This window comes from Silurus meridionalis, chromosome 18 (assembly GCF_014805685.1).
Source record: "Silurus meridionalis isolate SWU-2019-XX chromosome 18, ASM1480568v1, whole genome shotgun sequence".
NCBI lineage: Eukaryota > Metazoa > Chordata > Actinopteri > Siluriformes > Siluridae > Silurus > Silurus meridionalis.
Window position 1 is genome coordinate 21,414,045 of NC_060901.1, and position 133,360 is coordinate 21,547,404.

Here is a 133,360-nt window from a genome sequence, read left to right on the forward strand (position 1 = left end):
CATTGAACGAGCAGTTTGCTTTGTCTAATCTAATAGATTGTGTAGCAGTCTTGCATCTTGCAGGGTTACTGTAGGGTCCGAAAAAGTCTAAAAATCAAAATTTTAGGCCTTAAAAAGTTTGCTATTGTAGGTTTTAAATCGTTTTAAACAGGTCTTAATTTTCCTGACGTCGATGTAACGCTTTTGTTTGTTAGTTTCTGTGGTGTTATAGTTCTTTCTTTCGCTAGTTCAAATATTATTCGCTGTATTAAGACTACAAATGAGACCAACATGCAACAGCCAATCAGCTTTCTGTTATTGGAGTGAATCTCCAAACTTAAAAAAAGACGGATTTTATTTTTCAGCTACAGAGAAGTTCAAGTTTAGCAAAACCTGGATTTAACAAAACAATGAATTAGGGCTTAAGGCAAGTTGCTAACAACATATTTGTGTAGGGGTTTTTTTGTTTTGTGATGTAGGTCTTAAATTTCATTTGTTAGTAGTCTTAAAGTTCTCTGATCAAAGAAACTCTGATCTTGAGAACTTGAATGTGGTCTGTGAAGCAACTGGAAGAAAGTCATGAGCATTCTTCTCTTTTCTTTTTTATCATTTCTATAGATTTGTTTATTGCCTTGGCTTTCGAAATTCTTAATTCTGATTAGTCAGTTTCTTATCATATGATTAACCAATCAAAGCGAACTTTTTATTAACATTGCACGAGCTCAATTATTGTCTCAAATGGAAGGATTTCAATGTTTGTACCTTCATGTTCCATATTCAATAAATTCCCCTTGTGATGTAGATACGGGAATCGTGGCCACAACCAACCATGCATCCATAAAGGTACAGAACGTTGCTACATCACATCTCAGAACCACGGATTCGCAGTGGACCCCCAAACCCTTCCTGAAGACTGGGATGTTCTCTTTACCAACGCGAATGACCACACGAACGAGGGCATTGTGCACAACTACAAGCCTCTCTTCAGGTATTTCATCCCAGAGTGATTGTGTTTGTGTTGAAGGGAGTTTAGAGCTCAGTGTTCACTGCTGTACATCTATGGCTTTTTGTGCTCAGTGTACAGTTCCACCCCGAGCACATGGCCGGACCCACAGACCTGGTGAGCCTTTTCGATGTTTTTCTGGATGTCGTCCGGGATGCCAAAGAGGGCAGAGCTGGCAATTCAGGTGAGGATTCTGTACCCAGAATTAAATTATGAGTCGGCTAAAAAATAGGGAGTGTAAAGTTTAAAAGGGAACGTAAAGACAATGTAAAGAAATTGTAAAATTGGTATAAAGAGAATGTGAAGGGAGCGTAAAGAGAGTGTAAAGGAAATGTAAAAATAACTTCTATAATCCTGTGATGAATAAACCATCCCTGAAGAACGTTCTTATATTTGTGTAGTGAAGGAAAGGCTGACTCAGCATCTTACCTTCCCTGGATCGCCAAAGCCAGAGGACTTTGTTCGGCCCCGAAAAGTGCTCATTCTGGGTTCTGGAGGTCTCTCTATTGGACAAGCTGGAGAATTTGATTATTCTGGCTCTCAGGTGAGTTATTAGAAAACCACTTGGGTCAGCATTATCATCTTGGAGTGAATGAAGGATGTGCATGTAATTCCTGGTGGTGCTTTTTCTCATTCAGTTTCTTATTTATTTCAGGCAATTAAAGCTCTTAAAGAAGAGAACATCCAGACGATTCTCATCAACCCTAACATTGCTACAGTGCAGACCTCCAAAGGCCTCGCTGACAAAGTCTACTTCCTTCCCATCACCCCAGATTATGTCACACAGGTAAAAAAAAGAAAAAACAACAAACCAAATAGGATCACTGGGATATGACACCATGCATCAACCTGTCACTCATTTCAGACTTGTATGTTTTTGGTTCCTCTGACCATTTTTATTAAAAAGAAACAAAGCGTGTGTGTGCATTTTACATTTAATATTGAATTTTCTACTTAACTGTTTACTACAAATTATATTTCCAGTACGTCAGTACTTTTTGTTATACCCCTGGCATTGTTGTGTTAATAAACAATAAGAACTTTTTGCTCACGTGCACACGGTCTGAACCTGAATTCTTGGCTCCTTGTAGTTCCTTTGAGTGAGTTGCAGCTAACCGCATAAACTTGTGTAACCCAGGTGATCAAGAACGAGCGTCCTGATGGAGTCCTGCTGGCGTTCGGGGGTCAGACGGCTCTGAACTGCGGAGTGGAACTGACCAAGCTGGGAATTCTTGAGAAGTATAACGTGAGAGTTTTGGGAACCCCTGTGGCCTCTATCGAGATGACCGAAGACAGGAAGATCTTTGTGGAAAAAATGGAGGAGATCGACGAGCACGTTGCACCGAGCGAGGCAGCGATGTCCGTGGAGCAGGTCAGGTTCTCCGTCAAATTAATTATATCCTCTTGAAAGGATGAAAGGATTTGTATAGAATTTTCTTTTTTCTTGCAGGCGGTAGCTGCGGCTGAGAGGCTCGGGTACCCTGTCCTGATCCGCTCGGCGTTTGCGCTGGGAGGCCTGGGCTCAGGATTCGCCAACAACAAAGAAGAGTTGATCGCTCTGGTCATGCAAGCCTTAGCCCACACGTCGCAGGTCCTCGTGGACAAGTCCCTCAAAGGCTGGAAGGAAATCGAGTACGAAATCGTACGAGACGCTTACGACAACTGCATCACGGTAAATCTTTCGATTTAATGGAGGTAATGAAGGTTGCGTTTGTGCGCACGTTTTAACGGCCTCCGTAATTCGCGGACAGGTTTGTAACATGGAGAACATCGATCCTCTGGGAATCCACACGGGCGAGTCGATAGTCGTGGCTCCGAGTCAGACGCTGAACGATTACGAGTACAACATGCTGAGGAGCACGTCCATCAAGGTCATCCGCCACCTGGGGATCGTGGGCGAGTGCAACATTCAGTATGCCGTCAATCCGGAATCCGAGCAGGTAACAGAATTCTGAGGGAATAGATTTCAATGTTGTAAATTCAAATTGTGGTACTCAGAGTGAGTTCCTAATGATTGTCCTTGTTTCCCAGTATTACATCATCGAAGTGAACGCCCGTCTCTCCCGGAGCTCCGCTTTGGCCAGCAAGGCTACAGGATACCCCCTGGCCTACGTTGCTGCTAAACTTGGACTGGGAATCCCCCTGCCTGTCCTTAAGTAAGTCACGCAAGAAAGAAGTGGCGTTAAAGGTATTCCCCGAGTTACCATGACACGTTAACATTGACACCATCGTAAGTCGAAAATATAAGTCGAGACTATGTCCTAGCCTAGCAGGGGCTCTATCGGGGTTGAATCTAATCTAAGGGCGGCTCTATCAGGGTTTAATCTAATCTGAATAAATGACTCTGAGCTCAACTCTAAACTATTTTCAAAAGTACGTTCTTCAGCAGGTCACGTCTTCAGGACTTCTGGTTTTACAATTTTGTCGCATCGTCATTGTAAGATCGGAAAATCATAAATCGAACCATCGTAAATACTGGACTACCTGTAATTTCTGCAATGTTTTCTGTCCAGAAACTCCGTCACCAATTCCACAACCGCAAACTTTGAGCCGAGTCTTGACTACTGTGTGGTGAAGGTTCCTCGCTGGGACTTGAGCAAGTTCCTTCGGGTTAGCACCAAAATCGGAAGCTCCATGAAGAGCGTTGGTAAGTTCGCCTGTGTTATTTATTTAGTTTTTTAGTTTTTATTGTGGTTTTTGGGGCTCCTGAAAGGTTGGAAAAGCCAGTGGGAGATCTGCAAGTTTGGACCTCTGACCAAGGGCTTTACAGGTTCTGAAGGTTGGTAAAAACTAGCATGGAAGAAGAGGAGACATTTGTTTTTTGTTTGTTAACAGTGTGAAATTGTGAAAAAATAGTTAATAGTGAAGAAAGCATTGTTCAGAGGCTTTGCTGATGCACTTGAAACTGATCTCGGGTGCATGCCCTGTTTCTAAGGATCTTCTCCAAGATGTTTCTACATTTGATTTCATGGTTTTAACAGGAACACACCTGCATTTTAAGCTGAAAGGAACAAGTGCAGAGCTCAGAGACAGGCCTGAAGATCTGAGAAACAAATAAAATTGATAAAGGTTTCCAAGAGCACAGTGTCCTTCTTAAATGGAGAAAGTTTGGAAGAATCTTTCATAGAGTTGGCCAAACTGAGCAATTGTAAAGAAGGTGCTTGGTAAGTAAGATGACCACCAGCTTGATGGTCACACTGGAGGACCTCCAGAGATCATTTATTAAGATGACAGGAACTTGCAGAAGGTCAACGATCACTGCTGTATTTCACCAATCTGGGTGAAACATTCAGAGTTGGCCAAACTCAGCAATTGAGAAGAAGGTGCTTGGTTAGCAAGGGGAGCACCAGCCTGATGGTTATGCTGGAGGAGCTCCAGAGACTATTTATGGAGATAAGACATTTTATGATGAGACATAAAAGTCCCCTTGGACAGGTTCCTACACAGGACTTCATTCGAAATGTAGAAACATCTCAAAGATGATTCAAAAGAATAGTGGTCGTTCTCACAGATCTGTTTTTTCCGTCTCAGGAGAAGTGATGGCCATCGGACGAAGCTTTGAGGAGGCTTTCCAGAAAGCTCTCCGGATGGTGGATGAGAACTGTGTTGGGTTTGACCGCACCATCAAACCGGTTTCTGAGCAGGTTAGGTTTGAAAAATTCAGGTCATATCATTTCCCGTTTTTCTTTGTCCTTCTTCTTTCTGTTGCTGCTGCTGCTGTTTTTTAAAATTGAATCTTCTCTTTCCTCCAGGAGCTTCAGATCCCTACAGACAAGCGTATATTTGTTCTGGCGGCAGCCCTGTATGCTAACTACAGCATCGACCGCCTGTATGAGCTGACCAAAATCGACCGCTGGTTCCTGTACAAGATGAAGAACATCGTGGATCACGAGAAGCTCCTGGAGACCTATAACCAGGATGAAAGTGCCATGCCGACCGAGGTGATGAGAAGGGCAAAGCAGCTGGGCTTCTCCGACAAACAGATCGCTCTCTCCGTTCAAAGGTACGTAGATCGCATGGAGTGAGGGTGTAGAAGATCGTGCAGAGGTTTAACGTTCCGTTCGTTTCGTGTGTCCTCAGCACTGAGCTGGCCGTGAGAAAGCTGAGGCAGGATTGGAAGATTCTGCCGATGGTCAAGCAGATCGACACCGTGGCTGCCGAGTGGCCTGCTTACACCAATTACCTCTACATGACGTACAACGGCACGGAGAGCGACGTGGCATTCGAGGAACCTCACGTCATGGTGATCGGATCCGGTGTCTACCGCATTGGCAGCAGTGTCGAATTCGATTGGTGTGCCGTGGGATGCATCAAGGAGCTTCGGAAGGTGAGTCAAAGGGGGTTTTAAAATACACTCCTAGATACTCCTTAGACCTCGGACTTCTGATCAGGATACTGCCATCTGCTGGTATAGGAGAGTTATCTTCTCTGACACAAGCACCAAAAAAAGTTAATTTTGAAATGCCGCCATGTTGGAACGGTTACAGAAATAATCAATTGTACGATTTTACAAACCAGAGGTGAAATGTTTTCCGTTGTTATGGCTCTGTTTAGTTTTTTTCCTCCTCCTTTCTCAGATGGGTTACAAGACTATAATGGTGAACTACAATCCCGAGACGGTCAGCACGGACTACGACATGTGCGACAGGCTCTATTTCGACGAGATCTCTTTTGAGGTGAGTAATAAATCATAACGTGAGCTAAAACGTAACGCATTCCGACCAACTTCTGCACGCCGGTTATTTACTTTTCCGGCTCTTTGAAACGGGGTTTTCGTTAACTGAAAACGCCGCCCCAGTGTGGACGGAAGACCACAACAGTCTAGACATCTGTGATTGGTTGTTACGTTGTAAGGCGGTAGTTGTTGTGTAGTTGCCATGACTACAGCGCCCCCTTCCATGCGACAAAACACATGGAAAATATCAGATTCTGATTCTGCCGTACATCAAAGTTTGTAACGTAATGCATGCTGTAGTTAAAAATCATTATTTCACATATGGTCTTTGGGGAAGTCTGCGTATTGGAGTAAAAAAAATTTTTATTTCGGAATAAGGAAAAAGTGTTGGAACCCTGTGATTTGAATCGCAGGTGGTAATGGACATATACGAAGTGGAGAACCCGGAGGGAGTGATTCTTTCCATGGGAGGCCAGCTCCCCAACAACATCGCCATGTCCTTGCACAGGCAGCAGTGCCGCATCCTGGGCACCTCGCCGGAGTTTATCGACTCCGCTGAGAACCGGTTCAAATTTTCCAGGATGTTGGACACCATTGGGATCAGCCAACCTCGCTGGAAAGAGCTTTCTGATACCGAGGTACTTCACGTCGCCTTCTCATGCATTTTTTTATTGCTCTTGAAAAAATCGATATTTACATTCCTTACGTTGGCTTGTCCAGTCGGCGATGCAGTTCTGCGAGGCGGTTGGATACCCATGTCTGGTGAGGCCGTCTTACGTCTTAAGCGGAGCCGCCATGAACGTCGCATACTCCGATAGCGACCTGGAGAAGTTCCTGAGCAGCGCCGTCGCCGTTTCCAAAGAGCACCCGGTGGTTATCTCCAAATTTATCCAGGAGGCCAAGGTTTGTTCAGATGTGCCATGACGCCATATTTGTGCCCCATCAAAGAAAAAATAAAGGATAAAATTTGATCTGGTTGCAGGAGATCGACGTGGATGCCGTAGCGTGCGACGGCGAGGTCATCGCCATCGCCGTGTCCGAGCACGTGGAGAACGCAGGGGTGCACTCCGGGGACGCTACGCTGGTCACGCCACCCCAGGACATCAACCAGAAGACCATGGAGCGCATCAAACTGATCGTGCATGCCATCGGACAAGAGCTACAAGTCACCGGGCCGTTCAACTTGCAACTCATTGCTAAGGTAAGATCATCCCGCGTACAGGAGGTCTTCATGATCGTCTGTCTTCTGGAAATGGAAACGTGATCGAAATGAACATTTATTTTGTTTTGAGGTTTTTTTTTTTTTTTCTGCGCGCAAATTTAGGACGACCAGCTGAAAGTGATCGAGTGCAATGTCCGAGTCTCACGCTCCTTCCCGTTTGTCTCCAAAACCCTGGGTGTAGATCTTGTGGCTTTGGCAACCCAGGTCATCATGGGACAGGAAGTGGAAGCTGTAGGACTCATGACTGGGAACGGAATTGTTGGTGTTAAGGTAAAGAGTGGGAAACGGGGGGGGTGAGGGCAAACAAGTGCAGAAATCAAACCAGGTTGTGGATGTACTGTAAAAGAGATTGTCTGTTTTGTAACATGCACAGTCACAGGGAGCACCAACCATAAGTCAGTGTGCCAAAAGACCAATGTACATCGGGAGCTGTGCAACCGGAGCCTTTCTGACCATTGAATTCTATTTCTCCAAAAGGTTCCTCAGTTCTCGTTCTCTCGTCTGGCCGGCGCCGACGTCGTGCTGGGTGTGGAGATGACGAGCACCGGCGAGGTGGCCTGCTTCGGCGAGAACCGTTACGAGGCTTACCTGAAAGCCATGCTCAGCACAGGTTTCAAAATCCCTAAGAAGAACATCCTCCTGTCTATTGGCAGCTACAAGGTATCTGAACGGCTTTTTACTCAATTTCATAGGCTGGTTTTTTTTTTTCTGGTCAATTTGTAAACTACTTGTTTTTTTTTTTTGTTCTCCCTCAGAATAAAAGCGAGCTCCTGCCTACAATTCAGGCTTTGGAGAGTCTTGGATACAACCTGTACGCCAGTCTGGGGACTGCTGACTTCTACACTGAACACGGTGTCAAAGTAAAGGCTGAGGTTTCCCCAGAAATCGTTCTAGATGTTTTTTGAGCTTGGTTTCTCAACCACGTTGACCCCCACTGGCTCTTACCCCTAGGTGATGGCTGTCGACTGGCCGTTCGAAGAAGAGAGCGACTGCCCTAACAAGGACAAGCAAAGAAACATCATGGACTACTTGGAGGAGAACCACTTTGACATGGTGATCAACCTGTCCATGAGGAACGCCGGCGGACGTCGCTTGTCCTCCTTCGTGACCAAAGGGTACCGAACCCGGCGCATGGCGGTGGACTACTCCGTACCTCTGATCATCGATATCAAGTGCACCAAACTTTTTGTTCAGGTCAGAAATCCATCCCTGGTTCCTTTCAAATCGCCTCCTATATATTTAAAAAAATACTACTTTTGTATGCACGTTGTTTTCAACAGGCGTTGAGGCAGATCGGTCAAGCTCCTCCCATCAAGACGCACATCGACAGCATGACCTCCCAGAAACTTATCCGGTTACCTGGTAAATATCCGTCACACGTTCCATCATCCAATGGAATTGGGTTTGAACTCGGAACTTGCCCCAGTGTAAAAACTTCCACCCTGTTCTTGTAGGCCTCATCGATGTTCATGTCCACCTCCGAGAACCTGGTGCCACCCACAAAGAGGATTTCTCCTCGGGCACGGCCGCCGCCCTGGCAGGAGGCATTACCATGGTTTGCGCGATGCCCAACACCAACCCTGCTGTGATCGACCCCAGCTCTCTAGCTCTGGTCCAGAAGGTAATTGTGCCCTCTAAGACACTTGAAATCTTCTGCATCCGTTTTTTTTCTAAAGCTCCACCTGCGTCTGTTTAGCTGGCGAAAGCGGGGTGTCGCTGCGACTACGCTTTATACGCCGGAGCCGTTTCAGATAACGCGACGATCCTGCCGTCTATCGCGAACGCAACGGCGGGGCTGAAGATGTACCTCAATGATACTTACTCCACGCTGAAGATGGACAACGTTTCCTTGTGGATGGAGGTCAGTAATTAAATCACTAGAATTGTAATAAATGTGGGCATGTACTAATTTTTTCTTTTCTTTTCAGCATTTCGAAAAGTGGCCAAAGCACCTACCCATCGTGGCCCACGCCGAGAAGCAGACCGTAGCCGCCATTTTAATGGTGGCTCAACTCTACCAGAGGCCTGTTCACATTTGCCATATTGCCAAAAAAGAGGAGGTACTACTCCGAATTCTTGGGATCCTCCGCCAAGATTCGACGTTCCAAAAAATTTGACGTATTACTTTCCCTTTCGCAGATTCTGATAATCCGAGCCGCAAAACAGAAGGGCATCCAGGTGACCTGCGAAGTGGCTCCTCATCACCTCTTCCTGTGCGAAGACAACGTGTCCGACTTGGGGGACGGCAGGGCGCAGGTGCGACCCATGCTAGGCACCCGAGAGGACATGGAGGCGTTGTGGGAAAATCTGGATATCATCGATTGTTTTGCTACTGATCACGGTGAGGGGAACTGGCGATGGAAAAAATCTGATGCTCGCAGACGTTCTTTTCCTGTTGTGTCTGCAGGAAGATGCAGCTCTTCCTCTGCCATGTTAATCTGTATTTTGTGACTCTCGGGACGCGACCCGGTCTCTGTAGTGTTGCGAATTTCACGTAGCAGAAATAATTTAACTTGTAGCTTGTATCCATCCGATGCACACTTTTTTTAATTGACGCATCCGCATCGTTATTTCCGACTGCAGCTCCTCACTCGTTGGAGGAGAAGGACTCTGAAAAGCCTCCTCCAGGTTACCCGGGTCTGGAGACCATGCTGCCCCTGCTGCTCACCGCCGTCAGCGAAGGCCGCCTCACCGTCGACGACATCGTCAAGCGGCTCTACGAAAACCCGGCACACATTTTCTCGCTTCCTCTCCAAGAGAACACCTACGTCGAGGTCTGTTTAAGCTTTTTTTGGGGGCAAAAGTTTTGGACATCTGATTAAATTCCTCTAGATTTTATGGAAATGTGATATTTTATTCGGCCACAAAGTCAAGTACTGATTAAGGTGAGAAGGTCCGGGGTGATGTTTCAATTCATCCCAAAGGTGTTCAATAGGATTTGAGCTCTATAGCAGATCTTTTTTGGTTTGGGTCTGGGAGAAGATCCACATATGGCTGAAAAACTCAGGTGCCCCGATACTTTTGTCCACATAGATATTAAATATATTTTCTTCCTGAATGGCGATGTGAAAGCCTCCTGTGATAAAACGAGAGTAAGGAGTGTATGTATGTATGTGGAGGTAGGATGTAGTTTGTAAGTATTTATGACCAGATTATTCCATTCTGAAAAATCCAGGTGGATCTGGAGCAAGAGTGGATCATCCCGAAGCACATGCAGTTCACGAAATCGAAGTGGACCCCGTTCGAGGGCATGAGGGTGAAGGGGAAAGTGATGAGGGTGGTGCTGAGAGGGGAGGTTGCCTACATAGACGGACAGGTAAGAACTTATGGTTTCATCAGACACCATTAATAGGATGTTTTTTGTTTTTTTTTTAAATGAGAATCCTCCCTTGTCACACAGGTCCTAGTGCCTCCCGGTTACGGGGAAGACGTGAAAACATGGGCAGTGCCTCCTAATCAGTCAACGGCTCCTGAAGCATCTAAGGAGATCCAAAAGGTAGCATTTAAGTTCTCCGTTGTGGAATTGCAGCATTTCAGGTCCATCACGAAAATACACGTGTGTGTTTGTGTGTTACACAGACTCCTGAACATCCCAGACAAGCGACTCAGGGTGAATCTTTGCGTACCCGAGCTGCGAGTCCACGCCGAGCAGCCGGAGAGCGTTTCATGCTTCCGCCTCGAGTCCATCACGCGTCCGATCCCGGGCTGCCACCAGGTACGCCGTTATGGGGCTTTTTTTGGGTTTTAATATCTTTGTATAATATATAGGAAAAAATTATAATTTTTTTTTTTTTTAATAAACAAAAAAAATTTTAATAAATTATACGTGTTTAAAAAAAAATAAAACAAATTTTATATAGAATATAAAAAAAAAAAAATCAGAAAAGGAAAACCAGTGAACAAAGTTTTCCCTCTTGGGTTTAAGGGGGGAAAAAAATTATTTTTAAATCAAATAAAATTTAATTTGTCACACTTTTTACAACTGTCCAACGTGTAAATAAAATATAAAATAAAAAGTATGAAAGTATAAAGCATAACTATAAGTATAAAACTAAGGATAAAAAATTTAATTTATATTTTTTTAGGGCCGTCAATCGAATAAAAGATTCAATCACGATTAATCACACGATCGTCATGAGTTAACTCGCGATTAATCACACTTTTTTTCTGTTTAAAATGTACCTTTAAATTAATCCTTTTCAATACTCTAATCAACTCTATGCAGCTTTATGCAAATGTATGTTTATTATTAGTGAAACTTCAACGTAGAGCATGAAGACAAAACATTCTTTTAAAAGTTTTTAAGTAATTAATTCTTTTTTTATTATGTAAATTATCAGGACACCAAAAGGAATTTTTGCGATGTTTCCACACGGACAGTTTTGATCGCCGGATGCGATATTTATTTATTTTAATTATTTATTTTTTTTATGACTTGGTGCGTCAGTAAATCAAATGTTTAATGATTTCAAAAACAAATTTCCGTGTGGATATATATATATATATATATATATATATATATATATATATATATATATATATATATATATATATATATATATATATATATCTATCTATCTATATCTATCCACACGGAAATTTGTTTTTGAAATCATTAAACATTTGATTTATATATATATATATATATATATATATATATATATATATATATATATATATATATATATATATATATATATACATACACACACAAGAATTTGACAGAAATATGGATATAAGATGCAAAAGAAGGAAAAGTTCAGTAAGAGGGTTTTTTTTGTCTTATTTTTTTTTTCTTTGTTAGAGCTTGTAAGCTGATTTAGATTTCCATTTTTACCGCATTTTAGCACACGTTCTTATACATAGCGATTATAATTCTCTGAGCAGTTGAGGGTTAAGGGCCTTGCTCAAGGGCCCAGCAGTGGCAAATTGGTGGTGGTGGGATTTGAACTCGCAACCTTCTGATCAGAACATCTTAACTACGCATCTCCTCCGTTCCCTTTCCCCATCCTTTCTACCTACATTTTTCTTCAAGGTTATAGAGATTCTTCAACCCTTTTCAGAAATGACATTTTGTGTTTGTTCTCAGAATTGGCTCCTGTTCCCGAGTTGTGCTCACATCCTCCTCCGCTCGTCCGAATCCTCTCGCCTCAGAGCATCCAGACTCCGGTTGTGTCTCACCTCCAGACTTCTCCTCTGCTTCACCCCTTAGTGGCTCAGCACATCCTTTCTGCACGCCAGTTTACCAAGGAGCAGGTACGCCACCTCCACTCAGGTGAAACGTCAGTAATTAATTAATTAGAGTACTAAATACTGTTTTTTTTTTTCTTCTAGATGTCCCACTTGTTCAACGTGGCTCACACACTTCGCCTGATGGTCCAGAAAGAGAGGAGTCTGGACATCTTAAAGGCAAGCTCTCGATGAAGTGCTGTAGGAATCAAGAGCGTGCGAGGAAACGTTGTACCGTCCTGACGGCGCGTGTGTGTGTGTGTGTGCTGCTTTTGTTTCTGTGCAACAAAAGTCCTGTGGACAGATTTTGGCTGAAACACAGGAGAGATGTTAGCAGATGTTGCCTGTTAATAGTTTGATAATTTGGGGTGGTTTTAGAGCTGGGTGGGGTGAAATGAACCAACATGGCAACCATCCCATACTTCACTGTTCCACTGTGCAATTCCGTCTGGGATGAACCGGAAAATCTCTGACAAATGATAAATACAAACCGTCCGAGTGTGTGTGAAGCTCTAATTCATGCCAAGGGAGGATTTTTCAATGGAATTCAAGTGGAACATCTAAACATCTTTTAGATTTTTTTGGTCAAAGGAGATCTTTGCATAGAAACAAAAGGAACCTACACGTGTCTCTGACGAGAAATGTCGCACCTACTGTGTATATATAAAAATATATATATTATGGAAATAATAATAATGTTTTTTTTTGGGGGGGGGGGTCTCTCCAGGGTAAGGTGATGGCCTCCATGTTCTACGAGGTGAGCACTCGGACCAGCAGCTCTTTCGCGGCAGCGATGCAGCGCCTCGGGGGATCTGTGGTGCACTTCAGCGAGTCAACGTCCTCCACACAGAAGGGCGAGTCCCTGGCCGACTCGGTGCAGACCATGAGCTGCTACGCCGACGTGATCGTCCTGCGTCATCCAGTGCCTGGAGCTGTAGAGGTGGATTTATTATGATTATTATTGTAATGATACACGTATTCATACCGGGAAATAGTTACAATCAGTTGAGCGCAGTGTCGTCGTTTTATTTACTTATTTATGTATTTTTTTATCATCACACTTCAAAACAACAATGCCAGAGGTTTGAAAAAGAAACCAGAGTTAGCGACTCGCCCCCTAGTGGAAATGACTGGAATTGTTTTTCACGTTGTGAAGCCCAGATTTTGCCACTTGTTTCCATCGCCACCGTTTTCAACGAGTCTCGCGATATGGATTTTCCTTAAAGAAGGAATGAAGACATTTGCTTAATGTATATATCTTTTGACAATTATATATTTGATCATACACTCTGGTATACACAACTGAATTACCCAAATAGGCACTAAAAAATTTAAACGATTTCATTTTTGCGTTTATTTAATTTTATTGTTTTTTTTATTATTATCATTAATAACCCTTTTTTTGAGTTTTCAACGTCGTTCTCGTCTTTCTTGCAGAAAGCCGCCAAGCATTGTCGGAGGCCGGTAATAAACGCCGGTGACGGTGTTGGAGAGCATCCCACCCAGGCCCTGCTGGACATCTTCACCATCCGCGAGGAGCTCGGCACAGTCAACGGCATGACCGTACGTCCACCAGGGCTCCTATTAGAGCTTCATAAATATTTCATTTCATTTTTATCTTTAGAACTAACGCCCATATCAAAAGTATTCGGACACCCGACCAATCGAATACGGTAGCGCATGTGTGTTTTTTCCTCCTTCACTTGAACTAGGAGACCAAAAACCTGTTCACAGAGGTGCACAAAACAAGCTCCATGAAGATCTGGATGTGTGTGGAAGATCACAGTTGTTTTTTTACGAGTTCTCTGTTGTGTTTCTGCAGATCACGATGGTGGGAGATCTGAAGCACGGCAGGACGGTGCATTCTTTAGCTCGGCTTCTGACTCAGTATCGCATCACGCTGCGCTACGTTTCCCCCAAAAACCTCAGCATGCCTCATGAGATCGTCGACTTTGTGGCGTCTAAAGGAATAAAGCAGGTCCGTGTGCATTTCTGACCCCTTATTTATAATGTATATATACATTTACATACTGACCTCTGTGATTTCTTTCCCCCTCACCAGGAGGAGTTCAGCAGTATTGAAGAAGCGCTGCCTGATACCGACGTCCTTTACATCACACGCATACAGAAAGAGCGTTTCGCCTCCGAAGACGAGTACAACGCGGTAAGACCACACACCCCCCCCACCCCCGTGATTTCCTTTTCACCGAATTTCAAAACCTATTAGTTTTATTTTGTTTATTAATTTTTTAGTGCTTCGGGAAGTTTATCCTGACCCCCCACATCATGACCGGAGCCAAGAGGAAAATGGTGGTCATGCATCCACTACCGAGGGTTAACGAAATCAGGTACGGAAGCGTATAAACGTACGGAATACAATTTCAAAGAATTATATCATTCTGTTCTATTTAGCATATGTCTCTGTCGAATAGTGAATAAATAAAATCAATCAAATAGATAAATCAGGGAAAATATAAATAATAATAAATGATTGCTGAGTAAGCATTATTGCGTATGCTTCGTGCGGATTTTATAACATGCAATTTTTATTTTTTTATTTTTTTAAAAGGGGCGTGTCATTTTAAGGCGTCAACGTCCTGTTTATTTATTGATACAAAAAAAAATGGGTATTTAACCCGCTATGAAAAACAAAAAATAGTGTGAAATATGGGCAGAATTTTATTAGAGTATTGTTATTCTTTTATATATATATATATATATATATATATATATATATATATATATATATATATATATATATATATATATATATCCAAAAATATATTTTACATTATATAAAAATTCGAAAATAAAATATATTTAGCGATTTATTTTATTTACATTTTTCCTTTTCTTTTTTTCTTTTTTTTTTTTTAGCAGTTGAAAAAATATCATTAATCACAGTAATATCTGTAAATATAAATAAATTCATGAATTAATTTAATTTAATATAAATGTACAGAATAAATGATACAGTGTCTGTAAAAAGTGTGGAAATTTTGTACATTTAAAAAAAAAAAAAAAAAAAAAAAAAAAAAATTTCCTTTCGTTTCTATGCAACAAACTAACCCTTAGTAAGATCTCCTTTGACCAAACAAATATATAAATGTCCTGCAAACTTGATTTCCATTGAAAACATCCTCCCTGAGCATGAAGAACATCTGGTAACATCTCTCCTGGTCTTACGAGTTTGTTGTATTAAAACTATATACGGTAGTAAATATATAAATCAGTGACTGTAGATCCATTGATACATTAGTTAATAAAATAAATACAATAAATTAATATCGTCTGAATTCTTTTTTTCCGGTCGTACAGCGTGGAGGTGGACACGGACCCTCGTGCCGCTTATTTCCGCCAGGCCGAAAACGGGATGTACATCCGGATGGCGCTTCTGGCCACCGTCCTCGGACGCTGAGACTCCGGAACTCTGCGGTGAATCTCATACAGTCTCCTAGAAGAGACGTACCTTATGAAACGTCATCAGTCCACTATCGACTTCGGAGGGACCGTAGTACTGCTTCTTCTCAATCTTGGTGTCTTACTGTGTTAAATGTCGTGCCAATGTGGTTTACGGGGACTGCGTTGTTTATGATTAAAGGGATCATGGGAACGGCTGCTTTATATATTTTTCCAAATAAAACTCATGACTCAGCATTCCTGGGGTTTTTGTGCTTCTTTCTTCTGCAATAACAAAACTCAGGTTTCATCTGGTTTATATGTAATACAAATCACAAGGATGATGGACCAAAGTGAGTTTGTAAGAGGGACCGTGCAGGTAGGACATTTTGGAGACGAGGCAGGAGGAAAAGAGGAAGGACGAGGTTTATGGAGATGGTGAGGAATTTGAAAAACGTTGATGATTTACTGTGAAGACCCTTAACAGGAGCAGCTGAGAAGATGATGATGATGTGAGTATTGGATGCAGGTCTGTGTTCCATTATCCTGCACAGCAGCTCTTTATAAAGAGAGGGTTTCCTATACACACCCAGTGGGAGAACCTATATTCCACACACACACTCAGAACCGTAGTGTTCTGGGAAGATGTTCCACTAGATTGTTGGGAACAGTAGTGATCAGTGATTTGGGTTTTTTAGGAACAGTAGTGTTCAGTTATTGGGTTTTGGGAACAGTATTGATCGGGGATTGGGTTTTAGGAACAGTAGTGATCAGTGATTGGGTTTTAGGAACAGTAGTGATCAGTGATTGGGTTTTGGGAACAGTATTGATCGGGGATTGGGTTTTAGGAACAGTAGTGATCAGTGATTGGGTTTTAGGAACAGTAGTGATCAGTGATTGGGTTTTGGGAACAGTATTGATCGGGGATTGGGTTTTAGGAACAGTAGTGATCAGTGATTGGGTTTTAGGAACAGTATTGATCGGGGATTGGGTTTTAGGAACAGTAGTGATCAGTGATTGGGTTTTAGGAACAGTAGTGATCAGTGATTGGGTTTTAGGAACAGTAGTGATCAGTGATTGGGTTTTAGGAACAGTAGTGATCAGTGATTGGGTTTTGGGAACAGTAGTGATCAGTGATTGGGTGTCGAGAACTGTAGTGATCAGTGATTGGGTTTTGGGAACAGTAGTGATCGGTAATTGGGTTTTAGGAACAATAGTGATAGGTGATTGGGTTATAGGCACAGTAGTGATCAGTGATTGGGTGTTGGGAACAGTAGTGATCAGTGATTGGGTGTTGAGAACTGTAGTGATCAGTGATTGGGTGTTGAGAACAGTAGTGATCAGTGATTGGGTTTTAGGAACAGTAGTGATCAGTGATTGGGTTTTAGGAACAATAGTGATCAGTGATTGGGTGTTGGGAACAGTAGTGATCAGTGATTGGGGGTTGAGAACAGTAGTGATCAGTGATTGGGTTTGGGGAACAGTAGTGATCAGTGATTGGGTGTTGGGAACAGTAGTGATCAGTGATTGGGGGTTGAGAACAGTAGTGATCAGTGATTGGGTTTGGGGAACAGTAGTGATCAGTGATTGGGTGTTGGGAACAGTAGTGATCAGTGATTGGGTTTCGGTAAGATTAGTGATTTGGGTTTTAGGAACACTTTTGATCAGTGATTGGGTTTTGGGAACAGTAGTGATTAGTGATTTGGGTGTTGGGAACAGTAGTGATCAGTGATCGGGTTTTAGAAACAATAGTGATGATTGGTAGCAGGAGCTGTGATGTAATCTGGATGGAGCTCAGAAGAGACACAAGTATCTGTTCAGGGCAGAAGGTATATCTAGATCTGTGTATACATCATTATCATTAGAAATTCCTTCCATGATTATTAAGGATCTAGATCGAATTCTTTATAACTTTATTTGAAGGAACAAACCACATTGTTTAAAAAAAGAAATCATTTGTAATCCTAAATAGCAGGGGGGATTAGAGGTCTTAGATTATAATACTCTTAATGACACCTTTAAAATTAAATGGTTAATAGAGTTTATGAGGAATAGAGATGGTCCTTGGAATGTATTTCCTAATTATATGTTTAATAGTCTGGGAGGCATTGATTTTTTTGTTGAAAAGTAATTTTTTTGTTGATAAAATTCCTGTTAAATTGGCCGGTTTTCACAGACAAGCCCTGCTAGCATGAAAATTGGTGTATAAGCATAATTTTTCACCCCACAACTGTTTCGTATGGAATAAAAAAGATATACTATTTAAAAACAAGTCTTTATATTATCATGCTTGGTTCAATTCGGATATATTGTTAGTAAGACAGTTATTTAATTCTCATGAATTATTCCAAAATTCCATATTCATAAGAAAAAGTGGGCTCAATGTAGACCAAACTTTTCCCATTTTATGAATGACTTCAAATTGTATATGAATCTTTTGAAAGAAACAACAAAAAAGCACTGAAAACATGTTCTGCTCTGAAAACTTTGAAATTTATGGAATTTTCTTTTTTTATATACAGTGTTTTTTATTTATTTATTTTTATTTTTTATATTTATATATTTTCTCTCTGTAAGTAAGTGTTAATTTAACATGAATATGATCTGTTCAGAAAGTCTAAAAGGCCATTAAACAGTCTCTCAATAGATCATCCATTAGGGGGCAGTAATGAGCATCACAGAGCAGCATTGTTACTTATACCGAAGAAAAACGTGGTTATTGTGGAGATTAGCTGGGAGTAAAACTCCCCGTTTGTGACTTTATGTAGATTTTTATACGCAGTCGCAGTTTATACTCTGTTAAAAGGTAAACCAGTTCTTTATTTCTTTATAAATATTAGGATATACTTTGAGGAATTGATACACATACCGAGCTGGAATAATATCGACTTGCTAGTCATGCTAGTCTTAGCTAGCTAGTTAGCTTCAAATTGGGCTTTGAATATTTATTTCCAAAACATTTTTAATAATTTTTTTCATCTACTCATATTTAACACGTTTTCGTTTTGAGTTTATTCACGTCATCACGGAAACGTGAACCTCAAGTCAACATTGCAAAAGCTAACAAACAGTTCCCGGAAGTGGTCTGGGGTTCGGTTCCGGATTCAGAACCAGAACCGTGTGATAAATCAAATTTGGCTTCGATCAGGAATATGTGACGCGTTAAACGGTTTTCACCTCAGGTTTATTGATGACGTCATGGGGTTTCCTCACTGATCAGGTGCGCGTGGTCTCTTTCTTTCTTCTCCTTCTGCAGGTTTTTTTGTTGGCAAATGAAGGAAAATAAGGAGAACACCACTCCTTCCTTTCACGTCACCACTCTGGACCACATTAAGCCATGCTGGTACTGGGACAAGAAGGACCTGGCGCACACTCCGTCCCAATCCGAGGGTCTAGACCCGGCTACGGAGGCCCGGTACCGCCGTGAGGGAGCCCGGTTCATCTTCGACGTCGGGACCCGACTCGGGCTGTATCCTTCCGTCATGTTCAAAACTCTTTCATTCTTTTTATTTTGATGTTTCTTTTGGTTTCTCAAGATAATCCTTCTTTCTCAAGGTTTTGTAGAGGTTTCTTCTAAGGAGCACTGATGAAGAACCTCCATGCTTTACGCCGAGGATGGTGTTCTTCAGTCTGGATGAGAAGCTGTTTTCATTGTAGATTTGTATCTGAAGCCTTCAAGGTTTTAGGCAGCTTTCTTCAGGGTTTGTTGAGCTCATGGGGTTTCAAAAAGTTTGGCCCATCAGAAGAACTTGTATTTCTGAAAATTGACCAATCAGAACTCGTGTTTCTGACAGTTGGAAAATCAGAAGAACTCGTATTTAACAAATAGCAAATAAGTAAAAACTCGTATTTTAAAAAAATGTCCAAAAGAAGAAAAAAAGTGTTTCTCTGATTACTGGCCAATCAGAAGAACATATATTTTTGAAAATTGGCCAATCAGAACTCGTATCTCAGACCATTGGATTCGCTTTTTTTTTCTTTTTTCAATTATTATAATTTTTTTTATTTTTTTAAATTGTCCAATCGGAAGAACTTGTATTTCTGAGAGTTGGAAAATCCAAAGAACTCAGATTTAACAAATAGCAAATAAGTAAAACTCGTATTTTAAAAAAATGTCCAAAAGAAGAAAAAAAGTGTTTCTCTGATTACTGGCCAATCAGAAGAACATATATTTTTGAAAATTGGCCAATCAGAACTCGTATCTCAGACCATTGGATTCGCTTTTTTTTTCTTTTTTCAATTATTATAATTTTTTTTATTTTTTTAAATTGTCCAATCGGAAGAACTTGTATTTCTGAGAGTTGGAAAATCCAAAGAACTCGTATTTAACAAATAGCAAATAAGTAAAAACTCGTATGTTAAAAAATTGAGCAATCAGAAGTCGTCATGCCTCAGACCATTGGCCAATCAGAAGAACTTTTATTTCTGAAAATTGACCAATCAAAGGAACTCAAATGTCTGATTATTGGCCAATCAGAACTGCTCTTAACTCTAACTGTCGGCTGATGAAATGTTCTTCTTCTTGGTTTATAAATTGTCCTTTTCCAGGATTATTATATGAAATATTAGATGTTTTTTGCTCCTTGACACCTCCCCTCCCCCCTCCTGTATCAGACATTATGATACTTTGGCTACTGGAATCATTTATTTCCACCGTTTCTACATGTTTCACTCGTTTAAACAGTTCCCCAGATACGTAAGTCGCAGCGTTTCTTTCCGTCCGACTCTTTATTATTATTAATGATGTAAAAAAAAAAAAAGAACCCGAATCGGTGTTGTCGACGTTCCAGGTGACCGGAGCCTGCTGTCTGTTTTTGGCTGGAAAAGTCGAGGAGACGCCGAAGAAGTGTAAAGACATCATCAAGACGGCTCGCAGTTTGCTGAACGACGTGCAGTTCGCCCAGTTTGGAGACGATCCGAAGGTGAGAGAGAGAGAGAGAGAGAGAGAGAGAGGCGTGTGCTCTGTGCAGGCAAAAGTATTTGGACGCATATGGTAAAAAAATTTTCCCAGCTATACATGCTTCTCTGCACACTTCCATGAAGTATGGATCTGCTTATGGGAGTGAATGAATGTTCATAAGGAGGAACATGACAATTTTATATGTGGTGTCCAAATACTTTTGAACCTTTTTTTAAATTTATTTATTCATTTTTTTTTTTTCCCTCTCTCTCTCTCCACAACCCAAGGAAGAAGTTATGGTCCTGGAGAGGATTTTGCTGCAGACGATCAAGTTTGATCTGCAGGTGGAGCATCCATATCAGTTTCTTCTGCGTTATGCCAAACAGCTGAAAGGTTCAATTTCTTTTTTAACTTTTTAAAAAATAATTTACGTTGGGTTTTTTTTGTTGTTTTTTTTTTGGTTGGTTTGTGAATTTCATCCACTTTTTTCACTCAGGGGACAAAAATAAAGTGCAGAAGCTGGTGCAGATGGCCTGGACCTTCGTGAACGATAGGTGAGTTCGCTTATTATTGTATTTTTATTACTACTAAAAGACAAAACACAATTTAAGACGCATTTATGGACTTTATGGATCGAAGCATGTGTCCTCCTGACCTTCACACTCATATATGGATTTTCCAGGTTCAAAATCGTATAAAAGGTCTTTGTAGGATAAAAAAAAAAAAAAGCTGGAGAACTGAGCTGAAGACTGTGTGTGTGTGTGTGTGTGTGTGTGTGTGTGTGTGTGTGTGTGTGTGTGTGTGTGTGTGTGTGTGTGTGTGTGTTATGGTTGAAGTAGAAGAAAGCTAGCATTCTTTAACCTCCTCAAACACCATCTGGAGCCTTTGACATCAGCATCTACTCTGACTCCTGTTCTGGTAGATCATGAATGAACACTTTCTTAAAGCCACATCTCTAAAGAGTGGCGGGAGCTTATGGGGCGTGGTGGTCATATGGTCAGGATGTTCCTTAAACATGCTTCTCAACTTTTCACAAGATGAGTCTATGGGCATCCTGAGACAGAAATTACGGTTGAATAGTATCTGGGTTCCTGTAGATCTTTGGTGCTTGGCCCCTTTTTAAAAATGTAGATGCCATTTCCTGCTGTGTGATGATGAGGGGGGTGGGTTTACCTTTGAGGTTTAAGGAAAGGGGGGTGTATGCCGACATAAGGTTCGTTAGATGTTCTGAAGTATTAATTGGACCCTGTACCATTTGTCTCCTCAGCCTCTGCACCATGCTGTCTCTTCAGTGGGAACCCGAGATCATAGCTGTAGCAGTCATGTACCTGGCAGGCCGCCTGTGTAAGTTCGACATCCAGGAATGGACGTCCAAGCAGTCGTCTCGCCGATGGTGGGAGCAGTTCGTTCAAGACGTCCCCGTGGAGCTGCTGGAGGGTAGGAACACCCTTATGAGATGTTGAGGGGTAGAGGTTCATAATGGTGAATAAAGGTTTGATTTAATAAAGTGTAGAAAATTATTTGATTGTCTTGTCAGGTGGAAACAGTCTTTGTTCTCTGGTGAACTTGAATCAGACAGTAATAAACTAGCACAGCTGTAATCCATAAATATTATATTTAGTCTGTTTCGCAGGAACGAGTGATGAGCAGGGCGTTTACTTTTGAGCAACCGTTCCATAAACATAAATTAATAACAAATGATATCACATACGGCCAAATATTTAGTTTATTTTTTTGCTCGCTCCAACGGGAGCAGTTCCCAAACAGGCCACATCTGGATAGACTGTTACGTGTTCCAATGGTTATTAAACCATTAGTAACACCGGGGGGGGGGGTTACACGTAGAGAGGGACGACTTCTGAACCAGAAGTCCTGGGGAACATCCTGGAAAACATTTGTCCGCTGTGACTGAGTGAGGCAGCTATGTGTTAATTCGTTCGAGACATAAACGTCTTTCGCAAATCTGGAAACTCCTGATTGAGTTCAGGAGTCAACCGCAGCAGCTCTGGAAATATTGTAACGAGTTTTTTAGCGGGGGAAAAAAAGATGGAATGAAGGAAATCTTAATTATTACAGCGTTTGCCTCAAATTTGGTCACTGTTTTCTTAATTAGTGTGCTAAAGTGCACAGCTGTGTTCCAGATGGAAAAATCAGACTCGGTAACCAGTGTGGTTTCTCAAACTGTTCCCACAAACTTCGAAACACTCAATTGTCTTAAAATTGTTTTCTTAATTTCAACCTGGAGACCCAAAAACCCTGTTCAAAAGCCTCACACAAGGTACACAAAGCCAGCTCCATAAACATCTGCTTTTCATAAGTTGGATAGATTAGAAGATCTCCTGCTATAGAGCTTCAACCCTATTGAACATCTCCTTGGTGGCCTAGTCACCTTTTTATTTATTTATTTTTTCTCCTCCCCCTCCAGATATCTGCCACCAAATCCTGGACCTGTACTCTCAGGGCAAGCAGCCAATCCCACAGCAGCCCCAGATGCAGGAGAAAGACAAGCCACAGCCGCCTCCTACAGTCCTGCTCGGCCAACCAGGAGGAATCCCTGCACCGGTACCGGCATCCAAGAAGAATTCTCCTCAGGCCAGCCCTCCACGGCAACTCAAACGCCAACACGTGAGGCAACCTGTCTGGTTTTTGCAGAATTCCCAGAATGGCCCACAGGAGCCCACAGGTGTAGGGGAGATGTAGTCTGGTTATGCAGGAAGCACCATAAGTGCATCGTCTGTACCAGACTGTACTGAACTTCAATATGGTGCAGATGATTCGCTTTTATTTTTTTGCTCCAGACAGACAGCAAATCATCAATTCAAATCATAAAGTGCTTTTTGGCTACGTAGTGCAAAGATTTTGTATAAAACCAGACGTTCTTTTCCTGTTCTGTCTCTGTGAAGGCGCAGCTCTATCTCTGCCATGTTAATCCATACACTGTGACTCTCAGGACTCCTCGGCCTCCGTAGTGTCGCAAATCTACATAGAAAAAATCCGTCACAATTTATCGGTCGCTTCATAATTAATAAAAGTCTAATGCATCTACTGATAATAGAAATAATAGAAATAAATCGGGTTTTATTTTAAAAATTAATAAATAAATTAAATAAATTTGTAAAAAAATTTAAAAAAAAACTTTTTTTGAAACCGATGCATCACATCATTAACCTAAAGGAAAACTTTATGCTAATTTTATTTTACGATAAATCTCTCATACTACGTGTTTTACCACAAATGTGCTTTAACCGTGTGTTTTTTGTTTTGTTTTGTTTGTTTGTTTTTTTTCCTTCCCCATTAGCCTTCTCCAAAAGAAGAATTAAAAGTAGTCACAGGTAAAGACAACACATAATATTGGTATATTCTATGCGAACAAGTGTGTGGACACCTGACCAGAAGATGGCTATCTGCTTCTTACTGAACATCCTGTTCCACATTTAGTCTCCATTTACTCTTCTAATAAGATCCATGGCTCTGCGAAGACTTTGGTTCCACTAGATTTTGTGGATTCATTAAATCCACAAAAGCTCTGTGGCAGGCCACTCGAGATCCTTTACTTCAACCCAGCTCTTCATGGGTTTGGGTCTTCTAGTTGGAACGAAGGGGAAAAAAGTTGTACCAGAAATTGCTGGAAAAGTCGGGTGTCCAAATACTTTTTGTCCATAGTGTGTATTTATATATGCACCTACAGATGTTTTACAAAAATTTAATCTTTTTTTTTTTTTTGCTTCTGTAGAGCAAGTTGGGTCTAAAATACCAAGACTTGAGAGTCCAATGCCTCCTTTACCAGTAACCCAGCCTCCTGGTGAGTGTTTTCCTGTGTACGAACCTCGAAATTATTTAAAATCTATTATTGAAACTATTATTAAAATGTATCTCCCTCATCTTTAGATCGCAAGCCGCCACCCTCTGCGCCGGCGCCTCCTAGCGAAGCCGAGCCGGCGTCCTCTGGCGATCCGGATTTACCTAAGGCCCCCCCTCCACCGCACGGAGCACCGCCCCCTCTGCCCCACCGCCCACCTCCGCCCCCACCCTCCAGCTACATAATGGGCATGTCCACGACCAGCTCGTACATGTCGAGCGAGGGCTACCAGAGCCTGCAGTCCCTAATGAAAACGGATGCTCCGTCTTACCCGCACATGCCGCCGTCTTACCCGATGCCTTACCACCCGCACGCTTACCCGCCACCCAGTGCACCCCCTCCAGGCCCACCTCCGCCACCCCCTGCGTCTTACCCGCCTCCTAATCTGCCTCCGCCTACACCTGCGTACCCGCCGCCGGGCTACAATCACAACTACCCGCCACCCCCACCGCCGCGCATGCCACCTCCGGGGATGCCCTTACCGGCCGGCTATCCGCCTCCACCTCCGGGACCCCCAGGGCAGCCGCAAGTGCCCATGCCGCCCGTCATGCCTGTTGCGAATTTGAACCGTGGAGCCTGGATGAGGTGAAACCAAGTTGGACAAGTCCTCAACAAACTCAAAATAGCTTTTCTCATAGCAATCTGTATATAAATGAAATCACATCCCATAATAGTCCATAAATCCGGCGTCTCGTTCAGGCCGGGCGTCTCCTTAGCCCCACCCACAAATCCCGATAATTTCTTTGTTAAAAAATTATCCAGATCTTTGTTTAGAATACGTCCGTTTCCTACGGAAATAATTTTCGTGCGTGTTTCACGATAGCATCAACGCTAAACGTTACCCCAGTCGTCAAGTGCAGGAGCGACGACGCCCCTCGCAAGTCGGATTCCAAACGTGAATTTCCTTTCGCGTGTGTGTGTGTATAGAGCAAGATTTATTTTCATGTTTGGTGTAATAAAAATCTTCCCCCCTTCCTCACCTGGTTTTCTTTCATGTGTGGGGTGACGTCTACAAACCTTCAGATAATGTAAAAAAAAATAAAATAAAAAAAAAGTGCCTTCAGAGCAGAAAGTGTGAAATGACAACTGAACAGAGAAGGCGAGAGAGATCTTCAGCAATATACAGATGACTTTGTTTATATAAACTCGTATGAAGGTTAAACTCCAATTCCATTCTCTCTAGTCATGAGCACCACACGACTGGAAGAGCTGTTCCAGCGATTTTGTAGGAGATTGTTCAATCATGATTTTGCACACACATCCAACCCATGGATTCAGGTCTGAATGTTGAAACTTCTTCCATGCTTTCGCATCCAGAGATTTTCTAAACAATTGTGTGGCTTTTAATTGTGGTAACAGTTTGTCCAAGAAGCAAAAGTTGTGGAAAATACACCATGGTGAGATTTCCACATAAAGTTTCTCTTCCTGTTTCTCCTCTGCCTCATGTGGTGATGTGACTGACTGACTGCGGTTATTGCTAAAGTTTGGAAGAAAATATTTTAATGACTTCAAATGTGCTTTCTGAAATAACGAAAAAGGTCCTAGTGAAAAAACAATGTAAACCACAGTAAAAATAAACAACAATCTAAACCACAATTAAAAAAAAAAATTTTTAGCCACAATAAAAAACGATGCAAACCGTTAAAAATAAACACCACAAACCACAATAATAACGATAAACAACAATCTAAACTTATAATATAAATAATAAAAATAAACAATTTTAACCACAATAACAATTATGTAAATCGCAATAGTAACAACAAAAAAGCAACAATTTAAACCACAAGAACAATAAACAACAATGTAAAGAATAATATTAATAAAAAGTCTAAACCACAATAACAATAAACAACAATGTAAAGCATAAAAATAATCTAAACCGCAATAATAAAAATAATCAATTGTGTAAATCACAATAGTAACAACAAAAGGGCAACTATGTGAACCACAATAATAACAATAAACAACAATCTGAACCATAAACATCAACAATGTAAACTACAATCATGATAAAAACAATCTAAACCACAACAAAAACAATAAACAACAACAATCTAAACCACAATAACAACAACAATCTAGGCCAAAATGACAATAAACATCAACAATTTAAACTACAATAATGATTAACAAAAACAATCTGAACCACAACAATAACAATAAACAAAAACATTAAACCATAACAATAAAAACCACCATCTAAACCACAACAATAACAATAAACAACAATCTAAACCACAATAATAATAATAATAATAATAAACATTGGCTGGGAATAATTCGGTCACATTATCGGTGATTCCAGATTCCAGGTTCGGATCTGATCAGAGCGATGAAACGTTCCTGCTCTCTTTCTCTCGACTCTCTGGAAAAAAAATTCCACAGAAGGATCTCGCCGTGTCCTGGTCAGTGTGCAGTGTTCCATAAAACCCACTGATTTATAGGGAAACCCACCACAGGAATGTGCATGTGGGGACTCCGGTGTGTGTGTGTGTGTGTGTGTGTGTGTGTGTGTGTCGTAAACACAAGGGCCTCCAATCTGCTGAGGCTGCTTTAACAATGTGTGTGTGTGTGTGTGTGTGTGTGTGTGTGTGTGTGTGTGTGTTTTTAAACAATGCAAATCTGATTTTTTCAGCTGCAAGACGGCTCCTGAGCAAGATATACATTTCCCCTTCATGATCTTTGACCCTGAGTCAATTGTCTTTGTGTGTGTGTGTGTGTGTGTGTGTGTGTGTGTGTGTGTTTCTGTGTGTCTCAGTGTTTTCTACATCTCTATTGATTATTTTTCTAAAGCATTAATCTTATTCCTGTTTTTTTAGCAGCACGAAACTGAGCAATAAATCAGATTTATTCAATGAGCATTAAAGAGGACGTCAGCTTTAATGGAAGTCCAACTCGAGTGTATAAATACATACATAGATAAAAATACACACATTTATACACACACACACACACACACACACACACACACACACACACACACACACACACACACAGATGTATACACATCTATATTTATTTTTCTCTCTTTCTCTCTCTCTCTCTCTCTCTCTCTCTCTCTATATATATATATATATATATATATATATATATATATATGTGTATATATTCTGTAGAATGAAAATTTTCCTTAACTTGAGCTAGGAGACCCAACCCTGTTCCAGCATGACACAAAATACACCTCCATGAAGATCTGGAAGTGTGTGGAAGATCTCGAGTGGCCTGCTATAGAGCTCAAACCATGTTGAACACCTTTGGGCTAAATTAAAACACCCCCACCCCAGTCCACCTCACCCAACATCTGTACCTGATTTGAATCTTCAAAAATCTCCCCAGGATTTAGTGGAACATCTTCCCAGAAGGATGGAGCTTATTATAAAGGTAAATGATGTCCAGGTTGATGTATCTGGTATATTAAAAAGCCAAGCGCTCGTCGCATCATCACGTCACAGAGGAATAATCGCTTCCTTTATTACAATAAATACAAATAAAATCGTCTGCGATTTCGTGGCTTCGTGTCTTCGGAGTAACAGTTTCTTTTATTTCTTATTTCTTCAGTTCTAATATGTTTCTGGTGACAGTTCATGGTTTTAATTGTAATGAAGGCTCCCCACCGAGGTCTTTTTGACGTACGTCTCGGCAGTGGCTTGCTCCAAAGCGTGCGCGTCTTTAGCCATGCTGATTTTCCCACATCGCTTCCTGTTGTGATGGATCAAGCAGACCATCAGTAGAACCAGAAACACGGTGCACACGATGATCCCGAGAAGAGCTCCGGCCGAGATGGACGAGGTCGTCTCAACCGGAGGAGCCTCGGTCGTGGACGGGACGGTCGTCCCGAGCAGGTCGATAGGGACGCATTTTGTTTTCCCGACGAGACGGAATCCGGGCCTGCAGAAACAGATGTAACCCCCGGGGACGTTGTCGCAACTGTGGTCGCACAGAGATGCCATGCATTCGTCGATATCGGTGCAAAAGTTGCCGTCCGGACGTTCTTCCAGGATGAAGCCTTCAGGACAGTAGCATTGGTCCGGTTTGTTGAGGTCACAGGCTACAGCCGGACAATCGAATACTGGACAGAAGAGTAAACACTGGTGTGTGTTTTCAGGGGACACTATAAATCCTTCAGAGCATTCGCAGTGATAACTCCCTACGGTGTTGTTACACATGTGTTCGCAAGGTCCAGAGAAACATTCGTCGTCGTCCTCACACACGTCCTTTTCCTTCCTGAAACCCTCCTTGCACAGGCACTCGAAGCCCCTGGGACTGTTCAGGCAGTACGAGTTTTTATCCGGACACGCTCCTGTACAGTGGTCGATTTCCGTGCAGCTCTTCCCGTCCTGTTCCAGACGGAAACCTTCACGGCACTGACAAATGTATTTCTCCCCGCTCATGATGCATTCGTGCGAACAGTCTGCTTTCTGACACGGGTCGACCCCGCCGAGCGCCCTGCTGCAGCCCACCGCGTTGCTCTCGAGCCTGTATCCTGGAAAACATGTGCAAACGTAGGTGTCTTCCACCCTGGTGCAGTTGTGTTCACATCCCCCTTTATAGACCTCGCAACTCCAAGGTGCCGTGATCCAGGCACCGGAGTAGCAAATGTGTTTGGATCCCGACAACTTCTGGGTCGCGTTGCTGGAATTCGGGACCTCCTGGAGCTTTTCACTGGTGAACCCGAAAGGTGTCTCGTACAAAACCGGGGACTCGACGGCGAGCGGTTTGCACTTTTCCTCCCTGATGTCGTGTCCGCACAAATACCCAGCGATCCGATCGTCACAGTGTCGCCCGGTCCATTTCGGATCGGCACCGGAGAGCGCCACGCATCTCTGCGAACAAACCCGTGGCTCGTCCTTCCAGTTCGTGAAGTCGGTCAGGTTGTCTCCGGTGATCCAGGAGTACCCTTTCAGACCCACGTCCGATCCCAAGCAGGATTCTGAGTCGTCCCGTAATCCGATCCAAAAGTCTCCAGAGTGTCCAGAAATCAGATCTGAGATGACAGTGTTTACCAGCATGGATCGGACCGTGATCAGATGTCCTCCTTGCTCCTTACAGGATGTCCTAGCTGAGTTAAAATCCGACACGTCGGCGTGCACGGTCACGCACAAATCAGCCACGCAGTTGCCGTTATGCGGTTTTCTTCCCTCCACCGGGAGAAGCGCGAGCGCCATGACCACTCCTAGAAAAACCTTCATCCCGATTACTTCTGCTTTATTTTCGGAAAACTTTTCTCTTTCTTTTTCGAAGCTGTATGTGTCCTCACTCACTTCTTACTCATGTCGCGATGTCTCTCGCGCTGACTTTATTCCAGATGTGGAGGTCGGGGGAGGAACCTTTGCGTTTTTTTTTTTTTTTTTTTATTATTTTTTCCTTCCAGCAGCTGGATCTGCTCCCGGTGCGTCGCGCGCTTCTTTCTTCCTTTCTTTCTTTCTTTCTTTCTTTCTTTCTTTCTTTCTTTCTTTCTTTCTTTCTTCCTTCCTTCCTTTCTTTTTTTCTTTCTTTCTTTCTTTCTTTCTTTCTTCTTTCTTTCTTTCTTTCTTTCTTTCTTTCTTTCTTTCAACGAGACTTATTTACTTTATCACGCTGTACCAATATAATAATAATAATAATAATAATAATAATAATAATAATAATAATAGTAATAATAATAATAATAATAATAATAATAATAATAATAATAATTACTAATAATAACTGTTCCCGGTCTGATCCCACAAATAGGTCCAACATGAACGTGAAGAATTTTGTAACAGAGACCCCCAAAGACACCCCGCCCCATGACATGCTTTTAATACGAACCAGTCAGGGAATATTAAAAAATCGATTTTAAATGTTTTATTATAATAATAAAAAAAAAAAAAAATATATATATATATATATATATATATATATATATATATATATATATATATATATATATACATAAAATTTATATGTGCTTTTTTTTTAAATTACATTTTTTATTTGTTTATTTTTAGAGCACTTTTCATAACCCACATTGTCTCAAAGCAGCTTTACAGAATGTAAGAACAAAAAATTGTATCGAAGTGAATGATGTGCTTTTAATCCCCCCAATAATCAAACCTGTAGCAAGAAAAAAAACTCGCTTAGATGACATGAGAAAGAAACCTTGAGATGAACCAGACTCAAACCCGTCCTCATCAGGGTGACACCAAGAGTGTGATGACCAGAGAGTGGAGAAACAGCATATGTAGAATTAAATCTTTTTAATAATTGATTAAAAGGTTCCATGTCTGAAATCTTCACGAGGTGGGATCTGACCTGGAGATGGCGGAGATGTCCAGGGATCAATGCAGGGTGATTTTACCTTCTCAGTGCTGGAGAACATTTTATTTTTTGGAACGTCCATTTTTTTAAGAAGATGTTCCGCTACATTGGTGGAGGTTTGTAAGATTTGATTCATCCACAAGGGTGTTAGGAAGGTCAGGGGGTTTGGGGATGGTGTTCCAAATTCATTAGTGGGTTCAATAGCAGGACACTGAAGATCTCCACGAAGCTGGATTTGTGAAGGGAGAAATTCATGCTCCATCCAAAGACGTGCGATTAAAAAGTTGTCGATTTGGAGAAGAAGCACATTTGACTGGAAAAGTTGAATGGTAATCATCATCTTGGTTACGTTCACAATTTTGTCATAAAATGTCAAACGTTCACGACTTCTGCCAAAAGCATTACGTAAACGTTTTGCAATATAGCCCAGATTTCTACACTTTCCATTGTTAAAATAGAGAAATAAATAAAAAATAACACTCCTTAGTAACTCCAGTTCTGTGTTTGGGTTGGGCCAGATATCATCATGAATCAGGACCATGTTTTGCTCGGGCTACAGCGTGGAAGGAAATGGGTGGGATACCCAGTGTAAGGTGTTTATGTTGTGAACTTTGTATTCATAATATTGTGTTAGCCTGAGACCGTATTGTCCATTCCAGTTATGAAAAAAAAAAAAGAGAAAACAACCGGACCCCAACAGACCCCAAGGAGAAAACCTTCCCTTTGCATTGCTGTCTACACAGCGAGTTATTTCATTGTCTATGTTAATAATTCTGGAGTTTTCTGGAAAGATCTGATGACCCAGGAACAGTCAAGGCTTTCTATGGAACTCTCGAATGCCAAAAGACTTCTTTTATTCAATTATTTATCATATTCTGCTGATCAACACCAATAACCGGGTCAGAACTCGGAAGAGATTTCTAGTGAAAAAATGCTTCTTAGGCAAATCAAGACACATACCATAGTCAATAGAGTCCAAGCCAAGACCAAGACCAAAGCTAATCGGCTTTGAAGACCAAGACCATAGCAGTGGAGTCTGAGATGGGAAACGTATCAGAACCTTACAGCTGTGGAAGCAGTTCACCTGAGACAGATGTTCAAATCAGGTGTTTTGAAAGAACCAAATTTGAAAACCAGGTGACAGGAAATCTTTGAAGGCACACCCCTAAAAAAGCTAATTACATATACGGCATTTTTAGAAGTTCTTCACTAGGTTTAAGAGATTAGCACTGATTTGAACTCTAGGATGTGAACTCACAACCTACCAATAAGTCCAACACCTTAACCACTTGTTAATTCCGCTTCTGCTAGGAAGTACGCTGGTTTAACTTAATTGTTAATTGCAGATAAATATGCAAATATATGCACAGCGTGTATATATTTGTGGATCAAATATAAGTGGATAAATGTACAGCAAATAAATATAAAGGCTCTGGACAGTGTCAGAATAAGACGTATGTTTTTAGCGAGTTCTACACATAACATACGTCTCACATCATAACCTTGTGCTCCAGAACATCTGATCACATGCACATTATCAACTTGTGCTGTTAATATCATGAACAGCAGCTACGCTAATTCCTCTCCACTGCTTCTCTTTCTCTCCCCATCCTGAGGCATCCTGAGGTTTGGCCAGCTCCAGTCACCTCCCACCTCATGAAGAATATGGACTTTAAAGAAGTAGATGCCGAACCCGCGAACATCCCGAACATCTAGATACGTACCAGTGCCAATTGGATCCCACTACATGTGTGGAGTTTTGCCATTGGACCTCCTGGAGTGTTTAAAGGCTTTGGCATGGAGAAGCTGATGCTGGATCTGTAATGATCACAAATGTTGAGCTCAGTAGCTCCTAGTTTTCTAACCATAAACACTGTAGAAAGAACATTTACTTATAATCACACACTCCAGTGTTTATGTTAGTTCTCACTCTCCAGTGTTCTGTATTGTTGAAAGATTTATGATCAAACTCTTGATGTCACCCAAATAAGGATGGGTTCCCCTTTTGAGTCTGGTTCCTCTCAAGGTTTTTTCCTCATAACATCTAAGGGAGTTTTCCTTCACCACAGTCGCCATGGCTGCTCATCAGGGATAAATACACACCATTCACCTTAACTGTTGATTTCTGTAAAGCTGCTTTGAGACAATGTCTGTTGAAAGCGCTATAGAAATAAACTTGACTTGACTTTATTCACAGTTGGAGAAGCAAATCTTTCATGAAATCAGCACTTTTTTAAAGTATTGCACAATTGAAACTCAAATTATTTATTGATGTAAAAGAACAAACTCTTATTTTCTTGGCAGTAGCACAGAGATTCCATCATCTCACACTCTCACTTTTATTATGCTTAACGCCACCAGACTGAGTCAGACTCCAGACTTCAAGTCTTTCCTTTCTTATCACAACAGCAGAACACTGAAGTAATACTTCCTCCTCAAGATCGCCCATTTGCAGAAGGGACAATGGCATCTTAAGTTTATCTCCACACACTCACACACACATAAAACGTTCCACCGGTAGGGTGGAAATACTTCATTTTACTGTTATCATAAATTTTGACAAATCATTTCTTTAAGGCGACTCGTTCCTTAAATTGATCCCTAATCCGACTATTCTGAGACAATTCTTGGGTCTTTCATAATCGAAAGCATATTTTCTCTGGTTCTTCAAACCCAGTGAGATCTAGAAATAGATAAAACCGAGCAAATACTTCACAATGAACTGAGCGAGGTCGAGTCCTTATAAACCGCAATCCAAACGAAGGTGATAAAAAGATTTGAAAATCATACTTGAGTAAAAGTTATCGATCTCCTACTACAAAACTGACTCCATTACAAGTTCTGATAGAAACTTTCTTTCAGCTTCTCCCATTAGGGGTCGCCACAGCAGACTGTCCGCATGTTTGATTTGGCACGTTTTTACACTGGATGCCCTTCCTAACGCAACCATCTCCAATTTATCCAGGCTTGGGACCGGTACTGAAAGTGGCTGGGGTTGGTTCCCTGACCGGGGATCGAACCCAGGCCGCAGTGGTGAGAGCGCCGCATCCTAACCACTAGACCACTAGGGAACCTGGTACAAGTTCTGATAGAACTTGAGTAAAAGTCTTCGAGTATCTGATTTGAACAGTATTTGAGTATTTGACTCATTGAGAAAATAGCACGCTAGTCCTCAACTCTAAGACGTATTTTAGTTAGTCCAAAACAGTCAATTTGGGAGGTTTGATTTCCTAAAATACAAACTGTACACCTTGTTAACGCCACATTAGAACAAGATCAACACAACATCTGCATCGTCTTCGACGTGCCAGAACCAACCAATCAAGTCGAAGTAGTAAAGCGATCTTTCAAAAAGGGATCTTCAATTGTGAACAAATAAAATCATGTCACGAAGTGGGAAAAAAACCATCATCGTATAATGGACTGAAAGTAAATCATTTTAGACAAAAGTAAAAACCGAGTAAATGTAATCGGTAAGTACAATTGTGACCTGCTTACCTCCTGGTGTATGGAGCAATTCCTCCCAAAGAATTCCATTGATTAGATGTTACATTTCAATAGATTATGCTGTTCGAGAAGATACATAGATACCATAGAACTCAGGTTGGATTCCATACACGCCATCAGAAAAGACTTGATTTGTCTCCCAGAACAACTGCTGCTTATCTAAACAAATCGTGTGCCGTGAATGGTTTCTGAGGAACCTACCAAGATCATTGATTTTTGTTTACTTTGGATGTGGGAGCTCGAAGTTTTTCCTCTGCTTGAACTAGGAAACCCAATCCTGGTACATGAAGGTCTGGTTTCCATGGGTTGGATATGGTGGAAGATCTTGAATAGCCTGCTATAGAGCTCAAATTCTGTTGATGAAATCACCACACAATCTAGAGGAACTTCTTTCTGAAAGAGTGGAGCGCAAACGGGAACTGAATACGGAATTTATAAACCCTCCAGTGCTAAAATTGATAACGATGCTGGTGACTTTCTTTCAAATCACAAGCATCGTTATCAATTTTAGCGCAGGAGGGTTTGAAAAAAATCTGACAACCAAGAAAACAAACATCATCATTTCCCCCTGAATGTGGTATGCTCTTTATTTTGGCAAGTTTAAAGGTTGGCAAAATATTTTGAAAAAAAAAAACGATACCTTACTTGAAGTTTTTATTATCATTAGAGCCATAAAAGGAGGCGGTTTTTAGGGAAGGGTCATTAACAAAACATACCAGAACCTGAAGTTAGATGTGTGGCTTATGGGAATAGTGTGGGCATTGCACAGGAAACCTGAAAAAAAAACACCCTGCACATCCTGATATCCTGCTCCGGAGTCATTTTCTTGCTTGTTGCTGGTTGACAGAAACTTTTAAAAATGAGACCCTTTTGTATTTTTTTTTCAGTAATTAACGCAAAAGAAACAAAAAAATGACGGATTAAATAAAAAATGTGACAATTCCATACACGGGAATAGAAGAGAAAATATGATTATTTATAATCAATCATTTATTATCAATATCCGGTGTCCAGACAAGGTTCCTCACAGAGTTTCGTCCCTTATTTCATGGTTTAAATTGATCCTAAAAAGTCCCAATCCAAATTCTAGGTCTTAAACTTGGTGCAGAATGACGCCAAGGTATTTTTTTTCACCCATTTGTGCTATTTTTCCAAACAAATTTTCCCTTCACTTGATATACAAGCCTCCAGGCAGCTCCATGAAGATCTGCTTTTTATAGGTTGGATGTGTGTGGAAAATCTTGAGTGAAAACCTCTGGGAAGAATCTAAACTCCAACCAAGGCCTCCTACATCAGTACCTGACGTTACCAACACCCTTGTGGCTGAATGGAATCTCAAATTTCCATGAAATCTGTTGAAACATCTTCCTAGAAGAGTTGAGCTTATCATAAGGGCAAAATGTGGACTAGATGTAGAATGGGATGTTCAGAAAGAAGCACATAGCAACCTTATGATCAGGTGTCCACAAACTTTTTTCCATATTGTGCACCTTTTTTTTTAGGTTTCTGGTTTAGTGTACTGTCCTTTGTTGGTTTCCATTGTATTATTAGGGGGCCAAGCACCAAAAAAATGTTTAACATGTCTGTGATACCACCTAGAACCAGAGGGTGAACTTTGGCACATTCATTTTAAATTTTCTAAAGAACATTCTGACCAAATTTGGGCTAAGTGCTACCAAAGCTTTAGCACCAGCATCACATCAAATTTGGGCCTAACATGAAGGTATGTTTTTGACCATATCTATGGCGCCAAATTCAAAATCCACCATTTTCCTGAGGACACATTGAGGCCAATTTCCATCTAATTAGATTTTGCTGTAAGATCTTGCTGGAATTTGTGCTCAATTCCATTTTCCTATAATTTCCTGGAGTCTGCTTACATTGGCCTCATACCAAAATCAAGCTGAAACGTACTTCCTTTCTAACTTCTTCTACAACTGATCGTATTCCAATCGGTACCAAATTTGGCACGTCATCTTCAAAAGAACGTGACTTTAAAGCCTCCAAACAGGAAGTGAGGCTGTATCTAAGAAACGAATGTGAGCACTGATACAAAATATGGCCAGTGTTTTCAGGACCATGACTTGAAGCTGAAGAAAACATGAAAGTGACACCTACTGGTCAGAAGTTACAATAGCATGCTGAATATGTTTTCAGGCATCTCGTTGGCATTATTGCTACTCCTCAAATTTGTCCTATCTGCACCTCGTTTTGGTTGACATTCGTTTAGAACAGAGAATTTCACGAAAGTCAGTGAACGAGTGACCCTTTAAATCACATTTATGCATTTTATTATTTAACATGGCAATCCATAGAATACTTCATACTTCCATTTTGGAGGGATGTCCAGTTCCTGGTGATATCACTGTGGTGGTGCCTGATGTTCTCCGCTTGTTGATGGTACATTTAATGTTTTATAACATTCTTGAAATCTTCAAAATCTTGAAAATTAAAAATTATTTTCTACCATTTACATTTATGGCTTTTGACAACTTAGATTGATCTCATTCCTAAAACTGAGCAGCTATGTGCTTAAGGGCCTTCCTTAAGGGCCCAGCTTGGTGCAAATGGGATTTGAAATCACAACCTTCAAGTTCAAAGTCCAATGCTTTGAACCCCTATCACTTGTACCCCTCTCCTTATTTAACCCCTTTGACAGTATATACATTGGAAGCTCTTTGTAAACCAGGGCATGAACCTCACCATGATGTCCTACAGAAACATCTAATCTATGTTTGGTGGTTAATGAAAGGTGTTACCTTCCTTTCTGCCTACAGACAGGAAATGGGACGATTCATGATGATACACCCTTCCCTTAATGATTCACATGAGTCAAGAGGAGATGATTAAGCTTTGTTTTATTAACACAATGATTCATTAATAAAACAGACATTAAATGGTGAACGGAAGGAACAGTTTCTCTACGATGAACATTCTGTATGTGGGCAAAAGTTTGTGGACCCCCCCGGTCATTAAAATTGTTATGTGCTTCCTATTGGACACCCCATTCCACATGCTCTTAAAAAAAGCTCTACTCTTTTGGCAAGATGTTCTACTGGGTTTTGTGGACATTTCATTGCTGTTCAAATTAAATCCCAAAGGGTTTTAATGAGGTTTGAGCTCTATAGCAGACCAACTCAAGATATTCCACATACATCCAACCCATGGAAAGCAGATCTTGGAGATCGTGGAGCTGGCTTTGTGTCCTCCTGAAACATTTTTTATTTAGGTTTCAAATAAAGGAAAATTTTGTTAACAATAAGACATCTTGTATATTTGAGGAAAAAAAAAAAAAAAAAAGTCAGGTGTCCAAAAACTTTAGTCCAGATAAAGTATATTTTTTATTGATGGACTGTAAACAGGAAAAACAGTATAATGTCCAATTATTAATGAACCTAAATGAAAGCTCTTATAGTACTTGGTTTATAAGTATAAAATTATTTTCTGTAAAAAAATATTTACGCATATGTATACACGTCCAAGCAAAAGCAGATTGCACGACTGATTAGATCTTTGTTTTTGTTTTTTAAATCTCCTTTATGTATTTGGCATTCTGTACGAGTTGTATAATAAGCGTCAAGCTTATAGACATTTCAACTCTGGTTAGTAACGTTATCCTGACTTCTAAATATATACACAGATCAGGCATAACATTATGACCACCTGCCCAATATTGTGTTGGTCCCCCTTTGGCTGCCAAACGAGTCCTGACCCATCGAGCATCAACATCATTAACTACTTCAGCAATTCTGCTTCTAACACATCAACTTTGAGGACAAAATGTCCACCTGCTGTAATCAGTGTTATTCACTTCACCGCTCAATGTTATAATGTTATAATGTTATGCCTGATTGTTGTAATATCAGCTGCGTTTGGAGAATATCTCCGGCAAATGTTAATAGCAACAAATCGACGAGAACCATCTCGAACGTCAAGATTAAAGAATACAAATTCGTCCCGGACGCACAATTAATTCCAGAGAAACACTGTGTAGGGCAACGTTTTTCCGTTGGTTCTACATCAGCATAAACTTTCCGATAAAGACGCTGAGTTAACGGGAACGACTTGACCGTTTGATTCCTTGTGGTTCACTTTTATACTCCCGTTTACGTAACGGTCTCTTTTGGGCGAGAATTCGCTGGCGGTTATTCGAAACTGGACGCTTCTGTCGAAAGTAGCAGGGTCTGTCCTTTGTTGATTGTTGTGATCTTGCACTAAAACGGAGGCGTTTGAAACCTTAAAGGACGTGTCTTCTGATTTATCATCGGCCACGCAGTCTTTAGGAGTCCGAGGTAACGTAGAGCAATGAGCTGAGGTACACTGAGTGCGATTTAGAGTGGTTATGGCGTCAGGTGGAGGTTTACACGGACTGTTTAAATGAGATCCGTTTGCGCCCGCGTCACGGGACGATTGGTCTTGTGACTGATGATGCAAGGTGTTACACCCTCTACGATAGCAGGGGTACTTTTTGACAGAGTTAGATCTTGCGGTCGGAGGATGGGGACACTTGTGGAACTGGGTGGGGACGCAGTGGACGTCGTGATTTGTGGTTGTGTGATTCGCATTGTTTAGTTTGGAAAAGATGGTCCAGTCTTTGACGGCATGACTGCAGGTCGCCGCCAGGCATGGGCACTCTTTATCCTGCATACAGGTATGGTGGTTGGTCCACTGGGGCAAATAATGGCCACAGGGACACCCAGAGTTATAAGAGTAATTATGCAGGTAAACGGGGTCCGTATTCGGCATGGTATTAGTATCATTAATTTCCGATTTGTTGATTTTTTGACAACAAGATGCATGTTGAGGAGCACCTTCGTCGGTTAGTTGAGTGTGCTCTTTTTGGACCTCATCTTTTTCCGTATTTTGAGTTGCCAAAGGCTCAAGTTCATACTCCACCACTTGTCCCCTGGTATCTGACTGGTACTTGTTTGTCTGGCAAGTTTTCCCTCCTTCGCAGTACGTGGATGACGAGTCTGAAGTCCCTGCTTTAAAAGCACGACACTTCGCAAACAATTTAGGCATCGGGATCTGTCCGCAGCTGCCCTGAGGACCGACACAGCGACACATGCACTGGAAGAAGAACGTCGAAAATGCCCAACTGATACACATGATCAGCATGAGAAACGTGCCGAGCTGGGTGTAAGCCAAGACGGTGGACGGCATCATCATTGCTCCTGCAACAAACGTCGTGAGAGCTGCCATGGCAATCGCTGAACCCATTCTGCTCAAGGAAAAAATCACCTTGCCTTCCCGATCAGGTTCTGGAGCGAGGCGGTAAGCAACGCCGTAATGAACGGCAAAGTCCACTGAAAGCCCTACGGCCACTGAAATGGTAACAGACTCTAGTATATTTAGTTCCCAGCCCAAAAGCACTAACGATCCTACAGTTACGAAAATGGTTCCGGCAATCGAGATAATGGCGTACAGGCTGATAATGATGTTCCACGTAGTTAGAAGCATAACGCTAAATGCAACCGCCACTGACAGTGCCATGGCTATAAGCGTTCCATCAGACAGACTATCCTGGAGATCGTAGAATTCCAAGTTGCTGACAAACCAGCCATAACTTAACCCATCCGGAGCATTCTTTAACTCTTCCTGGATCCAAGAATCCACCTCATGGTAGAACAGATGCATTTTTTCGTACGCTAACGTGAAGTGGTAGGTGCTGTGAAACTCGAGGACAATGGCACGGATCGTATCGTTAATGTCGAATCTCGGTCCCGGTGTCTTGCTGTCCAGGTGGTAGACGGTGCTCCGATCCAGCTCCATAATAGCTCGCTTGATGCACAACTCAAAAACGTCTTGTTTGTAAGGAAATGTAGACTGGCTGCAACACGGGTAGACCCTAGCTTCATCGCAGTCTTGGTTCTCCATCCACTGCTTAAATGTCTCGATGAAGCAACTGGTGAAATCTTGCTCGTTAGACTGGAAGACGAAGCTCTGGTTCCTGAGCTTCTGACAGAAGTTGAGAATCCAAACTTGGCTAGCCGGGCTGGCGATGTTAAAACTGGTGTCGAGCGTCAGCTTGCCTTTATTTTTAGGGTTCATGGGATCACCAGTGTCTATTGGAATAACACCCCATATTATTGTGATGGGCATGTGGAGATCTTCTCCATGGTGGACACGTTCAAACATGAAAAGCTTTTTGTACTCCGCATCGTAGCGCTCGAAAGGATGCGTGGACCGAAAGACTTGGAATTCTGACAGCTCCAAGGAGGGCAGTTTGATTTTAGGGCTGACGCAGACAATGTATGCACCGACACCAGTGATGACCAGAAACCAAAAGAGCCACAGGTAGCGCAGCTTGATCACGATACATGGTAAAACCTTTTCGAAGAACACGCGGGACCACTCAGAGAGCGCAAACAGGCACTTGTTGGTAATCTGGTAGATGCTCTTTAAAAAGCTTGTGGTGTGAGGTGGTGACCTGAAGCATATGAAGATATTAAGAAGGTATCGCTCATGAAGAACCACAACAGCGGGCAACCAGGTTACCATCAGAACATAATTGACCAGTATGGCAGTCCCAGCATAAACCCCAAAGCAGCGGATGGCCGTGATGTTGCTGACGTAATTGGCGTAGAATGCAGCAGCTGTCGTGAAGCTGGTGACAAACATGGAAAGAGCCGCGTGCTGAAGCGTGACGTTTACTGTTTCGGCGAGCTGCGAGTTTGGCTTGTCAATTTTGGTGTAGTTCCAGACGTCGCACAAAACGAACGCGTCGTCGGCGCCGATCCCAACAAGAATGATCAACGCCGTGAGATTCATAAAAGGAAAGAATTCGAAGTTGAAGACCACCCGATACAGGACGTAGGAGATGATTAAGGAGCTCATGATGGCGAACATGGTCATGATGGTGATAAATACGGACTTGGTGTATACGCACATAACTACTAGGACGATGACTATGGCTATCGCGGGATACATAGTATCTGTAAGAAGGTAGTCCTGGAACAAGTTGTGTTTGATTCCAAACTCGATGCCGGTCACGGTGGTGATGCCGTCTGTGGAGTTCCAGTTCTCAAAGTTGTCCAAGTAAATGTCCATCATGCTTTCTCCTTTCTCCGTAGGAGAAAACAACATGCTGTATTTGAGATCAGGTGGATGCAATTCCAGGCTCTTCGGGTGAAGGAAATCTTTGTCCACTAAAAAATGGAGAATGTGATATACTGCGTTGTATTTGGTGCACTTTCTGGGAACGCCGCCGCACTTAAACTGGTCTTTCCTGCGCGTACTGACATCCCAACACTCGGGACCCAGCGTGCCATTGTAATAATACTTGGCACAGGAGCGCAAGACCTTCAGGGTAAGAGATACATCCCGTTCTGTTATCTTTTGGCAGGACGACTTGTTGGTGAGCACGGCTATGTAGTTCCCAAGGGTCCAGCTTGGACAACAGGACGCAGATGTGGCACGCTGACACAAGCTCCAGTACTGTGGATGGGAACGAACCTAAGGAAATATCAAAATCTATTAGCAAGGAAAAATAAAGAGAACCAAAACCGCAAGAATTCAAAAATACCACGTACCCTCGTATTGTCAAAATTGCACATGGATTTTATAGCGTGGAGATTCCATAAGTTCTTCCCATCGGCAGAGGTGAACACAATTCTTGAGTAGCTGTCACCTGTAAAGATCGGGTTGGACAAGAATCACGAAAGCAGAAATGCAAGTTGCGTAAATATGCGTAGCTTTCGAGATCACCCAGGAGCCCTACATTTTTGCCTACATTTGTCTTTCATGTCAACTTGCAACTGTCAATCAGTTTATAAAGAAGATCATGAAAACCAGCTCCTGAAAAAGGAGATCAGTCTTGTCAAGTGTGCTGTGAGTGTCCCTCTGCCAAAAGTGAGGTGCCAATCAAGGTGTCCATTACGAAGGTATCACTTTCTGCAGATTAAGGGGACTGCTTTAGTGCTAGCAACCAAACAAGATATGTAATAGTATAGAAAGAAGTACAACACCACGAAAACGAACAAACAAAAACATTCTAAAGTGCTACGGGAGCATTAAATGTAGTGTTACATGGAGGTCAGGAAATTAAGACCTGTTCAAAAGGACTTTTTAAGGCCTACATTTTTACATTTTAGACTTTTTAAGACCCCAAGGACACCCTGGAGAGTGTGTCATAAAAGTTTGGCTGTACTTAGAGTTCCTGTCTTTACCTAGTATTTGGAATTGGTTGTAGAATATTGAACCTGATGAAGCTTTTGGAAGATATGGGAGGGAATTATCCCAGCTTTGGAGGACAGATCAGTCAATTAATCCTGTCATATATACATTAGTGATTGTAAATTTCTCGTTTCTCGAGCACGTTCTCTCAGCACCACTGCTGCTCACATAGAATACGGATTAACATGGCAGAGGTAGAGCTGCATCTTCCTGCAGACACAACGGAAAAAACGTCTGGTTTTATTTGATCTTTTTTTTGCCCTACAGAGGCATGTTTGTGAAAGAGGTCGTGCGATAAAAGTCAAAAGGCACCTAAGCAAATTGATGATTCGCTGTCTGTCTGGAGCAAAGAAATAAAAGCAAACTATCTGTACCATATTGAATCGCAGAGCATCGTATTCTTTCAGCCTCAGTTATGGAGATGCACATCCCTAAAACATTAGTGATTATGGCAATTGTGTCTAATTAGATAGATTTTAAAATCTTTACCTGGAACATCACAGAAGAAGCTGTCTTTACTGAAGTCCCATTCGGCTTGTCTTTTATCTCTTCCCAGGTGATCCTCTAAATACCTCTCTTCTTGGTGACTGGAACCGGGAATGCAAAGCCAGAAAACATAAAAGGTAAGAAAATCACCAATGCTTATGCTTTAATATAAAGAAAGATACAAATATGTATCAATAACCTTATATTTTGTGTAATCGTATAACAGAAAATACATTCTATATTCTATATACAGGTCTATCATCCTAATTTTTCAGCTGCTCCCATTAAGGGTCTCCACAGCATATGGTCTGTCTCCAGATCATTTTGTCCTTCATCTGTCTCTTTTAAACCAACCACCTGCATGTCTTCCCTCAGCACATCCATAAACCTCCTCCAAGGCCTTCCTCTTTTCCTCCATCCTGAGCATTCTTCTACCGCTTCATATACCTCAGAGCTCGGTCCCTATAATAAACTAATTTCTAATTCTGTCCTTAATTCTATATTCAGGTCTACATTGAAGGTAAACCGGTTATTGTTTGGTGATTTTTGATGATCGCTCCTGACTGACCAATTGGCTGATGTTTGAGTCGGATCAATGCCTCGATTTGAAAACCGGATACAAATCAAAGCAGACCACAATTTGTTTACCGAAAACCAAATGAGTTCCTAGTCCTCATTAGACTATATGACTAAAAACATTGTCCTTTGGACAACGACTACATCAGACCTCAAAGGCTCATGATGTTTCTGAATGGAGCCATCTAGATCTTCCTTGCTTCACCAAGAGCACGGTAAGCAATCTTCCCTTCACACTTGTGCCTATTAAGACCTCTCCACAAGAATGCTGATCTGAAATGAGTGTAATTGAAGACAGGCTTTCTGCTGGCAATTACCTCAGCGAAAAGGGTGGAGTAACTACATACTTTGGCAGTAACTACCTCTGCTTGCCCCTATGAGCTGGTGGCCAAGTAGTTCCAGAGTCAGCCAAGTGCTCTATCCAAGCAGGGAATAAACCAAAGTATCACTAAGTACTTGAGAAGTAAACAGTGGTCTAAAGTAGGTTTAGCTGAAGCAAGCTATGAGAGTGTACAGGCTCCTAGCTAGCTAGCAAGCAATAATTTAGCATAATGGAGTAGAATATGGAGTTCTGCCATTTCTTATAGTCATACAGGACAAAAAATTATGTGAGTCATTGCAGAGTGTCACGGAAATGATGCGCAAAACCACAAGGCTTGGAACTTGAACCTGGAAAAGATTCTTTTATGTCCCAAAATATGGTACATTGTGTACATATCCACGTTTGTACTGTTACGGCTACGAACTGAACAGGAAATCGTTTGCATTATGTCATTACACAAAATCGCCCAAGCTCCAGCACAAATACGAAACATGTGATTTACTTTATACCCAAAAAGGAACAGAATCAGGAAGAGAAAGAAGCTGTTGAAAAAAGGGATGGGTTCTTTTAAAATAAAATCCCAAACTTAAAAAAAAAAAAAAAAAAAAAAAGGTCAATTCCTGGTGCGCCATTAAACGAATGATTTAAAAATGTACAGAATATGGCGCAGCATCAAATTTGCGTTCAGAAGGTTAGCTACCGTAAATCATACGATCAAGTCTGCACACTGCGAAAAAACTGGGCCTTGTGGTAGAAGAAGCCAGTATTGAGAAAAGGCTGGGCTGGCAGTGGATGAATGTAGTATGGATGTTTTGTAGCAGGAACTCGGAAACTTGACAGAGATGAGGCCAGGATGGGTAAAGCCAAATGTTGCGCAATGCTGGAAGAAAATATGTTCCAGTCTGCAAGGCGTTTGGGACAGAGATTACGTTCCAACAGGACGAAGGTGCCAAATTTGCGGTCAAATCTACCATGGATTTGTTAGATATTTGTTAGAAGCCAAAACTCAGTTCAATCTGACAGACCTTGAGAACTTTTATTCAATAAATAGGATAGGCATCTCAAGATTCTAGGGTTAGGGTTGAGGTTAGGGTGACCCAGATGTGCAAAGCCTACAGAGGATAGTTCTATCAAGTGGGAAAGTTTGTGAGGTCAAATCCCAGCACCACAAATCTGCCCTTCCTAGGGCCCTGATCAAGGCTGGATAAGGATTGCCACCAAATGCCATCAATGTAGATCTACCCAGTGCTTCGTGAGGTAGGTGAATCCTTGTGCAACCAAAATACAGGTAGTTACAACGGAGATGTGTTACAAAGACCCCATCGAAACTTGAAAATATTGTTGGGACATGGCCCAGCCCATTCAGAAGTCTTAAAAAATGGTGATCAGTATGGGCTAGTATACTGTATAAACGCGCCGGTTTACGAGTGGAGGGCGGAGCCGAATACGCTCCAATTCAGTAACACTACAAAACGTACATTTTTTAAAATAAATAATAAATATATACAATTATATTTAAATTTAATTATATATAAAGGACATATGTTACCTTTTGGCCTGTTCATCTGCATATTTAAAGGGGTAGTTCGCCAAGGTGGCTTTGTATCCTGTGTTCTTCACCATGTTGTTCCATGTGACAAGCCTCTGACCGATCGTGGTGCCTCTCGGTTCAAAGCCCTATGGAAAATGAACATAAGATCGCATAGAGCTGAGTATTTAGTACACCTTTGCTAGGACACTTGATCATCTCCATAGTTCACTTAAAAGATACCGAACTGTGTGTGATTATGCCAACAAATGTATATGAAGTAGATACAGCGATCAGGCATAACATTATGACCACATGCCTAATATTGTGTTGGTCTCCTTTTGCTGCCAAAACTGTCGTGACCGATCGAGCATCAACACCATGAACTTCTTCAGCAATTTGAGCTACAGGAGCTCGTCTCCCAGCCTTCGCTCTCCTCTTGCATCAATGAAACTTGGCCGCTCAAGACCCTGTCGCCGGTTCACCACTGTTCCTTCCTTGGAGCACTTTTGATAGATACTGAAGACTGCAGACCGGGAACATATCACAATAGCTTGGAGATGCTCTGACTCAGTCGTCTAGACGTCACAATTTGGCCCTCAAATCCTTACGCCCATTTTTTCTGCTTCTGCCCAATATTCCACCCACTAACAGGTACCATGATGAAAAGATGATCAGTGTTATACACTTCACCGCTCTTAATGTTATAATGTCTTATGCTTGATCAAGGTGTAAATAACTGAAATTTTTGACGGGTTTGGGTTTCTACAGTGGGCACTTTGTACTATTTGGAAAAGGTGTTATATATAGAAAGTCTAACCAATGGAAATACAAACCAGAGCGAAAACCAACAGTCCAAATACAACCCTAGAGGTGAATGAAAGCTTCTTTAATGACGCTTACTTAAGAAGAAAAAACTGAAATGCAGAAGTCTTACCAGTAAAGGATCAGAGAAGTCAGGCAAGTCCGGCACGAGAACGCCTACTAAAGTGCACACCACGATGAGTATAGTGCACACGCCGAGGACCACCACAGGCCAGTCAGCAATGAGCTCTGAGTAACTGTAGGCAAAAATAGAGTTTCCGCTTTCTTTATATCAGACCAGGGGCATTTTCAAGCTAGATCGGATGAGTCTTGAATTTATTCTCAATTGCTAAGGTAAGCACTAGCTTTGACTTTGGTGGAGATGCTTTATGGACGAAAGTTTATGGAGACCTGACCACGAGGTGGTATCAAAAACGTTTCGAGACTTAATGGTGCTATTCTGAGTTAGAACGTGAAAGTTTTAGAAACGTTTTGCTACAACCTCGTATATATAATAATAACCGCCATTCTTTTGGGAAGACGTTACAGTAGATTTTGGAGTGTTACATTTATAGCATTTATCAGACCAAATCTTATCCAAAGCGGCATACATTTCTATCATTTGTACAATGGAGCAGCTATTGGGTTAAGGACTTTGCTCGGGGGCACAGGAGTGGCAGCTTGGTGTGGCTGGGATTTGAACTCATGACCTTTTGGACCAAAATCTAATGTTACCCCATAAATCTGCCCAGATTCGTACACAGATTCTATAGTATTAATAACTAATTTGGTCAAATTTAATTGCAGAAGTCTAGAATCAACTGTGGTATGGACATTGAGAAGATCTTTACCTTCATCTAAGATAAATGAGACTCATAACCAGAAACAGGACATATAAAAGGAGATAACAAAAATGAAGATCTTACCTTTTGGGGAAGCGAAAAGGTCTTGCAGGGCTACAGGACAAGAAAGATAATCAATTTATATGTTACAGGAACAACAAGAGACCAGCAAACTCCTATTGGTTGTTGTTTAAATTTAAGCTCCACCCACATGGAGGTGATATCAATCTGGATAGCAGAAAAAACCACAGGAATTTTACATCCCTTATCCAGGAGAACATTTATACATCTAAGCACATGGGGTTAAGGACATTGGTCAGGGGCCAATAATTGACATCAGCCATATTGTCGTCCAGGGTTATCTCATTTTATTTGCTACTATCTCAGACATGATATACTTAAACACTGCCCCTAGTGGTAACAAACTCAAACGCAATTAGCATTTCAAGAACACACCAAATGCAAAGCAATCCTTTACTTTCTGAGGAGGTTCCCCAGCTGGTTTTGTGTTGGTTCCACAACATGATTTCATAACTTTGAACATATGGCAAAAAAGTATTGGGACACCTTTTTTTTTTTCCAACCAGCCGTTGGTTCTTTCTCAAGCTGTTTCCACAAACTTGGAGACAAAATTTTTTATGGAGGTCTTTGGATGCTGTAGCGTAAAATTTTCCCTTTACATCAACTACGAGACCAAAATCTGTAACTCCAGATTGACAGTGCTCCAGCTCCATGAAGATCTGCTTTCCATGCTCTTATAATTAGATCCACTCTCCTGGGTAAGATGTTCCTCTAGATTGTGAGGAGATAAGTGCAGATTTTGTTTAGCCACAACGATGTTAGGAAAGTCAGGTAGGTGTGGAAATGAGGAGGCGGTGGAATTCGTTCTAATAGGGTTTGAGCTCTGTAGCAGGCCACTCAAGATCTTCCACACACTTTCAACCCATGGAAAGCAGACCTTCATAGAGCTGAAGTAATTGTCCTGCTGGAACATATAACTGCGTGCCTCCAACTCTGGGGGTAGAACAACATGTGGCTGGAAATGTTGTGTGTTCCAATACTTTTGCATATACTTAGTATTGGCATGTCAAAATAAATAAACTATAAATGGAATAAAACACAACCAAAATAATAAATATAATGGAATCTTGCGCTCGCGAAGAGTCAGAATCCGAAATTTTATCTGATACAAATAAAAGTGAAAAACGAAAACAATAAGCAAACACGGAGTCCACTTTACTGGACGGCGAGTGCTCATCTTCATGAAGAAACTCAGTGAAAGCAGAACTCCGTTACCTAAACGTGTTCATGTTGGGTTGGTTCTGGAAGCGTTCCTGCCATTGGTGATGCATGCGGAAAATAGGAGTCCCCTGAACGCAGCAGGGGCCGATGTGAAGGGCCCTTCCTGAGTGCACCCCCCCCTGGAAAATGGTGTCCTGCTGGTTCCTGTTACAGCACTCAGGCTCCTGAAAAGAGCAGCATGCGGAAGAGTGATGCGAAAGAGACGAGGACAAGAGCTTCGGAGACTCGGGCCGTGAGGAAAATGCTGAGGAGCGAGACGGCGTTTGGACGGAGAGGTTCTGCGTGACGTCGCTTTGGCACGACCGTTCCGTCCGAGGCGACGTTTTTGCATTTGTCTCCGGGGTAGTGGCCGGAACAGAGCTGCTGGGATCGGACGGTGTGGAGGAGATTTGAGGAACTCCACCATTGTTGGAGGACAGAAGGTTCATGGAAGCCTCAGTCAGAGCCATGATGGCTTCCAAAATGTACCTGAAAGAAACAAAATTGCAAAGAAATTAGTCCTGAGAAAATATTAAAATAAATAAAATATATAAATAAAAATAAAGAAATTTATAAAAAAAACATATATATAATCATTAGTCACTATTTATTATATTGTTAATTATACCATAAAATAAAAATAAAGAAATACAATTCTATATAATGCAATTCAATACATTTATTATATAAATAAATAATTTTATAATTTTTTGTAATAATAATAATAATAATTATACTTGCTTTATTTATATTTTTCATTATTTGTAATTTTGTGATATTTATTTATTTATTAATGATATATTTATTATTTGTATTTTTTTTTCCGAATAATTACAAATAAAAAACCTTGTAAATCTCCACAAAATCTAGTGGAACACCTTCTCAGAAGACTTGAGGTTTCTATAAGAGCAAATGGAAAACTAAATGTGGAATGTTTCAAAATAAAGCACATGGCAACCTTATGGTCAGGCGTCCACAAAATTTTTGAGGTGTAAATCTCAATTTCTTTTGTCTTGAAGGAACCGGTATAAGTTTGAGAAGGAACCTCCTTCAGGATCCATCGTGGAATCACCGCTTGGCTTCATGAGAGTTTCGGGTTCCTTTGATGATGTGAGGAACAGGTCTTTGGTGTGTAATTGGGACTCGTGACACCTACAGACATCAAAAACAAGAAGAAACTTCTTGCTGATGTGGTCAGGCTTCAGGCCAGACGTCTCGGCTTGTTTCTCTTTGCTTTAATTACAGAGATGATGATGATAACTGTTATTAGCATGAAAAGCATTTCTACGGGTTTGAGAACTCCGAGACGTTTGAGCTGAGCAGCAGGGAGGGGGGCTGCTTCTCGTCCCCCTGCACCGGAGGGATCTGCTCAGGTTGGAGAAAATATTTTAGACTTCCACTGTGAAGAGTCAACATTCAGCAATATTGAACATAGACTGCTTGCTGGGAGATGTTCCACTTTTTAATAAGAATTTCAGACTCACACACGCACACGCACACACACACACACACACACACACACACACACAGTCTCTCTCTTAGTCTTCCTGTCTCACTCTCTCTCTAAATACCTCTCTCTCTCTCACTCTGTTTCTCACCGTCTTCTTCTGTCCCACTCTTATCGCCTTCTGTCTCACCCTCTCTCACAGTCTTCCTCTGTCTCTCTCTCACTCTCTTATTACCTTTCTGTCTAAATTTCTTTCTCTGTCTCTCTCTCACTCACTTTAACTTTGTGTCTCACTCTCTCCCTCACCGTCTTTCTGTCTCACCTCTCTCACGATCTTCCTCTGTCTGTCTCTCTCATTACATTTCTGTCTCTCTCTCTCTCTCACTTTAACTTTCTGTCTCACTCTCTGCCTCATCGTCTTTCTGTCTCACCCTCTCATGGTCTTCCTCCTCTCTCTCTCTCTCTCTTATAACCTTTCTGTCTCACTCTCTTCCTCTCTCTCTCTTTAACTTTCTGTCTCACTCTCTCCTCAACATCTTTCTGTCTCACCCTCTCTCACGGTGTTCCTCTGTCTCTCTCTCATTAACTTTCTGTCTCACTGCATTCTCTCTCTCTGTCCCATTCTATTTCGCTGTCCTTCTCAGTCACAATATTTCTCTCTTATTGCCCTTCTCTGTCTCACTCTCTCACTGCCGTTCTGTTTTTCCTGTCACTTGCTGTCTTTGTCTCTCCTTCACACACAGTCTTTATTAATCATCTTACTTCACTCTCTTTCACTGTCTTCCTCTGTCCCACTCGCTCACATTGCATTTCTCAGTCTCTCTCTCTCTCTCTCTCTCATTCTTTCTCTCTCTGACTGCCGTCTATCTCTCACCCCCCACTGTATTTCTCCATCCTGTACTCTCTCTCTCTCTCTCTCTCTCTCTGTCTCACTCTCTCTCACTACCTTTCTCTTCCCTTTCATAATCTTTATCAGCTGCTGCATTTTCTCCCCCGGACGACGTTTCCGTTTCGCGTTCCCATTCGCATCGGATCTGCCAGTAATCCTGAACAGGAAGTAGTAATATCTCCGCTATTCCCTCATGGCCAACTTTGACCTTCTGTTCTGTGCACAGTGTTCATCCTGCCTTCTTCTGGCTTTACACACAGTTTCTCTGAGGGAGAAAACTCAACCCTCCCTGAAAACCAGAGACAGAACCAGCAGCAGGTTTCGATTATTGATTAAACTTGATGAACTTCGATTCTAGCTACTGCAATAAAAAAGAATCCAAAAATGAGAAGGTTCATCCAACTTGATGTTGAGAAATGACACTTGAATACATAATCATGTGAACAGAAATATCTACAATCTTCAGCGGTGTTCCAACTGAATCAATCCACCACTTAATCCCATCATGTCACCACATCTGTAGAAACCTTCAGTATTCTAGAGAAATCCAGTAGATCAGAGCCCTGCATCACACACAGGACCTCATACGACCAGAATGAACGGCATAAAGCAAGAAAACTAATGAACACAATTCAGCAAGTCTCCTTTCACTGGAGCCGCAGCTGCACCTCCACATACATCATCTGTAGCACAAGCGTCGATATTCACCTCCAATGCAATTTGTTGCAGTTGCTCACAGTAAAAGATCAAAGTAAAGGTGAAAGTAAAACGATAAAATCGTTATTTTATCAGCATAATATAAGAAAATGTAAATAAATATACTTGTAAGTGTGTATGTGCGATTATATCGGTTTCTTCTCCTCCGTCGGTCATCGTGGAACGAAAGAAACGGATGTTAAATCCATTATTTGAGTTCGCTACAGATTCTGTTTGCGAGCTCTGACTAGTGACGCGAAAACGCTGACGTTATCGGGCGCCTGCTAGATGGCCCCAGTGTGAGCAACTGGAAATCTGAAATCTGGTCGAAGCAGCAGTTCCCATGTACTGATCATCTGATGATTCTGAAGACCTCAAGGTGGATTTATTCGACATGGAAATACGTGATGGTTAAAATCCGCTAAGCGATATCCATCATGGAACGTCCTGCTCTGGGATGAACGTGAACATCTCCAACTAGTGACGTAATTAGGAACTGTAAGAGTTTCTAAAGTGGTTATTCATGCTGAGGGAGGATTTTTTTTCTATTTTTAATACCTGGAAAAACCTCCATGATTGACTGAAGAGGGTTGAGGGAATCTGTCAACATCGTCTCTCCTGTTCTCCGTCTCACAGAAGTTCTTCTTTTTAGAGCTAAATATGTCACATTTGGGCTCTACAGAACTTTCTTCCAGTCATGTACCATCCAATTCTTGTTTTTATCGAATTATTATAATATATATAATATAATGTGTATATAGCGCTCTCTCTCTCTCTCTCTCTCTCTCCTTTCTTTTCTCTCTTCCTCTTTTCTCTCTCATGTCTCTAAAAATTCTCTCCCTCTCTTTTTCTCTACTTTCTTCTCTCTCCCTTCCTCATTTCTCTCTCTCTTTATTAAATTTCTCTGTTCTCTTTCTCTCTTTACACTCTCCCCCCTTTTCTCTCTCTACTTTTTTCTCTCCTTTCATCCCTCATCTATCTTTCTCTCTCTAACAGATTATTTACCTTCTGAGAGTGGACAAACTTTCAGCACAAACATCCTCGCAGAGAATCCTCTTCATCTCTCTCTCTCTCTCTCTCTCTCTCTCTCTCTTCTTCTCGGGTTAAAATGTAGCCCTGAGCTTCAACTATCTTCAGAATGGAAACATTTTGTCCGAACAATAAACGAGTAGAAAAGTGAGATAGAGATGAGAAAAGAATGAGACAATCATGGGATATAAAGGGGGAAATTCTGTACCTGGATGTTTGTAGACAGAAATAATCAGATGAAGTTTTTTTTTTTTTGTGTTGGTGGTCTTGGTGGTGGTCCTGTGATCCTGCTCGGTGAGGTCCCCAAGCAGAAGAAACCGGTTACAATGAATTTCCTCTGGTTGCATAAGTATTTATAAATAAATATAAATAAATCAAATCATCTTGATTGGAGTCGCAGTGTTAAACGGCACGGTGTTGTGGAGGAGCTCGGACTCGGAACACGTAGGCCCAACCACATTCCCGACAACATTCCCCACTGCAACGTGATTGGCTGAAACGCGGCAGCTGTGCGCTCACGCTGCTCCTCTGAGAACTTCCTATTCCCAACCTCTGGAGAGTGAGACAGAAACCCCGGCCTGACTGCCAAGCTCCTCACCCAGACCTCCTGACATCACAGTCTTCATCTTCGATACCGATACCTCCACCACCTTCTCCTTCTCCATCTCCATCATCTACTCCATCTCCATCAACTCCACAACCTTCTCGTCCTGCTAGAAGAAGAGGAGTAAATGCTTCATCCCCAATTCCAATCCCAATCCCACCCACAACCACGGCTCTGATTGGATGCACCTATTCCTGCTTCTCCACCATGGGACGGTTTCGGTTCGTCAGCCCGCCCCATGCAACACTCCCATTGGCTCCAGGAGGACAATGACGTCAGGACATCTGGAGAATTAGGAAGTGAGCTACGATTGATGTTAGAGGTCTGAGCATTTTCAGAACGAAAGTGTATATATATATATATGTGTGTGTGTGTGTGTGTGTGTGTGTGTGTGTGGGTGGGACGTCTTTGGATGCTTTATGATAAAATTTCTTACACACACACACACACACACACACACACACACACACACACACACATTCAATAATAATAATAGAAAAAAAAATTATATATTATTATAAAATTATATATATATATATATATATATATATATATATATATATATATATATATATATATACATATATACATATATACACTGTATTGCCAAAAGTATTGGGTGCAGTCAGCGTTCACATTCATTCAAAAGGTGGGATGAGATCAGAGCTCTATAGCAGCAAGATCTTCCTCTCCAAAGCATGCAAACCAGATCTTCATGGAGCTTACTTTGTGCACAGGGGAATCACCATGCTTGAACAGGTTTGGGTTTCTAAAGTTTAAGTGAAAGCAAAATTTTATTTTAGAGCATCTAAAGACGTCTTGTGCAATTAAGTGCCTCCAGATTTGTAGTAACAGTTTGGAAAAGAAACACATATAGCAGGAAAGGTCAGGTGTCCCAATACTTTTGGCAATATTATATATATATATATATATATATATATATATATATATATATATATATATATATATATATAATTTGTACTGGAAACCACTTATTAATGGTTTGTAATGGGATTTACAATAAAAACCACACAGTAGTTTTGTGAATGGATTTTATTCTGGAATTTATCATGGAAACCACTCATTAATAATTGGATTTTTAATGGAAACCATTAGAATTTCTGTGTAAATGGTGTAGGAAGTCTCATTAAAGCTGGTGTGAACTTGAAGTAAAGTGGAAGCGAACCCATTATGAACCTGGTGTAAACTCGAGTGTGAATCCAGACTGATCATGGGTGAACCTGGTGTTAATCCGAAACAAATGCAGTATGAACCTGAAGTAAACCCGGTGTAAACCAGGAGTGAACCTGCTGTGAATCCTGTGTGATTATGGTGAGAATCCAGAGTAAACCCAGAGTGAACCCTTTGTAAACACAGGGCAAAACCCAGTGTGAACCCAGACTGAACATGAACCAGGAGTGAACCTGGTGTGAATCCGGACTGAACCTGGAGTGCATCCTTTGTGATTATGGTGAGAACAGAGTGAACCCTGTGTAAACATGGAGCAAAATCCGGAGTGAAGACTAAGTAAACCCGTAGCAAATCCAGTGTAAACACTGTGTGAATCTGGAGTGAAATTGGAGTGAATCCAGAGCGAACCTGGAATAAATCCAAAAAGAACCCAGAGTGAATCTGGAGCAAACCCAGTGTTTGAGTGAACATAATGTGAACCTGATGCAAATCTGGAGCAAACCCAGTGTGAATCTTGAGTGAAACTGGTGTGAATTTGATGTGAATCCGGAGCTAACCTGGAGTGATTCTGGAGTGAACCCGGACCATAATCCAGAGTGAAGACTAAGTAAAGCCAAAGCAAAACCCCAGTGTAAACCATGAGTGAACTTAATGTGAACCTGATGCAAATCTGGAGCGAACCGGGTGTGAATCTGGAGTGAACCCGGTGTGAACTTGGTGGAATCCGGAGCAAACCTGGAGTGATTCTGGGGTGAACCCGAACCATAATCCAGAGTAAAGAGTAAGTAAATCTGGAATAAACCCAGTGTAAACCATGGGTGAACCTAATGCGAATCTGGAGTGAACCGGTGTGAACCCAATGTGAATCTGGAGTGAACTTGGTGTGAACCTGATGTGAATCCGTAGCAAAACTGGAGTGAATTTGGTGTGAACCAAGTGTGAATCCAGAGTAAAGACAAAGTAAACCTGGAGCAAACCCAGTGTAAACCCCCAGTGAATTCGGAGTAAACCCGGAATGAACCCGGCCCCTTTAACACGTCCCTCTGACGATGTAACATGACTCTCCTGGATCTCCTTCTCTGAGCTCCAGCCTCAGCAGGATGTGCTGACGTGTCCGGCTTGCTTGTGTTTCTTTGCGTGTCTATACGAGTGTGTGTGTGTGTGTTTGCTGACATTGGCAGACTGAAATGACGGCAATGTATAATATTTTAAGCGTTTTTATTCTATTTATCTCCACACGTGAATCAGAAGCAACAGTAGACCGGCGGTTCTCGGACCTGAAGCGATGCGCCGATAATGAATGTAGCAGTAAGTGCAGCAGATCGCTTTAAAACCAGGCCTAGAATTTTGTTTTTGTGATTAATAAACATTTGAAAAGACTCGAGTTGAACTCGAACTCGAGTAGTATCTTCTTGAGATACAGATACAGAACTGGACGCTGTAGGGCGCCGTGTTTACATGGTAGCTAGCTAGCTAGCTAGCAAGCAACAACAAGCTCCCTCAGCCTCGGGTCTACCATGGGTCCACCACGAAAGCTGGATTTTATGAAATATTTCAGCACGTTTTGCTAAATTTCTGATCTATAAATGATTATTCGTGGTCTTGCAGGTGTAACCATAGAGTAAAATTCCTTGTCAAAACACTTACATTAGGTCTTTCCAGGATCTTCTCTACAGTTCATCATCATTCAGGTGCCCCGATCTGCTCTGTGAAGAAAAATACACCTCAGGACGAAAGCGAAAGAGGGCTTTCGCTTTCAGTTTAGATTGTAAAATCCCAAACTACATACCATGCAGAGAGTGTGTTTTCATCTCATCATCCTCATCGTGAACATCATGATGGACGTTGTTCTTTTTCTTCTTCCCTTCTTTCAGTGCTCCTTTGCCGAGGAAAAGCCTCGCAGAATTTCGCCGGTCCGGACTGTCGATTCCTGTCGTTTAAAGCAGGAGAGACGATCTACGTGTACTATAAACTCTCAGGGCAGAGGTCAGACGTCTGGGCTGGAAGTGTGAGTATGACGGGGTTAATCATTCACCATTGATGGAAAGCGTGATGTTATTGAGCCTCAGGTCAAATCGATCGTTAAAAAACGAAATCCAGAATGAGGGAAAGTGGACCTAGAGAGCGTGACGGCGTTGACTCAAGGCACTCGGGTTTGAGAACATATAGATGAATGTGTTCTTCTGAGGACCTGATAGATCACGACTTAGGCGAGCAAAAAATGTACCGGTGAATCAATGACATCAATTAGTTTCTCCTTTCAGTCTCATCTCCTGGGTTAAGGTCAGCTCTCCTGATCGACTTGGTCAATCCAAAACCTTCCACCTCGACCTTCTTCATGAAGTCCTCGGTTGTCTTGCTAAATGATAAAGTTCCTCCTGATTAGATTTAATTAAAATTATTTATTTATTTATTTAATTCGTTTTTCTGCCACCATCATGAGCTAAATAAAGCTTAATGACTCTGTTCCACAGCCCCCTCAGCTTGTATGTTGTGGATCATGAGCGGATCCTTTCCTTCTTCGCGCTTCAGCAAACGGTTTTATTTTAATCTTTCAAATGAACTAAACCCCCCATTTATATATTTACTAAGTTGTTGTTGTTGTTGTTTTTTTAGGTTGGTAACCGCTTTGGATATTTCCCCAAGGACTTTTTGAACATCAATCACATTTATACAGACAAAGAAATCGAAGTATCTACTGAGGTGGGTGAACGTTTTACCATTTAAACATTTTACAGACCTTGAACGATAGTGGATTTTAGATTGGTTTGCACTTTTCAATAACCAATTACTCATATTTTATTAAATGGATACTGGATTGAAAAAAAAGTATCAAATAGATTAATAAATATTGATGAAAAAGAAGACATTCAAACTGTAAAAAAAAAGTAGCATCCAAAATTAATAAAAAAACCACACACTTCAAATTAACACCATGTACCATCAATGATTCGCCTCTAGAGGACACTCTTGTACTGTATAACGCAACCCGTAAAAACTGTAGGTATGGATTTTTGCCTATAGTCGAGCTGTCAACTGTCGAACTAATTGGTGCTGATTAATAGGCAAAACCAATGAATTCGTCAAACACTTTCTACACGTGTAGTATGTGAAAGCTGGTTTCACACGTACATGCTCAAATACACGTAGACTGTATAAAAATTGTAAATAAGTGATAATCCAGGGGTGTGTGTGAGGTGTTACAGGATGTTTGTTTACATTCAATTGAGCACAAAATACATGAAAAACACAACACCTGAAATTCCAGTATTCAGACCGATCATAGTTTAATAATAACAATGAGTCACATTTGTGTTCTTTATCGGTTTCTTTCTTTTCTTTTTTAAATTCTTTTTTTTAATAATTTTTTTATATTTGTATAATTTTTTATTATGAATTCTGTGTTTTTCAGGAAACCGATTTCGTTTGTTTTGACACAGGAGTCGATAAATTCGCAAGCTATGACGTCGACGATCTGTTACGAAACTCATTTATCGATCAGATCAATGAGCCCAGTGACAAACCGGAAGAATCGGATGCTTCCGATGAGGACGGCGAGACGGAGGAACCAAGCAGGGACGTTGCCTCAAATCCTGACTTGTCACGTACAGGTGATCAAGATGACGATCCCGAAACGTCTCGAGCGGCGATGGAAATGATGGCTTCGAGCGAAAAAGATCAAGACATTGTCAGTAAGTCTGATCCGGATCGATATGTAGACCAAGATGAACCTTCAGCTTCACCTTCCGTGAATGATGAGGCTTTTGAAGAAAGCAACCGCACCACCCAGGTCGAAAATGTTTCTGAATTAAAAACAACTCTAGGCACGACTTTCGATGCCGTCTCCACTGACGATGAAAGCACACGCAAGGTCACCCCCTACGACGACGACGACGACGAAGATCTGAGAGAAGGTTTAGTTCCGCACGTAGTAGAGGAACATGTAAAAGAACCTTCACTGCTCACTTTCGAACAGAAATGGCGTGATGTTCCTGAAGAAACCGAAGATGAGCACGTTCAGAAAGAAGAACCGTCTCTTGAAAATGGAGAGGCGGATGAAACCGGCAGGGACGTCTTCATAAATTCCGTTTCGTCTCCTACGGAAGGAGAAGCCGAACACGGAGACGAACGTGAAGGTCATCCACGTGATCCTGAACTCGCTCCGGTGCCGAAGGAAACGACAACTTCGGATGAAAAAGATAAACATCGTGCTGAAACGATCGCTGATCCCGAGCAACCTGTAGACCGAGACGTTCCTGTTGAAGCTTTATCTTCACCTATCAAGGATGAAGAAGGTTTAGAAGATGGCGTTCGCACCACTGAGGTAGAAACCGTCGTTTCGGAAGCGCAAACGACTTTCGGGACGACTTTCGAAGCCGTTACAACGGACGACGAGAACACGCTCAAGGTCACCCCTGAGGACGACGAAGCTTGGGAAGATGATTTAGTTCAGCAGGTAGTTGAGGAGGAACCTGTGAAAGAACCTTCGCTGCTCACTTTTGAAGAGCAACCTCAAGATGTTACGGATGAGAGCGTTTGGTCGACTTTAGGGGACACGGTGTTTAAAATCGTGAGCGGAGGTGAGAGGGTGGACGAAACCAAAGATGATGATGATGATGAGGAGGACGATGATGAGGAGGAGGAGGTGGAGGTGAAGGAGAAGATGGAGGAGAAGATTGATGCTCAAACAAAGCCTGAGGCAGAGCCCGAGTTTCGGAACATTTCAGTTTCTGACATAAAAACCAGTGAAGAAGCGGAGGAACAAAACGCCAACGTATCAAATAATAATAACGAATCGGAAGAGATCAAGGGCGTGGCTTCAGACCTGGATGAGAACCTTGTTAGTTTTGAGTCTGAAGCTGAACCTCAACATGTTCCTCAATCATCACTGTTAGAAAAACACCCAAACCCCAGCGAAACCAAGTTCCACAAACCCGAATCTCTTATTGAGGAAGACTCTCCAAAGGGTCCCGATCTTGAAGAACACACTGAAGAACAAATCCAGCGAGTCAAACACGCGATTATCGATTTGTTTGAGGATACGTTGAAATCTGAAAATCTGACAAGTGAACCACAAATCGATGAGGACGAAGACCAAGATCCTGAGGAGCTCCTACAGGACGAAAACGCCGTATTAGCGACTAGATCCGACACTGCTCAGGTCTCGGAAGAACCCGTGCTTGAAAACCCCAAGCTGGAACCTGTGAAGGAAGAAAAAAACGACTTGGTGACTCTGAAAGAGGACAAATTAGAAGACGATGAGAAGATGGAGCAGGATGAGGAACCCGAAGCCGTGGAGGAAACCAGGACGGGTCCCTTGGTGGAAGAAGAACCCGAGTACAGCGAGAGTGTTCAGAGACTGACGCTCCTGAGAGACCGCTTTAACGATGACGAGATCGGACGCATGTTGCGCCACCTCAGCATCAAGGACCTTTACAAAGTCGAAGCCATGTTCACCGACCTGGATCATCGGCTGAACTCGGCCAAGCAGGCTCACCCGAACAGCTCCGAAGATCTAGAACGTGCTCTGGAGAGCATCCTGGAGGTTTCTGAAAACGCCATCCTGGACGAGATCGATGGAATGCTGGACGCTCGGGAGAAGAAGGCGCTGCAGCTCGGCCAGCAGATCGATCAAAGCGTGCTGGACGAGGAATCCGCCGTTCTGGATGACTTTCAGGAGTTTGCTTTTTATCTTCATCAAAAGTACAGCAGCAGTGTTCCTCTGGTGAAGGAGGAGAACCTGTCTCACGTAGACATGGGTAAGTCTTATCCCTGGAGGACCAAAACATAGCAGCACCTCACCCATGACCTAAACATTAGATCTTCATTTTTGAGTTTCCATTTGCTCTTATAATATGTAAGATTTAATCTTCTGAGATGATGTTCTAGATGTTCCACTGCATTTTGTGGAAATTTGGGTGAGATCTTCTTTAGCCATAAGGGCTTTACTAAAGTCAGGTACTGATCCAAGTATTGGAACCACCCAGGTGTGGTTCTTCCACATACTTGGAGGTACTATGAGCCCCAAACCTGTTTCACAAAGTGCACCAATTCAGCTTCATGAAGATCTGCTTTCCATGGGTTGAAAAAAGGTGGAAGATCTTGAGTAACTTCGTAAAGCGCTCAAATCCTATTGAACACCTCAAAAAATCGAGTGGAACATCTTTCCAGAAGAATGGAGGATATTATAAGAGCAAATGTGTGGAGTAAATGAAGGAATTAGACCTTTCTGTAGACTTTTGGTATCTCTTAGAACCAAAGAACATTTGATCTTCGAGTTTGTTTATATGCTTTTTGAGCTCATGGTCTAAAGAAATCCTGTTCTCCTGACGCTTGTTGTGTAGCGGAGAACGTTTCTGACGTTTCCGAAGCATCTGAAGAGGTGGAAAGTCCAACAGAAAGCCTCGCTCTGACCGATGCAACCGAATCGCCTGAGCTCCATCAAGAAACCGGCGAATTGTTCACCGTGATCCCTCAGGACGATGAACCCCAGAGCCAGGACGCGACCCCTCCTGAGGAAGACGCCGGGCGCTTCAATAAAAACCACCAAGACGTCCAAGCGATCATTCAAGAGGCCACGGAGATTCCAAAAGTACCTCAGGCTATTTTGGAGACACCGTTAGATGTTTTAGGATTAGAAATCGATCCATCATCAGGTTGGTGCTTTTTTTTAAAAAATTATTTTTTCTTTTTTCTTTTAGAATTGATTAATTTACACTGTTTTAATGATCAGATCCTCAGGACTCTTCGAAGACGTCCGATTTCGCAGACAACAACGAGCAATCGAGCGCCTCGGATCACGTTCGAGACTTCTATCTTCTCGCTTCGGACGTTTTTGGGGTGTACGTGGAAATTGTGAGTTTTTATTTTTTTATTTTGTTTCTACGATGCTTTGTTTGCTTTCGAGTACTTCGCTTGAAATGATAAAATAATAAAACGACAAATACAGCGTCGCATTGTGGCGATCCTGCCGTAATTAAATTCCTAGGTATGAAGCTTCCTCTGATTTTTATGTTCATTTGTATCATTTATAGTTTAAAGATATTGAAATGCATCGTTTAATAATGATATAAAATGCAAATAATCGTCCACACGTAACCAGCCAATCCGGAGCCATCTGCAGGTCACATGACCGATAACTCCCGCGCTGGTTCGTGCCTTTCCGGCGCGCATTTGTTCGGGTTCGTGCTTTTCCGGCGCGCCGCTCGTTCGGGTTTGTGCTTTTCCGGCGCGCCTTCGTGTAGGATTCGTGCTTTTCCGACGCGCCTTCGTGTAGGATCCGTGCTTTTCCGACGCGCCTTCGTTCGGCGTTCGTGCTTTTCCGGAGCGCGGGGTCACGAAGCGGTGACGTGTGTAGCAGAGTGCAGTTCGAAGTGCAGGTTGGATAAGGTAGTAGTGGTGGTGGTGGAGGTTCTGGTGGTGGAGCTGGACAGCAGTAATAAGAAACGCGCTGCATGACCTTCTGTTTTAAAGCCAAGCGTGTGAGAAAGTGAAGCTCGGGTTCGGTTTCGGTTTGATTTCTACAGGTTACAGCGCTATGGCGTTAGCATATTAGCAAATTAGCGTGTCTGAAAGATAGATAGATTAATAGATAGATACATCTGAAACGGTAATGGAGTCGGATATAAGCCACATGTCTGCCCTATCTGGAGTGCTGGAGCTGTGGACCACCGTGTCAGTCGTGTTCGTGTCCGGATTTCAGGAAGTACGTGTGTCACATCTGTCCAGGGGTTTATTGATCTCATGTTTGGATTGTTTGTCTTCTAAGAGATGATGAAAACCCAGAGTGTCCATAAGATCAGTATAATGTGCTGCATTAGGGTTAAAAGTCCACTCAAACTGCTCTGTGTGTGTGTGTGTGTGTGTGTGTGTGTGTGTGTGTGTTATTTTCTAGTACACACACACACACACAATTTCCCATGTTCATGCCTTTAAGCACTCCAGGGTGTGTTTACTTTCACACAGAGGCTTTCCAGGGTCCCTCCAGTCATCACAGAGAGATGAATATTTTATAGTTTGTGGCAGGTATTGAAATATTAACCCGGTTCTGAGGTATCGTAAAGAAGTTATGATGAGACTGATTTTGTGTGTGTGTGTTTAAGCGAAGTTTCTCAAGATCAAAGTTTGTGGACACCCAAAAATACAAAAATCCCATTCAACATTGAGCTCGTATTTTACCTCGTAGTAATTTCCACTGTTCTGGGCAGATGTTCCACTTGTTTTTGTGGAAATTTGTGAGATTTCGGTCCTTCACAGTGGTGAGTTGAGAAGCTCTGGGGTGCAGTCAGTGTGAAAAATTCAGTAATTTAAAAAAATTCAGGTTTGAGCTCTATAGCAGGCCACTCAAGATCTTCCACACACATCCAACCCATGGAGAGCAGATCTTCATGGAGCTGGACTTTTGTGGAACAGGTTTGGGTCTCCTAGTTCAGGTGAAGGGAACATTTCTGAGACATTGTATACAAACTTGGGGAAGATCCACATACGGGTGGGAAAAAGTATATACTTTTTGCATATAAGGTGAGTGTGTGTGTGTGTGTGTGTGTGTGTGTGTGTGTGTGTGTGTGTGTGTTTTCTAGCTAATCGCTGCCATGCCCGAGGACTGGCGTCCAGGTCCGACGTTTCATGGCCTTCCCTGGATGCCTGTAGTTGTTACAGCTGTGGTGGGAGTTCTCACCGTGCTGGTGTTCCTGTGGAGGACTGTTCTTGCTGTAAGATTTCCTTTTGTTCGCTAATAAGTACAACAAAGTCTGCAGTAATATCAGTATTTAGAGGTTGACCAATAAAAAAACAACAAAAAAAGACACTTTAAAAAAACCCAGCTTGTTGTGATTCAGTGATTCGCCTCTAGAGGCCGCTTTTATACTGCATAACGCAACCTGGAAAAACTATCTGCATTGATTTTGCTAATAGATGATAGTTTCAGAAATCACCTGATGATCACCTGATATTGTCCAGATTCATATGAAAAACCATAAATCTGACCTCTGCTTTGTTTCCTCAGGTCAAGAGCAGGAGGTATCTCTGTAAGTTTACTTCGTTCGCTTGTTTATAGCACCAAACTTTTCTTTTGTTGGTTTTATCACAATAAAACGCATCGTATTGTATTTGTTTATATATGGTTTATCAGTGACAGAGAAACAGCTTGGCGAGAAGATCCAGCAGCTCATCAGTGAGAAGTCGGAAGTGCTTCAAAAAGTCAGCGAACTCAACAACACGGTGAAGTCTTTTTAAAAATTTGTTTATTTATTTAATTCAAAATAAAATACATATAAGTTTTCTTTAGCACTCATCGATCGCTTCCTTTGTCCTAATGGATCCAGATTAAACAACACGAGGAAAAGCTGAGCAATTCTGAAGAATCTCGAAGTTCTCAGCAGGAGGAGTTTCTTGAGCTCAAGGCAAGTGTTTGGGGAAAAAATATCCTGACGAGAATCACGATTGCTGTAAAACAAAACGTTATCGTTCTACTTCTTAGTTTGTCTATGCCCAGAGATCCATCTCCCATAAAACTGATTGAGAAGGATTTAAGATATTTTCCGTCCAAATTCAAGCTTTGACGCTCTAGCGCCACCTTTAGGCTCAATTCGGAAAGACGGCCTATGAAGGCATCTCTGGGATTTTTATCCGAAGAGTTTTATTCATTGCTCCTCCTACAAATTGTATTCAACTATCATCAAATTTGGCAGTAAACATGACAAAAAAAAAAACAACAGTTCATCAAACTCATCTCAACAACCTGTTGATATTAAATGATGCCTTTTTCTCCTGTATAGGTTTATAGCTACGTTTTTCGCTTTGTGTGTTTCAGAACAATTACCGAGATCTGAACGAGCAGAAGGAGAAGCTGAGCTCGAATTTTGCCCGTCTGTATGAGAAAATCGCAAACGCTGAGAAAGAGAACAAAACTTTGAACAAGAAGGTGAACGTACTGCCCTGCAACGCTTTTTGATTGATTGATTTATTTATTAATGTATATTAGTGGTGTAACGGTACACAAAATTCACGGTTTGTTACGTACCTCAGTTTGTTTAAATCACGGTTCTGTGCAACTTCGGTAAAGTTCAGGGGAAGAAATGCAAATTGCTTATAAACGCAGATTATAATTATTTTTATTATTATTAACGTTTGTAAACATCAACAATTTACATTTTAAAGCAATTTCAAATAAACTGTCTGCTTAGTTAAATTGTATAATATTTTATAAAAATAAAATAGAATAAATACAATTTAATTAAATTGATGAAATCATAATAATGAAATTGAAAACAAATCGTATTTCCAGTACATAGTGAGTTACCATAGTAACACTGTGCTAACTCTAGTTTTGTTTTTCTTTCTTTTTTTAAGAATGGAAATTTAGTTTAAATATATTTTACTAGCATATCAATTTATAGTGGTGTCAATAATCTGTTGTATTTTTAATTGCTTGTGTATATAGAATATGTGGACAAAAGTATGTGGACACCCAAGATTCCTATGTTCTTCTTTTTAAATACCCCATTCCACATGTGCTCTTATAATGAGCTCCACTCTTCTGGAAAGATGTTCCTCTAGATTTTGTGGAGATTTCATTTCCACTATGATATTCTCACAATCTTTAGCAGTCCATTTAAGATCTTCCAACTACATCCAGTCCATGCATCTTCATGGAGCCGGCTTTGTGCACAGGAGTATCGGAACACGACTTTGTCTAAGGAAGAAGCACATGAGTCGGGTTTCCCAATATTTTTGGCAGTATAGCATGTATATGATTGCGCATTGCTGAAGTTCTTCTGTTCTTCAGATATCTACGATGCACGAGGGAGTTCAGAAGTATCAGGAGACCCTCAAAAAGTACGATGAAGATCGCTCAAAGGTGAACAATATTTATTTGTATATGAAAGAAAAAAAAAAAAAATTCTTTTTGTAAGTACAAATTTCAAGCACCGCATCATCCGTGTAGGTCCAGGTGCTCGTGGACGAGGCGAGGCTCCGAGAAGATGCCCTCAAAGCCCAGGTGCTCTCATTCGAAAAGGACAATTGCGCCCTGAAGGAGCAGAAGAAATCCGTAAGTTCTACGTGACATCGAAGTGATTTAATCGCACGTGTGTCTCTTGGTTCACGTTAATCGCTCCTTTTTTGTTTTCTCGCCTGAAGCTCTTGCAAGACGCCAAAGACTGGCAGGAGAAGCACGTGAGACTGAGCGAGGAGATCAAGGTTTACCACAAAACTCAGACGGAGCTGGAGAACGCGCTCGTGCACAAAGAAAACGAAATTGAAGTGAGTGAAACGTGTCAAATCGTGTCGAATTCCAGCTCGTCGTCTTCCATTCTAGATCACCCTCTGTTTTTCCCTCTGCTCCAGGTTCTGTCCGGATGCATCGCCGAGCTCAAGAGCCTGGAGGCGTGTAACAACGAGGAGCTCGGGAACGGTGAGCTGCTCAGAAAGTGTTCTGGATTTTCTGGAAATGGAATTTTTCCCGTAAATCGAAATTCATACTTGTGTTTTTATTTTATTTTATTTCTTCTCTAGACAAAAATGAAGATCCGCTGAAGCTGCACCTCAAACAGATGATGGATGTCTCGAGGGTAAGTACGGAGAGAAATGAGAAATGCTCTAAAATGGGTTTGGTACCTAATTGAGGAGAAACGTGCTGAGGAACATTCTGATATGTGCATATGCAATATGCTTGCTGCCACTTTCAGGTAGTCACTTGTTTGACGTCACGATTTAAGAAGGAGCATTCTAAGGAACATGCTGAGGAACATTCTAATCAAAGATAATTTTGAACTTGTTTTATGGTCCGTGTGTCCAAAATGTAAAAGCCAACACAGGAAGGAAATTCTGGACACCTGGGATTCAGAGCAGTTCATCTCATTTCTGTCCACTTCCCCATAAAACTTGCTGCTGCTTCTCCAAATTTTATTCAATTGGCACGAAAAACTTTCACCACAATTTCACTATGAATCCAGCAAAGAGGAAGCCTTCTGCTCTGATACAAGACTTGGTAGGCATCTTCAGAACTAGGACATGAGGCCATGTGACTGGTCACAATCATCTTGACACCCTGCTGTTGTCAGATCTTTCTTCCTACAATCTAGTACTGTCCATGGTCAAAGCATCTGTGAATGTTGAGACTTGGTGCTTGGGCCCCTTAACAATTTGCTTATTCTGTAGATCAAAGCTACTCTTTCGGTGATCGAGGACGAGCGGAATCGCTGGTTTGAAAACTTCATGGCTGAACAGAAAGTTAGACAAGAACTCGAAGGTATTTATAAGCAACTAATATTTATATATAATATTCATTACTATTGAAATCAAAACATTTACTTGTGCATGTAGTATGGATAACGATAGCTGGGTTGGACCGTACTTGCCGATAATCATGGATAAAAAAAAAACAAACACTGGATGAAAAATAGTACTGAACCTTAACCAACAAACAAAAATCAGTACTCAATTATGAAAATGTGTTAAATGAAATAAATATGAATATATTCATTTATAAAAAATCATTCTATAATTTATAAATTTTAAATATAGCGCTCTCTGTGCAGTGTCCAAGATTCACCTCTAGAGGCCGCTCTTGTACTGTATAACGCAACCCGGAAAAACTATCAGTATGGATTTTTGACAATTTTTTACTATAATCCAAACAACTATCGGTGCCTCAACCTCTGTTAATAACAAAGGGAAATTTTAGTTTAAAGACCAAAAAAAAGCTACATTTTTATCAAATATAATATGATTAAACCATATATTTAAAATAAAGATTTTCAAATATGTCTTTGGTATTGTTCAGAGGTCCGTTCCAAATGTATATTTTTTTCCCCTCCAGAGAAATATCAGAAGGTCATGCATGACCAAACGAACATGAAAAACGAGAAGACCCACCTGGAGAACCAGTACAAGAACCTTCAACAGAGACTGGAAATCACAACAGAGTTGTACCACCAGAAAGAAAACATCTTACACCAGTAAGTATCGTGTATCAGTATTTGGGAAATCCCGTGAGGAATTCCCCCGCATTAGAGATCATCTCGCTTAAACCAAGCGTGATGCGTGTGATCCCATCACAGGAAGCTGACTCAGGAGGAGCTGGAGCGCCACGAAAAGGAGAGCAAGCTGTCCGAGGTGGACGGTCGAGCCTTGCAAGCCGAAGAGGAGCTGAACCTCCTGAGGCAGAAGGTGAAGGACATGCAGGAGGAGATGCAGCAGAACGAGAGATCTCTGAAAGCAGAGGTGAATCGGCTTCGTTACAAATCTCAGGTTTTTGATTTTCTGGTATTTTTATCTCATCTGGTGTTTTTCTTTTTCTTTTCTTTTTTTAGATTGCTGTGCAGGAAAAGAAAGCCCACGAGAACTGGGTAAGCACTTCGAGTTGGAGATGTTTGACTGGATGTTTGACTCCTGAATATTGAAAATACCGATTTGTATTTTTTTTTTTGCGTTTCAGTTAAAAGCCCGGGCTTCAGAACGAACTTTGATAGAGGAGAAGAGGGAATGTGCGAACCTGCGTCAGAAGTGAGTTTGGATTCGCTAATCTGAAACGCACTCTACAGACAAAGTATTGGGACACCTGACTGTTCCAGCCGTATGTGCTGCTTCTCCACAAACTCTAGTGGAACATCATCTCAGAAGAGTAGAGATTAATAGATCATGTGTAATCATATGGTCAGATGTCCACATACTTTTGCCCCTAAAGTGTTCCAAGGTCATGTGACGTTCTTTTTGATCTCATGAGCTCTTTTTTTTTTTCCCCTTCTTCTGCCGATTCAGGATTGTGGAGTTTAGCGACAAAATGTCTGATCTGGAGCACTCGCTGTACAAGTCCGGTCCTCCAGAGCGCCACATGCCTCCTTTACAGAGAGGTGAGCTGTTTTTTTGTTTTTTCTTGGAAAATTCAAGAAATTTTTTACAGGAATAAATGATTGCATGAATGTTTTTTGTTTAAACAGGGGATTCGTACGGACCTTCTCCGGTGAGCGGTGGTGCTCCTTCTCCCCCTTTAATGATAGAAGGTCCTGGACGTCCTCCGTCTGGACGCAGGAGCGAGACGTTTGGTGAGTTCAAAAGTATTTGGACATTCTTCTTGTGATGAGCCACAAAACTTTGTGACGTTTTAAGATGTGGTGGTATGCAGTCTTTCCTTCGTATGAACCAGGAGACCAAAGCGAAGGTTGGAGTGGATCTTAAGAAATTAAATGATGATCTTGAACACCTTTTGGGATTAATTGGAACACACCCCTGGCCACTCCAGTGTCGCTTTTCACCCCCACCTGGTTCTCCGGAACCGTGTAACCATAGCGATAGTGGTTTATGGTTTGGGTGTTGGGTTCACCTCCCTGCCTGCAGACATGTTTATTTGAAATGCTGGCTCAGGTTCCAGGTCCTACAGATGCCCTGCTGAGGCTCTTGAAACCATGTTTGTAGGATTCTAGTAAACTTGTTAGACACAGATATGTAACAAAATATGCTTTCTTGTGTCCAGGACCACGCCTGCTCCTGGATGGACATGGACGTTCCTCTGACCTCGGACATCCGCTGCCGTTTCGACCAGGTTGCGTTCATACTTAAGTGTGTGTGTGTGTGTGTGTGTGTGTGTGTGTGTGTGTGTGTGTGTGTGTGTGTTTAATGTGCATATTCTGTATATCGTATGTTCTGTTTCTTCCTCTTTCAGACATGTCCGGTCCTCGCACCTCATCTCCTCACACACAGGAAGGTTCTGTAAGTATCTACGCGTCTCAGATTTGAAAACTTGCATTGAAGAAACCGTAGTCTCTCCATAGTCACTGTGTGTGTGTCTCTTCCTGAATAAAATCCAAAATAAAGCAAGTAGATTCCAAGGCTGAGGTCCCAATGCAGGCCTTCGCTGATCCTACAGAGGCAGTGAGTACTTCATACCTCCGAGTGCTGGGATAATAAACACAAAATGACGATTTAAAAGCATTTTGGCCAAACACGTTTGTGGAAAACTAACAAGCTTTTTTTTTTTTTTCTCTCTCGCGGTGAATTCAGATCAATTAGGACAGATTTTTATATATATATATATATATATATATATATATATATATATATATATATATATATATATATATATATATATATATATATATATATATAATATATTATGGTGTGAAGTGAAATCATTACAGGAATCCGATTCGTCCAATATGAGCTGAATTCCCCGTGTCTGTGCTCCTCTTTGCTCTATTACATGAAAAGACATTGGTTTGTTACCCAACAATGAATCAGTTGATCCAATGCATCAGTCGGGACGAATCGATCCAACGGCCCTGCGCAAGATTTGATTAACGAGGCTTGTGGGGTGTCTCTTAACACATCGCTCACGGGTGATAATCTGCCAAACGGGTGTTTAAGTGCACGTTGATGTTTATAACCAGGGGTGCAAAATTCCAGGAATTTCCAAGAACTTTCCATGGAAATCAATTAAATTTCATGTTTGACGATTTCGGGGAACTGAAATGTAGTTAAAAAAATGCATGCAAGCTTATGATCAAACCAAATGTGTGTGTGTGTATACAAATATATATATATATATATAAATAATTTTTTTTTTTTTATGAATTCCTGTAAATTTCCTGGTAACTTGGAATATTTGCAAAATTCCCCCAGATGAAGTTTCCATGGAAAGTTTCAGGAAATTTACCGCACATTTCCCCCCCTTTGCAACTCCCGTAGTTTTAACATGCTTCGTTCGGTTTACAGTCGTCTGTCGATTCGATTATAACAGGAGAAATCTTTCTTTTCCAGGTAAACAAGTCCCAGCGACAGGGGTCGTTCCTCCCGTCTCCGATAAGAGATTCTCCCGTCCCGGGTTCGAATGCTCTTCCAAAAGCATACGGACCTCCGCCCATGGGTGGACCGCTTCCTCCCCCGATGGGTGGACCACTTCCCCCGCCAATGCCGCCTCTGAACGGCCATTACCAACCCATGATTCCTCCAGGGCCGCCTTTCGGACCCGACCCTCGTTTCAGGCCACCGCACATGGACTCCTACAGACCTCCTTTTCCTCTGCGCCCATATGGACCCGTCCCTCCTCGACCTTTCGGTAAAGTGTTCTGATGTGCATCACGGTTTAGGATAAACGAGTTTATTGATCTGAATGTTTGTTAGCAAGCTGCTATCGGGCTTTTACACACAACGACTTTAAACCGAATGGTGCGGAAAACAAAAAACATCATGTGGGCAGCTTCTATACCCATGTATGAGACTGGTGTGAGCTTCCAGGAACCCAAATATTTACTCTTTACAACCGTGGTGAGCAGAAAAGCATCTCCGAACACGTTGAGAACATTATAGTGGATGAGCCATCATCAGGTTCCCTTTATGGTCCATCAAGATCCAAAAACATGGAGATATGCATTGAGTTCCTGGAAGCTCCAAACTGTCTGTTCCCTCAATGTTTTTTTTTTTTGTGTGAACTCTATAGTTAAACTTGACGATTCTTAAGAGTGATTATTTGGTCAGATTTTTATAGGATAACCAGGAGATGAACTGATTAGATTATTAAGTTGAATAAGTATTGAATTTAGACAGTTCACAAGTTCTTCTGCTCCAACCTTAACGCCAATACACCAGGTTTTCAGGGAGCTCGTGTGGAAACAGTCTGGTGAAGGATGAAGAGGGGTGCAAATACTTTTGGTCGTAGCGAACTTGGACACCACCAAGTTCTCGAAGATGAGGAAGATGTTCTCTCAAGGTGTTCATTAAAAGTCAAAGTGTCTAACTTTTCTTCTTTTTTTTTTTTCTTCTCCAGTGCATGGACCACCTCTGAGAGACTTTCCATCAATGGGTCCAGCACCTCATGCCATACACGAGTTCCCACCCAACTTTCCCAGACCTCAAGACTCTCCATTCCCACCCCGACCCTTCCCTCTCGGGACTTTACCACCCCCTGGCACCATGGTTCCACCTGCACATGGACCGGCTCCTTCTACACCACCGCAACCTAGGGGTGGCCAAGACACACCTCACGCTCCTCCTGAGCAGCAGAGGGCTCCACATGATGCTCCTCCACCTTCAGGAACACAATCCTGAACCCACAAAGCCCTTTGTGCACAGGACTAGACTTTTTTATTATGGACGCTGCTGAAGGAAACCTATTAAAGTTTTGTTTCGGATTGATTGGGTCACGTGACTTGTTTATTTTTAGTCAAAAGACGTATTTTCTGTATCGCTATATTCAATAACGTTCGTAAAAAAAAAAAAACACGCTTCTATAGAAATAGAGACGTTTCGGAGGACTTTTTTTTTTCTTCTGTAAGTCAGATTTATTCCGTACCACTGGTTTCTTTTGCTTCGGCTGCTAAACAAAACTGCGAGATCGATTTAGATGAATATTGTTAGAATCTCCCAGGTGGTTGTAATGTGAACGAAACAAAACGCACTTCGTGTACGTTCCCTCCTTTGTGCGTAACGAAACGTCTCAATTTCCATAGAAGCGTCTCTACAAACGTTGCTGAATGTAACCAGTAAAATGTTTTTCCCCAAATTAAAAAAAATTATACGATTCGAACGCTTTCGTTCGCTTCAGCAGTTAAACAATTTAATTGATATTTCGGTGTGAATGTAGACGAGGATGGAGAACGTTGCTGTTGTGTTTTTTTCTTTTTTTCTTTTTCTGATTTATCCGGATCGACGTGAACGCAGCCCCTAATCACGTGAAAAACAAAAAAATATATAAATATATATAAATGCAAATTGCTTTGCTGATTTCTTTTGCTTTGTCTTCTGAGATTTGCATGATTCCCTTCGGAAACTGCGATCGGAACGAACTGTGTTTTTACCGCCGGCTGCGACACGACGCTTCCCTGCTTCATCTCGGGTGTTTTTAATGGATTTATTTTCCTCGGGAAAAGAACGATTTGCTGTCATATTGACAAGGTCCCTGTGCATTTCTCTTCATCTCTGTACAATAAAATGATGTATTAAATAAAAGCGATCGCTCTGGGCGTCCGTTTCATATCCGCAAATGTCGTCCACATGTCCTGTTAGAAGAACCTCCACTCTTCTGGGAAGATGTTCCACTAGATTCCGGAAGTTATAAATCAGTGTTTATTCAGCCACAAGGGGGCGTTAGTACAACCGTGTGGTTTCAAAACTTTTCAAATTTTGAAGATCAGCTTCGAGTCTCCATTCGCTCTTATACGTAAGATTCAATCTTCTGAGATGTTCTAGATGTTCCACCGCATTTTGTGGAGATTTGGGTGAGATCTCCTTCAGCCATAAGGGCTTTACTAAAGTCAGGTACTGATCCAAGTTTTTAAACAACACATTTGTAGTTCTTGCACATACTTGAAGGTACTACGAGACCCGAACCTGTACCACCGGGCCACAAAGTGCACCAATTCAGCTTCATGAAGATCTGCTTTCCATGGGTTGGATAAGGTGGAAGATCTTGAGTGACTTCCTAAAGAGCTCAAATCCTATTGAACACCTCAAAAAAATCGAGTGGAACATCTTCCCAGAAGAATGGAGGATATTATAAGAGCAAATGTGTGGAGTAAATGGAGGAATTAGACCTTTCTGTAGACCTTTGGTATCTCTTAAAACTGAAGAACATTTGATCTTCGAACTTGTTTATATGCTTTGTGAGCTCATGGTGTAAAACTACATTTTTTAATTAGAATTGATTTATTTACACTGTTTTAATGATCAGATCCACAGGAATCTTCAAAGACGTCCGGTTTCGCCGACAACAACGAGCAAGCGTGCGCCTCGGATTACGTTCGAGACGCCAATCTTCTATCTTTGGACGTTTTTTTGGTGTGTACATGGAATTTTATTAATTTTTAAATTTTTACATTTTTTTTAATGGTATGATGGTTTCTAAGACGTCGCTTGAAATCGCAATACGGAAGTCCAGAAAGACCAGGAGTTGGTCCTGTTTTTGGGACACTGTCGCACCATGGCGATCCTGCCTAATTAAAGCCGTACGAGCCAATCAGGAGCCTTCTCCAGGTCGGATGACAGATAACGCGGACATGACGGATAACGGACATGATGGACATGACGGATAACACCCTAATTGTTGATTTGAACTTCTAGGGAAGCTGAAGCTCAGTGTTTAAGGCATTAGTGATGGGAAGATCGGATCATATTAGTGACTCGGTTTTTTGAATCTCGTTCATCAAAATAAACATATTTTTTTTTATTTTATCTTTTGTAAATTTGTTTCACAGATGTTTCACAGCTTCATCATGCAGATCTTCAGAAACTCTCCCTCAGTAAATAACCGGCTGATGTTCCTCTGATTTCTCCTCTGTTTTTACACCAGCTTCACTTTGTGATTTTGCTGTGGTGAAACACGTCTGCTGAAATGTCAGATTCTCCTTTAACTCTTCTACTTTCTGTATCTTCTGCTCTGCATTCAGTTTCTTCAGCATCTCCTGATGTTTTGTCTCGTAGTTCCGTCTTAGATTCAATTCCTTTATTACAGTCACACAGTTATTGTGAAACAGCGCCTCACAGTGGTGAAGAGAAAAGTTGATTCTGGTGTCAGAACATCAGAATCAACTTTTCTCTTCACCACTGTGAGGCGCTGTTTCATAATAACTGTACAATAGGGTTAAATGCATCAACAGAAGCTCGACTTGATTGACGCTGGAATGTTCTCAGGTAGTCTACAGTTCGGTAAGGCAGCTGAAGCGCTGCATTATGGGATCTGTAGTTTGTGTTTATCAGCGCTTCATATCGTCCGGGCTATTAATAACAAAAATAATAAATTTATATAAAATCATTTCGCGGGTCAGATATAATTGTACGTCGGGCCGGATTTGACACTGAGTTTGACACCCCTGATCTATGTGAAGACACTGATCATGTCAATGATTTCTCACAATAATTATCAACAATTATTTAACAAGGTAAGAAACAGCTATTTTTAGAAAAGGCTCGCGGGCGACTCATGTGGTCCACCACGTTGGTGACCCCTGGTGTAGCGTCTATGGGAGTCACGTGACAAAAGAACGAACGATTCGGAGTTGAGGAGTCGAGAGATAAACGACTCGATACTTTTCCAGAGATTTTTCGATGCTTTTTTTTTGCCGTCGAGGTTACTATAGCAACGACCCAAACAGAAACGTTTAAGATCGCGTGTGACTCTCTACACCCTTAAACACGTTGCAAGACGAATTTACACCACGTTTATTTCTACCGCTGCAGAAGGAATTGATGTGTATTTACTCTCAAACAGATCATAATCACTCACCTGGATACAGTATTTTAGGTAAACTACTAATGTTCTGACTAAAATGTCTAATTTCAGTATATAAATACACACACATTTAATTAATAGTGTTTAATTTAGCGTCGGCGCTCGTTCCACGGTCGTGTTTTTCCGGCGCACCTTCGTTCGGCGTTCGTGTTTTTCCGGAGCTGGACAGCAGTAATAAACAACCCAGTAATAAGAAACGTGCCACATGAAGCGTTTGAAGACCCTTCAGATTTAGAACCAGGCGCGTAAGAGAGTGAAGCTTTTCAGCTATTTTTTGTACTTCTAGTCTAAGGAGGGGGGCATGTACACTAAACAGCCAAAAGTTTGTGGACACCCAAGAATAAAAAAATCCCATTCCACACTGAGTTTCTATTTTCCCTCATAGTAATTTCCACTGTTTTGGGACTCTGTTCTGTTCCACTCGTTTTTGTGGAAATTTGTGAGATTTCGGTCATCCACAGTGGTGAGGTGAGAAGCTCTGGGGTGCAGTCAGTGTGAAATATTCAGTAGGGTTCGAGCTCTATAGCAGGCCACTCAAGATCTTCCACACACATCCAACCCATGGAGAGCAGATCTTCATGGAGCTGGACTTTTGTGGAACAGGTTTGGGTCTCCTAGTTCAGGTGAAGGGAACGTTTCTGAGACATCGTATACAAACTTGGGGAAGAGCCACGTACAGGTGGGAAAAAGTATATACTTTTGCATATACAGTGGTACCTCGACATACGAGTGCCCTAACATACGAGTTTTTTGAGATACGAGCGGTCACTCGGTCGATTTTTTGCCAGAAATTGAAGAGTGTGACGAAAATTAAGATAAGCACAGAAGAAAAAGTAAAAATTTTAAAGTTTAGGGATACGTGCAGGAGTGATAGTAAAAAAACGACACACACACACACACACACCCACCGGCGTTTTCGTTAGCTCAAGTCGTCTCATCTCCAAGGAAGATACACTGAATAAAACCTTATTATATCTTTACATTCTCTTTTATTATGTTTTTATACAACATTTGTCATTTATAAATAATTTTTTCTTATTCAAAATAGATACGAGCGTCTCGAGCTCGTATCTCAAGTTTTTGATTAAGTATCAAAGCAAAAAAACGACAGAGTGACCGCTTGTATCTCAAAACAACTGGGGTGGCATTTTGGGGGCTGGAACGGATTAATGGCATTTCAATTAATTTCAATGGGGAAATTTGCTTTGAAATACGAGCAATTTGACATACGAGCAAGATTACTGAACGAATTAAACTCGTATGTCGAGGTACCACTGTACTCAATGTATTAGAGGTGATTTTGTGTGTGTGTGTGTGTGTGTGTGTGTGTGTGTGTGTGTGTGTTTTCTAGTTAATCTCTGCCATGCCCGAGGACTGGCGTCCGGGTCTGACGTTTCACGTCCTTCCCTGGAATCCTGTAGTTGTTGCAGCTGTGGTGGGAGTTCTCACCCTGCTGGTGTTCCTGTGGAGGACTGTTCTTCCTGTAAGATTTCCTTTTGATCGCTAATAATTACAACAAAGTCTGCAGGCATATCGTTATTTAGAGGTTGACCGATAGTGTATAGCCAGTTTGGACATTCCAAAAAAACAACAAAATAAACAAATAAGCATGTTACGATTACGTGATTCGCCTCTAGAGGCTGCTTTCGTACTGTATAACGTAACCCGGAAAAACTATCTGCATGGATTTTGCTAATAGATGATAGTTCCATAAATCACCTGATAAATTGGTCGATCTCTTCCGGTATTGTCCAGATCTGTTCGAAAAACCATGAATCTGACCTCTGCTTTGTCTCCTCAGGTCAAGAGAAGGAGGTCTCTCAGTAAGTACACTTCGTTCTCTTGTTTATAGCAGCAAACTTTTCTTTTGTTGGTTTTATCACAATAAAACGCAATGTATTGTATTTATTTATATATTGTTTATCAGTGACAGAGAAACAGCTCATCAGTGAGAAGTCGGAAGTGCTTCAAAAAGTCAGCGAACTCAACAAAACGGTGAAATCCTTTTTTTTTTTTTTTTTTATCAAAATAAAATACATATAAGTTTTCTTTAGCACTAATCGATTGCCTCCTTTGTCCTAATGGATCCAGATCAAACAACACGAGGAAAAGCTGAGCAATTCTGAAGAATCCCGAAGTTCTCAGCAGGAGGAGTTTCTCAAACTCATGGCAAGTGTCTGAAAAAAACTAGATTCCCGACGAGAATCACGATTGCTGTAAAACAAAATGTTATCGTTCTACGTTCTACTTCTTAGTTTGTCTATGGCCAGAGATCCGTCTGGGATAAAACTGATTGAGAAGGATTTAAAGAATATTCCGACCAAATTTGAGCTTTGACGCTCTAGCGCCACCTTCAGGCTCAAGTTGGAAAGACGGCCTATTAAGGCATCTCTGGGATTTTTATCCGAAGAGTTTTATTCATTGCTCCTCCTACAAATTGTATTTAACTATCACCAAATTTGGCAGTAAACATGACAAAAAAAACACCAAACTGCAGTTCAGCAAATCTTAAAGTGAAACCACAGAACAGGAAGTGAGATTCTGTTTTGATCTGCATCTTCAGGAGGCTGTGCTACTGATCTTTTGACCCAAAGACCTACTGGACACACTCATCTCAACAACCTGTTGATATTAAATGATGCCTTTTTCTCCTGTATAGATTTAAAGCTACTTTTCTCGCTTTCTGTGTTTCAGAACAATTAGCAAGATCTGAACGAGCAAAAGGAGAAGCTGAGCTCGAATTTTGCTCGTCTGTACGAGAAAATTGCAAATGCTGAGAATTTTTTTATTTATATTAATAATAGTGGTGTAACGGTACACAAAATTCATGGTTAACTTTTCGTACAATTTCGGTAAATTTTGGGTGAAGAAAAGCAAAACCTATAATTGCTTATGTTTTTTTTTTTTAATTAACACAGTTTATTAAAAAAGTTTTTTTTGTTTTCATTTGTTCTACAGATATCTATGATGCATGAGGGAGTTCAGAAGTATTAGGAGACCCTCAGAAAGTACGATAAAGATCGCTCAAAGGTGAACAATATTTATTTATATTTGAAAATAACACAAAACTTGTATTTTTGTAAGTACAAATTTCAAGCACCGCATAATCTGTGTAGGTCCAGGTGCTCGTGGATGAAGCGAAGCTCCAAGAAGATGCCCTCAAAGCCCATGTGCTCTCATTCGAAAAGGACAATTGCGCCCTGAAGGAGCAGAAGAAATCAGTAAGTTCTACGTGACATCGAAGCGATTTATTCGCACGTGTGTCTCTCGTTAATCGCGCCTTTTGTTTTCTTGCCGTTTCCCCTGAAGCTCTTGCAAGATGCCAAAGACTGGCAGAAGAAGCACGTGAGACTGAGCGAGGAGATCAAGGGTGACCACAACACCCAAACGGAGCTGGAGAACGCGCTCGTGCACAAAGAAAATGAAATCGAAGTGAGTGAAACGTGTCGAATCGAGTCGAATTCCAGCTCGTCGTCTTCCATTCTAGATTACCCTCTGTTTTCCCTTTGCTCCAGGTTCTGTCCGGATGCATCGCCAAGATCAAGAGCCTGGAGGCGTGTAACGACGAGGAGCTCAGGAACAGTGAGATGTTCAGAAAGCGTTCTGGATTTTCTGGAAATTGACTTTTTCCCGGAAATGGAGATTCATACTTGTTTTTTCTTTTTTTTTTTTCTTTTTTTCTCTAGACAAAAATAGAGATCGGCTAAAGCTGCACCTCAAACAGATAATGGATGTCTCGAGGGTAATGCTCTAGAATGGGTTTGGTACTCTGTGATTTTTTAGGGGCCAAGTACCAAAAGTGCTGACATACTCAATTGTTTAAAACCTCAATTGAGAAGCATTGTGCTGAGGAACATTCTGGTCAAATATGGCTGCTGCCAATGCTCTAGTGCCACCACCAGGTTCAATAGTGTAAAACCTCACTTGAGAAGGAACATTCTGAGGAATATTCTGATCAAATATGGGTGTTGCTAATGCTCCAGTGCCACCTACAGGTATGTAGTTGTTTGACATTGCAATTGAGGAAGAACATGCTGAGGAACATTCTGATCAAATATAATTTTGAACTAGGTTCATGGTCAGTGTGTCCAAAATGTAGAAGCCAATTCGTTTTAAGAACTTTCTGCTCTGATACAAGACTTGGTAGGCATCTTCAGGACCTGAGGCCATGTGACTGGTCACAATCATCTTGACATCATGCTGTTTGTCAGATCTTTCTCCCTACAGTCCAGGACTGTCCATGATCAAAGCATCTGTGGAGACTGTGTGCTTGGCCTCCTAAACATGCTTTTTGCAGCTTTAATTTTTGTTTAATTTGTTTATTCTGTAGATCAAAGCTACTCTTTCGGTCATCAATAACGAGCGGAATCGCTGGTTTAGGAACTTCATGGCTGAACAGAAAGTGAGACAACAACTTGAAGGTATTTATAAGCAACTAATATTTATATACAGTGGGTACGGAAAGTATTCAGACCCCCTTACATTTTCACTCTGTTATATTGCAGCCATTTGCTAAAATCATTTAAGTTAATTTTTCTTCATTAATGTACACATAGCAGCCCATATTGACAGAAAAACACAGAATTGTTCAAATTTTTGCAGATTTATTAAAAAAGAATAGGAATATACTTATTAATAAATATATAATTAATACATTTTAAATAATAATAATATAGCGCTCTTCATGCAGTGTGCTAGATTCACCTCTAGAGGCCGCGCCTGCATTCTATAACGCAACCCGGAACTAACGGTATGGATTTTTGACGATCGTTCCAGCAGTCAACTATCGGTGCCTCGACCTCTGTTAATAACTAACAGAAATTTTAGTTAGAAAGCCACATTTTATTATCAAAAAAAGATATAATATGAGTAAACTATATATTTTAAATTACAATTTTCAAATATGTCTCTAGTATTGTTCAAAAGGTCATTCCAAATGTGGGGCAGGTTTGTGGAGCCCTGGTGTAATGTAATATATTAAATTTTTTCCCCCTCCAGAGGAATATCAGAAGGTCATGCAGGACCAAACAGACATGAAAAACGAGAAGGCCCACCTGAAGAACCAGTACAAGGACCTCCAACAGAGACTGGAAATCACAACCGAGTTCTACCACCAGAAAGAAAACATCTTACACCAGTAAGTATCGTGTATCAGTATTGGGAAATCCTGTGAGGAATTCCCCCGCATTAAAGATCATCTCGCTTAAACCAAGTGTGATGCGTGTGATCCCGTCACAGGAAGCTGACTCAGGAGGAGCTGAAGCACCGCGAAAAGGAGAGCAAGCTGTCCGAGGTGGAAGGCCGAACCTTGCAAGCCGAAGAGGAGCTGAACCTCCTGAGGCAGAAGGTGAAGGACATGCAGGAGGAGATGCAGCAGAACGAGAGATCCCTGAAAGCAGAGGTGAATCAGCTTCGTTACGAATCTCACGTCTTTGATTTTCTGGTCTTTTTATCTCATTTGGTGTTTTTCTTTTTCTTTGCTTTTTTTAGATTGCTGTGCAGGAAAAGAAAGCCCACGAGAACTGGGTAAGAACTTTGAGTTGGAGATGTTTGACTCGAGATCCTGAATATTGAAAATACCGAATTGTATTTTTTTTTTTGCGTTTCAGTTAAAAGCCCGGGCTTCAGAACGAACTTTGATAGAGGAGAAGAGGGAATGTGTGAACCTGCGTCAGAAGTGAGTTTGGATTCGCTAATCTGAAACGCACTCTACAGACAAAAGTATTGGGACACCTGACTGTTCCAGCCGTATGTGCTGCTTCTCCACAAACTCTAGTGGAACATCATCTCAGAAGAGTAGAGATTAATAGATCATGTGTAATCACATGGTCAGGTGTCCACATACTTTTGCCCCTAAAGTGTTCCAAGGGCACGTGACGTTTTTTTTGATCTCATGAGCTCTTTTTTTTTTTCTTTTCCTTCTTCTGCCAATTCAGGATTGTGAAGTTAAGCAACAAAATGTCCGATCTGCAGCGTTTGCTGTACAGGTCCGGTCCTCCAGAGCGCCACATGCCTCCTTTACAGAGAGGTGAGCTGTTTTTTTTTTTTTTTTTTTAACCACTCACTTTTATTTAGGGTCGGAAAATTCCAGGAATTTTTCAGACTGGACACTTTCCACAGTGAATGCAATTGATTTAAACCAGATTAACAGTATCAGATACACACGATGTGGCCAGACTTCTTCTTGTGTTCTTCTTCATCCACCCCATTTATATTGTGCATATTCTAAATATTATTATTATTATTATTATTATTATAATATAAATGTATGTTCTGTTTCTTTCTCTTTCAGACATGTCCGGTCCTTGCACCTCATCTCCTCACACACAGGACGGCTCTGTAAGTGTCTACGCGTGTATAGATGCGGACCGTAAAAAGTCAATGTTTTGTTTAAAACAAACAGGTTGAAAGCAGTTGAATTTCTACCTGCACGTTCATCAATTTAAATATGCATAAGTCTGCATGCATGCAGTTTTTTTTTTTTTTTTTTTTTAATGAATTCCTGTAAATTCCCTTGTAAGTTTCCCGGGTTCAAATGCTCTTCCGAAGGCATACGGACCTCCGCTGATGGGCCGACCACTTCCCCCACCGATGCCGCCTCCGAACGCCCATTACCAACCCATGATTCCTCCCGGGCCGCCTTTCGGGGCCGACCCTCGTTTCAGACCACCGCACATAGACTTCTACAGACCTCCTTTTCCTCTGCGCCCATATGGACCCGTCCCTCCTCGACCTTTCGGTAAAGTGTTCTGATGTGCATCACGGTTTAGGATAAACGAGTTTATTGATCTGAATGTTTGTTAGCAAGCTGCTATCGGGCTTTTACACACAACGACTTTAAACCGAATGGTGCGGAAAACAAAAAACATCATGTGGGCAGCTTCTATACCCATGGATGAGACTGGAGTGAGCTTCCAGGAACCCAAATATTTACTCTGTCTAACTGTTTAATTGGCTCCTCTTACATCACCGCAACCCAGGGGTGGCCAAGACACGCCTCAGGCTCCTCCTGAGCAGCAGAGGGCACCACATGATGCTCCTCCACCTTCCGGAACACGATCCTAAACCCACAAAGCCCTTTGTGCCCAGGACTAGACTTTTATAATGCACTAGAGGCCGCTCTTGCACTCTATAACGCAACCCGGAAAAACTATCCGTATGGATTTTTGACGATCGTTCCAGCAGTCAACTATCGGTGCCTGGACCTCTGTTAATAACTAACAGAAATTTTAGTTTGAATGCCACATTTTATTATCAAATACAGATATAATATGAGTAAACTATATTTTTAAAATTACATTACATTTTTTATTTTATTTATCCACTCCAGAGGAATATCAGAAGGTCATGCATGACCAAATGATCATGAAAAACGAGACCCACCTGGAGAACCAGTACAAGAACCTCCAACAGAGACTGGGAATCACAACTGAGTTCTACCACCAGAAAGAAAACAGCTTACACCAGTAAGTATCGTGTATCAGTATTTGGGAAATCTGTGAGGAATTCCCCCGCATTAGAGATCATCTCGCTTAAACCAAGGGTGATGCGTGTGATCCCGTCACAGGAAGCTGACTCAGGAGGAGCTGGAGCGCTGTGAAAAAGAGAGCAAGCTGTCCGAGGTGGAAGGCCGAACCTTGCAAACGGAAGAGAAGCTGAATCTCCTGAGGCAGAAGGTGGAGGACATGCAGGAGGAGATGCAGCAGAACGAGAGATCTCTGAAAGCAGAGGTGAATCGGCTTCGTTACGAATCTCACGCCTTTGATTTTCTGGTATTTTTATCTCATCTGTTTTTTTTCTTTTTCTTTGCTTTTTTTAGATTGCGGTGCAGGAACAGGAAGCCCACGAGAACTGGGTAAGAACTTTGAGTTGGAGATGTTTGACTCGAGATCCTGAATATTGAAAATACTGATTTGTCTTTTTTTTTTTTTTTTGCGTTTCAGTTAAAAGCCCGGGCTTCAGAACGAAGTTTGATAGAGGAGAAGAGGGAATGTGTGAACCTGCGTCAGAAGTGAGATTGGATTCGCTAATCTGAAACGCACTCTACAGACAAAAGTATTGGGACACCTGACTGTTCCAGCCGTATGTGCTGCTTCTCCACAAACTCTAGTGGAACATCATCTCAGAAGAGTAGAGATTAGTAGATCATGTGTAATCATATGGTCAGGTGTCCACATACTTTTGCCCCTAAAGTGTTCCACGGTCACGTGACGTTCTTTTCATGAGCTCTTTTTTTTTTTTTTTTTTCTCCCCTTTCTCTGCCGATTCAGGATTGTGGAGTTTAGCGACAAAAAGTCTGATCTGGAGCACTTGCTGTACAGGTCCGGTCCTCCAGAGCGCCACATGCCTCCTTTACAGAGAGGTGAGCTGTTTTTTTTTTTTTTATTTGACACTCAAATTAATTTAAGGTCGGAAAATCCCAAAAATTTGCAGACTGGAAACTTTCCACAGGAATAAATTGGGAAATTTTCAAAATTGCAGTTTAGCCAATAACAGAGAACTTAAAAGGAGTTTTTTTTCAAACAGGGGATTTGTACGGCCCTTTTCCGGTGAGCGGTGGTGCTCCTTCTCCACCTTTAATGATTGAAGGTCCTGGACGTCCTCCGTCTGGATGCAGAAGTGAGACGTTTGGTGAGTTTAAAAGTATTCGGACACGCACTTCTTCTTGCGATGAGCCACAAAATTTTATGGGACGTTTCGTATGAACCAGGAGACCATGAGAGTGCACAAAGCGACCTACATGAAGATATGGGTTGGAGTGGATCTGATGAACTTAACTGGTCTTATTAAACACCTTTGGGATTAATTGGAACACACTCCTGGCCATTTCATCTCCAGTGTCGCTTTTCAGCCCCACATGGTTCTCCGGAACCGTGTAACCATAGCAATAGTGGTTTATGGTTTGGGTGTTGGGTTCACCTTCCTGCCTGCAGACATGTTTATTTTAAATGCTGGCTCAAAACTCGTTAGACGGCATGAAATTCGGTCAGTGTTTTTGCGTTTGAGGCTCGTGGAACGAAAAAAAGTAACCCCTGCATCTACACAGATATGTGACAAAATGTGTCTGTAAATTCCCTTGTAAGTTTCCCGGGTTCAAATGCTCTTCCGAAGGCATACGGACCTCCGCCGATGGGCGGACCACTTCCTCCGTCGATGGGCGGACCACTTCCCCCGCCGATGCCGCCTCCGAACGGCCATTACCAACCCATAATTCCTCCCGGGCCGCCTTTCGGACCCGACCCTCGTTTCAGGCCACCGCACATGGACTCCTACAGACCTCCTTTTCCTCTGCGCCCATATGGACCTGTCCCTCCTCGACCTTTCGGTAAAGTGTTCTGATGTGCATCACGGTTTAGGATAAACGAGTTTATTGATCTGAATGTTTGTTAGCAAGCTGCTATCGGGCTTTTACACACAACGACTTTAAACCGAATGGTGCGGAAAACAAAAAACGTCATGTGGGCAGCTTCTATACCAGACATGGGCAAACTACGGCCCGCGGGCCACACACGGCCCGTTGGGTTTATTAATCTGGCCTGCTGAATGTGACTAAATGCTATTAAAATAAGTACGGGTAAACATTGTTCAATTTACCTTTCCCCTGTAATGCCTTTCCCCTGTAAAGTTACGAAGTAACGCGTACTTACGGTTATGGGAAGAAATGTAGCGGAGTAAAGAGTACAATATTTGCCTCTCAAATGTACTTGAGTAAAGTCATGAGTACGCCCCAAAAATGATACTCAAGTAAAGTATAGATCCCTCAAAATTGTACTTAAGAACTGTACTCAAGTAAATTTACTCCGTTACTGTCCGGCTCTGTATATATATATATATATATATATATATATGTACTGTATATGTATGACCCGGCCCCTTTGTCAAATTTAAGAGCCCATTGTGGCCGTGAGTCAAAAAGTTTGCCCATCCCTGTTCTATACCCATGTATGAGACTGGTGTGAGCTTCCAAGAACCCAAATATTTACTCTGTCTAACTGTTTAATTTTTTCTTCTCCAGTGCATGGGCCACACCTGAAAGACTTCCCATCCATGGGTCCAGCACTTCACTTTATACACGAGTTCCCACCCAACTTTCCCGGCCCTTTCCTCCCAGGACTTTACCACCCCCTGGCACTGTGCTTCCACCTGCACATGGACCCTACGGACCGGCTCCTCCTACACCACTGCAACCCAGGTGTGGCAAGACACGCCTCACGCTCCTCCTGAGCAGCAGAGGGGCTCCACATGATGCTCCTCCTACACCCCTGCAACCCAGGGGTGGCCAAGACAGGACTCACATGATGATCGATATGCCGATGTGAACGTAGACGAGGATGGAGAACGTTGCTGTTGTTTTTCCAGATTTATCCGGATCGACGTGAACGCAGCCCCTAATCACATTAAAAAATATAAATATATAAATGCAAACCGCTTCGCTGATTTCTTTCGCTTTGTCTCCTGAGATTTGCATGATTCCCTTCGGAAACTGCGATCGGAACGAACTGTGTTTTTACCGCCGGCTGCAACACGACGCTTCCCTGCTTCACCTCTGGTCATTTTTAATGGATTTCTTTCCTGTAGACTTTTGGTATCTCTTAGAACCGAAGAACATTTGATCTTCGAGTTTGTTTATATGCTTTGTGAGCTCATGTGAAGAAATCCTGTTCTCCTGACGCTTGTCGTGTAGCGGGGAACATTTTGATATCGATCCATCTTCAGGTTGGTGCTTTAGTTTTGTTTAAATTTTATTTTCCTACCTTTGTAATCAGAATTGATTTATTTACACTGTTCTAATGATCAGATCCACAGGACTCCTCGAAGACGTCCGATTTCGCAGACAACAACGAGCAAGGCGAGCGCCTCAAATCACGTTTCAAGACTCCCATCTTCTCGCCTTGTTTTTTTTTTGGGTGTACTTGGAAATTGAGGTTTTTAAAAAAAATAATTTTATAGTTTTGAGTATATCGCTTGAAATCGGATTGGAAATCCAGAAAGACCATCAGTTGGTCCTGTTTTTGGGACACTGTCGCACGATTGCGATCCTGTCTAATTAAAGCCGTACGAGCCAATCAGGAGCCTTCTCCAGGTCACATGACAGATAACGCCCTAATTGTTGATTTTGAACTTTTAGGGGAGGTGGAGCTCAGTATTTAAGGCATTAGTGATGTAAAGATCGGATCATTTTAGTGACTCGGTTCTTGGAATCTCGTTCATCCAAATAAACGGATTTTTTATTTTATTTTTTGTAAATTTGTTCCTTTTCGAGATTCGAGACAAACCCAACCCCCCAAGATTTATTGAATTGTGTAGCATCTATGGGAGTCACGTGACAAAAGAACAAACGATTCGGAGTTGAGGAGTCGATAGATAAACGACTCAAAACATTTCCTGAGATTTTGCGATGCTTGTTTTTTTTTATGTCGAGGTTACTATAGCAACGACCCAAACAGAAGACTTTGACCCTAAACCCCAACACTAATCTCTATCCCTAACCCTAAATCCTAACCTTAAACCTAAACCCTAACCCTTATCCCTAACCCTAATCTCTATCCCTAACCCTAAACCCTAACCCTAATCTCTATCCCTATCAATGATCCCTAACCCTAATCTCTATCCCTAACCCTTAATCCTAACCCTAAACCCTAACCCTAATCTCTATCCCTAACACTAAATCCAAACCCTAACCCTAAACCTAATCTCTATCCCTAACCCTACCCCTAATCTCTCACCATAACCCTAAATCCTGACCCTAAACTCTAACCCTAATCTCTGTCCCTAACACTAAACCTTAACCCTAATCTCTATCTCTAACCCTAAATCCTAACCCTAAACCCAAACCTCTATCCCTAACCCTAACCCTAACCTCTATCGCTAACCCTAAATCCTAACCCTAAACCTAATCTCTATCCATAACCCTAAATCCTAACCCTACCTCTATCTCTAATCTCTATCCCTAACCCCAAACCCTAACACTAATCTCTATCCATAACCCTAAATCCTAACCCTAACCCCTATTCCTAACCTTAAATCCTAACCCTAACACTAACCCCTTACCCTAATCTCACTTTATACCATGAGCGCCATGAGCGCCATCCGAACTTCCAGCCAATCAGAATCCAGCATTCAGACCAACCCTGGGATGCATGTTTCTTTTTCTTTTTTTTTTTTTACAGACTTGGACAGAGTGGATTTGAACCCTGTTCAGGACACTCCAGTGTCGACACGTAAAGAGGACACGTACATTCATTTCGACGTCGACGTGGAAATGATGGGCCTTTTTTGACATGATTATAGATACATGGTTGCCTCCTGTGTCCGATTAAAGTGTCGCAAATATTAAATCGTGATGTCAGCTGGTTCTAGGATCGTGTTTGTACCAGTGATTCTGAACGGCACTCCAGGCCACCTCACTTACAAATACGAGGCGGTATCAAAACGTTTCGAGACAATTTTTTAACACACCACCAGATGGCAGCACGAGGCTGCACGCACAGTATTGATTGAAATATCGATTTCAATCAATTAAATTTTTTAACTGCTGAAACCAACAAAAGTCGTTCATTTGGAATTGTACAAAAAAATTCATTTCGGATTGTACAATTATACAAAGTATTTTACAGCGTCTGGTTACATTCTGCAACGTTTGTAGAGACGCTTCTACGGAGGACATTTAGTCACGAACAAAGGAGGGAACGTACACTATGAGCGTTTTGTTTCGTTCACATTACAACCACCATGGAGATCGTTTTGGAAAAATGTTCATCTAAATCGATTTTTTTTATAGCAGCCGAAGCAAAAGAAATCAGTGGTTCGGAATAAATCTGACCTACAAAAAAAAACACGTCTGTTTTACGAATGTTACTGAATATAGCGATACAGTAAAATAAATTTTTTTTAATTGACTAAAAATAAACAAGTCATGTGACCCAATCAATCTGAAACAAAACTTTAATACTCTTAAGAACTTTTCCTGAACAATGATGCAAATCAGAACACTTTACAGAAAGGTCGAGGAGGGACGGGTCCATATGGGCACAGAGGAAAAGTAGGTCTGTAGAAGAGGCGGCGTCGGCCGAGGAAGTGGTCCACCCATCGGCCAAGGAAGTGGTCCTCCCACTGGCCGAGGAAGTGGCCCGCCCACCGGCCGGAATCCATATGCCTTCGAAAGAGCAATCGAACCAGGGAGGAATCATAAGTTGGTAAAAGCTGTTCGTAGGCGGCATCGGCAGAGGAAGTGGTCCGCCCATCGGCGGAGGAAGTGGTCCGCCCATCCATATAATTACAGAACCGTCCTGTGTGAGGAGATGAGGTGCGAGGACCGGATATGTCTGAAAGAGGAAGAAACAGAACATACATTTATAATAATAATAATATACAGAATATGCACATTAAACACATACACACACACACTTATGTATAAATGCAACCTGGTCGAAACGGCAGTGGATGTCTGAAGTCAGAGGAACGGCCATGTCTATCCAGGAGCAGGCATGTTCCTGGACACAAAAAAGCATATTTTGTTACATCTGTGTAGATGCAGGGGTTAAATTTTGTCATTCCCACGAGCCTCAAACCCAAAAACACTGACGGATTTTCATGCCGTCAGGCGAGTTTTCTAGAATCCTACAAACATGGTTTCAAGAGACTCAGCAGGGCATCTGTAGGACCTGATACCTGAGCCAGCATTTCAAATAAACATGTCTGCAGGCAGGGAGGTGAACCCAACACCCAAACCATAAACCACTATCGCTATGGTTACACGGTTCCGGAGAACCAGGTGGGGCTGAAAAGCGACACTGGAGATGAAATGGCCAGGGGTGTGTTCCAGTTAATCCCAAAGGTGTTTAATAAGACCACTTTAGTTCTTCAGATTCACCCAAACCCATATCTTCATGTAGTTCGCTTTCTGCACTCTCATGGTCACCTGGTTCATATGTCCCATACAATTTTGTGGCTCATTGCAAGAAGAAACGAGTGTCCGAATACTTTTGAACTCAAACGTTTCGCTTCTGCGTCCAGATGGAGGACGTCCAGGACCTTCTATCATTAAAGGTGGAGAAAGAGCACCACCGCTAACCAGTGGAGGAAGTGGTCCGCCCACCGCAGAAGAAGTGGTCCGCCCACCGGCGAAGGAAGTGGTCCGCCCACCGGCAGAAGAAGTGGTCCGGCCACCGGCAGAAGAAGTGGTCCGCCCATCAGTGGCGGTCCGTATGCCTTCGGAAGAGTATTTGAACCTGCGACGGGAGAATCTCTGATCGGAGACGAGAGGAACGACCCCTGTCGCTGGGACTTGTTTACCTGGAAAAGTTTCTCTGGTAATAATCGAATTGACAGATGACTGTAAACCGAACGAAGCGTGTTATAACTACGGGGTTGAAAAGGGTAAATTTTCTGAAACTTTCCATGGAAACTTCATCTGGGGGAATTTTGCCAATATTCCAAGTAGGGATGTCAATTTCGACAAATTCTCATGATCGATCGTCGTTTAAATTAACGATCAATTAATCGATTAATCGTTAACCTTCATACTGCAAGATGCGTCTACAGTAGTTATCGCATGAATTGTTGTGCAATGACACTAAAAACGAAAGCGTCCTCCCACAAAGGAAACGGTTTTTACTGTAAATAAAAGGCTAGTAGGATTATAAAATGAATCGATTGATCATTTCATATAATTATTTTATTCAAATACAATGACTAATATAACGCAGTCTCAGATGCACTCTGGCATATGAGCTGAGCGAAGCGGAGTGGTAATATTTCCTTAAGAGCGCCTTTCTGAAGATTCCACTCCGCTCGCTCAACCCAGTTCATAATCCAAGCGTTCTAAGTGCATTTTATCTTGTGTGTGCTTTTCACATGCTTTATAATCCATGTGTATTTTGTAAAGATCTACGCACATTTCATCTCGTGTGAGTGTGTGCGTTTGTGTTTTAATGAGCCTATTTTGAATATTTTATTGAACAACAACGGCAGCTATTTTCACGGAAATAAAGTGAATGAAAATCAAATACACTTTTTCAGTTTTTGCATTTTAGGAATGTTTGCTAAGGATAGATTAATATATTTAATACATTTTAATTAATACAATTAATACAATTAAGAAGAATTAAAAAAATTAGTTTGGAAACATAATAATTGCTATTTATCAGCATGCATAATTTTAGACAATTATAAAAGAATTTTGGTACAAACAGTAAACAATTAGGCCTACTAGAAAAACTTTGTCGGAGCTGGAACTGGTTTACGGCGAGCGTCAGCGGAATATTAACGGAGCACTTGCTCGGGCGGTTAGCGACTGAGTGGAGCGCACTTCCATAGAGCGGAAATCGTAGCGAGCGTGCGTCCATGTCAGCAGGTTTTTGTTACGGTGACGCTTATAGGCAACATGTCAACCAAATGTTTCGCTTCTGCGTCCAGATGGAGGACGTCCAGGACCTTCTATCATTAAAGGTGGAGAAAGAGCACCACCGCTAACCAGTGGAGGAAGTGGTCCACCCACCGGCAGAAAAAGTGGTCCGCCGCCCACTGGCAGAAGAAGTGGTCCGCCCACCGGCGGAGGTAATGGTCCGTCCACCGGCGGAGGAAGTGGTCCGCCCACCAGTGGACGAAGTGGAAAATTTTTTTTAAACTACATTTCAGCACCAATGCTCACCGGCGGAGGAAGTGGTCCGGCCACCGGCAGAAGAAGTGGTCCGCCCATTGGCGGAGGAAGTGGTCCGCCCACTGGCCGAAGTCCATATGCCTTCGAAAGAGCAATCGAACCAGGGAGGAATCATGGGTTGGTAATGGCAAGTCAGAGGCGGCATTGGCAGAGGAAGTCTGTATGCATTCGGACGAGCATTTGAACCCGGGAGGAATCATAAGTTGGTAATGGCTGTTCGTAGGCGGCATCGGCAGAGGAAGTGGTCCGCCCATCGGCGGGGGAAATGGTCCGCCCATCCATATAATTACAGAACCGTCCTGTGTGAGGAGATGAGGTGCGAGGACCGGATATGTCTGAAAGAGGAAGAAACAGAACATACATTTATATAATAATAATAATATACAGAATATGCACATTAAACACATACACACACACACACACACTTATGTATAAATGCAACCTGGTTGAAACGGCAGTGGATGTCTGAAGTCAGAGGAACGGCCATGTCTATCCAGGAGCAGGCATGTTCCTGGACACAAAAAAGCATATTTTGTTACATCTGTGTAGATGCAGGGGTTAAATTTTGTCATTCCCACGAGCCTCAAACCCAAAAACACTGACGGATATTCTATCATTAAAGGTGGAGAAAGAGCACCACCGCTAACCAGTGGAGGAAGTGGTCCGCCCACCGGCGGAAGAAGTGGTCCGCCCACCGGCGGAAGAAGTGGTCCGCCCACCGGCGGAAGAAGTGGTCCGCCCACCGGCAGAAGAAGTGGTCCGCCTGCCTTCGGAAGAGTATTTGAACCTGCGACGGGAGAATCTCTGATCGGAGACGGGAGGAACGACCCCTGTCGCTGGGACTTGTTTACCTGGAAAAGAAAGATTTCACCGGTAATAATCGAATTGACAGATGACTAAACCGAACGAAGCGTGTTATAACTACGGGGTTGCAAAGGGGGGAAAAATGTGTGGTAAATTTAAAGAAACTTTCCATGGAAACTTCATCTGGGGGAATTTTGCAAATATTCCAAGTTACCAGGGAATTTACAGGAATTCATAAAAAACAAAAAAACAAAAACTTTATACTAACATTTAGTTTGCTCATAAGCTGACATGCATGCAAACTTATGCATATTTAAATTCATGCAAATTCTTATTTAATCGATGTTAAAAATCGCTGTGCATGCAGAAATTGAACTGCATTCAACTCGGTTGTTTTAAAACATTTTTTTTAACTACATTTCAGCACCACTGCTCACCGGCGGAGGAAGTGGTCCGCCCACCGTTGGACAAAATGGTCCACCCATCAGTGGCGGTCCGTATGCCTTCGGAAGAGTATTTGAAACTGCGAAGGGAGAATCTCTGATCGGAGACGGAAGGAACGACCCCTGTCGCTGGGACTTGTTTACCTGGAAAAGAAAGATTTCTCCGGTTATAAGCGAATTGACAGACGACTGTAAACCGAACAAAGCGTGTTATAACTACGGGGTTGCAAAAGGGGGAAAAATGCGTAGGAAGTGGTCCGCCCATCGCCGGAGGAAGTGGTCCTCCCATGTCTGAAAGAGGAAGAAACAGAACATACATTTATATAATAATAATAAAAATAATAATAATAAAAATAATAATAATAATAATATTCAGAATATGCACATTAAACACACATACATACATACATACATACATACATACATATATATATATAAAAAATGGGGTGGATGAAGAAGAACACAAGAAGAAGTCTGGCCACATCATGTGTATCTAATACTGCTAAGAAAATCTGGTTTACTGCACATCTCGGGTTGCCATGTCCACTTATTTTATTTAGCTGGACATATTTAAAGAATTAACCAAATGTTTTGCTCCATCGTCTAGACAGAGGAAGTCCAGGACCTTCTACCATAAAAGGTGGAAAAGGTGCACCACTGCTCACCGGAGAAAGTTCGTACAAAACCCCTGTTTAAAAAAATATATTCACGCCTTCCATCGAATTGCCCCCAAAGTATCAAAATTTTGATAATTTGAAGTAATTGAAGTAGAGTTGCAAAGGGGATTTCCATGTGAACTTCATAAAATTTTGGAAATATTCCAAGTTGGAAACTTATCAGGAATTTATGGGAATTAATTAAAATAAATAATATCGAGATTGAGATGGTTTGGACATGTGCAGAGGAGGGACATGAGTTATATTGGTAAGAGAATGCTAAGGATGGAGCCACCAGGAAGGAGGAAAAGAGGAAGGTGAGGGAAGACATGCAGGTAGTTGGTGTAAAAGAGGCAGATGTAGAGGACAGGGTGGTATGGAGACGGATGATCCGCTGTGGCGACCCCCTAATGGGAGCAGCCGAAAGAAGGAGAAGAATTAAAATAAATAATATGAACTGTATCGAACAAATTTTGTTCGGTCATAAGCTGCATGCAAACAGAGAGATGCACAATAGTGCATACTAATGGTGGAAACGAGTAATTCAAACACAAAAATTTAACCAACGTTTGGGATAGTTTTAAACTAAAACAAAAGTCCAGTGAGATTTCCTTTTAAAAGTGATTCAAAATAGATTTTTATATTTGCATTTTGATGTAATACGTCAATTGCATTCACTGTGGAAAGTTTACAGTCTGGAAAATCTCTGGAAAAAATAAACACCAGGGCTCCACAAACCTGCCCTCGAACATTTGGAACAACCTTTTGAACAATACTAGAGACATATTTGAAATTATTAAATATATTGTTTACTCATATTATATTTTATTTGATAATGAAATGTGGCTTTCAAACTAAAATTTCTGTTATTAACAGAGGTCGAGGCACCAATAGTTGACTGCTGGCTCATTATTTTGAAATAGTTGAGGAAAAGGAGAAGGGAATAATGGTTATGTGTAGATTATGTGTTGGTGAAAAGCTCTTGTCAACTGCTAAAAATACCACTTCAAATTTAAAAAAACATCTGCATGCAAAGCACAGCATTACAGATGTGGAAGAGAGAGAGAGCCGAATTAAACCTGCACCGCAACTCAAGCTAAACAACAAAGGCTTGATTTTAGTTCACGTTCACCACCAGGTAAAACCATTAGTTCAACTGAACTCAACAAATTGGATGCTGCTTTTATTGTTGAGGAGATGCAGCCGCTGTCCACTGTGGAAGCGCCCACATTTCATCAGCAAAATCTCTGTGACAGGGAAAAGGCTGGGGGACGTGCTGCCCGATCGCAAAACCTTTACAAACTATATGGACAAGGCATATATGGAAATAGAGACAGAACTTTGGGCATTACTGTACACTGGATCGATTCTATTACTCTGCATTGCCAAAAAGCTGCAATCGCCTGCAGATGATTTCATGGGAGACACACGTACGATGCCATCGCAGCGGAGATAGATCAAATTCACAGCTCGTTTGCTCTTTGTGGGAAGATAAACTGCCACGGTCACTGACGAAGGTGCAAACTTTGTAAAAGCGTTCAGAATGTTTCAAGCTGATGATGAAGCAGAGAATGATGTAGACGAGGACGAGGTCATATTTACGGAAGTGCTCGAAGTTTCACCAGATGACAGTGAAAGGTATGTTCTCCCTCCACATCACCGGTGTGCAGCCCACACCCATAACCTTATATACATGAATGACAGTTACATTTCTGACGGCGAAGGCAGATTGCAAAGCAGTGTACAGAAGTGCGACTGGAAAGTGTTCAGCCTTTATCAAATTTAGTCGATCAACTTATTGTTCTCTAAGAAGTTATTAAACATTTTAAATGTTTAAGACATGTATTTTGCCCCAATATAACTTATTTCTTAATGGCAATTATCAATATTACACTTTTAATGCATTACTGCATTAAACACTAGTACAAGATCTATTACCCCTGTAAGGCCTGAAAGAGATCAAGCCTTAACCAGGTAAGAAAAAGTAACGCATTACTTTTAGAAGTAACTTTCCCAAACACTGTATACTTTTTCCCACCCGTATGTGGATCTTCCCCAAGTTTGTATACGATGTCTCGGAAATGTTCACTTCACCTGAACTAGGAGACCCAACCCTGTTCCACAAAGTGCACAAAAGTCCAGCTCCATGAAGATCTGCTCTCCATGGGTTGGATGTGTGTGGAAGATCTTGAGTGGCCTGCTATAGAGCTCAAACAATACTGAATTTTTCACACTGACTGCACACCAGAGCTTCTCACCTCACCACTGTGTCCCAAAAACTTGCGGCAGTAGAAGTGGAAATCTTTGGAAATGTATCGAGTCGTTTATCTTTTGACTCCTCAACTCCGAACCATTCGTTCTTATGTCACATGACTCCTATAGACGCTACATAATGCAATTAATCGGGGAAAGCCGGAAGGGACCCGAGGCGGAGCGACATCCCTTGTGGAGAGCTGGAACTGAGCGACGCCCACACTGGAGACCTGGAACGGAAAAACATCCTCAGCGGAGGTCGGGAACGGAGCACTCCCCGCTGCGGAGAAAAGGAATGGAGCGACGCCTTCTGTCCTTCTACAGCGTCTCTGATACGATGAAGCTCCTCCACAAAGTCCAAACCAAATTCACTCAGCCTCTATGTAACTGGTTTTATCTGCGTTGTGTTTATTTTTTGTCGTTCCGTGAAATAAAGGCACACGTCAGCTGTCGCGTTGTCTCGGGTTAGCCACAATTATTTTAATCTGACAAGAGATAATGTGTAAAACTTGCCCCTTCAGTTCTCTTCCATGTGGACATAACAAGAAAAGGGAGAGGAAGTCATTTAAGCATTACAAATAATTAATAATAAACAACACAACAGCATACCTGACAAGAGATAACACAGTCTCTTAACAATGTGTAAAACTTGCCCCTTCAGTTCTGCAACACAAATGTAATGCGCAACGTAATCAGCACGTCTCAAGTTTAACCTCATTTAAAATGATAACATGAAAATAATGGTACACACATGCAAAATGAAGTGATACATACAATTTAAACCAAAAGCCTGAATATAAAACACATTTTTAAACAAAGATTAAACTCTACTAAACAGAGCTCAAAAGAAACCCACCTCTTCCATGTGGACATAACACAAAAAGGGAAGGGGACGTGCAAAAACTGGAAATTAGGTTTGATGCTGCAATCAGAGAGTTAAAGGGGTATGCACACATATGGAGGCCCAAATCAACTATACATTAAAGCATGTCCTTTTTGTGTAATTCTACCTATAAAATTAATATTGTACATTCCATACCTGTTACTTTTAATTTAGGAGAACTTTTAATAAAGAAACAGAAACTTTCTGGTTATTTAATATTACTTCAGAGCAGAGATCACAATTAAATTGTAGTGCAAGCAGTACATTGAATGCTCTTTCACTCCTCCAGTTAAGACAATTTACATGTTTAGTGATGAATTTTGTGATTATATGAGCCTAGAACACATTCATAAAAAGACCGAAGATTTTTCCGTTCTTATAGCTTTTAATTATTTTGTTTTAAATATATCACATTTGTTTCGACTCGGTCTAGGGTTAGGCCACACAGAGTAATTAGCTCAGGATTCAAGGGATTGATACCTTTTATAATAGAAATCAGAAATGACATACACACAAAACGTTTTCCACAAAAAAAGGTGTTGGTATATTGTAAAACAAGTAACCATTCATATATACAGTATATACACACAACTGTAGAAAGGCGTGACTTCAGGGTAGGACGAGGCCAAAATAATAAACAAAAAAGTCCTGAATGAAAAGAAACTAAAATTCCAGTAAAACTAACCTTATTTTATAATACACATAAACAGAGAAATTAGATCAGACCCAAAATTATCCGTCAGCCAGACCCCTACAGTCAGTGAACTGAGTGAACAATATGCACAGTGATACAAAATATATATGTAGAGAATGATCTGATTATTTTTTGTTTTTTATTTAATTTAGTTTTCATCTATGTAAATTTATTCTCATATAATTATACATATTTGATTATCTCTCATTTTTATTCAGTTATTGTCATTTATTGTAAGGATGTGGCAGGAATGACTTGTTCTACTTTTGTTCACCAGATGTCACCATTTTCTTCCATGTTGTTTTTCCTACAGTCCTTGCAAAAGCTTAGCCACATGTGAGGAAGCACTAGAGATGAGAAATCCGAATCTGAATCATTCTGAGTCACTCCGTGAACGGATCCGACTCTCACGAGTCCCTGAGTCACTTGAATCAGTAGGGATTCTTCCTGCTTTTTCCAGGAAATTCCACTAGAGGGCACTCACCGAATGCTCACACAATACATCCGTGGACTCATGAATCTCATTCACAAATCTCTCGGATTCTGCTGTTTCGCTCCGCGCTACGAGTCCGACAGATCCGCTGAATCCCACGGTTCAGGCGGATCAGCGAGGACTCGCATAGAATCCGCCATTTTGAGTTTCTAGTGCTTCAGTAATGTCATTCATTCTCACTGTATGAGATTCCTGTCTTTGATGCAGCGCTCTGTTCTACTGCGTTTCTCTATGATATTGATGATTTCGAGAGCCGTGGTGCCCCAATGATGGTATTAAGAGGTGGATTGGTTCAGGCAGGACACCACCGAAGTGTGTCGACATGCACGAGCCGCGACTAAAACTAATATATATTCAGACACGCTGTACGGTAAACATCTTTATTTTTTTGGATGCCACATTTATTTCAAATTTGTATTAAATGCATGTATGAAGTCTTTTTGGGGATTTTCTAACCTCATCTACCCTCCCCTGTTGTCTCAATCTCAAACAGTGGTGGTAGGTGGGCACTGGAATTGCCAGTCTGCTATCAGGAGAGCTGACTTATTCACAGGCTTGGCTTCCCACTACACCCTCGACTTTCTGGCACTTACTGAGACCTGGATATCCCCACAGAATACTGCTAAACCAGCTGCTCTGTCTTCTGCCTATGCTTTCTCTCACTCACAAGGAGAAACCGGTAGAGGTGGTGGTACGGGTCTACTTTTATCACGGAGATGGTGTTTCACACCTCTCATTTTGTCTCATCTAACCATGTCTTCTTTTGAATTCCATGCAGTTTCAGTTACCTCTCCAATCAACCTTTTCATCATTGTCATCTACCGCCCTCCTGGTCCCTTTGAAGACTTCCTAGAAGAGATGGACACACTCCTCAGTACTTTCCCCTTTGACAGCACCCCTCTGACAGTTCTGGGTGACTTCAACCTCCCATCCGACAAACTTCATTTATCTTGCCTCTTGCCTTTTCTGAATACCTTCTCCTTGACATTTAACAGCTGCCCTACAACACACAAGGGAGGAAGTGTCCTGGACCTGGTTTTCACCCGCCCTACTCCAGCTACAGACATGACTGCCACGCCACTTCTAATCTCTAATCATCATCTGGTTTCCTTTTCAATCACTCTTCCTATTCAACCTAAAAATAATTTACATGTCTCTCTTATCCGTCCTAACCTTCACTTCATCTCTCCCTCTTCTGTAGCTTCCTGTACTCTTTCATCTCTTCCTGAGCTTGACTCCTTTTCCTCTCTACCCTTGGACGTTGCTACTGACTCCTTCCTCTCATCTCTTTCCTCAACCATGGACCTCCTTTGCCCATTGACTACAAAACCCAAGAAGACTTCTTGTCCCACACCGTGGCTGTCAGAAGTTTTGCGCAGCAATCGACAAGAACTCAGATCTGCAGAGAGGAAGTGGAAAAAATCACAACTCGATGTAGACCTCGCATCTTACCGTGCACTCCTGATGGTTGACTTTCTCCCATCTCCCGAATGCATCTCTGGAGCTCAGCCACAGTGACTTTTGGGTTCTTCTTTACCTTTCTCACAAAGGCTCTTCTCCCCCGATAGCTCATTTTGGCCGGGCGGCCAGCTTTTGGAAGGGTTCTGGTCGTCCGAAACGTTTTCCATTTGAGGATTATGGAGGCCACTGTGCTTTTAGGAACCTTAAATGCAGCAGAAATGTTTTTTTAACCTTGGCCAGATCTGTGCCTTGCCACAATTCTGTCTCTGAGCTCTTCAGGCAGTTCCTTTGACCTCATGATTCTCATTTGCTCTGACATGCATTGTGATCTGTAAGGTCTTATATAGACAGGTGGACATCTGGACTCAAATGAAGGTGTAGAACCATCTCAGGGATGATCAGAAGAAATGGATAGCAGCTGAGTTAAATATGAGTGTCACAGCAAAGGGTCTGAATACTTAGGACCATGTGATATTTCAGTTTCTTTTTTAATAAATCTGCAACAATGTCATCAATTCTGTGTTTTTCTGTCGATATGGGGTGCTAAGTGTACATTAATGAGGAAAAGAAATGAACTTAAAAAATTTGATCAAATGGCTCAATATAACAAAGATTGAAAAATTTAAGGGGGTCTGAATACTTTCCGTACCCACTGTATATATATTGTCCTTTTGGTAGCTTCTTGAGATGTTTCTGGATCTCCACGTCGACGTCGAAATGAATGTACGTGTCCTCTTTACGTGTCGACACTGTAGTGTCCTGAACAGGGTTCAAATCCACTCTGTCCAAGTCTGTAAAAAAAAAAAAAAAGAAATATGCATCCAAGGGTCGGTCTGAATGCTGGATTCTGATTGGTTGAAAGTTCAGGCAGTGCTCATGGTAAAAAATGATCTTCTAAACGCCGTGTATCTCGCAGTAATAAACACTAATGATTAAGAGGAAGTTTGTGGTCGTACCTCGGACGCTGATGGTCACGTACGGTTCGATGCACTGCCCTGCGTCTTTTAATCCGATCTTCTCGATTCTCAGAGTGAGCAGCGTCACAGGCCCGGCTCTAAAGGAAGCCGCGGTAATACCGTACCTGTGAAGGACAACACGGACATGATAGATAGATATATACAGTGTTGGGCAGTAACACGTTACTAGTAACTCGTTACTGTAACGCAGTTACTTTGACAGTAACTAATACTGTAACGCTTTTTAAATAAAGTAACTCTGTTACCGTTACCGCATGGTGCATTGTCTGTTACTTTTTTAAATGAATGAATTTGGGCTGAAGTGTAGCCTACAGTCTAACCTGTTTACAGCAGAGACGCATTGTAGGATTGGTGGATGAACCACTGTAAACATGAAGAAGACGCACTGGGGGCGTGTCTCCGTTTATTCAGGTCTGTGCAGCAGTAATGGCAAGTCGAGGCGAGAGCAAGACGAGTTTCTCAAAGTGGCAATATGCTCATTATTTCACTTTAGTTGAGTATAAAGACAAAAACTTTTTAGTCAAATGTAAGCTGTGTCTTTCTGGTTCGAAGCTCGTATCTACTGCGATAGCAGCACCTCTAGAAACTCCACGCCTTGACGAATCTAGAAGCTAGAAGCTAACCCGGTGTTCTGTTCTACATTGTTGATAGTTTTCATACAACAGCTTTTATGATGCAGAAGCCACTTTAGTTTTTGATTGTGAATATATTATTCAGCTTGTTTTGTTATTTATTTCAGAAATTCTTGTGATATATTCAGTTTGTGCAGGTCTGACTTTAATAAAATAGTGTTTAAATATTACTTTGTCTTTAAGTCAGTTTTGTGTTTGTATAGAACATAACGCATAAAAGGGCATTAATGGGAACATTAAAGAACGTAATGTAATCAACAAAGTAATTGAGTTACTTTTTGAATGAAGTAACGAGTAACTGTAACTAGTTACTATTTTTTAGTAACTATATATATATATATATATATATAAATATATATATATATAAATATATATATATATATATATATATATATATATAAATATATATATATATATATATATATATATATATATATACAAGCGATCAAAATTAGAGAACAATTTATAAACAATTGAACAATTCTGAAATAATGTCATCTTCACTGCTCAACAGTTGAAGGAGTTTTTGTCCTGTCTATATCATTCTACCAGAACACCTTTTCCACAAATTAACTAAGGCATTTAAAAAAAAACATTATTTTGCAGAAAACACACTGATCAAAATTAGAGAACACTTTGTATGTGTAAAATACTACATTTAATCTAACATGGATAGCTGTATTATTTAGGGGGGTATTATGTAGGCAAGCCGAATGTAAACCCCATGCCTGAATTCCCCCCCCCTCCTCTGTTTCACACAAGCCCTTAGAATTCATTCTAATTTACTGATTTATTATCAATGGTGGAAACAATTGTGCTGATTGTGTGTATATATATAATTAAACATTTTTTTTTTTTTTTTTTTTAAGAAAGTACACTACAAGTTTGGGTCAGTGTTGAATTTTTCTTTTTAGTTTTGAAAATATAGCCTACAGTTGTGCTCTTTTTTTTTTTTTTTTTTTTTACATTCTTAAATGAATCCTGAAAAAAATCATAGCAGCCTATATTTTATTTTGCAATGTACATGTTGAATGTAAATTGAATGACTGTAAATCAGTCAATGTAAATCATATAATCTTCTCACTTGAATTGGTTATTTTAGATGTGCCATGTCTGTGGGGAGACTTGGTGGTGATAATATCTGGGTATTTACTGTTTTCTATGCGCAAGATTATTCACTATCACAATTTAATAATTGGTTACAGTGTCTGTCTAGTGCCTTGAAGAAAATTGTCTTCTCTACATTTCAGATTGCCTGTGACTGCTGCAATCGGTGGTACCACCAATCATGTATCCAGGCGACATCACAAGTGCACTTTTTGTGTCATGCCTATCCCTAACCCTAGAAATAAAGAAGTAACACTTTTTATACACCTCTTCTATCAGTGGATTTTTATTTTGTATGGTTTTGTAAGTTTTACATGCATTTTTATTTTTTTTTTAGAGGCTGCTATTTTTTCAGGATTCATTTAAGAATGTAAAAAACCCCAACATTAATCTTTTTTCAAATTATAAGCCTTTACAATCACTTTTTATTTAACACATCCTTGCTGAAAAAAATGGCTATATTTTCAAAACTAAAAATAAAAAATGAAACACTGATCCAAACTTGTAGTTTACTTTCTTAAGAAATAAATAAATAAAAAATGTTTAATTATATATATACACAATCAGAACAACTGTTTCCACCATTGATAATAAATCAGAATATTAGAATGAATTCTAAGGGCTTTTGTAAAATAGAGGGGGGGTAGATTGGGGGGATTCAGGCATGGGGTTTACATTCGGCTTGCCTAAATAATACCCCCCTAAATAATACAGCTATCCATGTTAGATTAAATGTAGTATATTACACATACATTTACTTGTGTATTTGTATCACAGCAAGTTTGGCAACTCCGAGTATGGAGGAAAAAGGTTATGTCCATGTTAATAAAATGAAATTAACTATTTCAATATTTTTTATTACTTGTGTATCCGATTAGTTTTAGTGAGTCTGGGTATTAACGCAAAATAAATACGCGGTTAGAATTCACGCAGGTGGTTTTAAAAGCAAATAAGTTCCGTAAGAAGCTGCACCTCAAACAGATGATGGATGTCTCGAGGGTAATGCTCTAGAATGGGTTTGGTACTCATTTTTAGGGACCAAGTACCAAAAGTGCTTAGGTACTCAATTGTTTAAAACCACAATTGAGAAGCATTGTGCTGAGGAACATTCTGAGGAACATTCTGAGGAATATTCTGATCAAATATAATTTTGAACTAGGTTCATGGTCAGTGTGTCCAAAATGTAGAAGCTAATTCGTTTTAAGGACTTTCTGCTCTGATACAAGACTTGGTATGCATCTTCAGGACCTGAGGCCATGTGACTGGTCACAATCATCTTGACACTAATATATATATATATATATATATAAATATATATATATATATATATATATATATAAATATATATATATATATATATATATATATATATATATATATAAATATATATATATATAAATATATATATATATATATATATATATATATATATATATATATATATATATATATATATATATATATATATATATATATATATATATATATATATATATATAAAAGCTTCTTGACTTGAAGAGGTGCACTTTCTCCTGTATCACCTCATTAACTGTCCGTGTGGAAACATAGCAAAGGCTCTTATTGATGTCCACACGTCTTTGCACTTATTATACTTGTTATAGCCTTTATATTTAATCACTGTACATATGCTTACATAAATATCACATGCTGTACATATGATACATGTTTATCTGCACTATTTGCACGAGTGCTACTTTTTTGCACTTCTGGTAGATGCCAAACTGCATTTCGTTGCTGTGTACCTGTACTATGCAATGACAATCAATTTCTATCTATCTATCTATTCTATCTATCTATCTATCTATCTATCTATGATCGATCGATCAATCTATCAAATATTAATATGATGTGAGGTCCAGTTAACAGCTAAAACAGGTAGAAGTAATAACTACTTTTTACTGAAGTACATGTCAGAGCCAAGACTTCTTTACTTTCACTTAAGTAAAAAGATATAATCAGTACTTCATCTTTTACCCGAGTATTTTAAAACATCTTTACTTAAGTAGAAGTACAGATACTCATGTTTTAAAATACTCGGGTAAAAGATGAAGTACTGATTATATCTTTTTACTTAAGTGAAAGTAAAGTTTATGCTAATAATAAATCACATTGCTAACTGAATTCTATAAACTGTAGGAAAATGGTTATAAATAATGTATAACTTTAAATAAGATCTGGAGAAAATGCCGCTTTTTTTTGATTGCGCGTCTAATCTTGTTCTTACGGTATGGGTGCTTAAGATGAGCGAATCCGAATCATCCAGGTAAAATAACCCGATTCTTTATATGACTCGGGATTCATGAATCATTCTCTTCATTTACTCGGATCACTTGAGTCTTTGGTTATTTTGCCACCAGATATAAATACAAATTGTAAATTACACCATTAATTGTTAGCAAGAAACTGTAGCAACAAGTAGCTGACTGGGTTGTTCAGGAAACTTCCTTTATGTTCAGAAACACAAGAAACTCAAAATGGCGAATTCTATGCGAGTCCTCGCTGATCCACCTGAACCGTGGGATTCAGCGGATCTGTCGGACTCGTAGCGCGGAGCGAAACAGCAGAATCCGAGAGATTTGTGAATAAGATTCATGATTCCACGGATGAATTGTGAGAACATTCGGTGAGTGCCCTCTAGTGGAATTTCCTGGCAAAAGCAGGAAGAATCCCTACTGATTCAAGTGACTCAGGGACTCGTGAGAGTCGGATCAGTTCACGGAGTGATTAGATTCACGGAGTGAATGATTCAGATTCGGATTTCTCATCTCCAGTGCTTCCTCACATGTGGCAAAGCTTTAGCAAGGACTGTGGGAAAAACAACATGGGAGAAAATGGTGACATCTGGTGGACAAAAGTAGAACAAGTCATTCCTGCCACATCCTTAGAATAAATTACAACACCTGAATAGAAATGAGAGATAATCAAATATGTATAATTATATAAGAATAAATATACATAGATAAAAACTAAATTAAATTTTTAAAAAAATCAGATCATCCTCTACATATATATTTTGTATCACTGTGCATATTGTTCACTCAGTTCACTGACTGTAGGGGTCTAGCTGACGGATAATTTTGGGTCTGATCTAATTTCTCTGTTTATGTGTATTATAAAATAAGGTTAGTTTTACTGGAATTTTTACTGGAATTTTTACTGGAATTTTTACTGGAATTTTTACTGGAATTTTTACTGGAATTTTTACTGGAATTTTTACTGGAATTTTTACTGGAATTTTTACTGGAATTTTTACTGGAATTTTTACTGGAATTTTTACTGGAATTTTTACTGGAATTTTTACTGGAATTTTTTTTTTGTTTATTATTTTGGCCTCGTCCTACCCTGAAGTCACGCCTTTCTACAGTTGTGTGTGTATATACTGTATATATGAATGGTTACTTGTTTTACAATATACCAACACCTTTTTTTGTGGAAAACCTTTTGTGTGTATGTCATTTCTGATTTCTATTATAAAAGGTATCAATCCCTTGAATCCTGAGCTAATTACTCTGTGTGGCCTAACCCTAGACCGAGTCGTAACAAATGTGATATATTTAAAACAAAATAATTAAAAGCTATAAGCAGAACGGAAAAATCTTGGTCTTTTTATGAATGTGTTCTAGGCTCATATAATCACAAAATTCATCACTAAACATGTAAATTGTCTTAACTGGAGGAATGAAAGAGCATTCAATGTACTGCTTGCACTACAATTTAATTGCGATCTCTGCTCTGAGCTACTTTTAAATAACCAGGGGTGCAAAATTCCAGGAATTTCCAAGAACTTTCCGCGGGAATTAACAAAATATCATGTTAGACGATTTCAGGGAACTAAAATGTAGTTTTAAAAAAAGCTTATGATCAAACTAAAGGTTTGTATACATTTTCTTTCTTTTATTTTTCTTTTCTTTTTTTCTAGACAAAATGGAGATCAGCTTAAGCTGCACCTCAAACAGATGATGGATGCCTCGAGGGCAATGCTCTAGTGATTTTTAGGGTCCAAGTATCAAAAGTGCTTAGGTACTCAATTGTTTAAAACTTCAATTGAGAAGCATTGTGCTGAGGAACATTCTGATCAAATATGGGTGTTGCTAATGCTCCAGTGCCACCTACAGGTATGTAGTTGTTTGACATTGCAATTGAGGAAGAACATGCTGAGGAACATTCTGAGGAATATTCTGATCAAATATAATTTTGAACTAGGTTCATGGTCAGTGTGTCCAAAATGTAGAAGCTAATTCGTTTTAAGGACTTTCTGCTCTGATACAAGACTTGGTATGCATCTTCAGGACCTGAGGCCATGTGACTGGTCACAATCATCTTGACACCCTAATATATATATATATAATTATAAATATAGATATGTACACATATACATACATATATATATATATAATTATAAATATAGATATGTACACATATACATACATATATATATATATAATTATAAATATAGATATGTACACATATACATACATATATATATATATATATCTCTCAAACAGATCATAATTACTCACCTGGATACAGTATTTTAGGTAAACTACTAATGTTATGACTAAAATTCTGAATTCAGTGTATAAATAGACACACACATTTAATTAATAGTGTTTAATTTAGAGCGTCGGTGCTCGTTCGGCGCTCGTGTTTTCCGGAGCTGGACAGCAGTAATAAACAACCCAGTAATAAGAAATGTGCCACATGAAGCGTTTGGAGACCCTTCTGTTTTAGAACCAGGCGTGTGAGAGAGTGAAGCTTTTCAGCTATTTTTTGTATTTCTAGTCAAAGGGGGTGGTGGGGGTGGGCATGTACACTAAACAACCAAACGTTTGTGGACACCCAAGAATAAAAAAATCCCATTCCACATTGAGTTCCCATTTTCCCTAATAGTAATTTCTACTGTTCTGGGAAGATGTTCCACTCGTTTTTGTGGAAATTTGTGAGATTTTGGTCATCCACAGTGGTGAGGAGAGCAGATCTTCATGGAGCTGGACATTTTGTGCACTTTGTGGAACAGGTTTGGGTCTCCTAGTTCAGGTGAAGGGGAACATTTCTGAGACATCGTAAACAAACTTGGGAAAGATCCACATACGGGTGGGAGAAAGTATATACTTTTTGCATATACTCAATGTATTAAAGGTGATTGTGTGTGTGTGTTTTCTAGTTAATCGCTGCCATGCCCTGGGACTGGAGTCTGGGTCTGGCGTTTCCCGTCATTCCGCGGAATCCTATACTTGATGCAGCTGTGATGGGAGTTTCCACCGTGCTGGTGTTCCTTGCTGTAAGATTACCTTTTGATCGCTAATAATTACAACAAAGTCTGCAGTCATATCGGTATTTAGAGGTTGACCGATATTGTATAGCCAGTTTGGACTTAAAAAAAAAAAAACCCAAAAAACACTTCGAATAAACAGCATGTTGCAATTCCGTGATACTTCCGGTATTGTCCAGATCTGTTCGAAAAACCATGAATCTGACCTCTGCCTTGACAATCTAGAAGCTAGAAGCTAACCCGGTGTTCTGTTCTACATTGTTGATAGTTTTCATACAACAGCTTTTATGATGCAGAAGCCACTTTAGTTTTTGATTGTGAATATATTATTCAGCTTGTTTTGTTATTTATTTCAGAAATTCTTGTGATATATTCAGTTTGTGCAGGTCTGACTTTAATAAAATAGTGTTTAAATATTACTTTGTCTTTAAGTCAGTTTTGTGTTTGTATAGAACATAACGCATAAAAGGGCATTAATGGGAACATTAAAGAACGTAATGTAATCAACAAAGTAATTGAGTTACTTTTTGAATGAAGTAACGAGTAACTGTAACTAGTTACTATTTTTTAGTAACTATATATATATATATATATACAAGCGATCAAAATTAGAGAACAATTTATAAACAATTGAACAATTCTGAAATAATGTCATCTTCACTGCTCAACAGTTGAAGGAGTTTTTGTCCTGTCTATATCATTCTACCAGAACACCTTTTCCACAAATTAACTAAGGCATTTAAAAAAAAACATTATTTTGCAGAAAACACACTGATCAAAATTAGAGAACACTTTGTATGTGTAAAATACTACATTTAATCTAACATGGATAGCTGTATTATTTAGGGGGTATTATGTAGGCAAGCGAATGTAAACCCCATGCCTGAATTCCCTCCTCTGTTTCACACAAGCCCTTAGAATTCATTCTAATTTACTGATTTATTATCAATGGTGGAAACAATTGTGCTGATTGTGTGTATATATATAATTAAACATTTTTTTTTTTTTAGAGGCTGCTATTTTTCAGGATTCATTTAAGAATGTAAAAACCCCAACATTAATCTTTTTCAAATTATAAGCCTTTACAATCACTTTTTATTTAACACATCCTTGCTGAAAAAAATGGCTATATTTTCAAAACTAAAATAAAAATGAAACACTGATCCAAACTTGTAGTTTACTTTCTTAAGAAATAAATAAATAAAAAATGTTTAATTATATATATACACAATCAGAACAACTGTTTCCACCATTGATAATAAATCAGAATATTAGAATGAATTCTAAGGGCTTTTGTAAAATAGAGGGGGGTAGATTGGGGGGATTCAGGCATGGGGTTTACATTCGGCTTGCCTAAATAATACCCCCCTAAATAATACAGCTATCCATGTTAGATTAAATGTAGTATATTACACATACATTTACTTGTGTATTTGTATCACAGCAAGTTTGGCAACTCCGAGTATGGAGGAAAAAGGTTATGTCCATGTTAATAAAATGAAATTAACTATTTCAATATTTTTTATTACTTGTGTATCCGATTAGTTTTAGTGAGTCTGGGTATTAACGCAAAATAAATACGCGGTTAGAATTCACGCAGGTGGTTTTAAAAGCAAATAAGTTCCGTAAGAAGCTGCACCTCAAACAGATGATGGATGTCTCGAGGGTAATGCTCTAGAATGGGTTTGGTACTCATTTTTAGGGACCAAGTACCAAAAGTGCTTAGGTACTCAATTGTTTAAAACCACAATTGAGAAGCATTGTGCTGAGGAACATTCTGAGGAACATTCTGGTCAAATATGGGTGCTGCCAATGCTCTAGTACCACCACCAGGTTCAATAGTGTAAAACCTCAATTGTGGAGGACCAATTAACGTTTAATTTGTTTATTCTGTAGATCGAGGCTACTCTTTCGGTCATCGGAGACGAGCAGACTCGTTGTTTTAGAAACTTCATGGCTGAACAGAAAGTGAGACGAGAACTCGAAGGTATTTATAAGCAACTAATATTTATATATAATATCCATTGCTATTAAAATTAAAACGTTTACTTATGCATGTGGTTGAATTCAACAAATAATTATGCTACGTTAATAACTAGAGGTCGAGCGAAGCGATAGTGGATTTTATGGATAGCGATAGTATGGATTTTTGACGATCGTTCCAGCAGTCAACTATCGGTGCCTTGACCTCTGTTAATAACTAACAGAAATTTTAGTTTGAAAGCCACATTTTATTATCAAAAAAGATATATGATGAGTAAACTATATATTAAAAAAGTTCAAACATGTCTCTAGTATTGTTCAAAAGGTCGTTCTAAATGTGGGGGCAGGTTTGTGGAGCCCTGGTGTAATATTTATATAAATTATAAAAAAAAAAAATTCCGCCCTCCAGAGAAATATCGGAAGGTCATGCATGACCAAACGATCATGAAAAACGAGTAGACCCACCTGAAGAAACCAGTACAAGAAGCTCCAACAGAGACTGGAAAAAACAACCGAGTTGTACCACCAGAAAGAAAACATTACACACACACATACACTGATTTATTGCATTGTGTAGCGTCTATGGGAGTCACGTGACAACAGAACAAACGATTCGGAGTTGAGGAGTCGAGAGATAAACGACTCGATACATTTTTAGAGATTTTGCATTGCTTTTTTTTGCCGTCGAGGTTACTATAGCAACGACCCAAACAGAAAACGTTTAAGATCGCGTGTGACTCTCTACACCCTTAAACACGTTGCAAGACGCATTTACACCACGTTTATTTCTACCGCTGCAGAAGTAATTGATGTGTATTTACTCTCCTGATCTCTCAAACAGATCATAATTACTCACCTGGATACAGTATTTCAGGTAAACTACTAATGTTCTGACTAAAATGTCTGATTTCAGTATATAAATACAAACACATTTAATTAATAGTGTTTAATTTAGAGCGTCGGTGCTCGTTCGGCGCTCGTGTTTTTCCGGCGCACCTTCGTTCGGCGCTCGTGTTTTTCCGGCGCACCTTCGTTCGGCGCTCGTGTTTTTCCGGCGCACCTTCGTTCGGCGCTCGTGTTTTTCCGGCGCACCTTCGTTCGGCGCTCGTGTTTTTCCGGAGCTGGACAGCAGTAATAAACAACCCAGTAACACTAACAGCCAAAAGTTTGTGGACACCCAAGTGGTGAGGTGAGAAGCTCTGGGGTGCATTCAGCATGAAAAATTCAGTATTGTTTGAGCTCTATAGCAGGCCACTCAAGATCTTCCACACACATCCAGCCCATGGAGAGCAGATCTTCATGGAGCTGGACATTTTGTGCACTTTGTGGAACAGGTTTGGGTCTCCTAGTTCAGGTGAAGGGAACATTTCTGAGACGTCGTAAACAAACTTGGGAAAGATCCACATACGGGTGGGAAAACATTAAATCTGATTAACATTAAATTAAATTAAATAGGACTGAACGCACAGCAGCAACTCTGATCTAAAGATAGAATTGTTGAATATAAGATCTCATAATATCCACCCTCATAGACAATATCAAGCAGAATCCTAGATTTTTATTCAGCACGGTTGCAAAATGAACAGGAAATAAAAGCACTGCACTCACATGCACACCATCATTAGGTAGTAATGATTTCATGAACCTTTTTAATAATAAAGTTGAAAACATCAGGCAAGAAATCCAGACGGTTAATATAAATCCAAATTATTTCACAAGTAACCCTGTAGACAGCAGTGTCAATATAACATACAATCAACTACAAAGCTTTACTCCTATTCATGAGAATGACTTAATTTTATTAATTTCCTTATTAAAATCATCAACCTGCATTCTCGATCCCTCGCCTACAAGTTGCGAGAGATGGTGTTTCTGTTTCAGCGTGTACGGCTGTCAAAGACCGTGGTGTGATTATTGACCCGAGTCTTTCCTTTGAGGCTCACGTGAATAATATCACCAGGATCGCCTTCTTTCACCTTAGAAATATTGCTAAAATTAGAAATATGATGTTGTTACAGGATGTAGAAAATTTTGTTGATGCTTTTGTTACATCTAGATTAGACTACTGTAACGCTTTACTGTCTGGGTGCGTGAGTAAGTGCAGAAATAAGCTTCAGTTAGTTCAGAATGCAGCAGCAAGAGTCCTCACGAGATCTAAAAAATATGACCACATCACCCCTGTTTTAATCATCTACACTGCTCCCAATCAAATCTCACATTGATTATAAAATACTACTACTGACGTATAAAGCACTTATTGGTCTCGCGCCGCAGAAAAGCCTGTAGTTAATGTCAACAGTCTGCTACATTGACTCAGGACTACTTTTCTCTTCTGATCATTTACATTTACATTCGGGCATCTAGCAGACGCCCTTATCCAGAGCGACGTACAAAAGTGCTTTGAGTCTCTAGAAATGAATAAATCTACACTGGTACAAAAGATTACAAACTTAATAGAAATATAACTCTTGATTTCTACAAACTTGGGAAGTGCTCATTTCATCATCACTGTAACCCGCAACATCGTATATCTGCTATAAATGGACATTCGGTGCAACCCAGATAAGGACGGGTTCCCTCTTGAGTCTGGTTCCTCTCAAGGTTTCTTTCCTTGTCACAGTCGCCACCGGCTCAGTCATCAGGGACAAACTTACTTATAAACAACATATTCACTTTTAATCACCACATTATCTGTGTAAAGCTGCTTTGAGACAATGTTCATTATTAAAAGCGCTATACAAATAAAAATGAATTAAATGGAAAAAGTATATACTTTTTGCATATACTCAATGTATTAAAGGTGATTGTGTGTGTGTGTTTTCTAGTTAATCGCTGCCATGCCCTGGGACTGGAGTCTGGGTCTGGCGTTTCCCGTCATTCCGCGGAATCCTATACTTGATGCAGCTGTGATGGGAGTTTCCACCGTGCTGGTGTTCCTTGCTGTAAGATTACCTTTTGATCGCTAATAATTACAACAAAGTCTGCAGTCATATCGGTATTTAGAGGTTGACCGATATTGTATAGCCAGTTTGGACTTAAAAAAAACCCAAAAAACACTTCGAATAAACAGCATGTTGCAATTCCGTGATACTTCCGGTATTGTCCAGATCTGTTCGAAAAACCATGAATCTGACCTCTGCTTTGTCTCCTCAGGTCAAGAGAAGGCAGTCTCTCTGTAAGTTCACTTCGTTCGCTTGTTTATAGCAGCGATCTTTTCTTTTGTTGGTTTTATCACAATAAAACGCATCGTATTGTATTTATTTAAATATGGTTTATCAGTGACAGAGAAACAGCTTCGCGAGAAGATCCAGCAGCTCATCATTGAGGAATTGGAAGTGCTTCAAAAAGGCAATGAACTCAACAACACGGTGAAGTCTTTTTTTTTTCTTTTCTTTGAATTGAATTGGAATAAAATACATAGTACAAAGTTTTCTTTAGCACTAATTGAAGTATCAGGAAACCCTCAAAAGTACGATGAAGAGCGCTCAAAGATGAACAATATTTATTTGTATATATAAAAAATACTCAATTGTTTAAAACTTCAATTGAGAAGCATTGTGCTGAGGAACATTCTGAGGAACATTCTGGTCAAATATGGGTGCTACCAATGCTCTAGTGCCACCACCAGGTTCAATAGTGTAAAACCTCAATTGTGGAGGAACAATTTTCGTGTAATTTTGTTTATTCTGTAGATCGAGGAAAATCTTTCGGTGATCGAGGACGAGCAGAATCACTGTGTTAAAAACTTAATGGCTGAACAGAAAGTGAGACGAGAACTTGAAGGTATTTATAAGCAACTAATATTTATATATAAAATTCATTGCTATTGAAATTAAAACATTTACTTGTGCATGTGGTTGAATTCAACAAATAATTTTATTATCAAAAAAAGATATAATATGAGTAAACTATATATTTAAAATGTTCAAATATGTCTCTAGTATTGTTCAAAAGGTCGTTCCAAATGTGGGGGCAGGTTTGTGGAGCCCTGGTGTAATGTAATATATATATATTATTAATGAATTAATTTTCCCTCCAGAGAAATATCAGAAGGTCATGCAGGACCAAACAAACATGAAAAACGAGAAGACCCACCTGGAGAACTGGTACAAGGACCTCCAACAGACGCTGGAAATCACAACCGAGTTGTACCACCAGAAAGAAAACATCTTACACCAGTAAGTATCGTGTATCAGTATTGGGAAATCCTGTGAGGAATTCCCCCGCATTAGAGATCATCTTGCTTAAACCAAGTGTGATGCGTGTGATCCCGTCACAGGAAGCTGACTCAGGAGGAGCTGAAGCGCCGCGAAAAGGAGAGCAAGCTGTCCGAGGTGGAAGGCCGAGCCTTGCAAGCCGAAGAGAAGCTGAACCTCCTGAGGCAGAAGGTGGAGGACATGCAGGAGGAGATGCAGCAGAACAAGAGATCTCTGAAAGCATTCTGGTATTTTATCTGATCTGGTGTTTTTCTTTTTCTTTGCTTTTTTTAGATTGCTGTGCAGGAAAAGAAAGCCCACGAGAACTGGGTAAGAACTTCGAGTTGGAGATGTTTGACTCGAGATCCTAAATATTGAAAATACTGATTTGTATTTTTTTTTTTGCTTCAGTTAAAAGCCCGGATTTCAGAACGAAGTTTGATGGAGGAGAAGAGGGAATGTGCGAACCTTCGTCAGAAGTGAGTTTGGATTCGCTAATCTGAAACGCACTCTACAGACAAAAGTATTGGGACACCTGACTGTTCCAGCCGTATGTGCTGCTTCTCCACAAACTCTAGTGGAACATCATCTCAGAAGAGTAGAGATTAATAGATCATGTGTAATCATATGGTCAGGTGTCCACATACTTTTGCCTCTACAGTGTTCCAAGGACACGTGACGTTCTTTTTGATCTCATGAGCTCCTTTTTTTTTCTTTTCCTCCTTCTTCTGATTCAGGATTGTGAAGTTGAGCGACAAAATGTCCGATCTGGAGCGCTTGCTGCACAGGTCTGTTCCTCCAGAGTGCCACATGCCTCCTTTACAGAGAGGTGAGCTGTTTTTTAGGGTTTTTTTTTTTGACCCACTCACTATTATTTCAGGTCGGAAAATTCCAGGAATTTGGAATACGGACTGGCTCCTGCTACACCACCGCAACCCAGGGGTGGCCAAGACACACCTCACGCTCGTCCTGAGCAGCAGAGGGCTCCACATGATACTCCTCTTACACCACCACAACCCAGGGGTGGCCAAGATACGCCTCACGCTCCTCCTGAGCACTAGAGGGCTCCACATGATGCTCCTCCACCTTCAGGAACACAATCCTGAACCCACAAAACCCTTTGTGCACATTACTAGACTTTTTATTATGGACGCTGCAGAAGGAAACGTATTAAAGTTTTGTTTCGGATTGATTGGGTCACATGACTTGTTCATTTTTAGTCAATTTGAAAAGACGTATTTTACTGTATCGCTATATTCAATAAAACAGACTTTTTTTTTCTGGGAAGATGTTCCACTAGATTTCGGAGGTTTTTAAACGGTTATATTCAGCCACAAGGGGGCGTTACTACAACTGTGTGGTTTCAAAACGTTTCGCTCTGTTTACAAGAAATTACTTTATCTACGTTTACACACTTTTCTCCTTTAAATCCTCCCCTTGCCCAACAATACAGCGCTCCCTACAGGCCTGGAAGACTTTCAGCAGCTTGCTTTTTATCTTCATCAGAAGTACAGTTCCTGAAGGGCCAAAACAAAACCTCACCCATGACCTGAATGTTAGAGCTTTATTTTGAAGATCCGCTTTGAGTCTCCATTCACTATTATAATACGTAAGATTCAATCTTCTGAGATGAGATAGATGTTGTGCCACTGCATTTTGTGGAGATTTGGGTGAGATCTCCTTCAGCCATAAGTACTAAAGTCAGGTACTGATCCAAGTTTTTTGCCACCCATTTGTGGTTCTTCCACATACTTGGAGCTACTACGAGACCCGAACCTGTTCCACAAAGTGCACGAAATCAGCTTCTTGAAGATCTGCTTTCCTTGGTTTGGTTAAGGTGGAAGATCTTGAGTGACTTCCTAAAGTGCTCAAATCCTATTGAACACCTCAAAAAAATTGAGTTGAACATCTTCCCAGAAAAATGGAGGATAATCTAAGAGCAAATGTGTGGAGTAAATGGAGGAATTAGACCTTCCTGTAGACTTTTGGTATCTCTTAGAACCGAAGAACATTTGATCTTCGAACTTGTTTATATGCTTTGTGAGCTCATGGTGTAAAACAAACATTTTTCTTACCTTTTTAATTAGAATTGATTAATTTACACTGTTTTAATGATCAGATCCACAGGACTCTTCGAAGACGTCCGATTTCACCGGCAACAACGAGCAAGCGAGAGTCTCGGATCAAGTTCGAGACTCCCATCTTCTCGCTTCAGACGTTTTTTGGTGTGTACGTGGAAATTGAGTTTTTCTTTTTTAATTTTTTAATTTTTTTAATGGTATGATGCCGTTGCTTGAAATCGGAATACGGAACTCCAGAAAGACCAGGAGTTGGTCCTGTTTTTGGGACACTGTCGCACCATGGCGATCCTGCCTAATTAAAGCCTACATACGTACGAGCCAATCAGGAGCTTTCTCCAGGTCACGTGACCAATAACGCCCTAATTGTTGATTTGAACTTCTAGGGGAGGTGGAGCTCAGTGTTTAAGGCATTAGTGATGGGAAGATCGGATCATTTTATTGACTCGTTTCTTTGAATCTAGTTCATCCAATTAAACGGATTTTTAATTTTTTTTTTTGTAAATTTGTTCCTTTTAAAGATTTGAACCCTAGAAGTTCAAATCAACATTTAGGGCGTTATTGGTCACGTGACCTGGAGAAGGCTCCTGATTTGCTCGTACATATATATATATATATATATATATATATATATATATATATATATATATATATATATATATATATATATATATAATTATAAATATAGATATGTACACATATACATACATATATATATACATATATATGCATGTGTATGACCCGGCCCCTCTGTCAAATTTAAGAACATATTGTGGCCCGTGAGTCAAAAAGTTTGCCCACCCCTGCTTTACACCCTTAAACACTTTGCAAGATGCAGTTACACCACGTTTATTTCTGCCACTGAATTGATGTGTATTTACTCTCCTGATCTCTCAAACAGATCATAATTACTCACCTGGATACAGTATTTTAGGTAAACTACTAATGTTATGACTAAAATTCTGAATTCAGTGTATAAATAGACACACACATTTAATTAATAGTGTTTAATTTAGAGCGTTGGCGCTCGTGAGGCGCTCGTGTTTTTCCGGCGCGCCTTCGTTCGGCGCTTGTGTTTATCTGGAGCTGGACAGCAGTAATAAACAACCCAGTAATAAGAAATGTGCCACATGAAGCGTTTGGAGACCCTTCTGTTTTAGAACCAGGCGTGTGAGAGAGTGAAGCTTTTCAGCTATTTTTTGTATTTCTAGTCAAAGGGGGTGGTGGGGGTGGGCATGTACACTAAACAACCAAACGTTTGTGGACACCCAAGAATAAAAAAATCCCATTCCACATTGAGTTCCCATTTTCCCTAATAGTAATTTCTACTGTTCTGGGAAGATGTTCCACTCGTTTTTGTGGAAATTTGTGAGATTTTGGTCATCCACAGTGGTGAGGAGAGCAGATCTTCATGGAGCTGGACTTTTGTGGAACAGGTTTGGGTCTCCTAGTTCAGGTGAAGGGGAACATTTCTGAGACATCGTAAACAAACTTGGGAAGAGCCACCTTCGTTCGGCGCTCGTGTTTTCCGGCGCACCTTCGTTCGGCGCTCGTGTTTTCCGGCGCACCTTCGTTCGGCGCTCGTGTTTTCCGGCGCACCTTCGTTCGGCGCTCGTGTTTTCCGGCGCACCTTCGTTCGGCGCTCGTGTTTTCCGGCGCACCTTCGTTCGGCGCTCGTGTTTTCCGGCGCACCTTCGTTCGGCGCTCGTGTTTTCCGGCGCACCTTCGTTCGGCGCTCGTGTTTTCCGGCGCACCTTCGTTCGGCGCTCGTGTTTTCCGGCGCACCTTCGTTCGGCGCTCGTGTTTTCCGGCGCACCTTCGTTCGGCGCTCGTGTTTTCCGGCGCACCTTCGTTCGGCGCTCGTGTTTTCCGGCGCACCTTCGTTCGGCGCTCGTGTTTTCCGGCGCACCTTCGTTCGGCGCTCGTGTTTTCCGGCGCACCTTCGTTCGGCGCTCGTGTTTTCCGGCGCACCTTCGTTCGGCGCTCGTGTTTTCCGGCGCACCTTCGTTCGGCGCTCGTGTTTTCCGGCGCACCTTCGTTCGGCGCTCGTGTTTTCCGGCGCACCTTCGTTCGGCGCTCGTGTTTTCCGGCGCACCTTCGTTCGGCGCTCGTGTTTTCCGGCGCACCTTCGTTCGGCGCTCGTGTTTTCCGGCGCACCTTCGTTCGGCGCTCGTGTTTTCCGGCGCACCTTCGTTCGGCGCTCGTGTTTTCCGGCGCACCTTCGTTCGGCGCTCGTGTTTTCCGGCGCACCTTCGTTCGGCGCTCGTGTTTTCCGGCGCACCTTCGTTCGGCGCTCGTGTTTTCCGGCGCACCTTCGTTCGGCGCTCGTGTTTTTCCGCGCTGCTCGGCGCTTGTGTTTATCTGGAGCTGGACAGCAGTAATAAACAACCCAGTAATAAGAAATGTGCCACATGAAGCGTTTGGAGACCCTTCTGTTTTAGAACCAGGCGTGTGAGAGAGTGAAGCTTTTCAGCTATTTTTTGTATTTCTAGTCAAAGGGGGTGGTGGGGGTGGGCATGTACACTAAACAACCAAACGTTTGTGGACACCCAAGAATAAAAAAATCCCATTCCACATTGAGTTCCCATTTTCCCTAATAGTAATTTCTACTGTTCTGGGAAGATGTTCCACTCGTTTTTGTGGAAATTTGTGAGATTTTGGTCATCCACAGTGGTGAGGAGAGCAGATCTTCATGGAGCTGGACTTTTGTGGAACAGGTTTGGGTCTCCTAGTTCAGGTGAAGGGGAACATTTCTGAGACATCGTAAACAAACTTGGGGAAGAGCCACATACGGGTGGGAGAAAGTATATACTTTTGCATAAACCCAATGTATTAAAGGTGATTTTGTGTGTATGTGTGTGTGTGTGTGTGTGTGTGTGTGTGTTTTCTAGCTAATCGCTGACATGCCCAAAGACTTGCGTCTGGGTCTGACGTTTCACGTCCTTCCCTGGAATCCTATAGTTGTTGCAGCTGTGGTGGGAGTTCTCAACGTGCTGGTGTTCCTGTGGAGGACTGTTCTTGCTGTAAGATTTCCTTTCGATCGCTAATAATTACAACAAAGTCTGCAGTCATATCGGTATTTAGAGGTTGACCGATAGTGCATAAACAGTTTGGACATTCCAAAAAAACAACAAAAAAATTCACTTCAAATAAACAAATAAGCATGTTACGATTCCGTGATTCGCCTCTAGAGGCTGCTTTCGTACTGTACAACGCAACCCGGAAAAACTATCTGCATGGATTTTGCTAATAGATAATAGTTCCACAAATCATCTGATGAATCGGTCGACCTCTTCCAGTATTGTCCAGATCTGTTCGAAAAACCATGAATCTGACCTCTGCTTTGTCTCCTCAAGTCAAGAGCAGGAGGTCTCTCAGTAAGTACACTTCATTCGGTTGTTTATAGCAGCGATCTTTTCTTTTGTTGGTTTTATCACAATAAAACGCATCGTATTGTATTTATTTATATATGGTTTATCAGTGACAAACCCAGCCATTATGGATGCACAAGCCAGTGCACTCTTAGTGCCGGTCCCAAGCCCGGGTAAATGGGGAGGGTTGCGTTAGGAAGGGCATGCAGCGTAAAAACGTGCCAAATCAAATATGCGGGTCACAAATAAGAATTTCATACCGGATCGGTCGAGGCCCGGGTTAACAACGACCGCCACAGGTATCGTTAACCGACAGGGTACCGGTGGAAATTGGGCTACTGTTGGCCGAAGGAGGAGAAGGAGAGGAGGAAGACGTCTACAGAGACGGCAGGGAAAGGAGCAGTGTAGGAGACTGGAGGTTCGGGTTGGTACGTTAAATGTTGGTACTATGACTGGTAAAGGGAGAGAGGTAGCTGATATGATGGAGAGGAGAAAGGTAGATATGCTGTGTGTTCAGGAGACCAAGTGGAAAGGGAGTAAGGCCAGGAACATTGGAGGTGGATTTAAACTGTTTTATCATGGTGTGGATGGAAAGAGAAATGGTGTAGGGGTGATTCTGAAGGAAGAGTACAGTAAGAGTGTAGTGGAGGTGAAGAGAGTTTCTGATAGGGTGATGATCGTGAAGGTGGAAGTTGAAGGGATGATGATAAATGTCATCAGTGCTTATGCTCCACAAGTTGGCTGTGAGATGGAGGAGAAGGAAAAATTCTGGAGTGAATTAGATGAAGTGGTAGATGGTGTACCTAGGAAAGAAGGATTGGTGATTGGGGCAGACTTTAATGGGCATGTAGGTGAAGGGAACAGATGATGAGGAGGAGGTGATGGGTAGGTATGGTTTTAAGGAGAGGAATGTGGAAGGGCAAATGGTGGTAGATTTTGCTAAAAGGATGGACATGGCAGTGGTGAACACTTATTTTAAGAAGAAGGAGGATCATAGGGTGACGTATAAGAGTGGAGGAAGGTGCACACAGGTGGACTATGTGTTATGCAGGAGATGCAACCTGAAGGAGATTGGAGACTGTAAGGTGTTGGCAGGGGACAGTGTAGCTAGACAGCTACACAGCTACACTACATCGGATGGTGGTCTGTAGAATGGTTTTGGAGGTAAAGAAGAAGAGGAGGAGAGTGAGGACTGAAAGAAGAATAAGATGGTGGAAACTGAAGGAGGAAGACTGTAGTGTGAGGTTCAGGGAAGAGGTCAGACAGAGGCTCGGTGGTGGTGAAGAGGTGCTGGATGATTGGGCAACTACTGCAGGAGTGATGAGGGAGGCAGCTAGAAAAGTACTTGGTGTGACATCTGGAAATAGAAAGCAAGACAAGGAGACGTGGTGGTGGAATGAGGAAGTGCAGGAGAGCATAAGGAGAAAGAGGTTGGCAAAACAGAAGTGGGATAGACAGAGTGATGAGAAAAGTAAGCAGGAGTACAAGGAGATGCGGCAGCAGGTAAAGAGGGATGTGTCGAAAGCCAAGGAAAAGGCATATGAGGAGCTGTATGAGAGGTTGGACACTAAGGAAGAAGAAAAGGATTTATACCGATTGGCCAGGCAGAGGGACCGAGCTGGGAAGGATGTACTGCAAGTTAGAGCAGTAAAGGATGGAGAGGGAAATGTGTTGACTAGTGAGGAGAGTGTGTTGAGAAGGTGGAGGGAGTATTTTGAGCAGCTGATGAATGAGGAAAATCAGAGAGAGAGAAGGTTGGACGATGTGGTGAAGCAGGATGTAGATAGGATTAGTAAGGAGGAAGTGAGAGCAGCGATTAAGAGGATGAAGAGTGGAAAGTCGGTTGGACCAGATGACATACCGGTAGAAGCGTGGAGATGTTTAGGAGAGATGGCAGTGGAGTTTTTTGACCAGGTTGTTTAACAGGATTTTGGAAGGTGAGAAGATGCCTGAGGAATGGAGAAGAAGTGTGCTGGTACCGATCTTTAAGCATAAAGGAGATGTGCAGTCTTGCAGTAATTACAGGGGAATTAAGTTGATCAGTCACACCATGAAGTTATGGGAAAGAGTAGTGGAAGCCAGGCTGAGAGAAGAGATGACCATCTGTGAGCAACGGTATGGTTTCATGCCGAGGAAGAGCACCACAGATGCCTTATTTGCTTTGAGGATGTTGATGGAGAAGTATAGAGAAGGACAGAAGGAATTGCATTGTGTATTTGTGGATTTAGAGAAAGCGTACGACAGAGTGCCAAGGGAGGAGTTGTGGTATTGTATGAGAAAGTCAGGTGTGTCAGAGAAGTATGTGAGGGTGGTGCAGGACATGTATGAGGACAGTGTGACGGCAGTGAAGTGTGCAGTAGGTACGACAGACTGGTTCAGGGTGAAGGTTGGACTGCATCAAGGATCGGCCCTGAGCCCTTTCCTGTTTGCAGTGGTGATGGACAGGTTGACGGACGAGGTCAGACAGGAGTCTCCCTGGACTATGATGTTTGCGGATGATATTGTGATTTGTGGTGAGAGTAGGGAGCAGGTTGAGAAGAGCCCGGAGAGGTGGAGATATGCGTTGGAGAGAAGGGGAATGAGAGTCAGTAGGAGTAAGACAGAGTACATGTGTGTGAATGAGAGGGAGGGGGAGGGGAGTTCAGGTACCTGGGGTCAACAGTGCAAAGTAATGGAGAGTGTGTTAGAGAAGTAAAGAAAAGAGTGCAGGCAGGGTGGAGTGGGTGGAGAAAAGTGGCAGGAGTGATTTGTGATAGAAGAGTATCTGCAAGAATGAAAGGGAAAGTTTATATGGCTGTGGTGAGACCTGCGATGTTGTATGGATTAGAGACAGTGCCATTGAGTAAAAGACAGGAGATGGAGCTGGAGGTGGCAGAGCTAAAGATGTTGAGGTTTTCGTTGGGAGTGACGAGGATGGACAAGATTAGAAATGAGTTTATTAGAGGGACAGCGCATGTAGGATGTTTTGGTGACAAGGTGAGGGAGGCGAGATTGAGATGGTTTGGACATGTGCAAAGGAGGGACATGAATTATATTGGTAGAAGAATGCTGAGGATGGAGCCACCAGGTAGGAGGAAAAGAGGAAGGCCAAGGAGGAGGTTCATGGATGTGGTGAGGGAAGACATGCAGGTAGTTGTTGTGAAAGAGGCAGATGTAGAGGACAGGGTGGTATGGAGACGGATGATCTGCTGTGGCGACCCCTAATGGGAGCAGCCGAAAGAAGAAGAAGAAGAAGATGGTTTATCAGTGACAGAGAAACAGCTTGGCGAGAAGATCCAGCAGCTCATCAGTGAGTAGTCGGAAGTGCTTCAAAAAGTCAGCGAACTCAACAAAACGGTGGTCTTTTTTTTTTTTTTTATTTAATCAAAATAAAATACATATAAGTTTTCTTTAGCACTCATCGATCGCTTCCTCTGTCCTAATGGATCCAGATCAAACAACACGAGGAAAAGCTGAGCAATTCTGAAGAATCCCGAAGTTCTCAGCAGGAGGAGTTTCTCAAACTCATGGCAAGTGTCCGAAAAAAACTAAATTCCCGACGAGAATCACGATTGCTGTAAAACAAAATGTTATCGTTCTACGTTCTACTTCTTAGTTTGTCTATGCCCAGAGCTCCATCTGGGATAAAACTGATTGAGAAGGATTTAAGGAATATTCCGACAAAATTTGAGCTTTGACGCTCTAGCGCCACCTTTAGGCTCAATTTGGAAAGATGGCCTATTAAGGCATCTCTGGGATTTTTATTCGAAGAGTTTTATTCATTGCTCCTCCTACAAATTGTATTTAACTATCATTAAATTTGGCAGTAAACATGACAAAAAACACCAAACTGCAGATCAGCGAATCTTAAAGTGAAACCACAGAACAGTAAGTGAGATTTTATCTGTTTTGATCTGCATCTTCAGGAGGCTGTGCTACTGATCTTTTGACCCAAAGACCTACTGGACACACTCATCTCAACAACCTGTTGATATTAAATGATGCCTTTTTCTCCTGTATAGATTTAAAGCTACTTTTCTCGCTTTCTGTGTTTCAGAACAATTAGCAAGATCTGAACGAGCAAAAGGAGAAGCTGAGCTCGAGTTTTGCTCGACTGTACAAGAAAATCGCAAACGCTGAGTAAGAGAACAAAACTTTGAACGAGAAGGTGAACGTATTGCCCTGCAACACTTTTTGATTTTTTTATTTATATATATTAGTGGTGTAACGGTACACAAAATTCACGGTTAACTTTTCGTACAATTTCGGTAAATTTTGGGTGAAGAAAAGCAAAACCTATAATTGCTTATGTTTTTTTTTTTTATTTAATCAAAATAAAATACATATAAGTTTTCTTTAGCACTCATCGATCGCTTCCTCTGTCCGGATGCATCGCCAAGATCAAAACCTGGAGGCTTGTAACGACGAGGAGCTCGAACAGTGAGATGTTCAGAAAGTGATCTGGATTTTCTGGAAATTGAATTTTTCCCGGAAATCGAGATTCATACTTGTTTTTCCTTTTTTTTTCTAGACAAAATGGAGATCAGCTTAAGCTGCACCTCAAACAGATGATGGATGCCTCGAGGGCAATGCTCTAGTGCCACCACCAGGTTCAATAGTGTAAAACCTCACTTGAGAAGGAACATTCTGAGGAATATTCTGATCAAATATGGGTGTTGCTAATGCTCCAGTGCCACCTACAGGTATGTAGTTGTTTGACATTGCAATTGAGGAAGAACATGCTGAGGAACATTCTGGTCAAATATGGCTGCTGCCAATGCTCTAGTGATTTTTAGGGTCCAAGTATCAAAAGTGCTTAGGTACTCAATTGTTTAAAACCTCAATTGAGAAGCATTGTGCTGAGGAACATTCTGATCAAATATGGGTGTTGCTAATGCTCCAGTGCCACCTACAGGTATGTAGTTGTTTGACATTGCAATTGAGGAAGAACATGCTGAGGAACATTCTGGTCAAATATGGCTGCTGCCAATGCTCTAGTGATTTTTAGGGTCCAAGTATCAAAAGTGCTTAGGTACTCAATTGTTTAAAACCTCAATTGAGAAGCATTGTGCTGAGGAACATTCTGGTCAAATATGGCTGCTGCCAATGCTCTAGTGATTTTTAGGGTCCAAGTATCAAAAGTGCTTAGGTACTCAATTGTTTAAAACCTCAATTGAGAAGCATTGTGCTGAGGAACATTCTGGTCAAATATGGCTGCTGCCAATGCTCTAGTGATTTTTAGGGTCCAAGTATCAAAAGTGCTTAGGTACTCAATTGTTTAAAACCTCAATTGAGAAGCATTGTGCTGAGGAACATTCTGAGGAATATTCTGATCAAATATGGGTGTTGCTAATGCTCCAGTGCCACCTACAGGTATGTAGTTGTTTGACATTGCAATTGAGGAAGAACATGCTGAGGAACATTCTGGTCAAATATGGCTGCTGCCAATGCTCTAGTGATTTTTAGGGTCCAAGTATCAAAAGTGCTTAGGTACTCAATTGTTTAAAACCTCAATTGAGAAGCATTGTGCTGAGGAACATTCTGGTCAAATATGGCTGCTGCCAATGCTCTAGTGATTTTTAGGGTCCAAGTATCAAAAGTGCTTAGGTACTCAATTGTTTAAAACCTCAATTGAGAAGCATTGTGCTGAGGAACATTCTGATCAAATATAATTTTGAACTAGGTTCATGGTCAGTGTGTCCAAAATGTAGAAGCTAATTCGTTTTAAGGACTTTCTGCTCTGATACAAGACTTGGTATGCATCTTCAGGAGGCTGTGCTACTGATCTTTTGACCCAAAGACCTACTGGACACACTCATCTCAACAACCTGTTGATATTAAATGATGCCTTTTTCTCCTGTATAGATTTAAAGCTACTTTTCTCGCTTTCTGTGTTTCAGAACAATTAGCAAGATCTGAACGAGCAAAGGAGAAGCTGAGCTCGAGTTTTGCTCGACTGTACAAGAAAATCGCAAACGCTGAGTAAGAGAACAAAACTTTGAACGAGAAGGTGAACGATTGCCCTGCAACACTTTTTGATTTTTATTTATATATGAAAATAAAACAAAACGTGTATTTTTGTAAGTACAAATTTCAAGCACCGCATAATCCGTGTAGGTCCAGGTGCTCGTGGACGAAGCGAAGCTCCGAGAAGATGCCCTCAAAGCCCAGGTGCTCTCATTCGAAAAGGACAATTGCGCCCTGAAGGAGCAGAAGAAATCTGTAAGTTCTACGTGACATCGAATCGATTTAATCGCATGTGTGTCTCTCGGTTCACGTTAATCGCGCCTTTTGTTTTTTCACCGTTTCCCTGAAGCTTTTGCAAGATGCCAAAGACTGGCAGGAGAAGCACGTGAGACTGAGCGAGGCGATCACGGTTTACCACAAAACACAGACGGAGCTGGAGAACGCGCTCGTGCACAAAGAAAACGAAATCGAAGTGAGTGAAACGTGTTGAATCGTGTCGAATTCCAGCTCGTCGTCTTCCATTCTAGATCACCCTCTGTTTTCCCCTCTGCTCCAGGTTCTGTCCGGATGCATCGCCAAGATCAAAAACCTGGAGGCTTGTAACGACGAGGAGCTCGGGAACAGTGAGATGTTCAGAAAGTGATCTGGATTTTCTGGAAATTGAATTTTTCCCGGAAATCGAGATTCATACTTGTTTTTTCTTTTTTTTTCTAGACAAAAATGGAGATCAGCTTAAGCTGCACCTCAAACAGATGATGGATGCCTCGAGGGCAATGCTCTAGTGATTTTTTTAGGGTCCAAGTATCAAAAGTGCTTAGGTACTCAATTGTTTAAAACCTCAATTGAGAAGCATTGTGCTGAGGAACATTCTGGTCAAATATGGCTGCTGCCAATGCTCTAGTGCCACCACCAGGTTCAATAGTGTAAAACCTCACTTGAGAAGGAACATTCTGAGGAATATTCTGATCAAATATGGGTGTTGCTAATGCTCCAGTGCCACCTACAGGTATGTAGTTGTTTGACATTGCAATTGAGGAAGAACATGCTGAGGAACATTCTGATCAAATATAATTTTGAACTAGGTTCATGGTCAGTGTGTCCAAAATGTAGAAGCTAATTCGTTTTAAGGACTTTCTGCTCTGATACAAGACTTGGTATGCATCTTCAGGACCTGAGGCCATGTGACTGGTCACAATCATCTTGACACCCTAATATATATATATATATATATATATATATATATATATATATATATATATATATATATATATATATATATATATATATATATGCAGTGGGTACGGAAAGTATTTAGACCCCCTTACATTTTCACTCTTTTATATTGCAGCCATTTGCTAAAATCATTTAAGTTAATTTTTCTTCATTAATGTACACATAGCAGCCCATATTGACAGAAAAACACAGAATTGTTCACATTTTTGCAGATTTATTAAAAAAGAATATAAATATATTTATTAATAAATATATAATTAATACATTTTAAATAATAATATAGCGCTCTCCATGCAATGTGCTAGATACACCTCTAGAGGTCGCGCTTGCATTCTATAACGCAACCCGGAAAAACTATCTGTATGTATTTTTGACAATCGTTCCACGTTTAACTATCGGTGCCTCGACATCTGTTAATAACTAACAGAATTTTTTGTTTGAAAGCCACATTTTATTATCAAAAATATATATAATATGAGTAAACAATATATTTAAAATTACAAATTTCAAATATGTCTCTAGTATTGTTCAAAAGGTCGTTCAAATGTGGGGGCAGGGGGGGCAAATTTTTTTCCCCTCCAGAGGTATATCAGAAGGTCATACATGAGCAAACAAACATGAAAAATGAGAAGACCCACCTGAAGAACCTGTACAAGGACCTCCAACAGATACTGGAAATCACAACCGAGTTCTACCACCGGAAAGAAAACATCTTTCACCAGTAAGTTTCGTGTATCAGTATTGGGAAATCCTGTGAGGAATTCCCCCGCATTAGAGATCATCTCGCTTAAAACAAGTGTGATGCGTGTGATCCCGTCACAGGAAGCTGACTCAGGAGGAGCTGAAGCCCCACGAAAAGGAGAGCATGCTGTCCAGGGTGGACGGCCGAACCTTGCAAACCGAAGAGGAGCTGAACCTTCTGAGGCAGAAGGTGATGGACTTGCAGGAGGAGATGTAGCAGAATGAGATATCTCTGAAAGCATTCTGGTATTTTTATCTGATCTGGTGTTTTATTTTTCTTTTCTTTTTTTAGATTGCTGTGCGGGAAAAGAAAAACCATGAGAACTGGGTAAGAACTTCGAGTTGGAGATGTTTGACTCGAGATCCTGAATATTGAATAAATACTGATTTATTTTTTTTTTTTTTCGTTTCAATTAAAAGCCTGGGCTTCAGAACGAACTTTAATAGAGGAAAAGAGGGAATGTGTGAACCTGCACAAAAATCGGATGTCTTCGAAGAGTCCTGCCGATCTGATCATTAAAACAGTGTAAATAAATCAATTCTAATTTTAAAGGTAGGAAAATAAACTAAAAATAAAAACACCAACCTGAAGATGGATCGATATCAAAAACGTTCTCCGCTACACAAGCGTCAGAAGAACAGGATTCGTTTTACACTATAAACTCACAAAGCATATAAACAAACTCGAAAATCTACAGGAAGGTCTAATTCCTCCATTTACTCCACATTTGCTATTTTGTCCTCCATTCTTCTGGGAAGATGTTCCACTCAATTTTTTAAGGTGTTCTATAGGGTTTCAGCGCTATAGGAAGTCACTCAAGATCTTCCACCTTATCCAACCCATGAAAGCAGATCTTAATGAAGCTGAATTGGTGCACTTTGTGGCCCGGTGGAACAGGTTTGGGTCTCGTAGTAGCTCCAAGTATGTGCAAGAACCACAAATGGGTGGCAAACTTGGATCAGTACATGACTTTAGTAAAGCCCTTATGGCTGAAGGAGATCTCACCCAAATCTCCACAAAATGCAGTGGAACATCTAGAACATCTCAGAAGATTAAATCTTACGTATTAGAAGAGCGAATGGAGACTCAATGTGGATCTTCAAAATGAAGCTCTAACATTCAGGTCATGGGTGAGGTTTTGTTTTGGTCCTTCAGGAACTGTACTTCTGATGAAGATAAAAAGCAACCTCCTGAAAGTCTTCCAGGCCTGTAGGGAGCGCTGTATTGTTGTGCAAGGGGACGATTTAAAGGAGGAAAGTGTGTAAACGTAGATAAAGTAATTTCTTGTAAACAGAGCAAAACGTTTTGAAACCACACGGCTGTACTAACGCCCCCTTGTGGCTGAATATAACCATTTTATAACCTCCAGAATCTAGTGGAACATCTTCCCAGAAGAGTGGAGGTTCTTCTAACAGGACATGTGGACGACATTTGCGGATATGAAACGGAGCTTTCGTTTAATACATCATTTTATTGTACACAGATGAAGAGAAATGCACAGGGACCTTGTCAATATGACAGCAAATCATTTTTTTCCCGAGGGAAAAAAAAGACATTAAAAACACCCGAGATGATATATATATATATATATATATATATATATAAATGTGATAAAAATAAACACAACAGCAACAGCAACAACTCCTTCCTCGTCTACATTCACACCGAAATATCGATTTCAATCAATTACATTTTTTAACTGCTGAACCCAGCAAACGTCGTTCTTTTCGAATTGTACAATTGTTCAATTCGAAAAAACTTATTTTACAGTGTCTGGTTACATTCAGCAACGTTTGTAGAGACGCTTCTATGGAAATCGTGACGTTTCGTTACACACAAAGGAGGGAATGTACATGAAGTGTGTTTTGTTTTCGTTCACATCACAACCACCTGGGAGATCGTTTCTAAAAATATTCATCTAAATCAATTTTTTATTTTAGCAGCCGAAGCAAAAGAAATCAGCGGTTCTGAATAAATCAGACCTACAGAAAAAAATACGTCTGTTTTACAAACGTTTCTGAATATAGCGATACAGTAAAATACAGTAAACACAGTAAACAAATTGACTAAAAACAAACACAAAGTCATGTGACCCAATCAATCCAGAACAAAACTTCTACACTCTCGTTTCCTTCATCAGCGTCCATAATAAAAGGGCTTTGTGGGTTCAGGACTGTGTTCCTGAAGGTGGAGGAGCATCAAGTGGAGCACTCTGCTGCTCAGGAGGAGCGTGAGGCGTGTCTTGGCCCCCCCTGGGTTGCGGTGGTGTAGGAGGAGCATCATGAGGACCGGACCTGTACAGCGAGCGCACCTGATCGGACATTTTGTTGCTCAACTCCACAATCCTGAATCGGCAGAAGAAGGTAAAGAAAAAAGTAAAAAAAAAAAAGAGCTCATGAGATCAAAAAGAACGTCGTGTGACCTTGAAACACTTAGGGGCAAAAGTATGTGGACACCGGACCATGTGATTACACATGATCTATTAATCTCTACTCTTCTGAGATGATGTTCCACTAGAGTTTGTGGAGAAGCAGCACATACGGCTGGAACAGTCAGGTGTCCCAATACTTTTGTCTGTAGAGTGCGTTTCAGATTAGCGAATCCAAACTCACTTCTGACGAAGGTTCGCACATTCCCTCTTCTCCTCTATCAAAGTTCGTTCTGAAGCCCGGGCTTTTAACTGAAACGCAAAAAAAAAAATACAAATCAGTATTTTCAATATTTAGGATCTCGAGTCAAACATCTCCAACTCGAAGTTCTTACCCAGTTCTCGTGGGCTTTCTTTTCCTGCACAGCAATCTAAAAAAAGCAAAGAAAAGGAAAAACACCAGATCAGATAAAAATACCAGAATGCTTTCAGAGATCTCTTGTTCTGCTGGATCTCCTCCTGCATGTCCTCCACCTGCTGCCTCAGGAGGTTCAGCTTCTCTTCGGCTTGCAAGGCTCGGCCTTCCACCTCGGACAGCTTGCTCTCCTTTTCGCGGCGCTTCAGCTCCTCCTGAGTCAGCTTCCTGTGACGGGATCACACGCATCACGCTTGGTTTAAGCGAGATGATCTCTAATGCGGGGAATTCCTCACAGGATTTCCCAATACTGATACACGATACTTACTGGTGTAAGATGTTTTCTTTCTGCTGGTACAACTCGGTTTGATTTCCAGTATCTGTTTAAGGTTCTTGTACAGGTTCTCGAGGTGGGTCTTGTCGTTTTTCATGTTTGTTTGGTCCTGCATGACCTTCTGATATTTCTCTGAAGGGAAAATTAATTCATTAATAATATATATATATTACATTACACCAGGGCTCCACAAACCTGCCCCCACATTTGGAACGACCTTTTGAACAATACTAGAGACATATTTCAACATTTTAAATATATAGTTTACTCATATTATATCTTTTTTTGATAATAAAATTATTTGTTGAATTCAACCACATGCACAAGTAAATGTTTTAATTTCAATAGCAATGAATTTTATATATAAATATTAGTTGCTTATAAATACCTTCAAGTTCTCGTCTCACTTTCTGTTCAGCCATTAAGTTTTTAACACAGTGATTCTGCTCGTCCTCGATCACCGAAAGATTTTCCTCGATCTACAGAATAAACAAAATTACACGAAAATTGTTCCTCCACAATTGAGGTTTTACACTATTGAAACTGGTGGTGGCACTAGAGCATTGGTAGCACCCATATTTGACCAGAATGTTCCTCAGAATGTTCCTCAGCACAATGCTTCTCAATTGAAGTTTTAAACAATTGAGTATTTTTTATATATACAAATAAATATTGTTCATCTTTGAGCGCTCTTCATCGTACTTTTGAGGGTTTCCTGATACTTCAATTAGTGCTAAAGAAAACTTTGTACTATGTATTTTATTCCAATTCAATTCAAAGAAAAGAAAAAAAAAAGACTTCACCGTGTTGTTGAGTTCGTTGCCTTTTTGAAGCACTTCCAATTCCTCAATGATGAGCTGCTGGATCTTCTCGCGAAGCTGTTTCTCTATCACTGATAAACCATATTTAAATAAATACAATACGATGCGTTTTATTGTGATAAAACCAACAAAAGAAAAGATCGCTGCTATAAACAAGCGAACGAAGTGAACTTACAGAGAGACTGCCTTCTCTTGACCTGAGGAGACAAAGCAGAGGTCAGATTCATGGTTTTTCGAACAGATCTGGACAATACCGGAAGTATTACGGAATTGCAACATGCTGTTTATTCAAAGTGTTTTTTGTGGTTTTTGAAAGTCCAAACTGGCTATACAATATCGGTCAACCTCTAAATACCGATATGACTGCAGACTTTGTTGTAATTATTAGCGATCAAAAGGTAATCTTACAGCAAGGAACGCCAGCACGGTGGAAACTCCCATCACAGCTGGAACAAGTATAGGATTCCGCGGAATGACGGGAAACGTCAGACCCAGACTCCAGTCCCAGGGCATGGCAGCGATTAACTAGAAAACACACACACACAATCACCTTTAATACATTGAGTATATGCAAAAAGTATATACTTTTTCCATTTAATTCATTTTTATTTGTATAGCGCTTTTAATAATGAACATTGTCTCAAAGCAGCTTTACACAGATAATGTGGTGATTAAAAGTGAATATGTTGTTTATAAGTAAGTTTGTCCCTGATGACTGAGCCAGTGGCGACTGTGGCAAGGAAAGAAACCTTGAGAGGAACCAGACTTAAGAGGGAACCCGTCCTTATCTGGGTTGCACCGAATGTCCATTTATAGCAGATATACGATGTTGCGGGTTACAGTGATGATGAAATGAGCACTTCCCAAGTTTGTAGAAATCAAGAGTTATATTTCTATTAAGTTTGTAATCTTTTGTACCAGTGTAGATTTATTCATTTCTAGAGACTCAAAGCACTTTTGTACGTCGCTCTGGATAAGGGCGTCTGCTAGATGCCCGAATGTAAATGTAAATGATCAGAAGAGAAAAGTAGTCCTGAGTCAATGTAGCAGACTGTTGACATTAACTACAGGCTTTTCTGCGGCGCGAGACCAATAAGTGCTTTATACGTCAGTAGTAGTATTTTATAATCAATGTGAGATTTGATTGGGAGCAGTGTAGATGATTAAAACAGGGGTGATGTGGTCATATTTTTTAGATCTCGTGAGGACTCTTGCTGCTGCATTCTGAACTAACTGAAGCTTATTTCTGCACTTACTCACGCACCCAGACAGTAAAGCGTTACAGTAGTGTAATCTAGATGTAACAAAAGCATCAACTTAATTTTCTACATCCTGTAACGACATCATATTTCTAATTTTAGCAATATTTCTAAGGTGAAAGAAGGCGATCCTGGTGATATTATTCACGTGAGCCTCAAAGGAAAGACTCGGGTCAATAATCACACCACGGTCTTTGACAGCCGTACACACTGAAACAGAAACACCATCCAGAGATGCTACGGAATCAGAAAGTTTGCTGTAATTCAGTTGTAGATGTAAGCAGAACTGCTGTGCTGCAACCTTTTCTAAAATTTTTATATAAAGGGGAGATTTGATATTGGTCTGTAGTTGGACAGCTGACAGGGTGAAGGTCAGGTTTCTTAATTAGGGGTGGATAACTGCCAGTTTGAAGGATTTAGGTACATAACCAGTGCTAATCGAAGAGTTTATTATTTTTAAAACAGGTTCAGTTCCCTCTGTTTATCTGTTTGAGGAAACTTGTAGGCGAGGGATCGAGAATGCAGGTTGATGATTTTAATAAGGAAATTAATGAAATTAAGTCATTCTCATGAATAGGAGTGAAGCTTTGTAGTTGATTGTATGTTATAATGACACTGCTGTCTACAGGGTTACTTGTGAAATAATTTGGATTTATATTAACCGTCTGGATTTCTTGCCTGATGTTTTCAACTTTATTATTAAAAAGGTTCATGAAATCATTACTACCTAATGATGGTGTGCATGTGAGTGCAGTGCTTTTATTTCCTGTTCATTTTGCTACCGTGCTGAATAAAAATCTAGGATTCTGCTTGATATTGTCTATGAGGGTGGATATTATGAGATCTAATATTCAACAATCCTATCTTTAGATCAGAGTTGCTGCTGTTCGTTCAGTCCTATTTCATTTAATTCAATGTTAATCAGATTTAATGTTTTCCCACCCGTATGTTGATCTTCCCCAAGTTTGTATACGATGTCTCAGAAATGGTCTCCCCCCCTTTTAGACAAAAAAATAGCTGAAAAGCTTCAGTCTCTCACACGCCTGGTTCTAAAAACAGAAGCTTACCAAAATTACTGGGTTGTTTATTAATCCTGTTTAGCTCTGGAGGAACACGAATGTTGAACGAAGGCGCGCCGGAAAAACACATACGTTGAACGAAGGCGCGCGGAAGAACACACACGTCGAACGAAGGCGTGCCGGAAGAACACACACGTCGAACGAAGGCGTGCCGGAAGAACACGAACGTCGAACGAAGGCGCGCCGGAAGAACACGAACGTCGAACGAAGGCGTGCCGGAAGAACACGAACGTCGAACGAAGGCGCGCCGGAAGAACACGAACGTCGAACGAAGGCGCGCCGGAAAAACACGAACGTCGAACGAAGGCGCGGAAGAACACACACGTCGAACGAAGGCGTGCCGGAAGAACACGAACGTCGAACGAAGGCGTGCCGGAAGAACACGAACGTCGAACGAAGGCGTGCCGGAAGAACACGAACGTCGAACGAAGGCGCGCCGGAAAAACACGAACGTCGAACGAAGGCGCGCCGGAAGAACACGAACGTCGAACGAAGGCGCGCCGGAAAAGCACGAACTCCGAACGGGCGCCGACGCTGTAATTTAAACACTATGAATTAAATGTTGTGTGTATTTATATATATATACACACACACACACACATATATAATTAGTTGAATCAATCCACTTATTAATACCATCATTATGACGCCACTGCTGCAAAAAAAACACCTCTTTTATAGACTATTTCAAGAAAGTCAACAATAACAAACGGGTTCCGTTATACTGAAAGAAGAGTTCAAGATATTTAGTCGTTTGTTCTTTTGTCACGTGACTTCCATAAACGCTACACAATGCAATCAATTATATGAATGAACGAGATTCAAAGAACCGAGTCACTACAATGATCCAATCTTCCTATCACTAATGCCTTAACAATGCAGCAGCTCCCGTATATAAAAGTTTCACCCATGAAATAAAATTCTCACACAAACCAAAGGCTTTAAGGTTTTCAAATAAATATCTGTGATCAACTCTATCAACGACTTTTACCTGATCAATAGAGAACAGTCCCACATCTATATTATTGTCGCCAGCCAACGTAATCATGTCACGCATAAGGAAGAGGTTGTCCATTATTGTTCTGTTCAGCACACAGTACGTTTAGCGGTCATTTAGAACGTGTTCTAAAACCAGTTTTAGTCTGTTTGAAAGACACTTCGCAAGAATCTTGTAGTCCGTGCACAGCAGCGACACTGGTCTCCAGTTCTTTAGTAGTCCGAGATCCCCTTTTTGGGGTAATAGGGATAAAACGGCTCTTCTGCAACTAATTGGCAGCTTGTTCTTCGTGTGGGACATCCTGTAAACTAAAAGCAGGTCATTCTTCAATAAAACCCAAAAATGTATATAAAAAGAAGACGGTCTCAGTCTATTCCCGGAGACCGTCCAGTGAAGAGCTGACTCACTGCCTCAGACATGTCATCCAGTTGAATCTCTGGGTCCAGGTGCTGTCTCTGTGCATCTGTTAGCCTCGGTAGATCCTTCAGCAGCTCCTTCATGCAGTTGAGATCGTATTCATCAGCATTGAACAGATCTGTATAAAAGTCCTTCGCGATGTTCCTCATTTTGTGGGGGATGTTAAAGTCTCATCTGGCAGTTTTAGGTGCAGCATGACTATTCTTTCTCCTACTTTGTGCTCCAAGTTAAAGACAAATGTGCTAGGGGCATCCATGTCTCTTAGTGAGGAGAAACGAGCCCTGATCAGAGCTCCCTTTGCTTGTTCGTGGAACAGTGACTCCAGGGCTTTTTTCTTTTCATGTGTGCATGTGTGCAAGACCGAGGAATATGTCCTTATTATTTTCTGATGCTCATTTCTAAGTTTCTTTGACTAACCCGTAACGCTGTTGCCAAGAAAAATAAAAAAGCACAAGTTTTGGAAACCTGTCTGTGCTTATATGATTTCTGTTGCAAATGGAGTTAGCGAGCTCTCCCTTCACCCAGACTCAACGCGCTAAAACGGCTTGTATCTAAACAGTAGCCTACCAAGAAAGTCATTGTTCACTGTCTTCCTCCTTCCTTTCACAACTATTT

At 41.1% G+C, this 133,360-nt stretch overlaps 8 protein-coding genes and 3 long non-coding RNA genes across 32 annotated transcripts in view; 6 read left to right on the plus strand and 5 right to left on the minus strand.

The window, feature by feature from the left end:
- Positions 1-15,765, plus strand: part of cad (carbamoyl-phosphate synthetase 2, aspartate transcarbamylase, and dihydroorotase) — a 20,676-nt gene extending 4,911 nt beyond the window's left edge. Inside the window, exons 7-43 of the mRNA XM_046872709.1 lie at positions 782-967; positions 1,057-1,166; positions 1,384-1,526; positions 1,638-1,769; positions 2,121-2,354; positions 2,433-2,654; positions 2,734-2,922; positions 3,014-3,138; positions 3,496-3,629; positions 4,514-4,626; positions 4,735-4,985; positions 5,063-5,309; positions 5,560-5,658; positions 6,071-6,295; positions 6,378-6,560; positions 6,640-6,858; positions 6,982-7,149; positions 7,357-7,539; positions 7,635-7,739; positions 7,831-8,073; positions 8,160-8,241; positions 8,334-8,500; positions 8,576-8,740; positions 8,808-8,939; positions 9,019-9,220; positions 9,463-9,653; positions 10,055-10,195; positions 10,280-10,375; positions 10,459-10,594; positions 11,969-12,135; positions 12,214-12,288; positions 12,836-13,048; positions 13,546-13,671; positions 13,931-14,086; positions 14,171-14,272; positions 14,362-14,456; positions 15,427-15,765. Of these exons, the coding sequence (XP_046728665.1) occupies positions 782-967; positions 1,057-1,166; positions 1,384-1,526; positions 1,638-1,769; positions 2,121-2,354; positions 2,433-2,654; positions 2,734-2,922; positions 3,014-3,138; positions 3,496-3,629; positions 4,514-4,626; positions 4,735-4,985; positions 5,063-5,309; positions 5,560-5,658; positions 6,071-6,295; positions 6,378-6,560; positions 6,640-6,858; positions 6,982-7,149; positions 7,357-7,539; positions 7,635-7,739; positions 7,831-8,073; positions 8,160-8,241; positions 8,334-8,500; positions 8,576-8,740; positions 8,808-8,939; positions 9,019-9,220; positions 9,463-9,653; positions 10,055-10,195; positions 10,280-10,375; positions 10,459-10,594; positions 11,969-12,135; positions 12,214-12,288; positions 12,836-13,048; positions 13,546-13,671; positions 13,931-14,086; positions 14,171-14,272; positions 14,362-14,456; positions 15,427-15,526 (5,857 nt within the window). The 3' untranslated portion in view covers positions 15,527-15,765. The remainder of the gene's footprint in view (positions 1-781; positions 968-1,056; positions 1,167-1,383; positions 1,527-1,637; positions 1,770-2,120; positions 2,355-2,432; positions 2,655-2,733; positions 2,923-3,013; positions 3,139-3,495; positions 3,630-4,513; positions 4,627-4,734; positions 4,986-5,062; positions 5,310-5,559; positions 5,659-6,070; positions 6,296-6,377; positions 6,561-6,639; positions 6,859-6,981; positions 7,150-7,356; positions 7,540-7,634; positions 7,740-7,830; positions 8,074-8,159; positions 8,242-8,333; positions 8,501-8,575; positions 8,741-8,807; positions 8,940-9,018; positions 9,221-9,462; positions 9,654-10,054; positions 10,196-10,279; positions 10,376-10,458; positions 10,595-11,968; positions 12,136-12,213; positions 12,289-12,835; positions 13,049-13,545; positions 13,672-13,930; positions 14,087-14,170; positions 14,273-14,361; positions 14,457-15,426) is intronic.
- A 2,410-nt stretch (positions 15,766-18,175) lies between these two features.
- ccnk (cyclin K) lies at positions 18,176-25,241 on the plus strand. The gene is made up of 11 exons (XM_046874322.1): positions 18,176-18,313; positions 18,764-18,976; positions 20,122-20,203; positions 20,298-20,429; positions 20,695-20,800; positions 20,904-20,961; positions 21,675-21,844; positions 22,833-23,032; positions 23,706-23,739; positions 24,141-24,209; positions 24,296-25,241. The coding sequence occupies exons 2-11, from the start codon at positions 18,780-18,782 to the stop codon at positions 24,853-24,855; spliced, it is 1,608 nt and encodes a 535-aa protein (XP_046730278.1). The 5' UTR covers positions 18,176-18,313; positions 18,764-18,779; the 3' UTR covers positions 24,856-25,241.
- Positions 25,242-27,715: 2,474 nt separating this feature from the next.
- Positions 27,716-29,849, minus strand: thbd (thrombomodulin). Its single transcript, XM_046873430.1, has one exon. The coding sequence runs from the start codon at positions 29,456-29,458 to the stop codon at positions 27,860-27,862; it is 1,599 nt and encodes a 532-aa protein (XP_046729386.1). The 5' UTR covers positions 29,459-29,849; the 3' UTR covers positions 27,716-27,859.
- Positions 29,850-36,899: 7,050 nt separating this feature from the next.
- On the minus strand, positions 36,900-53,000 carry disp1 (dispatched homolog 1 (Drosophila)). The gene is made up of 8 exons (XM_046873367.1): positions 52,342-53,000; positions 48,088-48,561; positions 46,876-46,905; positions 46,083-46,206; positions 45,167-45,294; positions 42,723-42,820; positions 41,591-41,688; positions 36,900-41,513 (listed from the first exon to the last, which is right to left on the minus strand). Exons 2-8 carry the CDS (start codon positions 48,540-48,542, stop codon positions 38,079-38,081), a joined length of 4,368 nt encoding a protein of 1,455 aa, XP_046729323.1. The 5' UTR covers positions 48,543-48,561; positions 52,342-53,000; the 3' UTR covers positions 36,900-38,078.
- Positions 53,001-53,784: 784 nt separating this feature from the next.
- Positions 53,785-55,854, minus strand: LOC124400959. The gene is made up of 3 exons (XR_006928516.1): positions 55,718-55,854; positions 55,576-55,634; positions 53,785-54,336 (listed from the first exon to the last, which is right to left on the minus strand). It is a non-coding gene; the product is annotated as an uncharacterized LOC124400959 (long non-coding RNA).
- Positions 54,616-85,385, plus strand: LOC124400947 (transport and Golgi organization protein 1 homolog). Of its 14 annotated transcripts, XR_006928499.1 has the most exons (33): positions 54,616-55,236; positions 55,803-55,936; positions 56,545-56,631; positions 57,341-59,687; positions 60,273-60,584; positions 60,662-60,783; positions 62,508-62,639; positions 62,933-62,954; positions 63,059-63,147; positions 63,252-63,329; positions 63,740-63,850; positions 64,715-64,786; positions 77,266-77,370; positions 77,459-77,581; positions 77,665-77,731; positions 77,836-77,891; positions 78,480-78,570; positions 79,148-79,286; positions 79,388-79,550; positions 79,640-79,675; positions 79,759-79,826; positions 80,086-80,177; positions 80,442-80,488; positions 80,699-80,888; positions 81,480-81,615; positions 81,717-81,879; positions 81,969-82,004; positions 82,093-82,160; positions 82,420-82,511; positions 82,676-82,780; positions 83,261-83,474; positions 84,165-84,865; positions 84,948-85,385. XR_006928499.1 is itself a non-coding variant. In XM_046872791.1 (32 exons), the coding sequence occupies exons 1-32, from the start codon at positions 55,116-55,118 to the stop codon at positions 84,466-84,468; spliced, it is 5,922 nt and encodes a 1,973-aa protein (XP_046728747.1). In that variant the 5' UTR covers positions 54,616-55,115; the 3' UTR covers positions 84,469-85,385. The 14 variants fall into 14 exon arrangements, 3 of the variants coding, with proteins under 3 accessions (XP_046728747.1, XP_046728748.1, XP_046728749.1); XM_046872791.1 differs by having other exon boundaries at positions 84,165-85,385; XR_006928500.1 differs by lacking the exon at positions 83,261-83,474 and having other exon boundaries at positions 54,620-55,236.
- LOC124400956 (transport and Golgi organization protein 1 homolog) lies at positions 73,887-76,333 on the plus strand. 2 transcript variants are annotated; one of them, XM_046872814.1, is made up of 5 exons: positions 73,887-74,161; positions 75,501-75,632; positions 75,951-75,972; positions 76,077-76,144; positions 76,241-76,333. In XM_046872814.1, exons 2-5 carry the CDS (start codon positions 75,513-75,515, stop codon positions 76,328-76,330), a joined length of 300 nt encoding a protein of 99 aa, XP_046728770.1. In that variant the 5' UTR covers positions 73,887-74,161; positions 75,501-75,512; the 3' UTR covers positions 76,331-76,333. The 2 variants fall into 2 exon arrangements, with proteins under 2 accessions (XP_046728770.1, XP_046728771.1); XM_046872815.1 differs by lacking the exon at positions 73,887-74,161 and adding an exon at positions 74,740-74,828.
- Positions 85,386-87,080: 1,695 nt separating the features above from the next.
- On the minus strand, positions 87,081-95,017 carry LOC124400953 (proline-rich protein HaeIII subfamily 1-like). Of its 8 annotated transcripts, none has more exons than XM_046872806.1 (9): positions 94,823-94,960; positions 94,576-94,629; positions 91,278-91,348; positions 91,052-91,201; positions 90,458-90,661; positions 90,253-90,321; positions 89,802-90,145; positions 87,574-87,642; positions 87,081-87,474 (listed from the first exon to the last, which is right to left on the minus strand). In XM_046872806.1, the coding sequence occupies exons 1-8, from the start codon at positions 94,920-94,922 to the stop codon at positions 87,621-87,623; spliced, it is 1,014 nt and encodes a 337-aa protein (XP_046728762.1). In that variant the 5' UTR covers positions 94,923-94,960; the 3' UTR covers positions 87,081-87,474; positions 87,574-87,620. The 8 variants fall into 8 exon arrangements, 6 of the variants coding, with proteins under 6 accessions (XP_046728762.1, XP_046728767.1, XP_046728766.1 ...); XM_046872811.1 differs by lacking the exon at positions 87,574-87,642 and adding an exon at positions 93,972-94,196 and having other exon boundaries at positions 94,823-94,854; XM_046872810.1 differs by lacking the exons at positions 87,574-87,642; positions 94,823-94,960 and adding exons at positions 93,972-94,196; positions 94,741-94,795.
- A 2,986-nt stretch (positions 95,018-98,003) lies between these two features.
- Positions 98,004-108,078, minus strand: LOC124400958. Its single transcript, XR_006928515.1, has 3 exons — positions 107,955-108,078; positions 98,454-98,578; positions 98,004-98,288 (listed from the first exon to the last, which is right to left on the minus strand). It is a non-coding gene; the product is annotated as an uncharacterized LOC124400958 (long non-coding RNA).
- A 73-nt stretch (positions 108,079-108,151) lies between these two features.
- Positions 108,152-121,194, plus strand: LOC124400952 (transport and Golgi organization protein 1 homolog). Its single transcript, XM_046872804.1, has 14 exons — positions 108,152-108,678; positions 110,315-110,431; positions 110,643-110,664; positions 110,769-110,857; positions 111,182-111,272; positions 111,529-111,667; positions 111,769-111,877; positions 111,980-112,015; positions 112,097-112,164; positions 112,423-112,514; positions 113,805-113,914; positions 116,655-116,786; positions 120,566-120,643; positions 121,171-121,194. Exons 2-14 carry the CDS (start codon positions 110,327-110,329, stop codon positions 121,177-121,179), a joined length of 1,080 nt encoding a protein of 359 aa, XP_046728760.1. The 5' UTR covers positions 108,152-108,678; positions 110,315-110,326; the 3' UTR covers positions 121,180-121,194.
- A 1,963-nt stretch (positions 121,195-123,157) lies between these two features.
- On the plus strand, positions 123,158-123,703 carry LOC124400961. Its single transcript, XR_006928518.1, has 3 exons — positions 123,158-123,335; positions 123,430-123,552; positions 123,637-123,703. It is a non-coding gene; the product is annotated as an uncharacterized LOC124400961 (long non-coding RNA).
- Positions 123,704-133,360: the final 9,657 nt, after the last annotated feature.

Coding starts and splice junctions, on each gene's coding strand:
- disp1 (XM_046873367.1), bottom strand. CDS start 48,542: ATGGCTCTGACTGAGGCTTCCATGAACCTTCTGTCCTCCAACAATGGT. Junction 46,906..48,087: donor CCCAACATGAACACGTTTAG/GTAACGGAGTTC, acceptor CTTGTCCTGTAG/CCCTGCAAGACCTTTTCGCT. Junction 41,689..42,722: donor CTTCTTCTGTGATGTTCCAG/GTAAAGATTTTA, acceptor CGATCTTTACAG/GTGACAGCTACTCAAGAATT.
- LOC124400956 (XM_046872814.1), top strand. CDS start 75,513: ATGCCCGAGGACTGGCGTCCGGGTCTGACGTTTCACGTCCTTCCCTGG. Junction 75,973..76,076: donor CAAGAGAAGGAGGTCTCTCA/GTAAGTACACTT, acceptor ATTGTTTATCAG/TGACAGAGAAACAGCTCATC. Junction 76,145..76,240: donor TCAGCGAACTCAACAAAACG/GTGAAATCCTTT, acceptor TAATGGATCCAG/ATCAAACAACACGAGGAAAA.
- LOC124400952 (XM_046872804.1), top strand. CDS start 110,327: ATGCCCTGGGACTGGAGTCTGGGTCTGGCGTTTCCCGTCATTCCGCGG. Junction 112,016..112,096: donor AGAAAGCCCACGAGAACTGG/GTAAGAACTTCG, acceptor TTTTTGCTTCAG/TTAAAAGCCCGGATTTCAGA. Junction 113,915..116,654: donor CTTCAGACGTTTTTTGGTGT/GTACGTGGAAAT, acceptor TGTGTTTTCTAG/CTAATCGCTGACATGCCCAA.
- LOC124400953 (XM_046872805.1), bottom strand. CDS start 94,922: ATGTGTGCATACCCCTTTAACTCTCTGATTGCAGCATCAAACCTAATT. Junction 94,630..94,822: donor GTTATGTCCACATGGAAGAG/GTGGGTTTCTTT, acceptor TTTGTGTTGCAG/AACTGAAGGGGCAAGTTTTA. Junction 87,475..89,801: donor CCGGACCACTTCCTCCGCCG/GTGAGCATTGGT, acceptor TTCCTCTTTCAG/ACATATCCGGTCCTCGCACC.
- thbd (XM_046873430.1), bottom strand. CDS start 29,458: ATGAAGGTTTTTCTAGGAGTGGTCATGGCGCTCGCGCTTCTCCCGGTG.
- ccnk (XM_046874322.1), top strand. CDS start 18,780: ATGAAGGAAAATAAGGAGAACACCACTCCTTCCTTTCACGTCACCACT. Junction 20,204..20,297: donor TTAAACAGTTCCCCAGATAC/GTAAGTCGCAGC, acceptor TCGACGTTCCAG/GTGACCGGAGCCTGCTGTCT. Junction 20,430..20,694: donor AGTTTGGAGACGATCCGAAG/GTGAGAGAGAGA, acceptor CCACAACCCAAG/GAAGAAGTTATGGTCCTGGA.
- LOC124400947 (XM_046872791.1), top strand. CDS start 55,116: ATGACGGCAATGTATAATATTTTAAGCGTTTTTATTCTATTTATCTCC. Junction 60,585..60,661: donor AGAAATCGATCCATCATCAG/GTTGGTGCTTTT, acceptor TTTAATGATCAG/ATCCTCAGGACTCTTCGAAG. Junction 62,640..62,932: donor TGTGGAGGACTGTTCTTGCT/GTAAGATTTCCT, acceptor TTGTTTCCTCAG/GTCAAGAGCAGGAGGTATCT.